The following is a 144,179-nucleotide window of genomic DNA, read 5'->3' as shown; positions in this document are numbered from 1 at the left end:
TTATCCCACTTTCATATCCTTTACATGTATTGACAAAAGGTGGCGCAGTGGTAGAGTTGCTGCCTTACAACGCTAGAGACTGGAGTTCGATCCCGACCACGGGTGGTGTCTCTACAGAGTTTGTACCTTCTCTGTGTGACTACGTGGGTTTTCTCCGGGAGCTCTTGTTTCTTCCCACACTCCAAAGACATACAGGTTTGTAGGTTAATTGGCTTCTGTAAATTGCGCCTAGTGTTTCTGCCACCACTAAAAAGTTAACAATTAGATTTAAAATTTTTAATTTGGTTTTCTACTTTATACTAGTTGTCAGTTCTTTAAATCAGTGTTTCTTAAACAATTTCAGTGTCATTCACCCTTGAGTTTAACACAAAATTTCATTCACTCTCGACTAAATTTTCTTTTGTATTATGGTAATTTTCATCTCATTCTCACTTGTGTATAATTTTAAATATAATTTATTTTGTCACATGAGCAAAAAACATAAATGAACTCATTTCTTAAGGGTTTATTTTATTCAACATTTTGAACATCCTAAAAATATGTAAAGAAAACTAGGAGAAAAAAAAAGTTTAATTACCTCTTGAGTTGGAAAATCATTCCATTAGAATGATAAAAATCCATTCCAACATCTAAACACTGGAATTCATCCCCATCCTACCCTTTCGGACTTAGATTACTGCAGTTTTTTCTTGGAAAACTAGCTCAAACAACCATGGTCCTCCCTAAAATGTTATATTACAGTAAATTTGGGAAATATCTTGCTGCTTTGAAATTAGAAAACCATAGGTTGAGAGAAAAAAACATCAAATTTCCAGCCCCACTCCCATTAAAACCCAACAAGAGCTTACTAACCACTTTAATGGCAGTGCCTTTTTTAAGTATAGAAAATAATATATAAATATCTGAATAAATTAAGCCATTCCCCATTCATTCACCCCTCTAGATTCATTCACCCCAAAATAATTTCATTCGCCCTTGGGTGAACCATTCACCAGTTTAAGAAGCACTGCATTAAGTTACAAGGGAGACAAAAATGCTGGAGAAACTCAGCGGGTGAGGCAGCATCTATGGAGCAAATGAAATAGGCAACATTTCGGGTCGAGACCCTTCTTCAGAGGTCTCGACCCGAAACGTTGCCTATTTCCTTCGTTCCATAGATGCTGCCTCACCCGCTGAGTTTCTCCAACATTTTTGTCTACCTTCGATTTTCCAGCATCTGCAGTTCCTTCTTAAGCGTTAAATTACAAGATGCTTGGTCACAAAGTCAAAACAGAAGAAGGAGGCACACTGATGTAAAAAAAATGTTGATGGATATATAACTTAATTTTTAATAGTTACATCTATTTGCATCTTTATGTTTATAAATGAAGCAGAGGACAAATCAATCACCACATGATGGCATTCGAAAGCCTTCGATCTGCCTTTTTAACCTAAATCACATCAGTTTGAAATTTCTTTTCATGTCATGCTGGAGTTTTAAAACATTGCTTTTAATGTACAAAATAATAGGCTCTCTCTTAGTGTGATAGTCCGTTGGATTGTTGGATCATTAAAGTGTGTCAGAAACTGTTCTTAAGTTGCTGCTGTGACATAACTAGTGGGACTAAGGGGAAAAAAATTTGTTCAGCACGGACTTGTAGGGCCGAGATGGCCTGTTTCCGTGCTGTAATTGTTATATGGTTATATGGTTATAATAAAGACAATAATACTCTGTTGTAAGACACAAAATGTTGAAGTAACTCAACAGGTCAGGCAGCATCTCTGGAGAAAAAAAATGTGTGACCTTTCAGGTCGAAACCCTTCTTCAGACTGTTGTCTTTGGAGTTAGCTTTTTTTAGTTTTAGTGTTACAGAATGGAAACAGGCCCTTCGGCCCATCGAGTCCATGCTGACCGCCAATCACCGGTTCATACTAGTTCAATGTTATCCCACTTCCTCAATATTATATTGTTGCTCTAATGAAAGTTACAAATATTTCAAATATCCGTGCCTTCCTTATCTCTTCAGAAATATTTTATGTTAATAGAAACATAGATGTTGTTGATTTATCTTCCAAATTATCTTGCACTAGTTATCTCTGGAACTCAGAGTTTGCAGGAAGTTCTGATAGACGTATATAACATTATACGAGGCATTGATAAGGTAGACAGTCAGAACCTTTTTTCCCCAGGATGGGAAACAAAATGAATATTAGAGGGCACAGCTTTACGGTGAGAGGGGCAAAGTTTAAAGGAGATGTGCGGGGCAAGTTTTTTTCCCAGAGGGTGGCGAGTGCCTGGAACGCGCTGCCTGGGTTGGTGGTTAAAACAGGTACATTAGTGGCATTTAAATTACTTTTGGATAGGCATATGGATATGTAGGGATAATAGAGTGATATAATGTGGAAACAGGCCTTTCGACACAACTTGCCCACACCGGCCAACATGTCCCAGCTACACTAGTCCGACCTGCCTGCATTTGGTCCATATCCCTCCAAACTTGTCCTATCCATGTACTTGTCTAACTGTTTCTTAAACGCTGGGATAGTTGCAGCCTCAATTACTTCCTGTGACAGCTTGTTCCATACACCCACCACCCATAGTGTACAAAAGTGACCCCTCAGCTTCCAATTAGAGGTATATGGGTTATGTACAGGTTGATAAATGATGGTCTTGGCATCGTGTGCGGTATACATATTGTGGGCCAAAGGGCCTGATCTTGTGCTGTTAATTTCTATGTTCTAAGATTTACCTCTCAGCCCCCTGCGCTTCAAGGAGTAAAGTTTCAGCCTGCCAAACCACTGTCTGTAACTCAGGCCCTCGAGTCCTGGCAACATCTTCGTAAATCTTCACTGTGTTTGTTATAGGTTAATGGCATCTTTCCTGAAGCAGGTCGCCCCAAACGGAACACGATACTCCAAGTGCAGCCTCACCAACGTCGCGTCTAACTTTAGTTTAGTTTAGTGTAGAGATGCAGCACGGAAACAGGCCCTTCGGCCCTCTGATTCCACACCGACTAGCGATCCCCGCACATCACCGCTCTCTTACCTACATACCCTGGGGCCAATTTACACTCGCACCATGCTGATGAACCGACAAACCTGTATATCTTTGGAGCGTGGGAGGAAACCGAAGTGCTTGGAGAAAATGCACACATATGTCCTCTGGTCCTCGATTCGCATACTCTGGGCAAGAGTCTCTGCGCATCTACCTGATCTATTAGGGAAAGGGGAGATGCAACGAGACCTGGGTGTCATGGTACACCAGTCATTGAAAGTAGGCATGCAGGTACAGGCAGGCAGTGAAGAAAGCGAATGGTATGTTAACATTCATAGCAAAATAATTTGAGTATAGGAGCAGGGAGGTTCTACTGCAGTTGTACAGGGTCTTAATGAGACCACACCTGGAGTAATGCATACAGTTTTGGTCTCCTAATCTGATGAAGGACATTCTTGCCATAGAGGGAGTACAGAGAAGGTTCACCAGACTGATTCCTGGGATGTCAGGACTTTCATATGAAGAAAGACTGGATAGACTCGGCTTGTACTAACTAGAATTTAGAAGATTGAGGGGGGATCTTATAGAAACTTACAACATTCTTAAGGGGTTGGACAGGCTAGATGCAGGAAGGTTGTTCCCGATGTTGGGGAAGTCCAGAACAAGGGTCACAGTTTAAGGATAAAGGGGAAATCTTTTAGGACTGAGATGAGAAAAACATTTTTTACACAGAGAGTGGTGAATCTCTGGAATTCTCTGCCACAGAATGTAGTTGAGGCCAGTTCATTGGTTATATTTAAGAGGGAGTTAGATGTGGCCCTTGTGGCTAAAGGGATCAGGGGGTATGGAGAGAAGGCAGGTACAGGATACCGAGTTGGATGATCAGCCATGATCATATTGAATGGCGATGCAGGCTCGAAGGGCCGAATGGCCTACTCCTGCACCTATTTTCTATGTTTCTATTCCTCTTATGATTTTGTACACCTCTATAAGATCACCCCTCATCCTCCTGCGTTCCAAGAAATAGAGTCCCAGTCTACTCAACCTCTCCCTATAGCTCACACCCTATAGTCCTGGCTACATCCTCGTAAAGTTCAGGCAGGTTTGCTCCCAGATTCATGCTGGAGTGTAAGAAGATGTACTTTGACAAATTAAAGACGCTAATCTTTCCAGGCTAGAGTCTAAGTATGATTTTTAAGCACCTAACGAGGTTACACTGGGTACAGTGTTATTTGAAAGAACAGATGGTACCAGTGAAAGGCCTGGATAGAGTGGATGTGAAGAGGATGTTTCAACTAGTGGGAGAGTCTAGGACTAATGGCCATAGCCTCTGACTTAAAGGACGTACCGTCAGAAAGATGAGGAGGAAAATATTTTGGCAGAGGGTGGTGAATCTGCGGAATTCATTGCCACAGACGTCTGTGGAGGCCAAGTCAATGGATATTTTTAAGATGGAGATTGACAGATTCTTGATCAGTAAGGTTGTCAGGGGTTATGGGAAGAAGGCAGGAGAATGGGGTTGAGAGGGAAAGATAATAATAATAATAATAACTTTATTTGTTAAGCACCTAAAAAACAACCAAAGCTGACCAAAGTGCTGTACAGAAAAAAGAAAACAAGCAAGACATCATAAAACAGGCAGAACAACAGAACATACAACTAACACGAGGCGCATAAATTACATACAAAAATCCAAACAATAAATTAAAAAACATAAAACACAAGATAGACCAGCCATGATTGAATGGTGGGGTAGACTTGATGGGCCGAATGGCCTATTTCTACTCCAAGAACTTCTGAACCTTCTTGTACTCATGCATCTCACGTGACGTCCTTTATTCCATGCATGCAGCAGTGGTCATTTAAGTTTATCTTTGAAATATCATGTTCACAGATAATACAGATATGAATGAGAGTTTATAATTTTGCTTTTAAAATCCCTTCTAATCGTCCCCGAGAGTCACACTGAATGTTAATTTCTATTTGAAATATATTTTAAACCTTGTTTCCATGGTGCTAGCATACAAGGTCTGATTACATTTTCACAGACATTCTCTTGGTGTGTTGTTTTCAAGCATCCAGAACCGCATTGCATTTGCCTCCAAAGGCATTTTTATTTGTTTGGACTGTGCAGAGCCTTTGGTATTTAAACCTCATCTCAAGCAGATGCAAAGCTGAAATAGATCTTTCCTTCTGAAGAAGGGTCTTGACCCGAAACGTCGCCCATTCCTTCCCTCCAGAGATGCTGCCTCACCCGCCGAGTTACTCCAGCATTTTGTGTCTACCTTTCCCTTTGATACTGGGGTTTTGGCTAAAGTAATTAATTATTTCAGGTATTACCAACGGGATGAGCTGCTGCCTCACTGCAAGTGACCCGGATTGGATCCTGTCCTCGGCTGCTGCCTGTGTGGGGTTTGCATGTTCTTCGTGTGAGTTTGTGGGTTTCCTCCGGCTGCTCCAGTTTGCTCCCACATCCCAAAGGCGTGCGGGTTTGTAGGTAAATTGGTTGCTGTAAAATACCCCTAGGATGCGTGGGGAGAGGATGAGAAAGTGGGATAATGCGCTACGGGTGTTCGATGGTCAGTGTGGACTCGGTGGGATAAAGAGCCCATTTCCATGCTGTATATCAAAAACTAAAAACATATGTCATAATAGAGTTATGCCATTCGGCCCATCAAGTCTACTCCGCCATTCAATCATGGCAGATGTATCTCTCCCTCCTAACCCCATTCTCCTGCCTTCCCCCCATAACCCCTAACACACCTGTACTAATCAAGAAATTGGTAAAATATATATGGCTGAAAAAAGGACAGAAAGTGCTGGAGCAACCCAAGGGTCAGGCGGCATCTGTGGAGAACATTGATAGATGACGTTTCGGGTCGGGACCCTTCTTCAGACCCGTGTCCTTTTGTGTAAACCAGCATTTGCAGTTGCTTGTTTCAACGTATATGTGGGTTTTGTGTGAAGTTCTTCAATCTGCCCACTGACTTCTTGCAATGCCATGAGAATTCCAGGCAGGCATTCCTGGCATGTCCACAACATCTAACGTACGTTTAGATCCGGGGCTGGATTTCCTCCAGGTGACTTTGCCACTTATCCCAGGGGAAAGTGGATGAGAAACTGGGATAACATGGAACTAGTGTGAACGGGTGGCCGGACATGGTGGGACAAAGGGCCTGTTTCCATGTGTATCTTTGAATTAAACTAAACTAATATTTAATTTAGTTTAGTTTATTGTTTCGTGTACCGAGGTACAGTGAAAGACTTTTTGTTGCATGCTACCCAGTCAGTGGAAAGTCTATACATGATTACAATCGAGCTGTCCACAGTGTACAGATACTGGAAAAAGGGAATAGCATTTTGTGCAAGTTAGGTTAGTTTAGTTTAGTTTATTGTCGCGTGTACTGAGGTACAGTAAAAAGCATTTTGTTGCGTGCTATCCAGTCAATGGAAAGACTATACATGATTACTATCAAGCCGTCCACAGTGTACAGATACAGGATAAAGGGAATTACATTTAGTGCAAGATAATAGATAATAGACAATAGACAATAGGTGCGGGAGTAGGCCATTCGGCCCTTCGAGCTAGCACCGCCATTCAATGTGATCATGGCTGATCATCCACAATCAGTACCCCGTTCCTGCCTTCTCCCCATATCCCCTGACTCCACTATTTTTAAGAGCCCTATCCAGCTGTCTCTTGGAAGCATCCAGAGAACCCGCCTCCCTCCGAGGCAGAGAATTCCACAGACTAAGAGCATAAAGTCCAATAAAATCTGATTAAAGATAGTCCGAGGGTCTCCAATAAGGTAGATGGTAGCTCAGGACAACTCTATGGTTGTTGATAGGATGGTTCAACTGCAGGACAACAACTGCAAAGAAACTGTCCCTGAATCTGGAGGTGTGCGTTTTCACACTTCTGTACCTCTTGCCCGATGGGAGAGGGGAGAAGAGGGAGTGACCGGTGGGTGAGACTGGTCCTTTGATTAAGCTGCTGTCCTTGCCAAGGCAGCGTGAAGTGTAGATGGAGTCAATACATTCGACCAGCTGCGGCATCTGGAAAATGATTCGTACCGTTCATATTTACATGCATTCATTTGGATTACTTCGCAGTTTGATTTTCCAATCAATGAGGTTGATTCACAGGGCATCAATCTCCCAGTATTATCGATCGATGAGACAGGACGTACTGATCCTTGGCCAGTGATGCTATCAGGAATTGCAAACCATTTGCACTGCATGGTACAGCTCTGAGCAGCCTCTTACATCTGAACTTATACATTGATACCTGTAGCTCAGAGATCCATATAACCATATAGCAATTACAGCACAGAAACAGGCCATCTCGGCCCTACAAGTCCGTGCCGAACACATTTTTTTTCCCCCTTAGTCCCACCTGCCTGCACTCATACCATAACCCTCCATTCCCTTCTCATATAGATCCAATGATACTTCTCTGTCATGTACAGTGAAATTCTTTGTTCTTGTATACATTCCGGTAAAATCACACAGCAGGCCTCACCTGGGCAGTGTACAAAGAGCCGCCCAGGTTTCTGGTGCTGACAAGGTTACAAACGTTCTTAGTACAGGCTTCTCATCTAGCAGCGGTGAACCAGGCCTGCCTCTGTAGGTGGCCGCAGGTGGCCCTCCGGATCCCTCTTTGTCCTCGATGGCTCCTGCACACCGGGCCCCCCTTGTTCTTGGCGGCCCCACCCCCCCCACCTCTCGCCGGGTCCCTCTCCTCTCCGTTGCCGGCAGCCCTCCCGAGACAAGCCGATGTTAGATGTCGGAGTAGAGGACTTTGCTTCCTCACCACAGCTGCAAAACACACATCCAGACCGAGGCACCAGATGCTCTTCTAGATTTTATATCAGCCTTGCCTGGCATAAAGAGTGGCACGGTGGCACAGCAGTAGAGCTACTGCCTTACAGCACCAGAGGCCCGGGTTCAATCCTGACTACGGGTGCTGTCTGTACGGAGTTTGTATGTTCTCCCCGTGAGTTTTCTCCGAGATCTTCGTTCCTCCCACACTCCCACAGTTAATTGGCTTGGTGTAAATGTGATATTGTGTGTAGGGTAGTGTTAATGTGCGGGAATCGCTGGTTGGTGCAGATTCCGTCGGCCAAAGGGCCTGTTTCTGCGCTGTGTCTCTAAACTAAACAGCAAGATACTGCAGATGCTGGAAATCTGAAATAAAAACGGAAAGTTAGAAACATTGAAGCTCTGTGGAGATAGGAACATTTCGTGCCTTTTATCCAAACTAGAAAACGGGAAAAATCAAGGTGGGTCTTCTGTGAGGGGAGAGGTGGAGAAAGCATAGGGACTGTCTGTGATAGGAGACCCATCATGTCCAGGGAGGAGGGGGACACCGTGGGTCTGGCAGAGGGGGAGAAGATCAGGGGGTGAAGAGAGGGGGGGAGAGAGGGAGGGGGGAGGAGGGAGGGGGAGAGAGGGGAGAGGGGGGGGGGGGGGGAGGGGGGAGAGAGGGAGGGGGGAGGGGGGGGGGGGCCAGAGGGGGAGGAGGGACAGAGAGGGAGGGGGGGAGAGGGAGGGGGGAGAGAGGGGGGGGAGAGAGGGAGGGGGGGGGGAGGGGGGGAGAGGGAGAGAGAGGGAGAGCGAGGGGGAGAGAAAAGGGGGGGGAGAGAGGGAGAGGGGGAGGGGGTGAGGGAGGAGGGGAGGGAGGGGGGGAGAGAGGGGGGGGGGAGGGAGGGGGGGGGAGAGAGAGGGGAGAGAGGGGGAGGGGAGAGGGGGGAGGGGAGAGAGGGGAGGGGAGAGAGGGGGAGAGATCGAGGGGGAGAGGGAGCCGGAGATCGAGAGGGGGGAGAGAGGGGAGAGAGTGAGAGGGGGGAGAGAGTGAGAGAGGGAGATCGAGGGGGAGATCGAGGGGGAGATCGAGGGGGAGATCGAGGGGGAGGGAGAGTACAAGGGAAAGCCAGAGATCTCATCTGCATGTACAAGATCCATATCCCTCTTTTGCCTGCATTTGCACGTGTCCATCTAAAAGCCGCCTCAACATATCTTCCTCCACCACCACCTCTGGCAATGCGTTTCCAGGCCCCCACCACCCTCTGTGTGAAAATACTTGCCCCACACATCTCCATTTAATTTTCCCACTCTCATCTTATAGCTGCGCCTTCTAGTGTTGGACGTTTCCACCCTATGAGCAAGGTTCTGTCTACCCTATCTACGCCTCTCATTAGTTTAACTTGGCATCATGTTTTGTGATGGACATTGTGGGCCGATGAAGCTGTCCCTGTGCTCCACTGCTCTAAGTATATGGGCAATGCTTTCCATTCACCACAAGAGGGCGAAAAGGTATCATTAAAAAAATGAAAGAGATCTTAAAAGATGAAAGAAATGAAAGGATTTATAAGAAATGGCAATGCTATTGCTGGGAAGTTATGCAAACATTTAGTAAAACGAGTTTGTATTGCTCTTATGCTGTTGGTGTGATATAGTTCCACATTCCCATTATTCTACAATGAAGCTTGATTCCTTGTCGATTTGATCATTGAAAACATGAACACATTCAGTAGTTTAGTTTAGTTTAAGAAGATTGACACAAAATGCTGGAGTGACTCAGCGGATGAGGCAGCATCGCTGGGGAGAGGAAATGGGTGACGTTTCAGGTTGGGGCCCTTCACCAGACTGAAAGTCAGGGGAGAGGGAGACTAGAGATATGAAAGGGCGAGGTGTGAAAAGGACAGATCAAAGCAGACGATGATCGAGGAAATGCAGAATGGTTCATTGTTGGCTGAGGGGAAGGTGACAACGAGGCATACAATCAGTAAATTCAATCAGGAGGACAGTGAAACTAGTCGGAGAACTAGGGTGGGGAAGGAAAGGAGAGCGAGGCAAGGGTTACTTGAAGTTAGAGAAATCAATATTCAAACGGCTGGGTCGTTAGCTGCCCAGTTTAGAGATGCAGCATGGAAACAGGCCCTTCGGCCCATCGTGTCGATGTGGAGCAATGATCCCCGCTCACTAACACTACCCTACACACACACACACACACACACACACACGGCATCATTTACAATCTTTACTGAAGCCAATTAACCTGGAGTGTGGGAGGAAAACAGAGCTACCTGGAGAAAACCCATGCAGGTCACAGGGCAAACGTACAAACTCCACACAGACAGCACCTATAGTCAGGATCGAATCTGGGTCCCTGGCGCTGGAAGATAGCAACTCTACTGCTGCACCACCGTGCCGCCCTTTATTACCATTAAAAGTGATAGCAAGCCAGTATTAATACGATACAATAAACTGTATTCATCCCCGAAGGGAAATTGGTCTGCCAACAGTCACAACACGCAACAAGGTACACAAAAACTTGAAATTAAAAGCGGAAAAAAAAAAGGACAAGCTACTGTTGTCTGGCTGCCGTGTGCACAGCGCCATCACCGGAACGAACAAACGAACAAACAAACAAACAAGACTTATCCTCTGGGCAGATTATTCTAAACTAGAATCTCCCACCGTCCCCCACACCGGGTCCCCATTGTCTTACCGCCCCCACCCCCCACCCCCCCAACCCTCATGCTCCAATGCCACTAAAGTTTCCGCTGCTGCCGCTGAGGCTCCCGTGGCCGTTGAGGCTCCTGCTGATGAAGCTTCCTTCGCCGCCGCTAAGTCTCCTTCGGCACAGACAGGCCTCGCTGCCCGGCTCTCCCGTGTAGGACTTGGCCAACCACATCCCTGAAATGAAGAGTAGTCTTCACACTGTGAACGGCTTCAGATGGGGTCCATTTCCTCCCCGTTGCCACATGGGGGGCGCTGTTCGAATAACAGTATCTTCAGATTCAGTGAGGGTCATGACCAACCTTGCTTTAGTGCATTTGAACCCTTCGACAAGACCTGCAATGGGCATTTCCAATTTGCCACTCACGTACAGTCCGACAGCACTTAAGCATCATGGAAGTTCAAGCCACTGGTTCACATGTGTGCTGATCATTCTTCCCAACTTTTCCACTTTGTTGATAGGGATTTCACACACAGTTAGAGGCCACATGAGTCTTGGCCGTATGCCAAACTGGAAGCCCCACAGCTTGAGTTTTCCTGGTAGCAAGGTCTTGTTGATGCGAGCTACGTGCATAATGGTATCCCTTTTGAGTTGTTCAAACTGCTTGAGATTTGCATCGTACCATCAGCCCAAGCTCTTCACAGGCATTTCTGAAACAGTTGGAACAGGTATTCCGTCAACATTAAATCTTTGATCCTTCTGCACTTGCTGGGTTTAATCTTCATCCTTGTCCATGTGATGTTTTGATAACGTTTTTCCAGAAGTCTCAGTGTCGTTAGTGTTGTTATATCGTCCATATGGGGTCGTATAGGTGGTAATCGCTGACCACACTGTGGCCGTTTTCCTCCCACAACCCAGTTTGATGCTCTGATCATGAGCTCCATTGCCATAGTGAAGGTCAATGAGGAGATGGTGCACCCCGCCATGATGCCCAAAGATTATAGGACAGAGCAAGATGCGTCATTCTGCGAAAAAAGCGTAGTATGACATGGGTATGACATGACGCCATTTTATTGAGCTGCAATTTACAATATCCTGGGATGTCAGGACTTTCATATGAAGAAAGACTGGATAGACTCGGCTTGTACTCGCTAGAATTCAGAAGATTGAGGGGGGGGGGATCTTATAGAAACTTACAAAATTCTTAAGGGGTTGGGCAGGCTAGATGCAGGAAGATTATTCCCGATGTTGGGGAAGTCCAGAACTAGGGGTCATAGTTTAAGGATAAGAGGGAAGCCCTTTAGGACCGAGATGAGAAAAACATTTTTTACACAGAGTGGTGAATCTATGGAATTCTCTGCCACAGAGGTAGTTGAGGCCAGTTCATTGGCTATATTTAAGAGGGAGTTAGAGGTGGCCCTTGTGGCTAAAGGGATCAGGGGGTATGGAGAGAAGGCAGGGATGGGATACTGAGTTGGATGATCAGCCATGATCATATTGAATGGCGGTGCAGGCTCGAAGGGCCGAATGGCCTACTCCTACACCTATTTTCTATGTAATAATGTTAATAAAATTTACAATAATATTAACGTGACGTGATGGATGCTATATAAAACACTGTTCCCTACAACACTGATTACACCAAAGATGATTGAGCGGATCAATCTTTGGAACGGATTACACCAAAGATACTAGAGGAGCGTTGCCCGCTGCCTCGGGAGCGCCGACCGCGGGCAGACGCTTGAGGCTCTCCTGCCGGCCGCCTTCATCTGGTATCTTTGCTTTTCCCTGCGACCTGATGTAAGAGCAGATTGTATAACTGTGGAGTCCGTCCCCGCTACAAAAGATGTGGCGTTTGGCATCAACAAATGGCGGCCGTGACGTTCCGTTACGTACTACACGTCAGCCCATTGGATTTCGGAGGAGTGGTCTATCTTGCTCTGCTCTATAATCTTTGATGATGCCTTCTTCCAGTGGTTGCCAAGCTGTGGTAAAGTCTGATGATGGGAGACAAAATCGCTGGCCCTGGAAGTAGTTCTTTACCAGTTTTGTTATTGTTGCTGGCACCTGAAAGCAGTCGACAGCAAAGATCCTAGAGATCTTTGGTCGTCAGTAGCGAATGAGGAACTGATCCATAGGCGTTGGCCAAATTGAGGAACAAGACATGCAGGTTATTTTGTTCTTTCTTAGCAGTCTGGATTTGATGTCAATACAATACAATACAATTTATTTGTCATTTGAACCCCAATGAGGTTCAAACGAAATGTTGTTTCTACAGTCATACACACAAAAAAGAACCAAGACACAACACAATTTACACAAACATCCATCACAGCTCATCTCCTCCACGCTGTGATGGAAGGCAAAAACTTATCTCTCCTCTGCACTTCCCATTCCCCTCCCGATGTCAGAGTCAAAGTCAAAGCCCCCGTGGGGCGATGGTAATTGTCCCACGGCCATTAAAGCCACGCCGGGTGATGCAAGGCCGCACTCCGGGTCTTGGTGTTGGAACCCCCGGCGGGCGCTAGCAAAGTCCCGCAGCCATTCCAAGCCGCGCGGGGCGGTGATGCAAGGCCCCGCTCCAGGTAATCTTCAACCCCGCAACTCGGGCGGGAGAAGTCGCCGTTGGGGAAGCCCCGAAAAGCGGTCTCCCAGCAGGACCCGTGGGCTCCCGGTGCTCCCGTCTGCCAGACCTGCGGTTGGAGTCTCCAAATCTCCGGGGTCAGGACGCAGCAGCGCGCTACCACCGCTCCTCCCGCTCCGAACTCAGCCAGCTCTGCGATGGTGAGTAGGTCCACAGCTCCGCGACTGGAGCCCCAGGTCGTTCCTGCTGGAGGCCGCTCCACGGTGCTAGGCCCCAATGACAACGGAGACCCGACAGTGAAAAGGTCGGGTTCTCTGTGCAGGGGATAGATTTTTTAAAGTTTCTTTTTCCCAACACACTGAAAAAGATCTTGCCCTCTATGTTAAGAAGGTTTATTTGCCGCAACTGTTCGCTGGTGGACGATTTTTTTTTTCCTTTGGGATCAGCATTCTCCCCCCTGCTTTTCACCAGGCTTTGGGGATAACTTGCTTTTCCCACGCAACCCTCATGTTCCTCAAGAGGAATTTCTGAGCACCCGGGGCATTCTTGTAGACACAATACGGAACACCATTAGGGCTTGGTGCAGAGGCCGTTCTTGCCTTCTTCACTACCTCTTTCAGCTTGGGAGGGCAGATGTCAAATTGATGTTGTGGAGGTGAGATTGATGGGATGTCAGTGGGGGCAAGTATTTTTAGCTCATCAGTGTGGATAGTTCCGATGTGTCCTTCAACCTCCTTTTTTGACCCTTTCAGGGATTCGCTTTTCTCTTTTGTGAAAAATGCCTTTCACAAACATAAAGGGATCTTTGTAGAAGCCTGTTCTTGGTTTTTCCTTCATTTTGCGCCGTTTCCTTAAATTCTCCGCTCTGCACAGCTTCGAGAGCCTCTGTAACCCAGTGAACCAGGAAGCATTGGTGGAGCTAATTGATAGTTTTAGTTTAGTTGAGATATACAGTACAGCGAGGAAACAGGCCTGTCGGCCACCTGACCAGCGACCCCCCACAGACTAACACTACCCGACACGCACTTGGAACAATTTTACATTTATACCAAGCCAAATAACCTACAAACCTGTACGTCTTTGGAGGGTGGGGGGAAACCAAAAATCTCGGAGAAAACCCACGCAAGTCACGGGGAGTACGTACAAACTCCATACAGACAGCACCCGTAGTCAGGATCAAACCCGGGTCTCTGGCACTGTAAGGCAGCGACTCTACCGCTGCACCACCTTGCTGCCATTAGGTGAACTGTAATGCCACCCATCCATTCCCTCCACAGATGCTGCCTGACTCGCCAAGTTACCCCTGCACTTTGTGTTTTATTCCACAGTAAACAGTATGAGGAAGCTTCAAACTATTAAAATATTTACCTGCTACAACTCCCAGCTACAATTAGTGTCGGATTACTTCAAGTTATTGTTGTTGTTGGTATTGTTCAAGAAAGAACTGCAGATGCTGGAAAAATCGAAGGTGGACAAAAATGCTGGAGAAACTCAGCGGGTGAGGCAACACCCATGGAGCGAAGGAAAAGGCTTCTTCTTCTTCTTCTTCTTCTTCATCTTCCGAATGAAACATAAACCAAAGGAATAGTTAAGGGCCGGTCCCACGAGCATGCGACTCCATGCGGCAACATGGTCGCTTGAGCCGTACGGCCTCGCGGGGCTGGTCCCACTTCGATCGCCGGAGCCGTATGGAGTTGTGCGGAGCTGGTCCTGACATTGCGCGGGGCTCCGAAAAACTGACAGTGTTCAAAAATTCCACGCGGCAACGGCCTGCCGGCTCGCACCCGCATTGCGGCCTTCAAGTTATAGAAACATAGAAAATAGAAATTAGGTGCAGGAGTAGGCCATTCGGCCCTTCGAGCCTGCACCGCCATTCAATATGATCATGGCTGATCATCCAACTCAGTATCCCGTACCTGCCTTCTCTCCATATCCTCTGATCCCTTTAGCCACAAGGGCCACATCTAACTCCCACTTAAATATAACCAATGAACTGGCCTCGACTACCCTCTGCAGCAAAGAGTTCCAGAGATTCACCACTCTCTGTGTGAAAAAAGTTCTTCTCATCTCGGTTTTAAAGGATTTCCCCCTTATCCTTAAGCTGTGACCCCTTGTCCTGGACTTCCCCAACATCGGGAGCAATCTTCCTGCATCTAGCCTGTCCAACCCCTTAAGAATTTTGTAAGTTTCTATAAGATCCCCCTCAATCTTCTAAATTCTAGAGAGTACAAACCAAGTCTATCCAGTCTTTCTTCATAAGACAGTTCTGACATCCCAGGAATCAGTCTGGTGAACCTTCTCTGCACTCCCTCTATGGCAATAATGTCCTTCCTCAGATTTAGAGACCAAAACTGTACGCAATACTCCAGGTGTGGTCTCACCAAGACCCTGTACAACTGCAGTAGAACCTCCCTGCTCCTATACTCAAATCCTTTTGCTATGAAAGCTAACATACCATTCGCTTTCTTCACTGCCTGCTGCACCTGCATGCCTACCTTCAATGACTGGTGTACCATGACACCCAGATCTCGCTGCATCTCTCCCTTTTCCATGACTCGTGCTATTTTGCATTCATCCCAATGTGATTACTAACCGGAAGGCAACACCCATAACCATTTAAATCAGTTAGATCATAGTTTATGACTTTAGGCAGAAGGAGAGAGAAACTCACCGCACGAAATTCAAAGATCAAAGTTCATTATTATGTGGTAATGGATTTAGAATGATTCTGATGTAATGAAGTTTTGATACTTTTGATCTAAAGTGTATATTTTAAATATCAGAAATAAATTAGGTTTATATTGAAAATTGAGTTACAATGCAGAAAGATGATATGCAATATATTTATATACAGCTAAATACATTTTTATATAGGAATCACAGAGGGGCTATTCCTGGTGATGAGAGTGTTGGAGGACTAAATGCTGTCTGTGACTGGTTTATGGCAGCTCAGCACTTCAACTCCCCCTCCTATTCCCAATCTGACCTTTCTGTCCTGGGTCTCCTCCATTGTCAGAGAGAGGCCCAGTACAAATTGGAGGAACAGCTTGGGTAATTTACACCAGTGCTTCTTAAACTGGTGAATGGTTCCCCCAAGGGCAAATGAAATTATTTTGGGGTGAATTAAACTAGAGAGGTGAATGAAGGGCGAATTACTTAATTTATTCAGATATTTAAATATATTTTCTTTCTATACTTAAAAAATGCATTGCCATTAAAATGGTGAGTAAGCTCTTATTGGTTTTAAAGGCAGTGGGGCTGAAAATTTGATATGTTTTTTTCTCTCTACCTATGGTTTTCTAACTTCAAAGTAGCAGGATATTTCCCAAATGTACTGTAATGTAACTTTTTACGAAAGACCAGACGAGCTAGTGGGATCATACATTCATAAATGGCAACACTGGAAATTTAGTCGAAGGTGAATGAAATTTTGTGATAAAGACTCAAGGGTGAAGGACACTGAAATAGTTTAAGAAGCACTGGTCTACACCACAGCGGTGTGAACATTGGCTTCTCTAACATCAGATAGCCCTTGCTTTCCCCTTCTCTCTCCACCCCCTCCAAGTTCTCCCACCAGTCTTACTGTCTCCGACCACATTCTACCTTTGTCCCGCCCCCTCCCCTGTCATCAGTCTGAAGAAGGGTCTCGACCCGAAACGTCACCCATTCCTTTTCTTCAGAGAGGCTGCCTGTCCCACTGAGTTATTCCTGCAATTTGTGTCTACCTTACATTTTTATATAGGTGTGGGTCTGTGTCTGAGTGTGTGTGTGTGTGTGTGTGTGTGTGTGTGTGTGTGTGTTTGTGTCCATGTGCGCCCGTCCCACGTGTGTCTGTCCGCCTGTGTGTGCGTCCATCTGTGTGTGTGTTCGTGTGTCCCAGTCCGTCCGTATGTCCCTGTCCATCTGTGATGCGTGTGTGCCCGTGATAACATGAGATAACATGCCCATATCTATTTTAATCAACAGTCAGATCATAGTTTATGACTTATACATAGGTGGCACGGTGACGCAGCAGTAGAGTCGCTGCCTTAAAGGGCCAGAAACCCAGGTTCGGTCCTGACCACAGTTGCTGTGTGTACGGAGTCTGTACGTTCTTCCCGTGACTTGCGTGACCAATTTCCCTCCTGAGACAAATAAAGTTCTATCGTATCGTAAATCTGAATCAATTGTTATGAGAGCTTCATTGTGAACAGAATCATACCAAACGACAAGCTGGGAAACTAGTAACTTCAAAGGAGTTGGTTGTCAAAGGTTTCCGGTAACCAAGTGCGTGGCTTGGCTTGCTACTAGGGACAGAGAGCGAAGGGCGGAGATAAGAAATTACCACACTGTAACATGTAACATATAATCTAAAGTAATTGCTCTAAACTTTGAACGGGCGGGGAATAACAAGGCGAATGGGTGTGTCAAAGTGTGGTCTGTACCCAAGACGTGGCTAGAAATAATGCAAATAATATTTATGCCTACGCTCCTCTTGTTTGAGTTGGCCTGAAATATGAAGAGTGGAGTGTGTTTCATTGTCACATGCACCGGGGGGGGGGGGGGGGGGGGGGGGGGGGGGGGGGGGGGGGGAAGCAGAACAATCAAATTCTTACTTGCAAGCAGCACAGATCCGTTTCTCTATTTTTGTTTCTTTCAAAAATAATTTATTCAATTACGATACAAAATAATACTTACAAAACCAAACCGTGGGAACACGCCCACCACCATAGTGCAAAATCACCAATTTATCCAAGACCACTAAATTTACAAATAAGTATAATACAAATCTTATTGAGGATTCAGTTTCTCTCTTTGACTGGTTTCTGGAAGGAACTCAGTTATTGTACCTGCCAAACTGCATTTGCAGACTGTAATGACCAAAATGCTTTTGCGGTCAGTGCCTTCCTGAGCGACGGCTGTAAAAACACAACTCAACAGAAAAAATGATAAACAAACTACAGTAAAAAGAATGTGTCGGGAGGAACTGCAGATGCTGTCTTAAAAGGAAGACAGACACACAAGGCTGGCTGGAGTAACTCCGCGGGTCAGGCAGAGCCTCTGGAGAAAAGGAATAGGCGACGTTTCGGAACGAGACTCTTCTTTCAGGCGATAATAGAAAAATTTAATAAATAGAAAACGGAAATAACAATATAAATAGGTAGGTTTTATTCCAATGGAAAAGGTAAAAAAAGCTGTGGGTTTAACATTTTCCTTGAAGGTACTTCAGAGCACTTGAAGTTTCAAGGATAGGTATATACATGTCTTGATGGTAAATGTGAGAGAGAGCTAACTTGATTTTTTTTTTTTTTGACATTTCATAAAAACCTGAAAAATACCCTGAAGATCTGCTGAGGAAAAGTCATTTCTCTTTCCCAGGAGTAAAATTCTGCTTTAAAAATGTCAACTGCACAAAATTAACATTTTTATTCAATTTGCTTTATGATTGGCACTTACGATTTTTATTATTGATAAAGACTCAAATATCCAAATTCATTAGCTCATGGAAATTCTGGTCCATGGCATGATACAGGTACATTTGAATAAACAAACAGAATTTTGAATATGTATGTATTATTACCGATTTCCATTTAGTAATCTATTATGGAGACCAGGTACATCTTGAGAGTAGGCAAAAATGCTGGAGAAACTCAGCAGGTTAGGCAGCATCTATGGAGCGAAGGAATAGGTGACGTTTCGGGTCGAGACACGTCTTCAGACTGATGCAGAATACCTTGAGGGTTATTTCCAAAACCAATGAGTCAAATTTGTAAAATACCACTAAAAAACAGGAAGGTAGACAAAAATGCTGGAGAAACTCAGCGGGTTAGGCAGCATCTATGGAGCGAAGGAATAGGTTCAGAAGAAGGGTCTCGAACCGAAACATCACATATTCCTTCGCTCCATAGATGCTGCCTCACCCGCTGAGTTTCTCCAACATTTTTGTCTACATTTGATTTTTCCAGCATCTGCAGTTCCTTCTTAAATTAAAAAAAACCCCCAAAAAACAGGAACACCTATTCCCCAACACTTAATAAACCACACACACAAAGTGCTGGAGTAACTCAGCGGGTCAGACAATATCTCTGGGGAACATGGCTAGGTGGCATTTCAGTTTGGAACCCTTGTCCAATCTGAAGAAAGGTTCCGAATGGAAATGTCACCTATCCACGTTCCCCAAGACATGCTGTCTAAACCTGCTGAGTTACTCCAGCACCTTGTGTCTACTTTTGTAAACCAGCATCTGCAGGTCCTTGTATCCACAGTTAAATAAACCAGGCTTATAATGGAAACATTCAGCCCTGGAAATAGTAGATCCATGTGTTTATTTCACCCAAAGGTGCAGGGTCATGAACAACACTAAAAAACAAGAGACCTATTCCCCAACTTTCAATAAACCCCCCAGTCCTGGCATAACTCAGCAGGTCAGAAAATACACTATACATTAGAGAGATATATAGTATAGTTTGGCCCCGGGACAGAAATAGGTCCTGAAGCCAACAGTCTGAAGAAGGTTCCCAATTCGAAACATCACCTGTCCATTTCATCCACGGATGCTGCCTAACCCAGTTCTTCCAGCACTTTTGTGTTTTGCTCAAGATTCCAGCATCTACAGTACATAGACAAAGAACAGCAGAGCACAGAAACAGGCCCTATGGCTCACAATGTTGGTGCTGAACACGATGCCAAGTAAAACTGATCTCATCCAGCTGCATATGATCCATATCCCTCTATTTCCTGCATTACCATGTGCCTGTCTAATTGTCTTGATGAATAGAAATTCTGAATCAATGCTATAAGACTGTTCTGTAAGACAAAATGGTTGGCCAGGTAGACTGAAACAAAGGACATAAGATGGCTGCTGACCAGGCTTGCTGGAACAGGCTGTTAGGAGGGAATACACAATGTCTTGCAGTTACTGCGTAGTCATGAATAAAGGATCACAGGCCCAGTCTGACAAGATTGAGGAATACACAACCTCCCCCCCTTGCCAGGAAGATTAAGGGATGTACTGGTCTGAGATTATGTGTGGTTCCTTTTTCATCCCCTTATATGTACATACTTGGTTTCCTGTATTCTTCGTGTCGGTTTGGGGGGGGGGGGGGGGGGGGGGGGGGGGGGGGGGGACTGTGGAAGGTGCTAAACGGTGGCATTAACATATAAAGAGCCTTGCAATTAAGGGCAGGCAGCTTGACTCTTTGCCAGGTTGTAACCTGTGTGAAGACTCCTGCTCAATAAACGTACGTTTAAAGCAACCCCGGTGCCTGGTCGATTATTGTCGAAACAACCGATGTGAGAGAAAACGTGAATCAACAGTCTCTTAAACACCACATTATATCTGCCTCCACTACCACGCCAGGCAATGCATTCCAGGCCTCACCCCCCCCCCCCCCCCCCCACATGTAAAACAACTTGCCTTGCACAACTCCAATAAACTTTCCAAAGTAACTTCCTGAGCTACTCCTTTTGCATGCATTTGACCAAAATCTCTCAGAATCTTTCCTATGCAAATACCTGCCCAAATGTCTTGATTAGAGCACATGCAAGTTCTCGAAAATACATTGGAGTTCTTTCATTTAGAACAAAAAAGTTGAGTTTTATTGGTCTGAAGAAGCATTACGACCTAAAATGTCATCTTACCATATTCTCCAGTATGCTGCCTGACCCGCCGAGTTACTGCAGCACTTTGTGTCTATCTCCAAGTTTAATTTCCCCAGCTTGCATCATCTAACCGGGCAACTGAATCGTGGTAAGGAATAGGAATGGAATTAAGCCATTCAGCTCAAGTCTACTCCGTCATTCAACCATGGCGGATCTACCTCTCCCTCCTAACCCCATTCTCCTGCCTTCTCCCCATATCCTCTAACGCATGTACCAATCAAGAATCTATCTATGCCTTAAAAAATATCCACTGACTTGGCCTCGACAGCCTTCTGTGGCAAAGAATTCAGCAGATTCACCACCCTCTGACTAAAGAAATGTCTCCTCATCTCCTTCCAAAAAGAATGTCCTTTAATTCTAATCCTAAACTCGCCCATTAGTGGAAATATCCTCTCCACATGCACTCTACCCAAGCCTTTCACTGTTCTGTATATTTAAATGAGGTCCCCCCCCCCCTCATTTTCCTAAACTCCAGCGAGTACAGTCCCAGTGCTGACATCATAGGTTAACCTGCTTGATGCTCTCAGTCCCATTACAATCCTACTACAGGGAGCAGAGGCCAAGCTGGCCATCCGCGAGTCATGGTGCCAGGCAGAGGAGGGCACTGCCCGAACCGGCTCCCTGCCTCTATTCCAGGGTTACGTCCGCACCCGGGTGGTACTTGAGAGGGACTACGCGCTGTCCTCGGGCGCCCTGGGGATTCCCGGGACCGTTGGGCACTGCGTGGAGTGGAAGTCATCCTCAATGGAGATTGTAACATTATGATTTAATACTCAGTCTATTTGATATTTAAGACATTTTTTGCTTTGGTATATGGTGGTGAGTTTGTTTGTATTTTTGGTGTATTTTGTGTAAATAGTTAATTACATTTTCTTTTTTGGTAAAAAAAAAAGAGCAGCACTGAACTACCTCTGATGATCCTGGAAAAGTCAATATTTATACTGCTGGGGTGTAAACTACCCCAAGGTGCTGCTCCTCCAATTTGCTGTGGGCCTCACTCTGGCTTATGGAGGAGGCCCAGGACAGAAAGGTCGGATTAGGAATTTGGAATGGGAGGGGGAGTTGAAGTGCTGAGCCACCGGGAGATCAAGTTGGTTATCGCGAACCGAGTGGAGGTGTTGTGTGAAGTGCTATGATCGCCAACCCTACGCTAAGTCTCACCAATGTAGAGCAGCTGACACCTAGAGCAGCGGATGCAATAGATGAGGTTGGAGAAGGTGCAGGTGAACCTCTGCCGCACCTGTAAAGACTGCTTGGGTCCTTGGTTGGAGTCGAGGGGGGAGGTAAAGCGACAAGTGTAGCATTTCCTGCAGTTGCAGGGGAAAGTACCCGGAGAGGGGGGGGCTTGTGGTTTGGGTGGGAAGGGACCAATTGGACAGGGAGTTACGGAGGGAGCGGTCTCTGCGGAAAGGCGAAAGGTGTAATGGAGATGGGAAGATGTGGCCAGTGGTGGGACCCCGGTGGAGGTGGCGAAAATGTCGGGGGATTATCTGTTGTATGTGACGGCTGGTAGGGTTGAAGGTGAGGACAAGGGGGACTCTTGCCCTTGTTACGAGTGGGGTGGGGGGTGGGGGGGAGATGGGGAGTGAGAGCAGAGCTACAGGGTAACATAGAAAATAGGTGCAGGAGTAGGCCATTCGGCCCTTCGAGCCTGCACCACCATTCAATATGATCATGGCTGATCATCCAACTCAGTATCCTGTACCTTCCTTCTCTTCATACCCCCTGATCCCTTTAGCCACAAGGGCCACATCTAACTCCCTCTTAAATATAGCCAATGAACTGGCCTCAACTACCTTCTGTGGCAGAGTTCCAGAGATTCACCACTCTGTGTGCAAAATGTTTTTCTCTTCATAGAAGAGACCCTGGTGAGACCACATCTGGAGTATTGTGCGCAGTTTTGGTCTCCAAATTTGAGGAAGGACATTCTTGCTATTGAGGGTGTGCAGCGTAGGTTCATAAGGTTAATTCCCGAGATGGCGGGACTGTCATTTGTTGAAAGAATGGAATAACTGGGCTTGCATTCACTGGAAGGTACACAAAAATGCTGGATAAACTCAGCGGGTGCAGCAGCATCTATGGAGCGAAGGGAATAGGCAATGTTTCAGGCCGAAACCCTTCTTCAGTGCATTCACTGGAATTTAGGAGAGGGGATCTTATAGAAACATAAAATTAAGGGATTGGACACACTAGATGCAGGAAACATGTTCTCAATGTTAGGGGAGCCCAGAACCAGGGGTCACAGTTTAAGAATAAGGGGTAGGCTATTTAGAACTGAGAAGAGGAAAAACCTTTTCACCCAGAGAGTTGTGAATTTGTGGAATTCTCCGCCTCAGAGGGCAGTGGAGGCCAATTCACTGGATGCATTCGAAAGAGAGTTAGATGGAGCTCTTAGGGCTAACAGAACCAAGAGATGGGGGAGAAGGCAGGAACGGGGTACTGATTGTGGATGATCAGCCATGATCACATTGAATGGCAGCGCTGGCTCAAAGGGCTGAATGGCCTACTCCGGCAACTGCTTTCGATGTATCTAAAGGCATACTGGTAATTGAATTCTCAACAGTCTGGAAATGCTGCTGCATAGATTTGCAAGTTACAAATCATGCAAGCTATTTCTGCTTGCAACAGAAGAAATATGATCCTTCAGCTCTTCAGAGACCCATTGAGTTTCATGGAATCCTTCAGTACAACACCCAGATTCTCCGAACAGGCATTTAACTCGTGCCTGAGCAATGCCCTTTTTCCATTAAAATTATTGACATTTTTAAATGCTGTGCACCATTCCTAGAAACACCACGACAGATGCATTGACTGAGAACAGCTTGTTTACTGTTAATAAGTTATTTTTAACTCCGCTGCGCCGCAGTCAATAGGCTTTTTGACCATGAAATAAACATCAACAACTATTCATATTGGGTGGTCTCAAGTAGGTGAGGAGGAGCAAAAGATGCAGATTTGTACTCAGAAATGGGGGTGGGGATGGCCCAAAGATAGTGAGCTGAAGTGGTGTTGATGCTCCTGTTCATTAGGGTTCAGAGCAGAATTAGGCCATTCAGCCCATCAAGTCCACTCCGGCATCCAATCATGGCTGATCCATCTTTCCCTCCTAACCCTATTCTCCTGCCTTCTCTCCATAAGCCCCGGCACCCTTACTAATCATAATATATGGACATAATATATGTCCATATACCTTAATGATATATGGACACACTGATCTTTTCTGTAGTCATGCCTACTATGTTTTACTTCGGAGTCACGTGAGTGACTACGTGAAGCACCCCGCCAGGACGCATGCGTGCCATATCGCTACACGCATTGCGAAACGTCAGACGCGGTGGAACGACGTTTTAAAAGCCGCAACTTGCAGGTGAGAGTTTACTCTGCGGTCTTTTTTGTTTCCATTTCCAACTACAGGTGGGAACATGGACAAAACAAAGAAGAAAAGGGCTGCGACAAAGCTGGTGAGGGAGGACCGCGGAGCAGCGGGCAGCCAGCAGCAGCCAGCGGCACTCGGATCACCGATAGTGGGATCAGCTGTGCCCGATGTCGCCTCCGCACCGGCCAGATTCACGCGGCCGGGCGGTAAGGCTAGACACAAAACAAACAAGGTCGTTGACTCAGAGGAGTCCGACTTTGAACAACCGCGGGCGGCCAGCGACCAAGAGCGCTGGAGCCGGATGGAGCGGTGTGTGGAGCATTTGCTCCAACGCGACAGACTCCGGGAGATGGAGTCGGGTCACTGTGGGCCCTGTGATAAACCCACAGCAGTACCTCTTGAAGGGCTGCACAGTGCTTCTACCTCATCAGAGGGGAGCACTGCGGGTCAGTTCTGGGCTGACCTGGAAGAGGGGTCCGCAGAAAGAAAGGCAAGTGTGCAAGGGGTGCAGGAACGAGAGAACCTACTGGACATGGTGTCCGATTTCATACAGCCAGACCAGACTGGTCAAAATCTGGAGCCAAAGCTTGCTGCCAGTATAGACTACACGTCTCTAAACCAGTTACAAGAACAGGCTGTACTGGACACCACATCAAGACACCTGGCACCGGGCAACTGCATATTCCTAAATGTTCCTGTAGAAAAAACTGTATATGGAAACACATTGGAACAGGAGTCAGAAGTATGGACGTCAAATTACAAAAAGTACTGAAACCCCTAACAGCAGGGATAACAGCATTTGCCCGTACAGTGGATGACAAGGACATGTCCCAGGACCAACAAGATGCACTGGCACTACTCTGCAACACTCAACATGAAATAAATAACATCAGGAAGAGTGCCATTCAACCCACACTAAACCCAAAATTCGCGGGACTGTGCAAACCTGGGACCATAAAACCACCAATACTATTGTTTGGAGGCAACCTATTGAAGCAAGTCAAGGAGCTCCATGAGCAAGCAAAAACCCAGGGACTAATAAAAGGGACTCCAACAAAAACCCACTACAGCCAAAGACAGCACCCCTGCGCACCCACCAGCAGAACTGGTGAAAGCTCGAAGGCCTGGTACTCAAAACATGAGTCTTTTTTAGGCCATGGCCCAGGCTGGCCTTCTTGGAAGATGTGGGGACCTCCAACGCCAACCAAACCGAAAATCCAGACACCAGCGTAACAACAGCAGCGAAGAACCTACAAAAAGTAAACCTGCCACTGGTAACTATGGAGGTAGGTGGGTCTGGTTCCCTATAAAATACAGTGAGCATGGAGGTTGGGGGGGGGGGGGGGGAGATTACACTCTTTTCTGAATGCATGGAGCATGTTAACAACCGATACTTACATCTTAAGCAGTATCCAGGGATATACAATAGAGTTTATACACAAGTACAGCCCTCCAGTTCAACATATACCGAACCGAATGTTCGTGCTTTCTGATAAAGAAAAATCAAAAGCGCAAGCTGAACTGGAGCGGCTTTACGTAAAAGGTGTAATTGAGAAAACTCAACACGAACCATTAGAATTCGTGTCTAATATATTTACCAAAAACAAAAAAGATGGTGGTTGTTGCATTATCATAGATCTGACAAAATGGAATACATTTGTACAATATATTCACTTCAAAATGGAAACCTTTGTTACTGCTAAACAATTAATTTCCAAAGGTTACTTCATGGCCAGCATCGATTTAAAAGATGCTTACTATTCAGTGCCTATGCGAGGTGACCACAGATGTTACTTAAAATTCAACTGGATGGGACAACTCTGGCAGTATAAAGCACTGCCAAATGGGTTATCATCAGCCCCAGGCTGGTCACAAAAATTTTGAAACCAGCCCTAGCGTTTCTACGGAAACGTAAACACATGGTCATGGCATATTTAGATGACATACTCATTGTGGGCAAAACTTTGGAATTGGCCAAACAAACTGTAACAGCGACAAAACAGTTATTTGAAAAACTGGGATTTATTATCCATCCAGTTAAATCTAAACTAACGCCTTCCACTACTATGGACTATTTGGGATTCACCATTGACTCAGTTCACATGTTGGTGACTCTGCCTAAGGGAAAGGCTAGAGATTTAATAGAGGCTTGCAATAACCTCATTGACATCAGCAAACCATCCATCAGATTGGTGGCAAAAGTAATCGACAAAATGGTGGCTGCCTTTCCAGCCACACAATTTGGACCTCTACATTACCTAAACTTAGAGAGCAAAAATACAAGCACTCAAAATTAATGCAGGTCACTTTGACAGACCTATGAAACTGCCAATCAAAGCTAAAATGGAACTAAAATGGTGGATAGATAACATCTGGCTTTGTTCCAATCCAATCATTGTCAGTAACCCTTCCATGGTACTACAAACTGATGCCAGTGCACTTGGGTGGGGAGCCACCAATACCATCACCAGCTGTGGAGGTAGATGGACTGCTCAGGAGGCATCATTATTACTCACACTGGGCATAAACTACCTGGAAATGTTGGGTGCATTCCATGGCCTAAAGTCATATTGTACTGGGTCATATCACCAGCATGTTAGACTACAGATAGACAATACCACCGTGGTAGCATACATTAACCACATGGGTGGAAACAAATCAACATCATGTGACAATCTGGCTAATACAATTTGGCAATGGTGTATCCAGAGAGTTATTTGGTTATCAGCCACTTACCTACCAGGAAGACTAAATTTAGTGGCAGACACCAGGTCACGCAAATTTAATGAAAACACCGAATGGATGTTGAATAAAAAAGTATTTGCTGATATTACAGCAAAATATGGAACACCAGATATCGATCTATTCGCATCCAGACTTAACCACCAGTTATCAAATTATGTTTCATGGGAACCAGACCCCAGACAGATGCATTTTCGCTGCATTGGGGGAAATTGTTTATTTACGCATTCCCTCCTTTCTGCCTCATCAGTCGGGTATTAAGGAAAATACAACAAGACTCTGCGTCTGGTATTTTGGTAGTACCCGATTGGCCTACTCAACCATGGTTCCCAGTGGTATTAAACATGGTATTAGAACCATGTATCACCATCCCACATAGACCAGATTTATTGCTACATCCCGTAACAAGGGATAGCCACCCATGCCATAAACATTTGAACTTATTAATTTGTAGTTTAAAAACACCTCTACTACAACTGGGACTGACGGACCGAACAGTGAACATGATCTCGGCGGCCCAAAGACAGTCAACCAAAAAACAGTATCTGGTCTATATTAGGAAGTGGGAGATGTACTGCCATAAAAACATCACCTATAGAGACATGAACATCCCGTCTGTTCTGGAATATCTGGCAGGCCTCCACTATGATGAAGGGCTCAGTTACAGTGCCATCAACTGCGCCAGAAGTGCCCTATCGACTTGCCTATGGCAGGGGACAGAGCATTACTCTGTTGGGACTCACCCACTGGTAACAAAACTTATGAGGGGAATTTTTAATACTAATCCCCCAAGAACCAGGTACTATCAAATATGGGATGTAAGTATTGTCCTGAAGATGCTCAGGAATTGGTCTCCAGCAACAGCTCTGTCCCTACACAGACTGACATTAAAAACAGTCATGCTAATGGCATTGGTCATGGCACAGAGGGTACAGTCACTGCATAAACTAAGACTGGACAACATGACTTCCTCAACAGAAAATATTACGTTTCATATCTATTAGTTAGTAAAGCAGAACAGACAGGGATCAGCAGGCCTCAATATACAATTTAGGTCATACCCAACAGATGACCGTCTCTGTATAGCAAGACATCTGTCATTATACATGGAGAAAACGAAAATCCTAAGAGGCAATGAGAAGGCACTTTTGGTCAGCCACAAGCAACCACACAAAAGAGTGACGGTCAAGACCATCTCAAGATGGCTGAAACAGGTGCTAACACAGGCTGGGGTGGATACTAATATTTTTTAATCTCATTCCACCAGGGCTGCAGCTACATCGGCAGCGATACAGTTGGATGTACCAATGGACCAAATCCTCAAGGCAGCAGGATGGTCTGGGGGAAAAAACATTCCAATTATTTTACAACAAACCAGTAATGAAAACTGGAACGTTTGCAGAAACAATTTTAAATTCTGTAAATTAATTTAAACCCATAAAAAGGGGTTATAATTTTGTGTTAATAAATTTTATGATTTCAATGTCGAATTCATGTCCAAATTATGTTAACACAATTCCTCCTAGTCATCAAGGCAGACGTGATGCATGGACTCGTTTCCACGGCATGAAATAAGTTTTAAAATCTTCACGTAGTCACTCACGTGACTCCGAAGTAAAATAGTAAGATTAAACGAGAACTTACCAGTTTGAAGTTTGATCTGTATTTTATGAGGAGTTACGATGAGGGATTACGTGCCCTCCGCTCCCACCCTTGATCATATACTTAACTGGTATCTCTTCTCTAATCTTACTATGTTTAGTCATTACAGTTATCTGCGATTTCACACCGCTGCTTTGAAGAATGACACGCATGCGTCCTGGCGGGCTTCTTCACGTAATCCCTCATCGTAACTCCTCATAAAATACAGATCAAACTTCAAACTGGTAAGTTCTCGTTTAATCTTACTATTCTGTTGTGCTGAAGCAAAGCAAGAAGTTCATTGTCCTATATGGGGCCACATGACAATAAACTCTCTAGAATCTTTTTGTATTTATATTTTTATTATTATTGGAGATAAGTACATAGTCTATTACATCATTACTGTCTTACATTTTTAAAATGATAACATTGACAGTTATTATTACATTGTCTCCAATATTTTTTACATTTTTCTTCGTTTTTTTTTATAACTAGATAGAACTAAAAGGATAGGTGAAATAGAGGGAAAGAAGAGGGAAAGAGAGGGGGAAAATTAAAAAAAAAAATAAAATAAAAATAAAATAAAAAAAATAAAAAAATAAAAAATAAAAATAAAAAAAAAAAGAGAGAGGGGTGAAAAAGGTAATTAAGGAAGAATGGAAAAGTTTGTTTAAGTTTAAAGACATAATTCGAGATATGTTCGTATATTTCAAAATGTAGTATTTCATCCAATCTTTAGTCCGGGTGCTAGTCAGGTTCCTGTGCTGAACTATTCTGACCCTTTAAGTACTCAATAAAAGGAGACCATGTTCCAACGAATAATTCCTGTTTGTCCAACAGGGCAAGTCTAATTCTTTCCACGTTTAAGGTCTCCGTCATTTCTATAATCCACATTCTGATTGTGGGGGCCGTAGGGCCTTTCCAAAATTTTAGGATTAATTTTTTTCCTGTTATTAAACTGTAATCGATAAAGTTTCTTTGTGTTATTCTAAGTGTTTGATTTAATTCTAATATTCCGAGTATTATTAATTTTGAGTTTGGTTCCAGTTGTGTTTTGGTTACTTTGGATATTATACTAAAAATATTTACCCAAAAATTTTTGATTTTTGTACAGCTTGTAAACATGTGCGATAACGTAGCTTCTGAATGTTGACATTTATCACATATAGGTGAGATATGTTGAAAAATTTTATGTAATTTTGTTTTGGCGTAATGTAACCTATGTATTACTTTAAATTGTATTAGAGAGTGTCTGGCGTTTAGTGAACACTGATGTATGTATTGTAAACTTTCTTCCCAAGTGTCTTTCGTTATTACCTGATTTAATTCTTTTTCCCATGCTTGTCTGTGTAAGTCCGTCATAGGGATGTCACTGTCTAATAAGATATTATATATAAAAGATATTAATTTTTCTGTATTAGGATGCTTATTCCAACATTCGTCAAGAATCTCTGGGTTTCTATTTCGAAAGTTTTTAGAATTTGATTTAACATAATTTCTAAGTTGAAGATATCTGAAATAATCATTCCCTCGAAGTCCATAAACCTGTTGCAACTCCTGAAATGTCAAAAAAGAGCCTTCCTTGTAAAGGTGTCCCATATTTTTAATTCCATTATTCTTCCATTGTGTAAAACCCCCGTCTAAACATGAAGGCTTAAACAATGAATTATTCACGATTGGAAGAGAAAGAGATAAGTTATCTAATTTTAATGTCTTTTTTTAATTGTTTCCAAATTTTTTATAGCACTAAATATTATAGGGTTTTTCCTATAATTTCTCTTGTTTAATTTGGACGTAGCAAATAATATCGAACCAATGTCATAAGGCATACAATCTTCCTTTTCCATTTTTAACCAGTCTGGTTGCTGGTCTATTTCTCCCAACCAGAAGTTCATATTTTTAATATTAACTGCCCAGAAATAAAACAAAAAGTTAGGTAAAACCAAGCCTCCATTATTTTTTGATTTACACAAGTGTCTTTTGCTTATCCTATGATTCTTATAATCCCAGATAAAATCATTAACAATAGAGTCCAATTTTTTTAAGAAGTTTTTTGCCAGGTATATCGGAATCGTCTGAAAAAGGTATAATATTTGTGGTAAAAAAATCATTTTTATGGCATTAATTTTGCCAACCATTGAGATAGGTAATGTTTTCCAGTATTGGATATTCTTATGTAATTTATTCAATAATGGAGGGAAATTCGCTTTAAATAATGATGTATATATCTTAGTTACGTAGATACCTAGATATTTAAATTTTTCATTTACTACTTTAAATGGGAATAGTTGTATTATCTGTTTGTTATGTTCCCTTATTGGCATAATTTCACTTTTATTCCAATTTATTTTGTATCCTGAAAGTGCACCAAATTGGTTTATTAGTTTTAATAGGTTTGGGATACTAATTTCTGGTTTAGTGATGTAAATTAATACGTCATCTGCATATAAAGAAATTTTATTCACTGTGTCTTTAGTGTTATACCCATATATTTCCGGATGCCCCCTAATTCTTTCTGCAAGTGGCTCAATTGCAAGTGCAAATAGTAATGGAGATAACGGGCATCCTTGTCTACAACCTCTAGATAGACTGAATTTAGATGAAAGTCTTTGGTTGGTAAGTATTCTAGCCGTAGGATTTGTGTATAGTAGTTTTATCCATGTGCAAAATTTCTCCCCTAGCTGCATCTTTTCCATCACCGAAAATAAATAAGGCCATTCGACCTGATCAAATGCTTTTTCAGCGTCAAGTGAGATTATTGCTAAATCTTCATTAATAATTCTCTTGGTATATATAATATTAAATAATCTTCTTAGATTATAATATGAATACCGTTTCTGAATAAAGCCTGTTTGGTCAGGGTGTATTAATTTATTTATCACTGTACTTAATCTACGTGCTAGTATTTTAGTTAGTATTTTCTGGTCTGTGTTCAGAAGTGCAATTGCTCTGTATGATCCCGGATCTTCCGGATCTTTATCGGCTTTAGGAATAAGCGTTATTATAGACTCATTTAAGGTGTCTGGGAGTTTCTGTTGAGTGTAAATGTAATCATATAGTCTTTGCAAGCGTGGGCTCAGCAGATCATGAAATTTTTTGTAAAATTCTGAACCTAGAACTCTCTAGAATCTTAATCAAGAATATATCCATCTCTACCTTAAAAACATCCATTGACTTAGCCTCCAGACTTCTGTGGCAATGAATGCCACTCTCTGCCTAAAGAAATTCCCCATCTCCTTCCTAAAGTAATATCCTTTAATTCTGAGGCTATGACCTCCGGTCCTAGACTCCCCCACTAGTGGAAACATCCTCTACACATCCACTTTATCCCGGCCTTTGATTGGGAAAGATAGATAACTGGAGATTCCTTGCAGTGTGTGGAGAAACATTACCACTTCATACCCAACTAAAGAAAGAGCTTCAAGAAAAGAAAATTAGCCCAAATTATTATTGAGCATTTGTAAGTAGAGATATGTCCATATGTCAAGGTGCGGACCAATTACTAACAAACCGAAGAGGAAAGATTTATAGAGGTATATCCTTGCTCAGATGACATAGAATTCACTATCACAGGAATTGGAGGCGAGATCTGGCCTCATTTTCATCGAAGGGAAAGTAATTAATTAATTTAGATACGAAATGTTCCAAAAGAATGAGATGGAATGGGAGAAGCGTTGTGTGGAATGTAAACAGCAGCAAAATCCAGTTGAATGGAATAATCAGTTTCTCTGCTGCAGAACTTTAAGGGCCTGTCCCACTTGGACGTTATTTACGCGACATCATTTACGCGTCACGCCGCATGCGTTGTGACATGCACGTGATGCACGCATGGCGGTGTAGGCTGTGACGCGCGGCGCCCCGGATTTTGCGACGTGACACGCAAATGACGCCCAAGTGGGACAGGCCCTTAAGCAATTCAAAAAAACTCCACCAGGCCAATGAATACAACAGTCTGGGAGGAACCTCTAGCATTGAATCAGTGCAGAGATATTGCCAAGTAGATACAAAATGCTGGAGTAACTCAGTGGGACAGGCAGCATCTCTGGAGAGAAGGAATGGGTAATGTTTTGTGTCGAGACCATTCATCAGATTGAAACGTCACCCATTCCTTCTCTCCAGAGGCGCTGCCTGCCCCACTGAGTTACTCCAGCATTTTGTGTCCACCTTCGATTTAAACCAGCACCTGCAGTTCCTTCCTACAGATATTGTCAGGTTACCGTTGCAGCATAATTAATCCCCAAAGGTTTTTAAGGCAACTTGAAATGTTGGATAGGAGCAAGTCAGGTTCCCTGTGGAGCCAATATTTGTTCCATGATTTTATTTAGCGTGCAGCAAGGTGTCAGAAGCTCTACTTCTGCACTCCCCTTATTCTATTGCCCTGCGATCCCTTTAACCATATAACAATTACAGCACTGAAACAGGCCATCTCGACCCTTCTAGTCCGTGCCGAACACGTATTCTCCCCTAGTCCCATACACCTGCGTTCAGACCATAACCCTCCATACCTTTCCCGTCCATATAACTATCCAATTTATTTTTAAATGATAAAAACGAACCTGCCTCCACCACCTTCACTGGAAGCTCATTCCACACAGCCACCACTCTCTGAGTAAAGAAGTTCCCCCTCATGTTACCCCTAAACTTCTGTCCCTTAATTCTCAAGTCATGTCCCCTTGTTTGAATCTTCCCTACTCTCAATGGGAAAAGCTTATCCACGTCAACTCTGTCTATCCCTCTCATCATTTTAAAGACCTCTATCAAGTCCCCCCTTAACCTTCTGCGCTCCAAAGAATAAAGCCCTAACTTGTTCAACCTTTCTCTGTAACGTTGCCCCAAACGTTGGTTCTTTGCCCCAAATGGTTCCCTCCCGCATCCCAACGACATGCGGATTTGTAGGTTAATTGGTCTCTCTAAATTGCCCCTTGTGTGGAGTGGATTTAGAAGTTTCTCCCGAATTCTCAACAGGAGACATATTTATTTTTCCAAACTTAATCTTATACTTTCCCAACTTGGTAATAATTTCATTTACCCCATTAAGTCATTCTAGTTTAAATATTTTTGGAAGTAGTTTTAAAGAAATGTAATAGACGAGTTTTTCCATTGACAGAAGATTAAGATAATTAATAACCTTTAGCCAGAGGCACTTGCCTGGGCTAAGATCTGAAGGAACAGAGAGCATCATTGCACAATTGTCAAATGGCTGAGGCTGCTTTCCTGCCTGCATGATATTACATGACAGTGAGATCATAGAATACAGATAGCCAGAGGCACTGGAGCCTTGCCAGTTTTCCTGGAATTCGTCAGTTTAAGATTCTGCTGCAGCTTCTCAGAATATAGAGGGTAAATTAGACTCTAACTGATGATTTTATATTCCATCTCTTATTTAGTAAGGGTGTCAGGGGTAATGGGGCAAAGGCAGGAGAATGGGGGAAAAGATAGATCAGCCATGATTGAATGGCAGAGTAGATTTGACGAGCCGAATGGCCTAATTCTGCTTCTATAACTTTAGTTAGTTTATTGTCACGTGTATCGAGGTACAGTTAAAAGCTTTTGTTGCCTGCTAACCAGTCAGCAGCAAAACACACGATTACAATCAATCCATTTACAGTGTACAGAAACAGAAGGGAATAACATTTATTGCAAGGTGAATCTAGCAAAGTCCAATCGAGGATAGTCTGAGGGTCACCAAACCCATCACAAATTATTTCACGGGGAAAAAAAAAACGAGTTATAATTCAGGATTATCACAGCCCGGTTTAGTTTCGATACAGTGCGGAAACAGGCCCCTTTGGCCCACCGAGTCTGCACTGACCAGAGATTCCTGCACACTAACAGTATCCTACACGCACCAGGGACAATTTTACAATTATACTAAGCTAATTAACCTACAAACCTGCACATCTTTGGAGTGTGGGACGAAGCTGAAGATTTCGGAGAAAATCCACGTGGTCACGGGTAGAACGTACAAACTCCATGCAGAGAGCACTCGTAATCGGGATCGAAGCAGGGTCTCCGGCACTGCAAGGCAGCAACTCTACCGCTGCGCCCTTATTTGACTATTCTGGGTTAGCAGAAGTGGGCAGAGTGGGCAGTGCAGGATGGGTTTGCTGGGAGGCCAAGTGGCAGAGATTTAAGAGTGCCAAATTTAGAGTGTCAGTTTGCAAACTGGCATTTCAGATCGGAACCCTTCATCGGACTGATGGTGGTGGGTGGGGAAGACTGGGAGAGGGGTGGGGTCGTACAAAGAAAAGGCAGTGCTGTAGTAATTCAACTGGTCAGGCAGCATCTCTGGAGAACATGGATACGTGACATTTCAGGTTGTACAAAAAAAAAGACAAGGTTCTGAATATCTCTGGTCTTTGCCAATCATCTATCCATCAGCCACCACCATCCCATCTCACCTCAGTATCCACATATCAGGATAGTAAGTTTTAAGAAGCATATAAAAATTGCAGACAGCAGTGTAAGCTTTTAGGAAGGGAATATAGGAGTCATTAAGATTCCCAACCGAATTAAACAAGAAACTTGAGCAAAACACAAAGTGCTGGAGGAACTCAACGGGTCAGAAGGGAATGGATAGATGCTGTTTCGGGTTGGGACTTCTTCAGACGGGAGTGGATGGGGGTGAGGGGGAAGCTGGAAAAAAGGTAGAAGCAATACAAAGCTTGGCAAGGTGGGGGAGGGGGAATGAGTGATGATCGGCAGAGAGGTGGAGTAAGTGAGAAAGGCTAGAGGGTGAAACGGAGACAAAAGGGAGTCAGATAAGGAGGGATTTTAACCACAAAACCAGAGGCAGAGATATAGGGGACAGGGGGAAAAAAAAAATCAAAGTGCTGGAGGAATCCAGGTCAGGAAGCATTTTTGGAGGTAATGGACAAAGGCGAGTTGGGATCCTTCTTCAGACCTATTGGAGTAGGACTGAAAGAGGGCGGGGAGGCTGGGTCGCTGGATGCTTTCAAAGAGTTAGATAGAACTCTTAGGGATAGCTGAGTTAAGGGATATGGAGAGAAGGCAGGAACGGTGTACTGATTGTGGATGATCAGCCATGATCACATTGAATGGCAGTGCTGGCTCTAAGGGCCGAATGGCCTACTCCTGCACCTATTGTCTATTATCAAAGCAAAAGAACCCTAATTTGCTATGGAGACAATTTAGATTTCACAATATCTCAAACGTAACATACCATGTATACGTGTAAAAGACTGAATAAAATAAAACAACCCAAAGTCCGTCGAATTGACCAGATCACAGACATATTTGGTGAAACAAGGTTTATAATTTCTTCAAGATTGAATATTGACTTCTGCAATAGTCATAGATTTCTTTACCCGAGTTTGCACATGCAAGTTATGAATTTCAGTTGTGTTATCTTAAACTGTAACGGTTGACTTAGATATTGAAAAATACAATTCAGAGGTTACATGGACAGTCATATTAAATCAAAATGCAGTTTCTAAAATTCCTTGTATGTGTACATACTTGGCCAATAAACATATTCAACATTAAAGCAGTGTATGAGCAATATTGACCAGCTGAAACCCTGGAGAGATACAAAGCTCTTTTGACACAATTACACATGCCAAACCAATTCAAAGGAGATCAGAATTACTGCAGAACAACAGCACCTTAATCCTTGTGTTATATATTACTATAATACTGCAAATACCCTAAATGTTAAGCAAAGAGTGAACCCCCATCTCTGTTGAAGGGTCACAACGGAAGAGACAACTGCCAAGTTAAAAAACATTTGCAGAGACATCTTCACTTAAATAAGGACTCAACAATAGTTAATTTCAAAATAGAGGTAAAAAGGAGTTAAAGTGCAAATCAAATTTTTGGAACAAATGAGGTGATCAAGTTGCTCAAGTTTTGTTCTCCGTTCACTTCCCATATTGATTGTAACAGGAAGTCATACAGAACCACTTTTATTTACACAATATAGAGATTATCAGATTTGCAAAATTCCAATTTAACTCAATGGTAGAATACACACTAAGAGTTCTACAATATACTCAAGACTACAAGATTCAACATGCATCAGGCCACATGATTATAGAGTGCTGAATCTCAGTTCAATACAGAGATGCTAAAACGGAACGTCAAATTTCAATTTCTGATTCCATTCCATAACATTTCTAAATTTAGATGGACATAAGTCACATGCTTGTTATAATTCCCAAAACATAATTTTTTTAAAGAGCAAATTTACTATATATCAGTTGGTGGAGGGTAATCACAGTTGTACCCATCAAGAGCTAGGACTTGTGGTGTCTGTGCTACAATTGGCATTTCCTCCATTAAGTTTCAACTATCTCCTTTCAATCATGCAATTGATATACCCATAGATTACATAATTGTGTTCCTCCATTGTATCAAGATCAAGATCATTTGTACATAGAGATAAAATATTGAAAGTATTTACTGTACAGTGAGTGAGAATAGTCAGCACATGACACTTGAAAGCAAATAATTTAACATTAAGACTTCTGTTTGCAAGAGTATTGGAAATCAGGAATCGCCATAGCAAAAATAGCTCAATCTAACATTTGACACCTAGACGATAATTCTTTACATCTTTTGAGCAGAACATGTCAAAAGAATCATATGCAACTACCATCCATTTTATAAAAATGTTACAGTAAGTGTTTATTACATAATGAGGCATGTATTCTTGAATTGTAAAATAGATCACTTCATTTTCCATCAGTCACCTTCTATGGAAACTGATTTCTTCCTGAAATGAAGCATCATGTGCATATGTGAAATCCATGCCCAAATAAAAGTTAATAGCATTAATATAAACCTACAATATGAACTCTAACCTAATGAACCAATGCAGAAATGCTCACCCTCCTGGACTTTTATATGGCACAAAATATATACAAAATAATAAGCATCCCCCTCTAAACATATCTGCAGCAAATGTTTCTTTTAACCAAATTGACGTGAAAAATTAAAGAATCTAGATTATTGTTCATGTCTTTTCAAAGGAAAATAAAAAATCGGTAACATCAGAAGATGGAAGAAACAAAGTGAAGAGGGGATCAAAATGAACTGCAGCTTTGCCCAGAGTCCGATTCTGTGCTGTACATTTCCTGCTCACTGCTTTTAATTTCACTTGGATAGGAGTTTCCACTGACGTTGCTCTCTGGAACTGACTGGCAGGCAAAGTGGTTGATATCAGGACAAGAGCAATCGACAAAGGCTTCGTCTGGCAACTGTTGCGTCAGTTCATCTAATTCCTCAACTTCGAAGAAATCGGCCTGCCCCAGAATGAAGTCACAGATCCTGTTTAAAACAAAATTTATTACATCTTTATGTTGAAATATTTCTATTTAGTATTTAAAAAAAAGCATGTGAACGATTCAGCTAGTTAAAATGAGCTGATCAAAATTCAACCACTTCCAAGTGTCTGAGAAGGGTCTTGGCCCAAAACGTCACCTTTTCCTTCTCTCCAGAGATGCTGCCTGTCCCACTGAGTTACTCCAGCATTTTGTGTCCATCATAATCCCAAATATATATCGTTAGCAGATATCAGCCTGTCTAACAAATTCTACTTGTGTCATCCCGATCACTTTCATGATAGCCTAGACTGCCTCAGTCAATTTAGTTCTGGTTTTAGAGATACAGCATGAAACAAGCCCTTTGGTCCACACCGATCATTGATAAACCGGTCACACTAGTTTCATGTTATCACACCCTCTCTTCCACTCCCAACAGATTATGTGCAATGTTACAGCTTCCAATTAACGTACAAACCGGCCCGTCTTTGAGAAGAAACCGGAGCACCCGGCGGAAACCCATGCGGTCAAAGGGAGAACATGCAAATTCCACACTGACATCACCCATGGTCAGGATCAAACCAGGTCTCCGGCACTGCGAGGCAGTAGCTCTGCCAGCTACCCCATTGCGTTGCCCTACGGTTCATGTACTTCTCAAATATAGGCACTACTGTATTGAAGTTGGCAATTTGCACAGGAATATTCTTATTTTAATTTTTTTTGATAACCATTCCTCACACCTCGAAGGACGGATCCCCTGCTTTTCAAATATTCTAACAGGGTCCTGTACATTATTCGAAAATCTCATCGATTAAGTGGAATTTGCAGGTCAGTTGCAGTCTGAGAGAGTTATTGAATAATGACGTAGAAAATTGAGGAAAAAAAATTAACCCGAAGATGGAGAACCATGCAGTAGACATTTAATATTGAGCACTCCAGAAAATGCTACCATTGACCATAATGCTGCATTTCTGCAAATTGGCAGGAAAAGAAAGAGGTTTTCCAGTTTTGCCTTCAAAGTCCAGTGTTTTGGAAGTGGCACAGAAAAAACACCGTTGCATTAAAGCACTAACTGTTTGAGGTGGCCCACCACTTTATCCAGGCAACTTTGAAAAGGCAGTATATTTCAGCCTCACCACTGAAATCCTCAAAGTATTTGAAATAAAATAATTATAGTCAAGAGTGATGCTGTGTGGAATCAGACCCTTCGGCCCAACTTGTACACAATGACCAAACTAGTTCCATCTGCCATATCCTTCTAGACCCACCTTATTCATGTACCCGTCTAAACGTTTCTTAGACTTTGCGAAATTAACTTCCTCAACTACTCTGCCGGCAACTTGTTTCACAAACCCACCACCCATTGTGTAAAATCTTACTCCTCAGATACCTCATAAATCTTTATCCCCCTCACGTTAAACCTATGTCCTCTGGTTCTCGATTCCCCTTCTCTGGGTAAGAGACTCTGTGCATTAACCCGATCATTTCCCCTCATGATTTTGTACGCATTATATGTTCATTAATTCTTATGAGTTATATGCATTCATCCATGTTAACATTCCACCAACATGACCTTATTAGTACAGATTTCACAGCGTTGATTGTACCTGTCATAGATTAGGCCATCAATTCCTTTCTGTTTCAATATTCTCCTATTTTCTGACTCATTGGTGTCATTACCCCAGCAAAAAATGACCAAATCTTTTGATTTAGCTTGTTGAATATAATCTGGATTTCGCAACAAGTCCTCTGTATGAACATTGACTCCCTATTAACAGGAGAGAGAGAGAGAAAATTAAATTAATTGGAAAGTACTAAAATTATTACTCTCACATTGCTCATGGAAATGTACCCGAGTAGTACTTACCAGAAGGTTTTCTGACTGTGCAAAACTCATTGCAATTGGCGTGGTTCGACACCGGAGATCCATAAACTCGGGATAGCTATTAGTATAGCCTTGGGTCAAGAAAAGAACTGGATACTTGTTTTGCTTCTGCCTGATCCTAATAAAAAAGCAAAACATTTAGAAACAGCTTTGTCTTTTTTGCCATACATGGATAAATGTAGGTGTTACTGCCACCGTAACTCATTAGAGATCAAATATCTAGGCTCGAGTCACCACATGGGCACACAATACATGCTTCTCTTGTTTTGTAGTTGCTATTGAAGGTAGAAGTTTAAAAAAAAAATAATTCAAGGGATATGGAGTTCACAGGCCGTGTCAGCATGTAATTACCCAAGGGAAGGTGATGGCGAGCCATCATCTTGAACATTTTTAGTCTTTGAGGCATAGGTATACGCCAATACTGCTTGGGAGGGAGTTTATGGCTTGCATTAATGACAATTTAAGTGTTTAAACTTGTTTCACTGATGTAACAAATCTACAATGATCAGAATTCATTTATTAGAACTGCATAGAGAAAAAGCAAAAATATGACAAATACATCCTTTCTTAGGCAAGGAGACCAAATCTATCATAACATACCAATCAAAGCAGGTGTAAGGAAATGTTCCTGCAATTGTATAGAGCCTTAGTGAGAATGCTTCTAGACTATATAGCATTACAATATGGATTGCCTCACTCGCTGTTTGATTAATTAGTTATGTTGGATTAGGACAACTACAGGTAGGAGTAAAAATAATAATTTAAAAACGCAATACAAAGAGGCGTGCAGATATAAATTCATTTAAAATATATTAAAATTAAAACTTACATAGAGCAGACATCAGCAACGAATGAGGAGAACACTATTCTTCGATTAGAAGCATTTTCCAAAGTACATTTTAAGATTATATCAATGGCTTTATTCATATCCATATATGTTGGCAAGTTGCCCTCCCACACACCATCCTGTCAACAGGAGAAAATAAACAGCAATGAATTTCTGTAGACAGTCGCAACAAATAAACATCAGATTAGCAGTGCAAAAAGTGTAATCTGAAAAAGTGTAATCAGTGCCTTCCATGATGTTTGGGACAAAGACCCATCATTTATTTATTTGCCTCTGTACACAATTTGAGATTTGTCATAGAAAAAAAATCACAGGTGGTTAAAGTGCACGTTGTCAGATTTTAATAAAGGCAATTTTTATACATTTTGGGTTCACCATGTAGAAATTACAGCAGTGTTTATACATTGTTCCTCCCATTTCAGGCACCATAATGTTTGGGGCACATGGCTTCACAGGTGTTTGTAATTGCTCAGGTGTGTTTAATTGGAGGGCACTGAACATAGCTCTACCCTTCTGCTACCTTACAAATGGTGTTACGCTACTTTGTCAATGCCTCGCACCTTCTCTTCTGCTGGAATAGTTGATGCCCACATCAGTTATTCTCATGGCCTATTAATATTGCTTAAGAACTGTACCATACCAGTTGCATTTGTTTGGATTAACAGAGTCAGAGTGATAGAGCATGGAAACGGGCCTTTCGGCCCAACTTGCACACACCGGCCAACATGTCCTAGCTACACTAAGCCCCACCTGCCTGCATTTGGCCCATATCCCTCCAAATCGGTCCTATCCATAATTTAAAAAAATATTCCTGCAGGACTAACAAGTAGAATATTTTAATCTAACGATACAAGAATATTGGTGTGATACGATACGGTAAAACTTTATTCATCCCCGGAGGGAAATTGGATTCCCGGAGGATCACTTGTTCTTTAAAAATGTTTTCATTACCATCTCATTTGAAATAAGCAACTTCAACAATATTGTACACTTCTGTTATTAGGATGAATTGCTGCTATACCTGCTCTATTTGTGGATCAAGCTCGAGTACTGAACTTCAAGATAGACAGCAGTTCAGCTAACTCAGCAACTAGTTTGAAAAAATTATGCATCCAGTAACACGTTTTTCCCCTTGCTTTAAATTTTGAAAAATCCATTCATCTAATGAATCAAACAACTGGAACAAAGTGCGAGTCACCCCCCTCAATGCTTAATGAAAACGGAAACATTATCTGAAGATATCCAACACAAAGGTTGTAGTTTAATTGGTTTCTGAAAATTGCCCCGAATGTGTAAGGAAGGGATGCAAAGTGGGATAACATAGAATTAGTGTGAACAGGTGATCGATGATCAGCAAGAACTCTGGGCTGAAGGGACAGTTTCTGGCTATATCTCAAAACATTACATACATTAAACATCAGACTACATTGTGACGATTGCTGTTTTCTGCCTCTAAAACAATGTCCCCATTACAAAAGATTTCAATCCTGTCATTCTACAAAAGCAAACGGAATTACTAAATGGAATGCAATAATTTTAGGACTATATTATGCCACAAATCATGTCATAAAAGCTTACAATGCAATTACAAAATTGAACAATTGTCGTCAAGTGCATTAACATCTGCTCCCCAAGAAAAACAAATAATAAGTACTAGTTTAATAACCTGCAATGGTTGTAATTTACCCCAGTAAATGACTTGAAGACAATCCTTGTCAAAGATAGTCCTTCATCTCTTTATGATGTTGTCACTATAAACAAGCCTACTCAATACATGCATTGACCATATTTTTTTTAATAAACCATTCAAGTCAACCACCCAATGCTGAATATAGAGAATACATGACTTGCTTTTTGTTGACACACAAAGCTGGAGTAACTCAGCAGGGACAGGCAGCATCTCTGGAGAGAGAGAGAGAGAGAGAGAGAGAATCGATGAAGTTTCGGGTCGCGACCATCCGGTCACGACCCAAAACGTCACCCATTTCCTCTCCAGAGATGCTGCCTGTCCCACTTAGTCACTCCAGCTTTTTGTCTCTCTTCGGTTTAAACCAACATCTGCAGTTCCTTCTGACACATTTTGTCTACTTACCTTTTGTTGACAGGGCCATTTAATTTCAATGTTGTATCCAATATTCTCAGGCACACATAATAAAACCTAAGAAGAAATTATATCTTTAAATTTGTGTGAAAATTCACAAAAATGTAAGTAAGTTTTAAAAACTAAATATGAATAACTTGTAAAATAAGTAAACAAGTACACGTCTCGAAACTTTTTAAAAAGGCTACTTTTCATTGACCCAGATCAATTATAAATAATTAAACTGTGAGAAAGTACTAGAGACCACCATAGACAGCGAATCCCATTTTTATTTCACTCCATTGATGAAGATTTAGACAATTTAAGCACAGTCTCACATTTAACGATACAGAAACGATTGTCAAAATTATCTGTTGAAATTCTAACCAATTTAAATGAAGTTCTTTAAATGACATACCTGCTGCAAGGAAGGAAATGGCTGGTTTTCTGAAACATCATTTTCGTCATCCAAATTTTCTAAGGAATTAAAAGTTCAGGAAACTCAGACGTGAATATTGAAATGAGAAATCAAATGTCTTCCTACAAAATCACGGTTAAACTCAGCACTGCTTACACCAAAGGTTATCTATTCTAATGCATTTATTTAAAGCGTTTCAGAAACAAATCGAGTTATTGATTTGTCAATTTTTAAGCAGGCTACTTTCAAACTTTACTTGCCAAAAAGATTGAACGGCAAATTCAATGAAATTTTAGATGCTTTGTGTAAAAGGAAAATGTAAAAGAAAATAATTGCATAGCGCAGGCAGCACAGTGGCGCAACAGTAGAGTTGCTACCTTACAGCATCATCGACCCAGGTTCGATCGTAACTACGAATGCTGTCTGGACAGTTTGTACGTTCTTCCTGTGACCTTGGGTTTTCTCTGGGAGCTGCAGTTTCTTCCCACATTCCAAAGACATTCTAGTTTGTAGACTAATTAGCTTCTCTAAATTGGTCCTGGTGTGTAGGATAGAACTAGTGTACAGGAGCTTATTGGACACCCAAATTCAGTGGGCCAAATGATTAGTTTTCACGCTGTGTCTCTGAACTAAACGATTGATTCTTTCTTTCTGTGATTGATAGAATTTCTGATCCTCTGACCAGAGAAGTCAGAAGTGAGTGGTCTACGTTTTCAATCATCAGGACATTGAATAGAAAAGTCAGATAGTCATGATGCAGCTTTAGAGGATTTGGAGTTGGGTCGCATTTGCAGTATTGCATGCCGAGTACTGTATTCTGGCACCGCAGTTCGCAAGGATGCAGGAACAGAGCGTTTCAAACTGCATTTGCTTTTCCAATTGTAAGCAATTTACCCCGGTAAATGACTTTTGAAGCAATTTAAAGCAAGAGGTGTTCAAAACAAAAACAAAACAAAAAATTCAAAGCAATCACAGATTAAAAAAAAAATCTGTTATTGCACTAGAAATACTGTATTCCCAAAAATTATACAATTTAAAAATCTATTTGATTCCATGGAAAAAACATTTTCTAGGTCATAATTTGGGAGACCAATTAGCATGACAGTTCAGCAAGGATTTCAAATTACAATACTAAAACTATAAAATCAATGTCATGTGGAATCTTTGAAACATTCTAACACTATATGTACCTTTATCATCATTCACCTTCAAAGCAGCCACATGAGCCAACTGAAAGATAAAATTGGCATGTGATTGTGCCACTTACGTAATAGTACAAGCTCACCAGTTCATTGTTGTGAACATGCTTCAAACTTCTGTAACACATAACCTCTCTTTTACAACATAATAAACGTGCATCCTTGCTAACAAGAGCTTACCATCTACAAGGATTAGTTCAAACACTAAAACTAAAGGAGACACAAAGAACTGCAGAGCTTGGTTTAGAAAAAAATAGCCTTACCTATCGAGCAAATTCTCAAATTGATTAGTGTAATTTGAAATAATGACAGGGTGGGATGCAAGCCTTTAAAAAAAAGTTACTCAAGATGTATTAGCAGAAATAAGGAAACCGACAATCCTTGAACAGAAATTAGTGGAGTTCTTTAAAAGAAAAAGGTAGATGAACTTGTAATGCAGATTAAGTGTGAAGAAGGGCCTCGACCCGAAACGTCATCCATTCCTTCTATCAAGAGATGCTGCCTGTCCCGCTGAATTACTCTAGCTTTTAGTGTCTATCTTCAATGTAAACCAGCATCTGCAGTCCTTCCTACACATTCACCCCCCTAGAAAGTAGACTTCTGGGGCTGAGTGTAATTGGATGAAAAAATGTACAAGATCATGAGTGCAGATCCGGACAAAATTACGAGAGCACACTTTGAATTCCTGAACCACCAGACTTGTTGACTGGATAGCCACAGATGGCATTCCGTGTGGAGTATGCGCTCTTTCGGGACACAACTGTCCCAGAAGAGTTGTTTGTTTTTATTATTATAATTATTTAAGTTTCCAGTAGTCCATGGTGCTTTCGAGGCATGGGAGGGGTCAGAGGCACATTGCTGAATTATTATTACATGACCTCAGTTGACCCAGCAAAATGGATAATCAGACAGGGCTCTAGAATCAAGGGTGCCGGAAAATCGGTGTGGTGGACCTGAACTAAATGTGGTCATTGGGCATTAAGCAGAGCGTCGACTGCAGAGGGAAAACAGTTTGAGCGGTTGTGGATTGTATGTGGACATTCTCCTAATATTATTATTGCCATCTACACCATCTTAGCGTGTCTTGATTTGTTTATTACCTTTGCAACAAGTGTTAAATTAGCTCAAAGTTTGACTGAAAACCAGCTTTCAATGTTCTCCAAATTAAAAAAAGGTAATCAGAGAATTATATAATTTCTTACCTTTAATAATTGTAACTGTTCAAATGTAAGCTCCTTTACTGGAATTTCAAATAATTCTGAAGATTCTTTGTCCATTTTCTGCAAAAAACGACATTGGAAAGCCATGTAACGTATACTAAACAAAATGCAACAGATTATGCAAACGATTTAACTTACAGGACTTTTAAATATTTTGTATTCACCCCATATTCACATCCACACTCTCACCTACAAAACCAGGGACAATTTACTGTGGCCAACTCACAAGTCTTTGTGATGCCAAAGCATCGAGAGGAAACCCACGCAGTCATAGGGAGAATGTGATGGCATTCAAGGTCAGGATTGAACTCAGGTCACTGCCAGAGACAGCAGCTCTACCCGCTGCACCACTGGGGCAACTATATACAAGGTGTTGCCAATTTTTTTTAAACTCAAAGTATTTTATACTTAAAAATGCGGAAATAATGGCCTTGTGACAATACACAAATGTCAGCTTTTGGCATATTTATAAAGCAATGACTAAAGCTAAAAATTTGTGCAAAACACAAGATTTTCAGGCTGTATTGGAGCTAATTCACATATAGCTGAAATTCGTTTGATGATTTTTATTCAATTGGACAAATTGTCATAAGGAATAGGATTTAAATTAGGCCATTTGGCCCATCAAGCCATTCAATCACGGCTGATCTATCTCCCCCTCTTAACTTAATTCTCCTGCCTTCTCCCCATAACCTCTGACACCCGTACTAATCAATAGCTACAGAATCTATCTCTGCCGTATAAATATCCACTGACAGCCTCCAGTGGCAAAGAATTCCACAGATTCACCACCCTCCGACTCAAGAAATTTCTCCTCATCTCCTTCCTAAAAGAACGTCCTTTATATTCTGACTGTGGAAATTGTGGAAGAAAGGGAAGTCATCGACCACAAATTATGGAATTTCCTACCTAGATGCTGAATTCCCCAAATTGCTTTCAATTTTGAGAAATGGCAGCAAAAATCAATAGATTCACCAATAGTGCACCACAAAACACAGACTTGTTCCTTCACAGTTGGGGCATAAATCATGCAATTTGACGCCTATTTCAACTGTACTTGTACAAACACTGATCCTGCCCACAACAACCATGCCACATTTTATGTGTAGGAAGGAACTGCAAATGCTGGTTTAAACCAAAATTAGACACATAAAGCTGGAGTACCTCAGTAGGTCAGACATCATCTCTGGAGAAAAGGAGTCTGACGAAGGGTCTCGACCTGAAACATAACCTATTCCTTTTCTCCAGAGATGCTATCTGACCCGCTGAGTTACTCCAGCTTTTTGTGTCTATCTATGCATAATTTTATGCTCTGTACAGTATTAGTGATGTAATTTTAAAAAACAATCCCTATTAATTTCTTTCCAAACCAAACTTCAAGCTACAGCTGTACGCTAAAGTGAGGTTAAGTAAAATAACCCCGAGGGCTGCCTCTTTGTAAACATGTTGGATGAAAGTCACAGTACAGATCATTTACTTTAAATGCTGATTAACATATCTTCTTAATGAGTAAGCAGCATAAAAATGAAAACAGAATCACATGGAGACAGAAGACTTCAAATCTTGAGCAAGAAACAATAAATAGTGCTGGAGTAACTCGGCAGATCAAGCAGCATCTATGGAGGAAATGCACAACGTTTCAGTCAGGACCCTTCTTCAGATTGATGCAAAACAAAAATTACATACCTTTTTCATTGATATACAACAGGTGAGATCATGGTATACAATTGGAACGTGGTCCTTTGAAAGATGTACATCGAATTCTACAAAGGCAGCACCCTGAAAGAAACGAATAGTCCCCTTATTTTCCAGGAATTGGACAGCAATAGTCTTGTAAGAAAGTCAACCAATTATATGCTTGTTTCTAACATTTCAGATTTACTTCTGCTAAAATGGATTACATTCATCATACATTATGCTGCACAATTCTAATACAACAGATGAATACATCTCTGATAATTACAAACATTGCTGTACCGGTGCTAAGTATTTTACTCCTTTCCTCTGTCTTTCTGCCTAATATTCCCTCTCATCACTACAGTTTGTAAGTTTCTGCTTGTTACTAACTATGTTAATAGCTCATTCACAAAACAATGTGAGGTGGAAGTCCTAAACAAGTACAATCATAATTGGAATGTTTTCAAAGTTTCAGAAATGGCACATGTAAACACGGCAGCTGTCTCACAAAGTTAAACGAGACTTTAATAGTTAAGAAGGATAATACTTCAACATATCAACACTCCCTCGGGACTTAATATGGAGCATCACTTAAAAAATGTGTGGTTCAAGTCCAGAGAGGTCTGAAACCACAATCTTCAAGATTATAAGCAAACGTCCAACCAGCTGAGCCAAATGAGATGACAGCAGCACATGCAATCAGATACAAACCAATAATTTGTTGACAACTCTAACTTGGGCCGAACACATGAATAAAAGCAAAAACATGAGAAAAACATTTTCTCTCTCACTTGGGTTCCTTCAGTTGACCGCCATTAAGAAATTGTAAAAACACAACAGTAAACAAGATGGCACCCGGATAGGGGATTGCTGTGACATTAGGCAACCCAATGCAGTTAAATTCTTCCAGAAGAAGAAACTTTCTGACAAAAATATCTAATTGAAACCGAGCAAGTTAATTTCTGGACATTAGAAGATCCCAGTGCTTGATGAGTTCCTGACACACGGCCAATCAGCACATGCGAAAATTATGGCAGTGACAAGGCAGATTCTCAAGTTAACTTCAATCTTCAAATATACGAGAAGATGAAATGTTCCAAGAGCAAGTTCTGAAGGCAGACTGAATAAAGTTGGAGGTGCAAATTTACTTTTGATGGGGACTGGAATAGCATACTTTCAAGTCAAATGGAATTTTAGGTATAAGAGCAGTTTAATTCTGTCAAACAGTTGAATGGAGATGGAATCAAATGATAAGCATACAAACTTTGCAAAAAAACAGGCAAAAGCAATTTGCAGTCTTCTCAAACCTTTACAAGACATGGGGACAAGCAGTTGACAGGAATGAAGAGATCTTGAAAGAGATTGTGGTACAAAGTTGATTCTGTGGCCTTGGATGATATACCGTGGCAACTTTTACATGAAGGAAAAGTAGAGAGACAGCTGCATCCTTGTAGATGGTTTAAAATAGGAAGAGGAAGCCTTAGGCTGGTCAGATTTGAACCAAGCCGGGCCAGTATCATAGATCAAGACAAGGGAGACATTGGCAGGTGATCATAAAAACCACAGAGATCGAGGGCAAAAAGATTAAAATGCAAGTAATACAAGATCACTCATTAGTTTATTCTGTGTTATGGGCAGAATACAAATGATTAAATGCATATGTAGGCGGCAGCCAGAGATCTGCACACAAACACACAATAAAGTTGAAGATAAGGTGGTAATAAGACATTGGGTCTTCTTCATCTCCTTCTCTTCCCCACCTTTCCTCCCAAACACAAAAATATGGAAAGAGAAAACTGCCCAAATGGAGAAAAACAGAAGTAACAGTAAAATTCATCTCACATGCACTTTCACCAAGCATTATCACTACTTCTGCTATTCAATATGTCATCATCTCCTCCCTGTGCTACACATCCTCTTTTTCACCATGACCCTCTTCTTCCAACTTGAGGTCCGTCTCATTTTAACAATCCCAGCTTTGATGAAAGAAAAGTGAAAATGTTGGCCATTTCTCCCTCTACAGGGGCTGTCCGACCTATCATATACTTCCAGTAGTATCCCAAGATGGGGAAGATAGCAGATTTAGTTCACCACTGAGCTCTTCAATGAAACTTGGGCTTCCATTTCCTGGACCGCTTTCCAAGTAAGCAATGATGGCAACAGAAGAATAAAGGTTTAGCACAACCTGCAATAAAAGGCAAGGTGCAAAGCAGTGGACAGCTCAACACATCACTTTCTGTAGAAGAATAAGGGTTTAGCACAATCTGCAAACGTTTGGAATAAAAGGCAAGGTGCAAAGCAGTGGACAGCTCAACACATCAGAAATATCTCTTTCTAGGATCCCGAAGTGAAGGTCCATTTTGGTTAGGGAACAAATTTATTGGAGTTTCATATTACAAAGTCCCAATCTCAGTATACATTTGCATCCAGCAAGACGGCATCAAAATCCCAATACCTTTCTCGATCTATCACCACTGAGCTAAACACCTTCAACAAATATCCCACAGGGATGGAACAATGTAAAAACTAAGAATTATTCAGCTCCACTATTGAACACGTTTGCCTCAAAATTCAGCAGGGGGTCCTCGCTTATGTATACATTTGGAGGCCGAGCTCAAAGTAATTGTCGAACTGTTCCTGAAGTGAACAAGAGAATGGACCCCACACGTAAAATTTGCAGGTCGAAAAAGTCCTCTACCAACCCGACCCCACTGACTATGAATAGTAACGATCCATGAAGCAACACTGTTGAACTATGGACCCAATCCCATATCATGGTATCCAACTCCCAACAAAAGCAGATGAGATTCACGATTGCCATCAGTGCATCATGACCGTCTTCGCTATCTACATAACACGACCTCAAATACTGCATATGGTGTCCAGTCATGTTTTCCCTGTCCTACTGTTTGCTTGAGACATACCGTGTCTGAAAGAACATAAAAACACCAGAGAGGTACTAGTCTCTACAAAATCCTCCAAATCCAATGGCAGCACGAGCAAAGTAGCATCAAATGGTCAATATAACCAGTATCGAGGCCCTAATCACATTCAGTCAATTCCAAAAGTCAAGCCACATTCTTCTTATGTCCAAGATCAGACTCTTAAAACTGTCACCAGGTACACAGCTTGGGCAGATACAAATGAAATGAAAGACAACCAACAAGTCTGAAGAATAGTTCCAACCCAAAATATCACCTATTCCTTTTCTTCAGAGATGCTGCCTAGCCTGCTGAATAACTCCAGCAATTTATGTCTATCTTTGGTATAAACCAGCATCTGCAGTTCCTTCCTACTCATTTTATCCAGAGCTGTCAGCTGTACTGGTCAGGAATGTGCTGGAGAGCATTCCGCAATAAAGCGAGCTGAGTAGTCATACCACTTTGCATCTGAATCCTAGGCTTTGTGCCAACTATAGCCGGCGAAGCTGATGTGGACCCATTTAAAAAAAAAACTTCATACAGATACTTACAAGGTCAGGATGTTTCTTATTTTTATTGCTACATACATGATTTTAATAGTAATATTTTTAAACAGATTACTTTTTAATTTTCAAATTTAAATGGCTCTAACCACCAGTTTGAAAATAATGAATTCCATTGTATCTATTTATTATAAAACAAGGCATTTTTCCTATAATGAAAACAAAAATGTATACTTAAAAGCAATGTTGCAAATCATAACCTGGCAATATTGGGCTTGGACATATTAACAATTTTATTCAACAAATAGTTACATTAACAAGATTTTAATTCTTGGGAGAAACTATGTCTCAGTGTGACCTTTTAAGGCAATATATACTTGGAAACATGCAGAGATGTGTTTATTACTTACGTGACTAGCGGCATTTTTAAAGGAAGCTATTGTGTTTTCTCTGACCTTTGCGAGGCTAAAACATAATTTTGTTTTTAGAAAATCAGCTCTATGAAACCATAACATATGTTGCTTCTGTATGTATAGCTTAATTTCATAAATTATTATTGGAATAACCAAATTTAATTCCCCAACATTAATGAACAAAAGTACTTGTTAGCTTGAAAATAAATGTTCTGACATTTAAAAACAAAATCACATTTTATCTACAAATCTTGATGTTAGAGAGAGTACAAAGAAAATTACTCAGGAAACACAAAAAGCAAGTCTAAATCCCTTTGAAATGCTTGAACAAGTGCAGGAAAGTTAACCAGGCTTTTGTTTATGTGACAGAAATCCTGTTAACAAAGGCAAGTCAACTTCCTCTGGTGTTACATTCAGCAAGTATAGTCCCTCAGTGAAGTAGGCTTGCAAGATAGGGAAGGGCAAAGTAGAGGATCACTATTTTAAAGCAGTCATTGTAATTGTGAAAATAACATTTATCTTTGCAGATATGTCACAATGTAAATATGCAATTCCATCAGAAGGCAGAGAAAATGGAAATAAGATCAAAAGACAAAGACAATGAGATGAGAAAAGATATACATTTTTAATCAAGAATAAATGCACAAAGGAGAAAGGAATTGAGGGGCAAATAATAGGAGATTTGAAACAAATTGGGAGTGCAGGTGCAAGAATATTTGTACAATACTGACATCGAGTCATCTATTGGAGTAACTGGCATGTACTGCAAATAATACAACGATTTGCCACCATGCAACTGTTTGGTACTAACTGCAGCTTTTAATTTTTTTTAAAGAATGAGGAATAATAGACACCAAAAAATTAGATTTTAAAGTGCATCTCTATTTTGAAACAATTCCACATTTGCAAAAAGTTAAAATTAAAAAAATGCAGATTTCCATCAAATAAAATATTCAAAAACTGAAAGTAATCAGGCGATTATTAAATCAAGACCAACTTATATAGAAAGTTCTAGAAAATATTCCTTGCTGATACAGAAGAGGAAAAGCTGTAGGCACCATAAAACAACTTAATCTACCACCATTGCCCATAGCTATTTTAATAAAACGAATTGGGTTTTAAATTAAAACCAGCTTTAATGTGTGTGATGAAGGAGGCCATTGATAAATGCTAAAACAAAATCTAACAATGAAAATTACATTAAATGAATGAATATGCACGAGATTGAGATAAATACACTACAATGAGCCAAATATTTACTAACACAATTGGAAATGTAGAAACAGGAAAGCGCTTTGTGGTTTGTTATTTGGGTGCAGATTTACAGGCTGGGCACATTTAATAAGTCGTGCTTTATACTTAAATCAGCAGAAAGTGTGGAAGAATTTTATACACCTCTCATTGACGCTGTAGATTGAAATTATTTGATTTAGATTAAAATGATTTTATTTTTGACAATTTAACACTTACGTTGCTGATGTTGAGTTTACGGAACCCCTGTGCCCAACATCCAAGGGCATTCTTGGTTTCCAGTACTTGGACAGTGAAGGAGACATATCACAAATAAACCCTTCTATGGGCTTAATAACGATGTAGTCAACTATTCGTACATAAAGGCAGATAGAAGCATTAATTGCATACTTCAAAGCATATTATTAAAGAATGCTTAATTCAGACTTATCACCAAAATTGACGTGTGGGTAAAAGGCAGTTTTTCTCACCCTGTAGCATGCAGAACAGACTTGGTATATAGAATGTCAACACATCTTTCACTTAAACATAATAAAAACTGCTGGAAGAACTCAGTAGGTTAAGCAGGTTCTGTAGAGTGAAAGGGATTGTCGATGTTTTTGATTGAGACACTGCACCTGGCCCTAAAAATGCCGTTACCAAACATTATTGAGATGTATGCAGCAAATGTTGATGTTCTACTGTTGCAGAATTATGCACCATAGCCTAGAAATTCAACATTTCCATTTCTAGGTGAATTAAACTTGAACGTCCCGACCCAAAAGCATGTCCTCCAGAGATGCTGCCTGACCCGCTGAGTTATACAAGCACTTTTTTTTCTTATATTAACAACCATCTGCATTTCCTTGTGAACATTAATGCCCAATTGGCTTCCCTGCAAGCATTTCAGCCGCCTCCCCAAATTGGCAAAAATATACTGGAAACAGTGTTAGAGTGGTCGATTAGGAAAAGGGGAGATGCAACGAGACCTGGGTGTCATGGTACACCAGTCATTAAAAGTAGGCATGCAGGTGCAGCAAGCAAATGGTATGTTAGCATTCATAGCAAAAGGATTTGAGTATAGGAGCAGGGAGGTTCTACTGCAGTTGTACAGGGTCTTGGTGAGACCACACCTGGAGTATTGTGTACAGTTTTGGTCTCCTAATCTGAGGAAAGATATTCTTGCCATAGAGGGAGTGCAGAGAAGATTCACCAGACTGATTCCTGGGATGTCAGGACTTTTATATGAAGAAAGACTGGATAGACTTGGCTTGTACTCGCTAGAATTTAGAAGATTGAGGGGGGGATCTTATAGAAACTTGCAAAATTCTTAAGGAAGATGCAGGAAGATTGTTCCCGATGTTGGGGAAGTCCAGAACAAGGGGTCACAGTTTAAGTATAAGGGGGAAATCTTTTAGGACTGCAATGAGAAAAACTTTTTTCACACAGAGAGTGGTAAATCTCTGGAATTCTCTGCCACAGAAGGTAGTTAAGGTCAGTTCATTGGTTATATTTAAGAGAGTTCGATGTGGCCCTTGTGGATACGGAGCTGGATGATCAGCCATGATCATATTGAATGGGGGCGCAGGCTCGAAGGGCCGCATGGCCTACTCCTGCACCTATTTTCTGTTTCTATGGCCTATATCCAAAAATCGAATGTTAAAACACAATTGGTGAAAATTCCAATGCCAGCAAGATCAAAGGGTTTCCAAAGGGTTTCTACAGCTATATTAATAGCAAAAGGATAACGAGGGATAAAATTGGTCCATTGGAGAGACAGAGTGGACAGTTATCTGCAGAGCCAAAAGAGATGGGGGAGATATTGAACAATTTTTTTCTTCGGTATTCACCAAGGAGAAGGATATTGAATTATGTGAGGTAAGGGAAACTAGTAGAGTAGCTATGGATACTATGAGGTTCAAAGTAAAAGAAGTACTGACACTTTTGAAAAATATAAAAGTGGATAAGTCTCCAGGTCCTGACAGGATATTCCTTAGGACATTGAGGGAAGTTAGTGTAGAAGTAGCCGGGGCTATGACAGAAATATTTCAAATGTCATTAGAAACGGGAATAGTCCCCGAGGATTGGCGTACTGCGCATGTTGTTCCATTGTTTAAAAAGGGTTCTAAGAGTAAACCTAGCAATTACAGACCTGTTAGTTTGACTTCAGTGGTGGGCAAATTAATGGAAAAGATACTTAGAGATAATATATATAAGCATCTAGATAAACAGGGTCTGATTAGGAACAGTCAACATGGATTTGTGCCTGGAAGGTCATGTTTGACTAATCTTCTTGAATTTTTTGAAGAGGTTACTAGGGAAATTGACGAGGGTAAGGCAGTGGATGTTGTCTATATGGACTTTAGTAAGGCCTTTGACAAAGTTCCTCATGGAAGGTTGGTTAAGAAGGTTCAACTGTTGGGTATAAATTCAGGAATAGCAAGATGGATTCAACAGTGGCTGAATGGGAGAAGCCAGAGGGTAATGGTGGATGGCTGTTTATCGGGTTGAAGGCAGGTGACTAGTGGGGTGCCTCAGGGATCTGTGTTGGGTCCTTTGTTTTTTGTCATGTACATCAATGATCTGGATGAAGGTGTGGTAAATTGGATTAGTAAGTATGCAGATGATACCAAGATAGGGGGTGTTGTGGATAATGACGAGGATTTCCAAAGTCTACAGAGTGATTTAGGCCATTTGGAAAAATGGGCTGAAAGATGGCAGATGGAGTTTAATGCTGATAAATGCGAGGTGCTACACCTTGGCAGGACAAATCAAAATAGGACGTACATGGTAAATGGCAGGGAATTGAAGAATACAGTTGAACAGAGGGATCTGGGTATAACCGTGCATAGTTCCTTGAAGGTGGAATCTCATATAGATAGGGTGGTAAAGAAAGCTTTTGGTATGCTAGTCTTTATAAATCAGAGCATTGAGTATAGAAGCTGGGATGTAATGTTAAAATTGTACAAGGCATTGGTGAGACCAAATCTGGAGTATGGTGTACAATTTTGGTCGCCCAATTATAGGAAGGATGTCAACAAAATAGAGAGAGTACAGAGGAGATTTACTAGAATGTTGCCTGGGTTTCAACAACTAAGTTACAGAGATAGGTTGAATAAGTTAGGTCTTTATTCTCTGGAGCGCAGAAGGTTAAGGGGGGGACTTGATAGAGGTCTTTAAAATGATGAGAGGGATAGACAGAGTTGATGTGGACAAGCTTTTCCCTTTGAGAATAGGGAAGATTCAAACAAGAGGACATGACTTCAGAATTAAGGGACAGAAGTTTAGGGGTAATATGAGGGGGAACTTTTTTACTCAGAGAGTGGTAGCGGTGTGGAATGAGCTTCCAGTGGAAGTGGTGGAGGCAGGCTCATTGGTATCATTTAAAAATAAATTGGGTAGGCATATGGATGAGAAGGGAATGGAGGGTTATGGTACGAGTGCAGGCAGGCGGGACTAAGGGGAAAAAAAAATTTGTTCGGCACGGACTTGTAGGGCCGAGATGGCCTGTTTCCGTGCTGTAATTGTTATATGGTTATCACCAGATCTTAATCAATGGGATACAAATATGGTAAAAGTGCAGGGAGGGGGTCGAAAAGCATAAAAAGGGTCGGGCAGTTTACTCTCAAAATCACAAATTATGTAGTAACTGCCAAATGCACAGAAAATCATTAATATTTATTCAGAGAACTGCCGCAGATGGCGAGAGAACGAGCTGGTAACAGTGAAATAGTCACTCAGCAGCATAATTTGGTGTGTGCCCGAATCCAGCAAAACTTCAGAAAAGATAACATACAGCCCAGTACAATTTGCACATAAAACCTTCAAACAAACTAATTCTGAGGCATATACATTGTTTTGAATATTAGTACCTTTTACTTTCCCAAGAGTCTTTCTCGAATTTCTGCTCATGATAGGAAGCGTGATAAGTCCACTGGATTTGTCTACTATTGTAGAAGAGAGAAGACAGGCAGAGCCGACATGACCAGGAAGTGGGTCACCTTTCACCACTGCTACGCCCAACTCTTCCTGTAAAATGTAAATAGAGCAGTGAAGAAGTTTAAACAATATTTAAAAGTACGGGTGGTGCCAGCAATGGCTGCCTCGCAAACAGTCTGTCTGTCCCTTTCTTCTTTGTGTTTTAATAGTATGTGTTAAATATAGGCTTTTAGTGTTCTTCAGCTTGTGGGGGTGGGGTGACCTCCATTTAAAACTCGGCAGGCCATTCAGGTGCAGCATGACCTACATGCGAGTCAGACATGAGCAGATACATCTGCTTACTTCTGTCATAAACTCAGACAGCAGGTCCTTCAGTGAACCACGAACATTAATTAAAAGCCAACTATTTCAGGTTTCAATACCTTTGCTGGGAGATGGGATTAATACAGATAAGTGCCCGCTGGTTGGCATTGGGTCAATGGCCTGTTTCCCTGTTATATGAATCTATGTCACATTAGAATAGCCAAGTTGTGAACACATTGAATCAAAAGAAAGCACCCGCATCTTTTGATGGAGGCAAATCATTATTGGTGTATCTGAAGGTGATCAACATGGGACATTGTCAATATCCGGGGGTTAGGATGAATGACCAGTCATAACCATCTTCACGCATTGATTTCAGCCATTAATTAGTTTTTCCCTCGGATCTTTAGTACAATTCATCAAATGGAGTTTTGATGTTAAAGAACAGTCACTGTTACTTAATCTTCCAAATTCAAAACTGGTGCACTGTTGCAGCTGCATTCAAAGTGGCAGTATTACATGATTCTTCTTCAAACCGAATTACAACTGGAAGTTAAAAAATTGTATCGAACAACCTGAACAAAACCTCTCCAAGAAACGGAAGGCCAGCAATACTTTAAGCAGCAAATAATCTAAACCGGATTAGATTCCATAACCCAAAATCATACACATGTGAAAATGAAGAAACTATACCATTTAAGCATATTGCTTACAATAATATGAAAAAAACAGCCAAGGCTTAGCACAGGATTAAGCTATTGTAGCAATAATTGTTTCCAAAATAGAGGGGTCATAATAAAAGCTTTCCTTCCATCTCAAACACTGCAAATCAAGCCAATAATAAGAAATTTGCAGATTATATTTAAGGTTATAAAATAATAAAATGTCATACCTCAAAGAAGTCAAAAATTAGCTCCAGGTTATCTGGCTCCATAGTTTGAATGCTATACTCTGTCCACTGGCCAGGTTCCAAGGCATAGCCACATTCTGGCTGAGAGTGACGTGACCTGTATCCATTGTTGCTGATTAAGGCAATTTCTAAAGTATTGGCGATTTTCTCAGCTAAGGTAGTCACAGGTTTGTCATCATCTTCACCTTCTTCACCCTCTTCTTCAAATCCCTCCAATGTCAATTTCACCCTTTAAGTACAAAACAGGGATTCAACCAACCTTTCATGTCTAACGGCAAATTCAGTAATAGGTACTAAAAACCTTATTCAGGAAACTGTATCTTCGTTGTCTAATGCATTTCGTTGTCTCTGTACTGTACACTGACAATGACAATTAAAATTGAATCTGAATCAGAATCATACAAGCACAATGCTAATCTAATTACTATTTGGAAATTCCAATATTTCAGCAATTGACACAGCTGGTGATATATGCTGTGTCATACAAGCACACAGCTAATGTAATTACTATTTGGAAATTCCAATATTTCAGCAATTGACACAGCTCGTGATATATGCTGCACACACTTTCAACTCACTTGGGCCCTAGTACCCGTGTTCTATTTTAACTCACCAGGACCCAACTTTTCATGTTTATCAGGTTCACCTGAAAATTTGTTTAGATATTACTGTTTAACATCAAAAAAAAAAAAAAATTGCGTTGGGATATTAATAGGAATAACATTCAATTGTTCTGAAAATTTGCCAGTTGAGCACCAAAGTCCTGGGTGTACTAAATTATTGGAGTTTTATTGTACTATTCCTAAAGCTAGTTGTATCCTGGATAAATCAAATGAGTGTGACTGTTTTACTCCCCTAATGTCTGAAGTTGGTTAACACAAACTATTCTGTTGAGATCAACATAACTATCAGTCTAAAATTGTTACATGCAGTGTACAACTCCCACGTCACTCAGATTCTGAAAATATACATCACATCAAAGTATCAATGTAATACTTAAAACATTATCTCCTACCCCCCCCCCCCCCCCCCACCACAACACACACACTTGTTTTCATTCTGTGGATCAGAAACCTAATTGTTCGGCATGGACTTGTAGGGCCGAGATGGCCTGTTTCCGTGCTGTAATTGTTATATGGTTATATGGTTATATGGTTATATGGTTAATTGGAATACTCTTTACAACCTCTGCCAAGATAGAATTTGTTCACTCCAAAAGCTGGTATGACAGCAAGTAATGTTTAAACAATCATGTGACTAGAGTGTTTTTAGCATTTGGGGAACACCATTCTTTCTTATCCAACAACAAATTTACTAATCGGAACAGAAGATTTAAAGGGCACCTAAGCAGTTAACTGCTAGCTTATTTTCTTCATTGTTGTATTTTTAACCAGTGTATTCGATCCTTAATGCTGCCGAGCTGAAGGAAAGCATTGGAACCCACCAGCTCTGTCAATATTTCAAACCAAGCATGCTATATGTACCCGTCATGCCAAATTACTCTTACTGCATAAAGAACATTTCAAAGCATTGATTCTTACAAATACAAAATATTTTTTTCTATCTGCTTCCATGCCCATGCTAGGAATCTCCAGAGATTTAGTACACCATCACTAAAACCTCTCTCCATAGATTAGATTATATTTTATTTACTACAGGCTATGCCATTCTCTTTGGCCCCATGAATTTCAATTGGTTGATTTCTATTCTCCAATCTGTAGATCATACCACCTAATGAAACAAGCTGAATACTTGGAACTCCATTTCAGCAGCCTGGTCATAAGGTACCAAATTTCCATCAGAATTTCCACCCAATTTTCTTCTGTCATCACCATATAACCATATAACAATTACAGCACGGAAACAGGCCATCTCGACCCTTCTAGTCCGTGCCGAACACATAATCTCCCCTAGTCCCATATACCTGCGCTCAGACCATATCCCTCCATTCCCTTCCCATCCATATAACTATCCAATTTATTTTTAAATGATAAAAACGAACCTGCCTCCACCACCTTCACTGGAAGCGCATTCCACACAGCTACCACTCTCTGAGTAAAGAAGTTCCCCCTCATGTTACCCCTAAACTTCAGTCCCTTAATTCTCATGTCATGTCCCCTTGTTTGAATCTTCCCTACTCTCAGTGGGAAAAGCTTTTCCACGTCAACTCTGTCTATCCCTCTCATCATTTTAAAAAACTCTATCAAGTCCCCCCTTAACCTTCTGCGCTCCAAAGAATAAAGCCCTAACTTGTTCAACCTTTCTCTGTAACTTAGTTGCTGAAACCCAGGCAACATTCTAGTAAATCTCCTCTGTACTCTCTCTATTTTGTTGACATCCTTCCTATAATTAGGCGACCAAAACTGTACAACTTACTCCAGAATTGGCCTCACCAATGCCGTACAATTTTAACATTACATCCCAACTTCTATACTCAATGCTCTGATTTATAAAGGCCAGCACACCAAAAGCTTTCTTTACCACCCTATCTACATGAGATTCCACTTTCAGGGAACTGTGCACAGTTATCACGACCTTATCCAAAAATCCATAGACGAATGCTGCAATTTTAGCTAATTCAAGCATCTAATGCTGATTGGTAGTCCAATTCTCATCTGCTATAAACAATCAGCATATGAATGTGTTCACTATATGGTTGAACAGGCAAACTATATTGTGGGTACACAAAAAAGCTGGAGAAACTCAGCGGGTGCAGCAGCATCTATAGAGCGAAGGAAAAAGGCAACGTTTCGGGCCGAAACCCTTCTTCAGACTATATTGTGATGTGCTTGTCGGGCCATTAACTAAATTAGCAACCCATGGCTGTGGATTCAAGGTGGAAATGTTAATTGAAGACTGATAAGGTATTAAATGAATTTCATGGAACTAATGTAAACTGGTTAGAAAAGACACAATAAAAGTAAGGACTTCCCAGAAAGTATTTTTTAGATTTATGGGTCAGCACCATTTTCTATACATGTGTGCGCTTTTCAGATTAAAACACAGAATTCAGCAGTTTTCATAAATGCATATGGACTGATCCAATTGCAAAGTGGGATCAGGCAGCCTAACTATATTCTTTTAAATCTGCAGGCAATAGATTGAGGTTTGGCCAATGGAATATCATTAATTTAAATAGGACAGCAATTTGTATAACATACATAACTGTATAACATGCCATCTGTCTTCGCAAACAATCAAGCACCCGTTTACATCTCTTTACTTTCCTCTTTAAATTTCAACATTTCAAATGGTTTACCTAAATCTTGATTTCTTGAACTTCTTTTTGGATATGGAAACTGGAGGTTTTTCAGAATAGTGCAACCTCAAGCGAATTTCACTTTGGCATGTTAACCAGCCAGAATCCAATTTCTCAATGTCATCTGTAACAAATTAAGTCACTCAGTTTGAGGTTTTTTTTTTTTTAAATAAAAGACACGATTAAATCATTCTCAAACATTTTTAAAAAAAAACATGGAACATCAAATACAAGTCAGCCATCAGACTTCCTAGGATATCTATGCTTGTGGGATTTTAATTAAAATTGCATTTGGTTGAGGCATGTAATTAATATATAGTACATGCCACCAGTGTGAACATTTCATGAACATCAGTACTGTGATCAGTGGAATTACACACTAAATTTAGCATTGAAGATGTGGCTAGTAAAATAGAAAGACAGAAAAATTGTCAGTATTAAACAAAATGAGCCAACCTTTCAAAAGGTACCAGCCCAAAGTGAATAATTAGATTTATTAACAGCTTAAGGAAAAAGGAAGAACAGATCAATTCAAACAGTAATGTCAATGCTTAGAAATAAGAACCCGGTTACAAACAAGGGAGACGAGAGCAGTAATTTGGCTTTTAAAGGGGACACTAGTGTGCACATGAAGCCTATTGATGATACCCTCTGCCATACTCTCTACTCTTTGAACTTGACCCATCAACCATCACGTCAGGAAGTTAGGATTTTTTTCCCCTCTGTCTTAAGCATTCAGATGTCCTCCAAACTGGTTCAGCTTTTCTTCCTGTTCGAGAACTATTGATAAGATGGAGGGAATATTTGGTACATAGATTGGCATTAGCTTGAGGGGTGAAAACTTAAACGGGAGCAATTTTTGTTAAATATTTCCCATCGCAAGGCCCAGAAACAGTGCGCCAATGACCACTTTTGGGCATCTTACCATGTTCTTGCTTTTTAACCCAGCAGTTATCAGACAACTGAATCATCCTACCACAACCAGAGAGCACGGCTGAACTACTATCCACCTCTATGATGACCCTCAGACAATTATGATTGGACTTTGCTGGTTTTAACTTGTACTAAACGTTATTCCATTATTATGTATATCTACACTGTGAATAGCTCGATTGTAATCATGCAATTCCTATCTGCTAACTGGATAGCACGCAACAAAAGCCTATCACTGTTCCACGGTACACGCGACAATAAACTAAACTGAACTGTCCTGCCAACATCTGGCTCCGGGCAGAGAAAGCACATTTTGCGATACAAGGTATAGAAGTATACTTAATGGCATGTGGAAGTATTTATGCCTAGAATGTTGTAAGATCTGTCTTCCTAAATCAAATTGTAGCTATTTCACAGTAATTTAATAACACATGGAAAGTGTCTGTGCACAGCATTATCTCAGAAAACTTCATTTTTAATAGATTCTAAACAGAACTCAAAACACAGTAAAATTTATTCACCATCTATTGAACTTCCATGCAACAATAAGCGATTTAAACATGAATAGGACTATCAGTACTCTCTCTCTCTCTCTCTCTCTCTCTAAATCTCAAGATTTAAATATTAAACATAATACATTACATTTTGTACTTTATGCTGTTTTTTTTCTTCCCCTGCACATCTGAGAACCTCTACCCCGACTCCCTGAAGAGCCTCACTACCTCTTGGCTGTGCACTGACTGCACAGGCCCAATATCTTACACACATATCTGCTAGCAATAGTATTAAAAGTGTGCTAGTACTTCATGCCTATTGCAGACCAATAACAACACTCAATCTATATGTAGTGCCACATAAACTCCTATATTTATCCTATCTTATTATTACTGAATTTTAAAAATCCATACTCACTGTGGATCCCAAAGTTTCCATCATCCAATATGCACTCCTCTCCTAGAAAAAAAGGAAGCAATGGGAAAAGTCAATAATTGTTACGTCAAGCATAACATTTTCAGTTCAAAAGTAAACAATTTTATATTCCTAGTTGTAATACAGAGCTAGGAATTAATTTAATATTTTTTTATTTCAGCACATGATATATGATTTTGGAATCCATAATATTGAAGCATTTTTAACCATATACTTATCACCAAAAAGAACAGGTTTTTGAAATACCTTTCCTGGATTACATAGCGAGCACCGAAGGTCATATCCAGGTCTTGAAAATGCAAACAAATTTTGTACGGCAAACATTTTAATGTAATTTCATTCCTCAGAACCCAAACAGCCAGGGAGAAAGTTAGAGACAACAAATTCAGCTAGACTAGTAATGTTTAAGGAAAACTAGGATTGAAGAGTAACATAGCAAACCACAATAATGTGAAGCCTAAATGCCCACAAATCTAGGACCAATAGGAGCACAGGCAATCAGGCTACCTATTTTGCAATGCAATTACCTTCACCAAGGCAATGGAAGTATGTTAACGGCATGGGGCAGACATTAGTCAACCATTTTTCAAGAGAGTGGGCACATCCCACCTTGTTGAGGAATACGAATTAGGCAACGCTTTCATTAATTTACAAATTTCCAAGCCAATAAAAATGAACTTCACATTACTGTCAGTAGCCACTAAGATGGAATGAATTCGGTCAATTCACTGAAAAAAAACCCTGTTTACTTGCACAATAACTTCACTGTGCCCCCCCAAATTTTTTAAAAAAAAAGTCAGATGGCCATTTAGAAAGGTTGATCACTAAGTCAACTTTGACCCAGGATCTAAAACAGAAACCATTGATGCCCAGTGTTTCCACACAGTAATTTCCAGACCCAGTCCGAAGGATCCTGACAAAAAACAATGTCTGTCCATTTTATCTCCAAAGATACTGTTGACCCATGTTTCTATGACCCGTTCAACCTTGTTAGATGAGCATCTGACACAGTTATAAAGGGAAGTCGGCTAACAAAAAAAAAGAGGGAGAAAGGAACAGAATGTTGATGAGGTTAGATGAAAATAGGTGGGAAGAGATTAATGCAGTACAAACATGAACTGGGTGAAAAGAAATATCCAAAACAAAAAATGCCAAAATCCCTCAGCAGATCTATTGGTCTGTTTCTGGGCAGTAAATGGGGATAGATTTTGAACCCATTCTGGATTTGTGCCAGAAAGGGAGGCACAAATGTTCACTAAATAGCATGCTCTTTATTTAGTGTATTGAGACAGCCAGGACTTGGTTTCAAGACGTTCGGTGCTCTTGCTATGTATCCACAATACGCAAAAAACCTCTTCCTGGCTTACTTCATTATAGCAAAGGCATGAACAGATAATTGAATTGTAAAATCTTTATATACAATTAGACGTACGATCTTCTGAGTTTCATCATAAATAAACCTCCTATGCAAAGAATTGTTAATAACTGTATGGTCCACCCAAATGCTATTCTTCTGAATATGTTCCTAGAGTAATAGGTATGCACAGTAAGTTATATCAATATTCATTAATCATCTTCGATGGTAAGTACAAAATATGGAAATCATTACAGCCTCACAACAATAAAAAAAGAGCTTTAGCATCTTATTCAAATAAAATGAACTACAATTTTGAAAATGAACTACAATATTGAGCTCAATGGTCCTTGGCTCACCTTATAAACAGGGTTTATTTGAAATCAAGCAATTACTAAAGGTAGAACAAATAGGATGGTGCTCAATTTGGTTTCTTCATTAGCACCAGAAACCTGGAATTCTAGACATTGTCACAACAAAGGGAAAACTGGTATTTTAGGGGGAAAAGTTAAATCTTAAAAAAGGTTTTACACCAATGACATGTTCATGGAACATTATCACTTGAGATGCCAATTTCAAAGAAAGGGAAACCAGAAGGAAGCTGACATCAGAGGAAATACAGTCAGTTCGACTCCTAAACTACACAAGTCATTTCTGGCAAGGCTCAAAAAGGGTTATTTAAAAAAATAATTAAGGAAAATTGTGAATCCGGGAAAAGGAAATGAAGGCAACTCACTTCATGAAGTAACCCAGAGATGGTATTGTCTGAGCAACAGCAGTAACATCTTAGGGGAACTGTGCATTGTTTGAGCACGCATGATCAACTCTTTTCTTCATTATCTCATGTTTTGCTGTCGCCACAGATGATCCATTACAGAGATGTACAGCCTGCTAAATATTGTACTCACCTGTGACATGCAATTTAATTCTTCCCAACCTTACAGCTCATAGACGTTTTAATTGCTTCGTTTGGCTGCATTTAAAAATCCAAACCTTAACAAAAACTTAATTACAAGTTAAGTGCAAAATACCACATTTGGTGGTAGTGCCCTGGATCAGCAATAAGCTGTTTTTGCTATGCCAGCCAAGGGCATGATGCGTTTCACAGCCTCCACACACCAATTTAACAATCATATACACTCAGCTGCGAGAAGATCAGGTGCTTCATACAAAAGCATTCAGCTGGATTCAAGAAGTTATGGTGGGGAGGCTGGTGTGCAGTGGGGTGGATTGGAAGGAAGGCTAGTGAAGATGCTACATTGTGGCTCTTTTAACCGCAGTGTGTTTATTGGGAACAAGAGGAAGAAACAGAATAGAGTATAAAATAGCACTTTGCAGATCCAAATAATAATCAAAAATGATAAATGTAGAATGCTCAATGGAAATCAGATGGCTATACCAATTTTTTAATTAAAAATCATTGGGGTGGAGTTTGGCAGAGCAAATAATTATAAAAAATAATTTAAACAATTTTAGGGGCAAAAGTTGTCTAAAGTGGGCAATTGATAAAAGTAGAATTATTAATGCCCAATACAATTCCCACAAATAAAAGATTAGTGTAATGCAGCTTCATTTTGCAGCACCAATTTAAAAAGCCTTCAATTCCAGTCATGACTATGCCCCATTTTCTAAAAGCACAAATTACCATGCTTTATATGCTTTATCTTTTTTGCCAATACTTAATTAGGTTTTCAGACTTGCCATTGCAATGGTACCAAATTGGAAAAGTATTGTTGAATCATTTTGAGCCAATTCTATGGAGCGGTTCGGTGACACAGCTTCTTAAATGCATCAATGTAGATGGAAGAAAAACTCATCTCCTGTTTCTCATGTGGCCAGCTCCAGATTACAAATCAACTAATTAGAGAACAGCACCAAATAGAATTCGACATATTTTCTTTGAGATGGTTGATGTAGTGAAAAAGGAAATAAAAAGGCTGCGGTTAACTGCCGTGAAGTTAACTTTTATCCAAACAGGAGGCACAATGGCAGAAATCTGGAGAAAGTTGCAGCTTCAATCTCATGTATCAAGCATGGGCAGTATGAATGATCCAAAGAAAATGTAGCAGGCACTTGGTACGATGTTGAAATCTTAACATTAGAATCAATATGATGGATTGTTTCATAAGAAGCTCATTCCATACTCTGAAGTACAGAAGACGATGCCGAACCAACAAAGAAGTTTTTGTCGTAAAATAGTTTTTTGTCTTTTACTTTAGGAGATTCTGTTCATAACACAGGCTGGGAACATTCTGGGTGTAGATTGCGAGGGAAAGCACACAGAAGCATGAAAACATGGGTTTCATGGGGCTAAAGGGTATGTGGTAGGATACGATGACTGTTTAGATCTGTTGCTGATCACATTTTCTGTTCCACACAACGGATACATTTGCACAGCATTTAAAATATGGGAAGACTTGCATTAAAAATATACTTCAAATTTGAAAGATAAATTACAATTGTCCAAGGCTTAATTTATCACAAGTACCCTTGCTATTGCCAATCCGGCAAATAACAAACTCAATACACTGTAGTGACATACCCGACGGTTTAAATGATCGTGGATGAGGATGAGTCTCCCACTTGTTGACTAGCACTTGCCGAAGATCAGCAGGGTTCTGAGTCAAGTGATAAAAAGATTAAAGCCCTTTATAATAAACAAAAGGACCAGAAGAAAATGCACGTTTGGATGTCAAGAGATACACGTTTTTAAACTACTTCTGGTAGAATATTTACAATTTTTCCATTCATGCAATGACGATTGCCCAAGGTAATAGCTTGAGTTTACAAATCAATATAAAAGCTGGATAAACTGTAGCACAGGCTAATAGAAAATTAACAGATGCAGATCTGAATTACTTACTGCAGACTATCAATATTAACATTTCTGCCACAGATCTCATCAGCTCCCCAGAGGGGAGAAGTGTTGGCAATGTTTTTGCCAGGTTATTGTCATAAGCCTCCAACTGGCCGGCTGTATGAACAGCACCACTGGTGAATGCCTACGAACAGGCCTTCAGGTCTGGAGGAGTTGCTCAGCACAGTTATTCACTACACAGGATTTGAAGCATTACATTTTAAATTAAACATGCCATGTGCAGTGAACGGTACAAAATGCAGTTATTGTAATTTGGATAAAGACTTTTCTTCAATTAGAATCTCAAAATATTGATTCAAAACAAAATGAATTACTCAAAGAAATTACTATAAATGTCTTGAAATTATGTAACTAAAGACAAAGGAACTATAGATTAGAAAACTGTCCTTTCATCTACAGGAGTTCAGTCTGAAACTAGAGGCTTATAAAACCTATCCTCTCTCTACTAATTAGAAGGACTCATCAAATATATCAAGCAGTCTTAATGCATTTTCTTGGGCGCATTGGACTGTGGTTAAAAAAAAACAACCCATTTCTGAATTCACTTGCAACATTTCAAGTAGTAGATGCATAAAATACACTGGTGGGCAAGCAGGGAGCGGTGCTCCAAAGGTATTCGGCTGCATTAATCCTGGGCGTACCCAATGTTAATGCTAGGCACTAAATAGACAATAAAGATGCGAGAGCACTCACCTGGAGAACAAAAAAAAATAACACAAAAATCAACTGTAACATTCCATAGGTTTCCTTCTTGAAGGACTGGTTGGATCATTGCAAATTTTAAACAAAAATTGTGCAAATTATTAAACTGACAAGGCCGACAGCAACGAGCCATTAAAGCTTTCTCTCCAAGCCAAAGGCAGTCTGACGCATCATTCAGCTTGAATCGATTCCTCCGTTGTCAAGAGCAAGAAACCTGTAATTGCCAGCGCTTCAACTTTATATTCCTCAACATACTTTCCAGCCACTACCCAGGTTTGGAAGGACACGACCCCTCAAGTGCCAGAAAACCTCCATGTTGCACCATAGGAATCATAGTGGCAACACTAATAAATGCGTACATTTCTTTCACATCAATCCATTTTTGTTGATTTTTATATTTTGGTTATCATGCAAATTGTGGTCTGAATATACATCCAATTATGAAGGCCAATTAAAACTGAGTGCAGATTATTTCCAACAAGGGCGTGTTTTGTAAATGAACAGAAACAAAAAAAAAAATGGTGACAATTTGACCATCAAAATGAATTCGTAGAAAGCAGCATGTAAAGTAGCCAAACGATTGCAAACAAGAGCGGGATAGGTAGGACAATGCTAGATTATTCACAGCTTTAAAAGATTCCATAATAAAATTAAATCCAAACCCCAATGCAAGTGTTGAGAAGAAACATTGGTCAAGAGCATACATTTGCCAAAGGAAATCTGTGACAACACAGAGTGGAACGGCCAAATTGGAAAGAGAGAATAGGAGAATTATACTGTATGCGACCTCAACCAGCATATCATTCCCCAACACAAGGTTTACACAAAAGCGCCAAGGCACAATCAAAATTACAAATAACAAGCACCGTCTGAATCAATGGTAGATTAATACAAGGATTAAGTAGCACAAGTTTAGACTCAAACAAAACCCTGCCCTTTTTTTTTAATCCCCAAATTATCCAATTTTCTATCCTTCTCCCAAAAATTATCCTTACTGTAACAGAAAACAGCATATCATTCAGTTGTGGAAAATCTCATTATTCTTGCATCAGTATCGAAGCAGAGTAAAATTCAAGTAAGTGATATTCCTCAGTCGCTGTAACTGCTCATGCTATAAAATTGGAGGTTAGATAATACAACATTCTGTTGGAGAACGCTAAAAAAAAAGCCAAGAAGAAATCACATTGCAGCTCGGATTGTCTGGAAAATGGGTCTTACCTTGGGTTCAATAAAATAACATTTGAAGTATCGATATTTGAAATGAATGGCTCTTGGAAGATTAACTGTTGCAGTCCATGTTATTCTGAGGAGAGATAGAGTATGAAACAATAGATTTTATTTAAGAATAATATTTAAGGCTTTCACAAATCAAGTGGTTAGAGCATTAAAAAAAATATTACTACAGGTACACAACCTTTAATCCGAAAGGCTTGGGACCAGACACTTCTCGGATTTCGGAATTTTTAGGATCTCGGAATGGAAGATTTTTAGCGTAGATTAGGTAGGTAGCGCGGGCGGCTTGGAAAGTCTGGAGTGGCTGCCTCCTCCACGGAGACTGGGGAATCATTGCTTAAATTTTAGTCAGTTAGTTTGGAGGGCTTTTATGTGGTGGAGGGGGTGAAGGGGGGGAAAGAAGGGTGAAGGGGGAAACTTTAATTCTTAGTCCCCTACCCGGTCGGAGAGGCGGGGAGGGGGCAATGGTTTTCCGGGTCGGCGTGAGATAAGCTCCGGAGTGCTGTGGCTGCCGACTCCCAACATCGCGGAGCTGGGGCTGCGCCGGTTGGAGCTCCGATCCCGGAGTGTCTCCCCGGTCTCCGGGGAGGAGGCAGCCGCTACAGTAGTATAGACCTGGGTTGACCACGGGTCGTTTCGGGTCAAGTTTGGCGCCAAGTGTTGAGAAGAAACACTTGGCGCCAAACACTTGGCGCTTTGGTGTGCAGACGACATTGTGGAAAAAATGTCCGGTTTTCGGAGCTTTTCGGTTTCTGGAATTTCGGATTAAAGGTTGTGTACCTGTACTTGGAAACCATTTTTGACCAGGAGCTAACCTACAACCGGCCTGGAGATTGACAAGGAAATGGATCTAAAAAAAATTAAGCTTTGATCTCAAAAACAAGGACCTACGTCAGTCACAGCAAACATGAAACTTGTCACGGAAACAATTGATACAGCAACTACTCCTAAAAATAGATGTCTAAAATTGACAATAGCCAGGAAGGAAAGTCTCCTCCTTGTAGTTTCTTGACAAGTAGATAGAGCCTGCACATACGGCCAAAGTCAAACCCAAAAAGTATAGCAAAACTCGCCTTTAACTGTAAAAGCCAAAATACTTAATATATTAATAATAGGTACAAGAAAATAGAGCAAAATCGACCAATGGCTCAACATTATTTGCAGATATTTCATACAAGAGGTCAATTTGAACTTTTGTCACCAGGTTAGGTCTTAAGTGATAAGAGCAGAATTAGGCTATTTGGCCCAGTAAGTCTACTCCACTATTCAATCATGGCTGATCTATCTCTCCCTCCTAACCCCATACTCCCCATAACCCTTGACATCCATACTAATCAAGAATCTTTCTATCCCCTTTTGCTCCCCTCTGATTAAATGTTAGTCAACAAAATGCACTAGCCGCAGTCTCAAAGACAATCTCCCTGCCACATAGGACCAATTTAAGACAGGAATTTTACACTCCAGTCAGGCATTGATAACGTTCATAAAAAAGATCAAAAACCAGTGAGGGAATGAAGCACTTAAATGAACCAGAACCAATAGGAAAGTGAATGATCAACTATAAAAAGACATTTACACAAATCCGACTATTTTAATCCAAAAACATTGTTGAACTTACTCATCATCTGCCGTGGGATCGAGAAACAAGGCTTTCTGACACGACCAATTGCCAAGCGCAGTTGAATTCCCACATACTGCAAACACTTCACCTACAGTGCCAAACAATTTGAATTAATTATGAGGAAAAGTCACGTGCACAAAATATCACCAGATCAAAATTCTAAAATTCCACATTGGGCGACTTGGGGGCGCGGCAGTAGAGTTGCTGCCTTACGGCGCCAGATACCCGGATTCGATCCTGACTACGGGTGCAGTCTGTAATGAGTTTGTAAGTTCTCCCTGTGACCTGTGCGAGTTTTTTCCCGGGAGCTCCAGTTTCCTCCAAATACAGGTATGTAGATAAATTAGCTTAGTAACATTGTAAATTGTCCCAAGTGTGTGTAGGATAATGTTAATGTGTGGACTCGTTGGGCCAAAGGGCCTGTTTCCGCGCTATATCTCTAAACTAAAAAAGTAACCTATCCCAAAATTGATTATTTGGCTAAAACACTGAGTATATAATTAACTGGCTTATAATATATTTGGTTAGGTTGACCTATTCACATTAAACCTTCATGCAATCCCCTCAAAAAACAAGCATTTAGAGAATTCATGTGCACTTAAAATCCTGTACAGTTATAACATAGTTAAGCACAGCAGATGATCAGGTCTTTCCGTCAACCATGATGCCACTCTAACTACTCCCATCTGTCTGCATGTGGTAGGAATTCCTCTATTCTATGCTTGCTCATGCATTATATAAATGCTTCTTAAATGTTGACATCGTATCTGTTTTACCATCTTCCCTGGCAAACGTCCAACACCTTCTACTCTAAATTATTATATCTTATTTTACCCATTCTGTTGAAAAGCCATTCATCTGAAACATAAACCATTTCCCCTTCCTTTTCCAACTCGCATATTATGTAATTTACCAAAGTAGTCTTTCTGGTACATCTTACCGTTTCTCAATTGATTATGGTTACCATATTATTATGGTAATTAAAACTTAAACAAAAGACTGCAAAGCTTCATAACACATACTTGAGCACACCTACAGCCAACGGCAAGTTCTATATTAAGATTATCCAAATTATTGACTCTAGGCAAGTATCGTGATGCATGTCTATTGTAACCAAATCTACTGAAATGACCAACTTTATGCAATCGCCTTCCGTCAAGCATGCTTGCTTATAATATAATTATTTGTCACTCAAATACAAGAGGTTAATTCTTTAAACCGTACACTGAAATGAAGTTATTTTAGTAACGCAACCATAAAAGTGCTAAACAGCAAAACAGGTAAATATAGTACCCAATTCTCATCAAAACCAAGCAGCGATAAACTAGGTCATCAGTATCCCCCTCTATCCCATGCACCCAAGCGTGAAGTGCTCCTATTTCTTACACCATCCCACCCTCATGCTCCTTTCCCCTCCTTCATACCCATCTCCGAGTCCCTCTTTTCCTTTTAACCCCCCCTTTTATCCTCCTTCGACTCCTTCCACCCACATCCCTCTCTCCAGCCTTAAATTTCACTGCTCCTCTCCCGATCTGACACACTTTTGTCACTTACTGCACCAATCTGTCTGTCAAACCTCCCTCACTCATCACTTCCCAGTCCTTGTCCGCCCCACGTCTCTTTTCCACCTTCCTCCACTACCCATTCCAATCAGCCTGCATAAGTCCTGGCCCGAAATATTGTCTGTTCATTCATTCCATAAATGCTGCCTGACCCACTGAACTCCTCTAGCAGTTGGCATCTTACCCAACATCACATCTGTCTACCCAAAAAAATGGCAATAATAAAAACTAGCTAAAATGATGCAAACAATGACATGAGACTGGATTAATTGTACAAATTTAATAACCTGTGAAAAATTCCTAAATGAAGCATTTTTATCCCTCAAGTGTGTGAAGTTCTGTGTTCCCATTTGTGATTTCATATATTAGTTGCATGGACATTGAAATATTTATTATCTTTCAATTCCCTAAGAATACCTGGAAGTGTAGTTCCCTTTATTTTGAAAGTGACCCTTGAAGTGCCCATCCTTAGCGATGCCGAGGCACTACCAATTGCTGATGTTACCTAGGGTAAAAAAGTTAGATCCGTTTATTATACAAACTTGTTAAATTGTTGCTAGCAACACTTGTCTTAAACAGTCTTTAGTATGCAAAAGATAATAATCAAGATTCAGGTTGAATCTATTGCCAAGATTTTCAATGCATTCACATTCCTTTCCCCATCACTGTTCAATTGGGAGAGCAAGATGGAGTTCAAACTATCAGTTCTTGGCAGATAGACACAAAATGCTGGAGTAACTCAGCGGGTCAGGCTGCATCTCTGGAGAAAAGGAATAGGTAACGTTTCAGGTCGAGATCCTTCATCAGACTTTCACCTGTCTGATGAGTGGTCTCAATCATAAACATCACCTATTCCTTTTCTCCAGAGATGCTGCCTGACCCGCTGAGTTACTCCAGCATTTTATGTTTCTCTTCGGTGTCAACCAGTTCCTTCTTATAAATCAATTCTTGGTTTCGATCAGTTGCACTGGCGTGAAAGGTGCCGAATATATAACCACGTTTAAATACAAGCGACAATATTGCTCGGATCAAGAATCGTGAACCACAACTAAATGAGGCATTGGTCCATTGTCAAGCAATGTAATTAATTCTCTTAACATCTCGAAAGCCTACATCTACAAAGACTATATTGTCAGAAAGAAACTCCAGATTATTTGCACAGCAACCCATTGCTAATTTAATTGGCAGTTTGCCATTTTGATTGCAAAAAAAAAGATTTTATTTAAGAATACTTCCTGATAAGCATGACAAATGAAATCTCCATACATTTTGTACTGAAACAATGGCCTAAGAAATTGATTTGGCATTTTTAAAACCCAGTCATGGCTTAAGCCTTGTGTTCAAGAAGGAACTGCAGATGCTGGAAGATCGAAGGTACACAAAAATGCTGGAGAAACTCAGCGGGTGCAGCAGCATCTATGGAGCGAAGGAAATGGGCGACATTTCGGGCCGAAACCCTTCTTCAGACTGATGGGGGGGGGGGGGAAAGAATGAAGGAAAAAGGGGGGGAGGAGGAGCCTGAGGGCGGGGGGATGGGAGGAGACAGCTCGAGGGTTAAGGAAGGGGAGGAGACAGCAAGGGCTAGCAAAACTGGGAGAATTCAACGTTCATGCCTGCCGGACGCAAGCAACCCAGGCGGAATACGAGGTGCTGTTCCTCCAATTTCCGGTGTTGCTCACTCTGGCAATGGAGGAGTCCCAGGACAGAGAGGTCGGATTGGGAATGGGAGGGGGAGTTGAAGTGCTGAGCCACCGGGAGTTCAGGTAGGTTATTGCGGACTGAGCGGAGGTGTTCGGCGAAACGATCGCCCGACTTCCGCTTAGTCTCCCCGATGTAAATCAGCTGACATCTAGAGCAGCGGATGCAGTAGGTTGGAGGAGATACAGGTGAACCTTTGTCGTACCATGGCTTAAGCCTTTTCAGCTGCTGACATAACAATCTAAGCCTTTTGCCTATTACAGCAAAGTAAAAGTTAAAAATTGCCACGTCAGTCTGAAATTACAAGCCAAAATGTTGTAAACTATCACTGTACTGTACTGTCAATGTATTTTAATGCTTTTGCCAAAACAAAATTGCAAACATGAAAGCTCAAAATCACCTGAACAATGTAAACTATGTGGTGGTTATATTCCTGCCCTTAAGTACCACTGAAGGAATCTGCAAAGTTTGACTGGTTAACCATAACTGACAGGTAAGCCCAAGATAATTAAATCAATGGATATTTATTTAAATTTCAGCTGGAACATCTTGTTCATATATTGCAAACACATATCACAATTTAATTGCTAGTGTTTGAGTTAAAAATAAGTAATGTTGCATTATGAGAGTAAGCTAACACATTAAGTATTTAAGTCTGTTGCCAAAAGCAGAAACGTTACTTGTGCTTGAGTAGCGCGTGCTTAAGATTTATACACAGCCAAATGTTCGTTACTGTTAAATATTGAAACCAAGTTAACCATTATTATGTTAGTCTGGCGGCTGCAAGTAGCCACTAAAACACTCGCCCAAATTTAGCAAATTGAAAATATTTATTAACATAGAAGGTGATCTGGCCCATGAGTTTTCGTAGTTTGCAACAACAATCAGGATAGCCCTCCTCACCCACTTGCTCATCAACTGCCTCTTACTACCAGATCCTAAAAGCATTGGTTGCAGTACTATTCCTGAACACTTTTTTTTTTTTTTTTTTTTTTTTTTTTTAATTTTATTTTTATTAGAAGTACGGTAAATTACAATACTACACAACACATATATCTTAATACATTTTTTGTACCGCTTCATTTTTTTTGAGCTTTAAGAAAAATATAGAAGTAGAGAAAGTAAACAAAGTACGCAAGAGTCGTGAAGTGCAAGAGTGTTGGGAAAAGAAAGCCCCTTAGAAAAGAAGTTAGAGAAAGAAGTAAAATGAGAAAATAGACCCTAGAAAAGAAACAAAAAGAAAATAGGAACAATCGCTCTATTATAACATTAAACTCCGCAGAAAGGGGACTACCAACCAAGTCTGTTTTTGTTGTTTTACCTCCCGTTACCAGGTCCTGATACCTTTTATTTATTTTTTTAAATTACTATTGCACCTCATACTTGTAATAGGTCCAGAAACATAGACCACGTCTTTTGGAATTGGTCTGCTTTACCTGCTAAGAGGAATCTCATCTCTTCCAGATGTAATGTTTCAAACATATTTGATATCCACATTTTTATTGTTGGTGTGGGCGCATTTTTCCAGAATTTAAGTATAAGCTTTTTTCCCCATTATTAGCCCGTAATTAAATAAATTCTTCTGAAACACGTTTAGTTCAGGGTTACCTTCCGATATTCCAAAAATAATCCATTCTGGTTTTGGTACCAGTTTTATTTTGATTAATTTTGAAAAAACATCAAATATTTCATACCAGAATTTTTGGATTTTTGTACAAAAAACAAAAGAGTGCGCTATGGTAGCTTCTTGACACAGGCATTTATCACAGATTGGTGAAACATTAGGGAAGATTTTATTTAATTTAGTTTTTGAATAATATAATCTATGTAATGTTTTGAATTGGATGAGCGTATGTCGTACGTTGATCGAACATTTTTCCTGAACAACTTCATTGCGCACATTGCTCCAGTGCAAAAAAAAGTCCTGAGACCTCCATTTCTCACAATTTAACAGATTATACAATGCCAAAGTGTCCCTTGGAGTTTACTCGTGATAACAAGCCCAATACTGGCAGTTTTCGCAATACCTTTTGGCATTCCACATGCACATCAACTCCATTTCCCTCATCAATCTCCTATTTCAAAGATGTTATCAGACACAATCTTTTAAATTAAGCATTTGCCCACAATCCTTAAAATAAAGCTAAATTACTGGATCAATATACATACAAATATTAATACTCTTGCATAGCTTTAAATAGACAAACAAACAAAAATCACATTGGAATTTCCCTCAACAAACTCCTATTTCAAAGATGTTATTAGCCCCAATCTGTCTTTATCAAATTGATCCACACACATTATAATTACAAACCCAAATTTTAATTAAGCACACACTAACAATCCTTAACACGCACAATCAAATTAAGTTACTGGATCAATATACGTATATTAATATTAAACTTGCAGAGCTTCAAATAGAGAAACCAAAAAATCTGATTTAAATGAAATCTTACTACATCAATTCCATTTTTGTGCGTGACCAGATTTGGAAGGTTTATACACCATTCGCATGAATTTACACAAATATTTAAAAGGAAATTCTTCCCTTGCCGGTCTTTGCTCCTGAGAATTGCTTGTGACCTGAACAGTTTGTTAAATTGGAAATAAACAAAAACTGTGTGTGGGAGAGGATCACAGATGGGAAAGGCTGTGATGAGATCGTGAACTGGCATGGAAGAGTTGCTGCCAGCTGGCCTCACTGAGAGAGCATGTACAGTGCATTCAGCTTTGTGAGCTTGGTTGTTGTGTGTGGGGTTTGGTAGAGACACAAATGCCAAGTTCCCACACCCTAGAGGAAAACTGCAGCAGCCAGCAAATGCATCTCACCAGTCCCCTAATGCTCATTCATATATATGGTCTGCCCACAGGTTGGGCATCATAATCTGCAGTGGATGCCCGAATTAGCTAATTTCCCATTGAATAGTAATCTAGGGTGGAAATTACTTCACCGGGTGGTGCTGCCAACAGTTTGTCTGTCTTTGTCCTTTTTTGCCATTTTTAGTGTGTTTTAAAAAGTATGTGCTAATGTTTCTCTTGTTTGTTTTATGAGGAGGGGACCAGAGGAAACGTTTTTGAATCTCTTACCTCGCCAGTGATGCGATTGTTTTCCAGATCGTATCTCTGGTCGCTCTGCAGGCTTGCTCGAGACTGACTTTTGAGCCCCACCTCGGGGACGTGGAATTACCATTGGAGCCTGCGATCCCTTGCCTGGGATTGACACTCCAACTGCGGCCTGCAGATTTCACCATCGAGGAGCTTGCAGTCTCGGGTAGAGATTGATGTCGGGAAGCTCCAAATCCGCAGGTTCGAACCTGCCCCAACCCGGAGTCCGATCGGCCGGCGCAGGAGAGCCGAGATCCCCCTGACGCAGGAGGTTGATTGCCCCGACGCGGAGGGCCCAACTGTCGGCTGCAGCAGCCAAGATCATCCCGTCAACGGAAGGCTCGAGGCCCCCAACCACGGGAGGACAAAGAAGGGAAGAGCTAACTTTTTTTTTGCCTTCCATTTGTGAGGAATGTGGAGCAGTCACTGTGATGGATGCTTATGTTAAAATGTATTTAGTTTGTTTTGTTGCTTTTTATTGGTATGACTAAGGCAAATCAAATTCCTCGTATGTTGCAAAACATACTTGGCTAATAAACAATGAGTATGATTATTATGAGATCAAAACAAGGAACTGCAAATGCCAGTTACTGGATATTTATTTGCTGTTAGGACTTTATTCCTTGGAACGCAAGAGGTTGATTTGATCATATAGAGGTGTATAAAATAGTATAGATCGGGTGAATGCACAGTCTGTTACCGAGGATAAGGGCATCATGAACCAGAGAACATAGGTTTGAGGTGAGAGAGGCAAGGGTGGACGGAGGGTGGTGGGAATATGGAACAAGCTACCCATGGAGGAAATTAAGACAGGTACTAGAACACCATTTTGAAGATATGGATAGAAAAGGTTTAGAGGGATATGGGCTAAACGCAGGCAAATGGGACTAGCTTAGATGGGTCTCGGTCAGCATGGACAAGTTGGGTCATAAGGTCTGTTTCCACATCGTATGACTATGAGTAACTGTGTTTTACACTATTTGTGCACCAGATTATTTGAAGGCATTTAGAACTTGATTAGCCTACAAGTTTAGAAATTGAAACCCGTTATGAGTGAGGAAACAAGAGCATGGAATTAAATATCAAGTCACATTCTCAACTTAGGGTGCCTTTTCATATTTCACTGATCTAAATAATAAGTAAAATACAACTATCACAAAGAGGCATTTAAAATAATCCTATGGGATGAAGCCAAGTTAGAAAGCAAACAGGGTGTTATCTGGCTGAAACACCAAGTCATGGTCTCATGGTTCTCATGAAAACAAAATGTTCTTTAGAGATATATACATACTGTATAAAGTTGGCTTCTGCAGTGTCATGCTGTCATCATCGATTGCCTTTAAATCTTCAGACCTGCTTACGTGTAAAAAAAAATAAAATGCTTTACTTTTAACACAACCGTTAAAGCTATCAGCAATTAACTCTGCTAAATGTTGACCGTATGCAACTCCACAATATCTGCTCACTGAAGATTAGAATCCAACCCAAACAAAGTTTGTAGACTTCCACAGAACAATATGTACAACAGTTAATCATTTCAAAAATGGAAGTGGACTCTTATCAAAACTCTCTCTTTGTTGTCCTTAATTAAAAATATCTAAGGGCAAATTCACCCAGATTTTGCAGTCAGTAGCTATCAACAGCCCTGCAATATTTAAGCTGACAGCTGCAACGGTCATTTTGTCAGCTTTTGTTCAGCAACGAGTGTTCTTACAACTGCGTTATCCACGGGGTACTCAAAGCCCCTTGACAAAGGCTGATCGGGTCACCTGTTCCTTAATGCTCCAAGACATTGCAAATTATAAAATATGATGTCCATTTCTGATCCCACAATGACCAACTTGCTCATCGAACATCCACCCAACTCACTGAGCTCCAATCTAACAAAAAAACAACCATTCAGCCTCATTTTAAAGCCGCCCAGCGCTCTTACTAAAGCACAGCTGTCCTTTGAAACGTCTACATCATCTTAAACTAAATCCACACGTCAAATGCGGTTTTGTAAAAATCTGTACGCGCCGGTACAACGTGGCAGTAATCTTTTTTGTGCTGCGTCCGATAGAGTTCACGGAAGGAGGGGGATAAGGAAGAATCGAGATGGAGGTTGGGGGCTGGGAGAGAAAGAACTGGACGGTGTGGCTTTTTTTTTGGAGGGGATAAGAGGGGGAATTTGCTGTGGGGGGGGGGGGGGGGGGGGGGGGGGGGGGGGGTTGTGTGGGGGGGGGGGGGGGACGGGACTACGCTTATTTCGGGGGGAGGGGGTAGAGAGACCGGGACGAAGGATACAGAAAAGGGAGTGAGAGTGACGGTAGGGAAATGCCAATTATTGTTTAATTAAGGAGGGCTGGAGCTGGGTCAGGGGGGTCGGTGAGATGGAGGTCCGTAGGGAAAGGCTGTGATCCCTGGAAAGAGTCAGGGGCGGGCCCGTCTGGGGGGGGGGGGGGGGGGGGGGGGGGGGCGCTAGTTTGAGGTGTCGGACAGGACAAGTCCGGAATCCCTTTGGTTGATGGAGGAGAGACAAAGACTGTCAAGGAGTTGATGGGGGGAGAGAGAAATTAGGAAAACCCGCGATACCCTTGTGAGGAGGGGGGAGGGGGGGGGGGGGATCAGTAGGATGGAGGAGGGGGGACCGGGATCTCTGGTGGGGGAGGAGAGGAGGGAAAAGAAAGACCGTCAAGAGGCTGGCGGGAGAGAAAGAGCTGTAGATCCAGCTGGCGATAAATCCAGGAGAAAGACAAGACGGTGAGGGGAACGGGAGAGGAAGGTGAGGGGAACGGGAGAGGAAGGCGAGACAGTGGCGGGAGGATGAAATCAAGGACCGGTTCGTTCGGCGCCAGCTCTGTGAGGTTTTAGAGAAAGGCAGGGCCGGCTGGCGCCGGGTGGGGGAGATGGCCTGGGGCTCCGATGGTTTTGGGGAAGGGGGAAACTTGAGGGGTTGAAGGACACATGGCCAACATTGAGATGTGTAGGACACAGAAAAGCCGGAGTAAGTCAGCGGGACGGGCAGCACCTCTGGAGAGAAGGAATGGGTGACGCTCCGGGTCGAGACCCTTTTTTCAGACCGGTTAGGGGCAAGGGAAAATGATAGATATAGTGTAGACGGTGATGTGGAGAGATAAAGAACAACGAATGAAAGATATGCAAAAAGGTAATGATGACAAAGGAAACGGGCCATGATGTAGGGCGAAAAGGGGAAGCTAGTGCGACTTGGGTGGGGGAAGGGATAGAGAGAGAGGGGGGGAGGGGAGGGGGGAGAAGGAGAGAAATCAAAATTTATACAACTACCCAAGCGAAATATGAGATGCTGTTCCTCCTATTTGCGTTTAGCCTCACTCTTGACAATGGAGGAGACCTGGGACAGAAAGGTCAGTGTGGGAAACGGGAAGTAAAGTGTTTAGCAACTGGGAGACATTGAGATGCCGGGCGGCATTAGTCCCGGGATTGGGGCCGCGATGGGCGAGTGGAACATGGAGGGGAGAGGTTGGGGTCCACTCTATCCCTCCGTCCAACAAACAACAGCGAGGTGGAGCCGCAATGCAGGAAACAGGCGTGGGTTGAGCGACCAAACGGCCCCATTCACCCTCCTCACCCCAGTCTTCGGGGATCCGAGCCGTCGACGACGTCGCCACCACACTCCTGTAGCGCGGCATCAAGAACGCGTTCTTCCTCAGCCGTCAGCGAAATACTTTGTCTGCCGGCGGGTTACAGGCGATGCAACGCTCGTCCGTCCGTCCTTCTCTTTCTTTTCTCTCTCTCTCTCTCTCTGCGTGCCGTTGGAGCATCGCCTCAAGACCCGCCTCCCGGACACTCCCATTGGCCCATTGCCTCTCTCTGGTTGGTCATCCTGCTGTCGATCACCGTCTTCCGTTAGCGGCCCGCCTCCCGGCACTTCCCATTGGTCCGCTGCCTCTCGCTGCTTCTTTCTGATTGGTCATTGCGGTCGATCAGCGCCCACGTCCCGCTTCCTCTCTCTGATTGGCGTCTCCTGCTGTCTATCACCGCCTTTCTCCCTCGCTGATAGGGTGAGGCCGTGGTCCCGCCCTCCCGCGGCCGCCCGCTGATTGCCGCCTTCAGCTGTCGATCGCCGCCGGAAGGTGTAAAAGGTAACGTCGCCTGGCGCTTGAAACCCTTGAAACTAAAACCGCCATTTGTTTCACCTCAGGTACACAAAATTGCTGGAGAAACTCAGCGGGTGCAGCAGCATCTATGGAGCGAAGAAAATAGGCGACGTTTCGGGCCGAAACCCTTCTTCAGACTCGCCTTGTTTCACCTCACTGTTCATTACATAAAAACAGAGCCGCAGGGGTAGGCCTTTCGTTCCTTCGAGCCAGCACCGCCATTCAATATGGTTACACAAAATTGCTGGAGAAACTCAGCGGGTGCAGCAGCATCTATGGAGCGAAGGAAATAGGCAACGTTTCGGGCCGAAACCCTTCTTCAGACATTCTCCAGCATCTGCAGTTCCCTCTTAAACCCCGCCATTCAATATGATCATCCAAAATCAGTACCAGTATGCGATCCGTATCTCTCTATTCCCTGCGTCGCTTGACTCCTTTAATGTGTAATAATTTATGAAACTTGTTCTTGAATATATTCAGCAACCAGATCTCATAGAAAATAGGTGCAGGCTCTGCGAGTCAAAACCGCCATTCAATATGATCATGGCTGATCATCCAAAATTTCCTCCATGTCCATTGATCCCTTTAGCCTCAAGAGCTAAATTTAACTCTCCTGAAAACATCTTCCTCTCATCATGGTCTCAACCCTTCTTTACCCCGTGACTTTGTTCTCACTGCCCATCCCCCCCATTCGTAACAAGGGCAGAGTCCCCCTTGTCCTCAACTCGGGGATATTGAGTTGGATGATCAGCCATGATCATATTGAATGGCGGTGCAGGTTCTTAATAGCCGAAAGGCCTACTCCTGCACCTATATTCTATGTATCTATGTACCTTCCACTCTACCAGCCATCACATACAACAAATAATCCTCTGACATTTTCGCCACCTCCAACGTGATCCCACCACTTGCCACATCTTCCCATCTCCTCCCCTGTCTGCTTTCCGCAGAGACCGCTCCCTCCAGAGTAACTCCCTGGTCAATTCGTCCCCACCCGAACCACCCACTCTCCAGGCACTTTCCCTTGCAACCGCAAGAAATGTTACACTTGTCGCTTTACCTCCCTCCTTGACTACGTTCAAGGACCCAAGCAGCCTTTCCAGGTGCAGCAGAGGTTCACCTGCACCTCCAACCTCATCTATTGCATCCGCTGCTCTAGATGTCAGCTGCTCTACATTGATGAGACCAAGTGTAGGCTTGGCGATCGCTTCGCCGAACACCTCCACTCGGTTCACAATAATCAACCTGATCTCCCAATGGCTCAGAACTTCAACTACCCCTCCCATTCCGAATCCGACCTTTCTGTCCTGGGCCTCCTCCATGGCCAGAGTGAGGACCACCGTAAATTGGAGGAGTATAACCTCATATTTCGCTTGGGCAGTTTGCACCACAGCGGTATGAACATTGACTTCTCTAATTTCAGATGGTCCCTACTTACTCCTCCCCTTCTTGGGTTTCGACCCGAAACGTTGCCTATTTCCCTCGCTCCATAGATGCTGCCTCATTCGCTGAGTTTCTCCAGTATTTTTGTCTACATCTTTTCATCTTTTATTTTTGTAATAATTATATATATATATATTTTTTTAATTAATAAGACCTGTTTAAACTTTGCAGCCACTTAATATTTTCTGTTCATCAAGCCCCACGTTTAAAGTTTAAGCTCCCCTGATTAAATTTGTATATCAAAGGTAGACACAAAATGCTGGAGTAACTCAGCGGGTCAGGCAACATCTCTGGAGAAAAAGGGATAGGTGATATTTTGGGTTCAGACCCTTTTTTAGACTGAGAGTTTGGGCATTTAATAAATATTGCAATCAGTTGGACTTGATCAGGCAACTGAACCATTCTACCTACAACTAAAGAGCAGTCCTGAACTACTGTCTATTTCATAGGCGACCCTCGGACTATCTATGATCGGACTTTACTGGCTTTATCCTGCACTAAACGTTATTCACGTTATTCCCTTTATGATGTATCTGTACACTGGATGGCCCGATTGTAATCACATATTGTCTTTCCGCTAACTGTACACATGACAATAAACTAAATTGGATGGCTGAATATATTGCAGCACGTTTATTGGAAATAATTCTACAAACAGTGCATTTAAATCTGTGAAGTACATGTATATAATGAAATAAAACAAATCATGACACTTTGCAGGAGAAATAGCACATTTTCAGAAAAATGCTTTGAATAATGTCTTGCTACTCAATGTTGGAGGTGCTGGCTTCCAAATGAGATGTTAGACTGAGGCTTTGTCTGCACTCCCATAGGGTAAAGAGGATTGTGTGGTGTTACTTAGGTTAGTGGACTACTGGGTTAACGTCATTGAAGCTTACCGAATAGTGAAAGGCCTGGATAGAGTGGATGTGGAGAGGATGTTTCCACTAGTGGGAGACTATAGGGCCAGAGGTCATAGCCTCAGAATTAAAGGAGATGGGGAGGAATTTCTTTAGTGCGAGGGTGTTGAATCTGTGGAATTCATTGCCACAGTCATCTTGGAGGTCAAGTCAATGGATATTTATTAGGCAGAGATAGATAGATTCTTGATTAGTACTGGTATTAGGGATTATGGGGCGAAGGCAGGAGAATGGGGTTAAGTGGGAGGGTAGATCAGCCACGATTGAAAGGCGGAATAGACCTGATGGGCCGAATGGCCTAAATCTGCTCCTATCACTTATGAACTTCAGGAAAATTAATATCTTGATCATAATTTCATTGCTGTTTGTCAGACTATACTATATACATACATTTTCCATTGTAACAATAACTATAGGATAAAAGCACTTAGCAAACTAAAAATAATTTTGAGTAATTCTGATATTATTGAGTGTAAATTTAGGCGGCCATGTTATTCAGCTATTAATCCAGCAACCCAATTCATAGATCTGGTGACGAGTTCACTTCCAACGCGGCAGCTGGCAGATTTAATTCATTTCATTAAACAATCAGGAATTCTGTCGTAATGCACGGTATCAACCAGAAACATTGACAATTCCTTCCACCCCAGGCTCTCCCTTCACACCACCCCGACCACCACCCCCCCCCCCCTCCCCACACAGGTCTGAAGAAGGTTCTCGACCCAAAACGTCTCCCCTTCCTTTGCTCCAGATATGCCGCCTGTCCCGCTGAGTTACTCCAGCTTTTTGTGTCTATCTTTTGTTCGACTTGCTGATTTACTCCTGCAGTTATCTATATGCTCAGGAATTTAAATCCTGATAATGGAAAATGATTTTTTATCAATACATTCAGGATTATCCATGAAAACTGAATCCCAACAATCTTGTACAATAGCAAGTGGTTACACTAAAAGTGCAATTCAAGTTCCAATTATCTCAATCTAGCAATAAGTAGGGCACTTTTTATTAAAGAAGGCATTGGAGTTTTAAATATGTAGACACCTTGACTGGCTACAAAAATTATTTGGTTAAAATAAATATTGACTGGAACACATTAGGAATTAAGTGTTGGGCACGCCACATCTACCCACCCTATTTCCATAAGGTGAGAAGCAATAAATTGGGTCAGGAACTGTTCCCATTCCTTTGTGATCAGTAATTATAAGGTATAAAGCACAGTGGACGAGATGAAAAAGAGAGGGGAGGTTGAAATGTATCGGTCAACCATTTTTCAATACTCAGCATTGTGGATTAACTGAGGTAAACAGTTTAGTCCTCTTGTGCCTCTTGCTCAACTTAGTAAACGTTACAGAGTTTGTCATGTGGCTACGTTCTTTAATTAGCTTATACAAAGCTGTGAATGCTTTGCTGAATCCTGTAATTCTCTTTGCTGATCTAAGTTATAAATTGTAAGGACATAAGAAGTAGAAACAGGAGAAGGTCATTTGGCAGCCTGTGCCTTCCACAACATCACATTACATGTACATAGAACGTTGTGCATAGCACAGGAACAGACCCTTCAGCTCACAATCGTCATACTGAACATGATGCCAGGTTCATGGATCGGGACTGAACAAGGGTCCTGACCCAAAGCATCCCCTATTCATGTTCTCCAGAGGTTCTGCTTGACCTGCTGAGTTATTCCAACACTTTGTGCCCTTTTTTATGATGCTAGGTTAAACTAATCTCCTCTGCCAGTATGTTAGGGAAGGAAGTGCATCCGTGGATAACAAGGGAAATCAGGGATAGTATCAAAAAAAAAGATGAAGCATACAAATTAGCCAGAAAAAGCAGCCTACCAGAGGACTGGGAAAAATTCAGAGTCCAGCAGAGGAGGGCAAAGGGCTTAATTAGGAAAGGGAAAATAGATTATGAAAGAAAACTGGCAGGGAACATAAAAACTGACTGCAAAAGCTTTTATAGATATGTGAAGAGAAAAAGTTTAGTTAAAACAAATGTGGGTCCCTTGCAGTCAGAAACAGGTGAATTGATCATGGGGAACAAGGACATGGCAGACCAATTGAATAACTACTTTGGTTCTGTCTTCACTAAGGAAGATATAAATAATTTGCCGGAAATAGCAGGGGACCGGGGGTCAAATGAGATGGAGGAGCTGAGTGAAATCCAGGTTAGTCGGGAAGTGGTGTTAGGTAAATTGAATGGATTAAAGGACCGATAAATCCCCAGGGCCAGATAGGCTGCATCCCAGAGTGCTTAAGGAAGTAGCCCCAGAAATAGTGGATGCATTAGTGATAATTTTTCTAAACTCTTTAGATTCTGGAGTAGTTCCTGAGGATTATTGGGTAGCTAATGTAACCCCACTTTTTAAAAAGGGAGGGAGAGAGAAAACGGGGAATTACAGACCAGTTAGTCTAAGATCGGTGGTGGGGAAAATACTAGAGTCAGTTATTAACGATGGGGTAGCAGCACATTTGGAAAGCGGTGAAATCATTGGATAAAGTCAGCATGAATGTATGAAAGGTAAATCATGTCTGACGAATCTTATAGAATTTTTCGAGGATGTAACTAGTATAAGTATAGTGGATAAGGGAGAACCAGTGGATATCTCGACTTTCAGAAGGCTTTCGACAAGGTCCCACATAAGAGATTAGTATGCAAACTTAAAGCACACGGTATTGGGGGTTCAGTATTGATGTGGATAGAGAACTCGCTGGCAGACAGGAAGCAAAGAGTAGGAGTTAATGGGTCCTTTTCAGAATGGCAGGCAGTGACTAGTGGGATACCGCAAGGCTCAGTGCTGGTACCCCAGCTATTTACAATATATATTAATGATTTGGACGAGGGAATTGAATGCAACATCTCCAAGTTTGCGGATGACACTAAGCTGGGGGGCAGTGTTAGCTGTGAGGAGGATGCAAGGAGGCTGCAAGGTGACTTGGATAGGCTGGGTGAGTAGGCAAATGAATGGCAGATGCAGTATAATGTGGATAAATGTGAGGTTATCCACTTTGGTGGCAAGAACAAGAAAGTAGACTATTATCTGAATAGTGGCCGATTGGGAAATAGAAACATAGATAATAGAAGCCGGAGTAGGTCATTCGGCCCTTCGAGCCTGCACTGCCATTCAATATGATCATGGCTGATCATCCAACTCAGTATCCAGTACCTGCCTTCTCTCCATACTCCCTGATCCCTTTAGCCAAAAGGGCCACATGTCCCTCTAAAATACAGCCAATGAACTGGCCTCAACTACCTTCTGTGGCAGAGAATTCCACAGATTCACCACTCTCTGTGTAAAAAAAGTTTTTCTCACCTAAAAGACTTCCCCCTTATCCTTAAACTGTGACCCCTTGTTCTGGACTTCCCCAACATTGGGAACGATCTTCCTGCATCTAGCCTGTCCAACTCCTTAAGAATTTTGTATGTTTCTATAAGATCCCCTCTCAATCTTCTAAATTCTAGCGAGTACAAGCCGAGTATACCCAGTCTTTCTTCATATGAAAGTCCTGACATCCCAGGAATCATTCTGGTAAACCTTCTCTGCACTCCCTCTATGGCAAGAATGTCTTTCCTCAGATTAGGAGACCAAAACTGTACCCAATACTCCAGGTGTGGTCGCACCAAGACCCTGTACAACTGCAGTAGAACCTCCCTGCTCCTATACTCAAATCCTTTTGCTATGAATGCCAACATACCATTCACTTTATTCACTGCCTGCTGCACCTGCAGGCAGTGAATTAGAGCAGGTTTTTCAGATCTTATATTCAAATCTTCAAATCAACATATTGCAACATTAAAACACTAGGGTTCAGTGGGTTGAGCAGCATCTGCTGGGGTGGGGAGAGGGGTGACGGCACGAGAGGGGAGGAGGAGGAATTGTTAACATTTTGGGTCGAGATCCTGCATCAGGACAGAAAATGGAAAGGGAAGATAGCCAGTAGAAAGAAGAGGGAGGGATGGGCAAGGTATGACACAGGGGCAAGAGGAGGTGATTGATGGCCCAATTAAGGGTGAATGATAATTGCCACATGGAGCCAAGTGGGGGAAGTTAAGGGGTGGGAGAACAGTGTTGGTGATGCAGGGTCCTGACCCAAAACGTTAGCAAAACGTTAGCAATGGCTTCCCCTCCACAGAAGTTGTTCAACTGGTGGTTTGTTTTTTTGCTGTCATCCTCAGTATTGGCAGCCACTGGTGTCTCCCAAACCAGTATTAATTGCCTCCCTAATTGCTTGTTCTACCTGCGTGTCAGCTTTCAGTAATTCATAATTGACACATGGGTCCCACATGAACCCCTGCATGTTTTGGGTGGAAGATTGCAACCTTCACGTGGTCCGCCCTGTTTCGACGAATGCAATTAACCCGGTGGGCACAATCAAATAAGATCAAACAGAACAAGTTGTCCTTCAACTTTAGGCTGTGCACGCCATACTCAAGAAGAAGACCAGCATGTTTCAAACTTACATCATTTAAAGTTTCAATCTCCTTTGCATTTTTTCCACAGCGACACTGCCGTGTAACATCAGCAATGTGAATAATTTGCATCTAAACCCATTGTCCCATTGTAAATTGTGCACAGAACTGAACTCTGTGATACCCCACTTTTGTTTAACTACAGCTCTTTTTTTTTAAATCTCTTCATCACTTCACAATCCACCACAGTGTACTGCACATGTATTGCAGACTAATTTCGCTTAATGATCTCTGATGATATCCAATTGAAGGCCTTGTTGCACCACCTATGATTCATTCTTCCCCAGACTGCCACAATCGCAAAAACCTTCAACGTGATTTTTTTTTGTTGAGTTTAGTTTATTGTCGCGTGTACTGAGGTTCATTGAAAAGCTTTTAATTACATGCTAACCAGTCAACGGAAAGACAATCCATTACAATCGAGCCATCCACAGTGTACAGATACATGATAATTGAAATAACGTGAAAAACCTTTAGTGCAAGAGGGTCTCCATTGAGGTAGATAGTCATTCAGGACTGCCTTCTGGTTGTAGTAGAATGGTTCAGTTGCCTGATAACTGCTGGGAAGAAACTGTCTCCAGTTACTTTTGTTTATATTTCTGATTCTCCCCTCTCCTACAAGAAGGGTCCTGACCCAATATGTCGCTTATTTATCTCCTCCAAAGATGCTGCCTGACCCGCTGAGATACTTAAGCAATTTGTGGGGGGGGGGTTTGTGACCTGTAGTTCCTTGTGTCTCCATTTTTGATATATCCAAATGCGTAAATAGATTAAATGGCATTAATCTCATATGGCTATTTATTTGATCTCCCTGGGAGCTCATTGGGGCTATATTAAGGAGTATAGGAAGGAACTGCAGATGCTGGTTTATACTGATGATAGACACAAAATGCTGAAGTAACTCAACGGGTCAGGCGATCTCTGGAGAAAAGGAATAGGGGAGGTGTTGGGTCGGAATGGAGACTTCAGCAGTCTGAAGAAGGATTTGACCAGCTGCTGCCTGATCCGCTGAGTTACTTCAGCATTTTGTGTTTACCTTGGGCCGTTGTTACTTTAGTCAAATATTTATGACAGAACCTCAATGTTAGGGTGTGGGCTTGCAATGTGTTACATTCAGCTGATACGCTTGGCTGGAGGGGGCTAAATTCCAACAAAAATTAATAGAATTAAGAGGAAGAGGTTTTTGAACTTTCTGTTGACTTTCCTACTGAGATTGGCAATACATGTTCCAATCTTGGTGATAAACCAGGAAAGAAAACCCTTGCTGAGTCAACAGAAGTGATGCATAACATCTCACTCTGAGGAACTGGTAGTATGGTTTGGTGAAGCAAGCAATTCAACAAGTTTTACTTCCTCAGTACAGCACCGTGCTGCTCTTTTTAATTTCTTATTTAAAAAAAATAGTGTCTCTCGAGTATAGATTTTGCTGGCAATTTTATTTTTCCACAATGCTTATGCACATCTGATGGTGAAAGAAGATTTAGTACGGGTGTCAGGGGTTATGGGGAGAAGGCAGGAGAATGGGATTAGGAGGAAGAGATAGATCGGCCATGATTGGATTTAATGAGCTGAGTGGCCTATTTATGCTCCTATCACTTATGAACACGAACCTTTGAGGGATTGGCATTATACTTTGATGGATCTATCTATGACTAAATGTCTTTATAAAACAAAGGCAAAATTTGGCAACTTAAATATCTGAAATAATATTAGAAAATGCTTGAAAACATAGCTATACAACATCACGTGGAAGGCAGACGTCCCCCCTTCTGCTCAATATGCAAACATATTCAATAAAGTACATCTTCAAACTCCTTGTAGTGGATGCTATCAGCTCCAAAAATTTGCAATAGATATTTTGTTGTTGTCAGAAGATAAGCAATGGGAGCCACGTGAAAGATGCGAACAAACTCTAAATGCACCTGAATCCATGCAGGGAAAACACAGCACTGATTAAAGATTAGCAACAGAAATAATTTCAAGTCATGTGGTTATGGGATTAGAACAGTGCTGAAACAACTTTGTTCACTACATCAAATGTTTTACAGTTAGAGGCCATTTTCAGCTGGAATTATAGTTTAAGAATACCTTTTTTTTTGCAGGTTTTTTGTTTTTTCAAATAATTTGGGGCCTATATGAAGCATTTAATGAAAAGAAAACGAGTCCTTGGCTGTTAAAATATTACTGTGCGGTGTGGAAGCACTCTGAGATATATTGATAGGCGTAGAGTCATACAGCACGGAAATAGTACCTGCGGCCAAAGTTGTCCATGCCGACCAAGATGCCCCATCTAAGCTAGTCCCATTTGCGTGCGTTTGGCCCACCTCCCTCCAAATATTTCTTATCCATGTACCTGTACATATGCATGAGGATACTTCATTCAACTCCCTGTCTTTTCTCAGGCAAATTCAAGCATTTCTTCCACCCATTTATCCCAGTGGATCTTGGGCCAGGAACATCGCAGGAACAGCTTCCCTTCTGATATCAGGCTTTTGAACAGTCCTTCCATAAACTAAGGTACTGTCTGAATCACTCCATCCCATTGCAGACTTTGGACTTTGTCTATGGAACTGTAACGCTACAATGCTGAGAACTATATTCTGCACTCTATATCTACACCTTTGCTCTACCTATTGTACTTGACTTTGGCTTGATTGTACTTAAGTATAGTATTATCTGATTTGATTTAATAGTATGCAAAATAAAGCTTTTCCATAAGTTAGAGGCGAAGAATTAGGCCATTCGGCCCATCGAGCATACTCTGCCATTCAATCATGGCTGATCTACCTTTCCCTCTCAACCGCTTTATCCTGCCTCCTTTCCAGAGATGCTGCCTGTCGCCACTGAGTTATTCCAGCATTTTGTGTCTATCTTCTTTTCACTCTACCTCGGTAGACGTAACAGTAATAAACCTAGACTAAACACTTTTCCGAGTCTTCTGAGCTCACTATTTTCCTGTGTCAATATATCTAATAGAAACTTACTGCATGTTGGTGTCAAACAGAAAATGTATATTCTCATTAAATATGTAAAAATTGCTGGGAAAACATCCTGTGTTTGTCTGTGTGCGTTTGTAACAGCAGAGTTATTATGGGGATATAAACAGATCTTACAATTTACTGTATATTGCTAATCTAGGGGCTCCTCAAATATAAAGTCATTTTTTCTCCCACAGCATCATGTCTGCAAATGAACATTTATCAAGTAACCCGTCAGAATGCAATAGTGTACTGGATTTACCAGCTACATTTAGCTTAGCAGTTGAAGACGGTCGGTTAATGTCTGATGAAGACACTGATGGATGTACTTCCGAGTCAACTGTTGATCCTTTATTCTCAATGAAACCTACAATAAATACAGGTATGCAGCAGGAAATTTTAATAAATGCCTTCACCAACATTGCAAATTCTACAAAAGACAAAGTTTTGTAGAAAAAATGTACAATGATTAGTAAGGGTGCCATGGGGTTATGGGGTGAAGACAGGAGAATGAGGTTGAGAGTGAAAGACCGATTATCCATGATTGAATAGAAACATAGAAATTAGGTGCAGGAGTAGGCCATTCGGCCCTTCGAGCGTGCACCGTCATTCAATATGATCATGGCTGATCATCCAACTCAGTATCCTGTACCTGCCTTCTCTCCATCCCCTGATCCCTTTAGCCACAAGGGCCACATCTAACTCCCTCTTAAATAAAGCCAATGAACTGGCCTCAACTACCCTCTGTGGCAGAGAATTCCAGAGATTCACCACTCTCTGTGTGAAAAATATTTTTTTCATCTCGGTCCTAAAAGATTTCCCCCTTATCCTTAAACTGCGACCCCTTGTTCTGCACTTCCCCAACATTGGGAACAATCTTCCTGCATCTAGCCAGTCCAACCCCTTAAGAATTTTGTAAGGTTCTATAAGATCCCCCCTCAATCTTCTAAATTCTAGCGAGTGCAAGCCGAGTCTATCCAGTCTTTCTTCATATGAAAGTCCTGACATCCCAGGAATCAGTCTGGTGAACCTTCTCTGTACTCCCTCTATGGCAAGAATGTTAGAGTAGACTTGATGGGCCATATGGCTTAATTCTGCTCCTAGTACTTATGAACATCGTATTGTTTATTGCCATATTGTTTATGGGTTGGAAAGACAGTTTAGCTTTTGAGAAGATTTCATCCTTTGAGAAATACGCTGCAAAATTCTAAATTAAAGCCAAATGTCTTGTTCACCTCAAGAAAATGAAAATGCAGCAGTACCGGAAGTACAACAGTGTTTACTCTTAATTTCATTTCCAGTACGGATATTGTGACAGACATGCATCTGACAGGCACAAACCACAAAAATGCCAACATAGTTAATGGTGAGAAAGACTTTATAGCATTTTTGAATTCATCTAGAAATATCCAAAGCTTTCTCACTGTAGCTTTCTCACTGTGAAGGATCTCAACATATGTATATGATTCCACAAATTTTTGACTGTCGGTTTAGCAAGAAGACCTTTCCATATTTAAGTCCTGTCTTGTCTGAAGAAAGCTTCCTTATTGCCAAGGATTGGTAACTGCTTATTTAGCCGGGAGTGCATTCCATGTTCAATCAAGACTAGTTCCGACACGGAACGTAACCAATTTTGAAACGTAATCTGTGGAATTATTTGCCACAGTAGGCTGTGGAGGCCGTCAGTTGATATTTTTAAGGCAGAGATAGATAGATTCTTGATTAGTACAGGTGTCAGAGGTTATGGGGAGAAGGCAGGAGAATGGTGTTAGGAAGGAAAGATAGATCATCCATGATTGAATGGCGGAGTAGATTTGATGGGCCGTATGACCTAATTCTACTCCTATTCCTAATGACCTATCCATGTTCTCCAGAGATGCTGCCTGACCCGCTGAGTTACTCCAGCACTTTGTGTCTTTCTTCGGTGTAAAGCAGCATTTGCAGTTCCTTCCGACCCGCTCAATCATGACTTGCCAGAAAATCGGTGGTGGACCTGGAGATAAATTGGGAAATGTTAATCTACAAGTTGCTGCAGATGTCCTTGTACACTAGTCATTGTCAAGAACATTTATTTGTCATATGGACTGACAACAGTATAATGAAATAACTAAACAAAGCCAAATTCTTACTTGCTGCAGTCTAACAGGTAAACACACAGATAATATATAATAATCAAAAATACAATAAAATAATATCTGTATAACTAACTAACCATAATAGTGCAAAAAACAAAGTAGTGCAACCAGTCCAAAGAAGACACAGTCCAAAGAAGATCATAACTGCTTAGGTTAGTGTTGTGTAGTGTGCAAGAGTTTGATGGTTACTGGGAAGGCTCTCTTCTCGAGACTAATGGCTAAAAACAAACATTCAGGTGCGGCAAGTTATGAAGAAACCGAAGATATACAGAAGCATAGAAAATAAGTGCAGGAGTAGGCCATTCAACCCTTCGAGCCAGCATTGCCATTCAATATGATGATGGCTGATCATTCAAAATCAGTACCCCGTCCCTGCTTTCTCTCCTTATCCCTTGATTCCATTCGCCCTAAGAGCTAAATCTAACTCCCGCTTGAATACATCCAGTGAATTGGCCTCCACTGCCTTCTCAGGCAGAGAATTCCACAGGTTCATAACTATGGGATAGGGATATCATCCTTACTATCAATCATTTTGAGTGTAGCAGCATTTACAGAGCTTTGGTGAGGCTATACCTGGAATACTGTTTGTAGTTTTGGTCTCGTGACAAAACAAAGACATAGAGGGGGAGGAGAGAGGGAGGAGAGGGAGAAGGGGAGGGGGAGGGAACAGAGAAATGCATAGTCTATACATAGACTAGAGTATAGACGTAGAGGCTTTAGAGCAGGGGTTGGCAACCTTGTTCTGCATTGGGGTCAGGACCCATGTCTGTGAGCGGATGGCGGGCCACATCTATCGCCATAGTGTGACACCTGGTGTTGTTTTTCGCATTCGTTTTCACGTGTTTTTCAATTCGTTTTCGGCGGTTCCCAAGTCGGCTCGCCTGCCCCAGGACTGGCTGAAGCGCCCAGGTCATCTGCATGGCCCAGGACGAGCTGCATTTTCCAGATCAGCTTGTGTCCCCGGGACTGGCTGCAGTTCCCAGGTCGCGAAAATGAATTGGGAAAAAAACACGCATGCGGGCTGGATGATTTTGGATTACGGTCCGGATGTAGCCCGTGGGCCGTAGGTTGCCGACCCCTGCTATAAAGAGTGTGCAGTGAAGGTAGATTGGGATGATGCCTCTGACATATGAGTATAGATTGAATTGACTAGTCCTCAGTCGTGAAAGTTTAGAAGAATGAGACTACGTATCAATGAAATGTGCGAGGGAATATAGATCTAATGATATTACGTCCAGCTGCAGGGAGTAAAATCTCAGGATCGGGGTGGGGAGGGCATCTAAAAATGTAAAAAATTAAAATGGGAGCAACGTCTTCAATCAATAGGTTGTGAGGGTGTGGAATTCTCAGCCGCTGAATGCCGTTGAGGCTAAGTCAGTGAATGTATTTAAGAAAGAGATAGATAGACTTGTATGCACAGGAGAAAATGGAGATGCTCAAAGGACTGGTTATTATATTCCTGCTCCTTTTCCTATGGCTCTAACAGCTGCAGCAATTCATTTAGGAGATGTAGGCTCTCAACAGCGATGCTGACCTTACCAGAGATGCCAAATCTCCAAAAAGTGAATTAAAAGAATTGGTTAATTACTGCACTGCCAGCCTGCTTTTACTCATCATCAACTCTTGGAAGATACCATAGACAATGCTGCCAAGAGGACCTTGCCAATAACCTGCAGTCTGATGCTCACTTTGGACGCTGCAAGGATCAACTAGCTCTAGTCCTGGTTCAAATTTCAGAGTGGAGGTGACAGATGCTAGCGTAAGACATATGATCACATGTGTTCCAAGAAGAAGACCACCGTGGTGAAGCAGGCAGAGGATGTTGGCTGGCCAGCAGATGGAGCGGCACAACGGCTGAGAAAATGGAGCAAGGCTGCAGCCAGGACAGACCAGCCGTCGTCGACTCCCAACAGTCAAGGGTCGTGTGGTGACTGTCCCTGCACCAGTATCCCCACATTAAAAGATGTTGCTCACAGGTGTCCATCTGAAGGGACGTAGCTCTTGCAAAGTCTCTGATTCCAGGAACGGCCTCTTTAGCCATGTCAAGACCCACATAAATCACCGGTCAGGCGGACCATCATACTCGACTTTGTGATTGCAGATTTGGTGATGATGATAAATAACCCTAGAAATATTAGTGGGGGAAAGAAAACAATGGAAGAACTTCACTAGCCATTCTTAAAGCTTCCTATAAAAATTGCTCTGATTTGCCCAGATCTCAGTCGTCTTGAATTTAACAATGTTCAAAAGTAAAACTCATAGCTGTTATAATCGAGTACAGCAGCAAAGCTGAACTGAAGGTTATAACCAAGTGATATTTGTATTGAAATTAGTCAGAAAGAACTGTGTTCTAATCCCATACTTTCCTATCTCAGTAGATTTTTCTAATTTACATTGCAGGTATTATGTATTATACTTTGACACATAATGCTGGGGTAACTCAGCGTGACAGGCAGCGTCTCTGGAGAGAAGGAATGGGTGACGTTTCGGGTCGAGACCCTTCTTCAGACTTTTGTTGAGGGTGTGGATCTGACGTCAAAAATATTTGTTGAGAGTGTAGATTTGGCGTCGAAAAAACCTTTCCAGCATTTTGTGTCTACCTTCGATTTAAACCAGCATCCGCAGTTCTTACCTACACATATTATACTTTGACAACTTTGAATACTTTGAATCGCCTAAGTCGTCTAACGTTTAATTTTATTCCTCGAGTCTTGTTTCTAAGCTTCCCTTTCACACCAGGCTTCTTTGATTGTCCCATAAGTGTGTATTTTTCATGTCAAAACGTCTGCTGCCAATATCAACAGACTATTTCCCAGTAAAGTTCCTCCCACCTACACTCTGTCCTGTCCTTACAAGGCGTGCTCCTGCAGAAGAAATACATAGAAGCCGTTGAATAACGATCAGGAGCTACAGTAGAACATAATATCGTAAGAAATAGGAGCTGGGGTAAGTTATTCAGCCCCTCAAGCTCTCTTTGTCATTCACAGATCTTCAATCTCAATGCCATTTTCCTGACATATCCCCACAACCCTTAATTCCTTTAAAGCTAAGACTTCAATTGATTTTTGTTTTGAATGGAATCAATGATTGAGCTTCCAACGTCATTCTGGAGCAGAGAATTACAAAGATCCATCCAACTCTGAATGAATCCGAAGAAAGATCTCGACCCAAAAACATCACCTATCCAGGGACCTCATCTAGACTCTTCATCCTGGGGAAAACATACTCCTGGCATTGTTCCCTGCAAAACATGAAGAACTTTGTATGCTTCTGTCTGACGCTGTGTTTTAATCATTACTCTTTTGCCCAAATCCTAGTTTAATAAAGGCCACGAATATTAATTTATCTAATTAGCTGATAGTTCTTCCAATGAAGCTCAGAAATACATTATGCTTTACTGCAATGCTTCACCATGGTCTAGCCAACCATCAAAAGTCCCATTTAATGTTTTCATATAAGAATAATTAACTTATGTGAAGATTAGCCTCTGTATTGTAACCTTTCTTTGTTATTATAAAGATTATTTTCTACCAGAAATTCATCAAAGGACTCAAAGTGCTGGAGTAACTCAGCAGGTCAGAGAGCATCTCTGGAGAACTTGGGTAGGTGACATTTCGGGTTGAGACCCTTCTTCAGTCAGAAGTACAGTCTCAACGCAAAATGTCACCAATCTATGTTGGCCAGAGGGGCTGTCTGACTTGCTGAGTTACTCCAGCACTTTCCCTTGTAACCGCAGGAAATGCTACACTTGTCGCTTTACCTCCTCCCTTGATTCCATTCAAGGATCCAAGTAGTCTTTCCAGTGTGGCGGAGGTTCACCTGCACCTTCTCCAACCTCATCTGTTGCATCCGCTGCTCTAGGTGTCAGCTGCTCTACATCCGTGAGACCAAGCGTAGGCTTGGCGATCGCCTCGCCCAACACCTCCGCTCGGTTCGCAATAACTAACCTGATCTCCCGGTGGCTCAGCACTTCAACTCCCCCTCCCATTCCGAATCCGACCTTTCTGTCCTGGGCCTCCTCCATGGCCAGAGTGAGGCCCACCGTAAATTGGAGGAGCAGCACCTCATATCTCGCTTGAGCAGTTTACACCCCAGCGGTATGAATATTGAATTCTCCAATTTCAGGTAGTACCTGCTTTCTCCTCCCCTTCCCAGCTCCCCCTCAGCCCACTGTCTCTGCCTCTTCCTTTCTTCTTCCCGCCCCCCCACCCTCACATCAGTCTGAAGATTAGTCTCAACCCGAAACGTCACCTATTTCCTTCGTTCCATAGATGCTGCCTCACCCGCTGAGTTTCTCCAGCATTTTTGTCTACCTTCGATTTTCCAGCATCTGCAGTTCCTTCTTAAACATGCTGAGTTACTCTAATATTTTCTGTCCTTTTGTGTACTAACCATCATCTGCAGTTCTTTGTTTCTACTGATTATAATTCCTCCCATTTGAGTTGCCTTTAACTTAATTTGGGCAATGATAAAAGTGGCTTGTAGCCAGCACATCAGTCCATGGTTCCCTATTTCAGTAAGCGTATCACTCAATGACATTAGACACAAGGAACTGCACACGTTGGTTTACAGAAAAAGACACATCGTGCTGGAGTAACACAGCAGGCCAGGCAGCATTCTGGAGGACATGGCTAGGTGACATTTTTTTAATACAATTATACAATTATCTATTGTCATTTGAACCTCAATGAAGTTCAAACAAAATTTGGTTGGGTCCCTATAGACTTTTATTGAATGGCTAGAGCAAAGTGTATTTCTGTTCCTTTTATTGGTTACGAACAGTTAAGTTATTCTTGTGCTGTCACGAGATCTGTTACCAACATAGAAAGGATATGTCATAACCCCACATGCAGGGTGGATTAAGGGATTCATGTTTTATTTAATGCTTTTGGAAACCCTGCTTGAATTTTGAGTGAAAAAAAGACACAAAGTGCTGGATTAACTCATCATCAGGCAACAAGTAGGCAAAACCATACTACCGGTGTGGAACAGCTCTGTCACAATGGTCCTGTACCACCTTGCTCAAACAGTTCACACAGTGAACAGAAGTGTCAGGTAACTGCTGGTGGCAGGCAGAGTGAAGCTTCCTCTGTATCTCTGGAGAACATGGATAGGGGACGTCTCCGAAAGCTGGAAGAGAGGCAGGCCAAACTCTGCTGGGTTGATAGAAGAAGACTGAAGAAGGGTTTCGGCCCAAAACTTTGCCTATTTCCTTCGCTCCATAGATGCTGCTGCACCCGCTGAGTTTCTCCAGCATTTTTGTGTACCTTCTGCTGGGTGATAAATTGATAGGGGAGGGGTTGATAGACAAATGATGGACAAAGGCCAGAGTTGAAAAGACAGAAGGTGTGAGATGAACGGATTGAAGAGTTGCAAATTGTGAAGCTAGAGAAGGAATGTGTGGAGGGGGAGGGAAGAAATCGGTGTGGGTCCTGGTGGAACACAATGGAATTTGGGGGTGGTAGATTCAGGGAGGAAGAATGGAGAGGGGGAGGGCTTTGTAGTGACCTAAAATTGGAGATTTCAATGCTCATACCATTGAGTTGTTAGTTACGAAAGTGGAATAAGATGTATTGTTCCTCCATTTTAGGTGTGGCTTCACTCTGGCAGTGGAGGAGGCTTAGGACAGAATGGTCAGTTTGGGAATGGTAAAAGGGGTTAAAAAGCCAATCGGAAGATCCCATAGATAGACACAAAAAGCTGGAGTAATTCAGCGGGTCAGACAGCATCTATGGAGAAAAGGAATAGGTGACATTTCGGGTCTGAAGAAGGGTCTCGACCCGAAAAGTCACCTTTTCTTTTTCTTCAGAGATGCTGCCTGACCCGCTGAGTTACTCCAGCTTTTTGTGTCTACGGTTTAAACCAGCATCTGCAATTCCATCCTACACAGGAGATCACATAGGCCTTGGTGGACTGTGTGCTAGTTTTTGGTGAAACAGTCGCTGAGTCTGTGCATGGTCACATACCGATGTACAGGATGCAACATTGGGAACACCGGATACTGTAGATGAAGTTAGCGGAGGTGCATGTATACCTCTGTCTCACTTGGAAAGACTGCTGGGGAACCTGGATGCGGGGAAGGGAGGGGGGTACAGAGATAGGTGTTACATCTCTACATCTCTCCCATACTTCCAAATATCTGCTTCATTGCCATGCCATGTCCTTGGCACATCTAGTAAAGATATGTCAGAGGAGCAGGAACAACTGCAAGTGAAAAGTGTTGAGTTTGTAGCAGAGTTATTACACTTTGGAGATCACCACTAATTAATGCCTGTAATTTGGTTCTGATAATTTGGAAGATGGGTGTTTGATTCCGGTTTTGTGATCCTCATTAAAATGGATTTGAACATGACTCATGAACACAGCCATCTGCTGCTTTAATCTGCTCTTCCATACGGGCAGTGTTCTCCCAACCCCAGCAGAGTCTTTATTTACATGTCTACTTGGGATAACGAAATCAGTCCGATTCGTAAGGGCGTCAGAGGTTACGGTGAGACAGCAGGAGAATGGGGTTGAGAGAGAAAAATAGATCGGCCATGATGGAATGGCGGAGTAGACTGAATGGGCCGAATGGCTTAATTAGGCGCAGGCTTGGCTCGTTGCCACAGTACCGGACATCTGGAGAGGTTGCCGCAGAGCCCGGCCCATGCCAGTGGAGGGAGTTGGACCAAAGGCTGGTAAGCGCACTGGCAGTGGGAGGCAGTTATACAGTTATACAGTTCAATAAGATCTTGCGAGGGCTTGAGCTAAAGCCGAGAGGTTGAGCGGCCCATGACTTTATTCTGTGGAGTACAGGAGTCTGAGCAATGACCTTAAAGGGGTGATTAAAATTAGGTGGGGCCCAGATAGGATGAATACACATCATTCTATTTCCCCCGGGATTGGGGAATAAAGAACTTGAAGGCACAGGTTTAAAGTAAGAGAGGAAAGATAAGAACCTAAGGGACAATGTTTTCGCTCAGAGGGGTGGTGGGTAAATGCAATATACTACTGATTATCAGAGAAAATAGCATATTCCATATATCCACCACCCTCTGTTAAAACGTTGTTCCTCAGGTTCCTATTAAATCTTTCCGCACTTGTCAGAGGAAGTAGTTGATGCAGTATTTAAAAGTCATTTGGACAGATACGTGGATGTGAAAGGTTTGGAGCAGTACGAGTCAAAACCAAAACTAGGACTCGCTTTGGTGGGGCATCTTCGTCAGCATGGATGTTAGGATGAAGTACCTGTTTCTATGTTTGATGTCCTCATGAGACTCTAACTTTGGAATCCGTGATGACTCTTTGAAAGATCTTTAATTTGATCCGGTTGGGCAAGATACCAAACGACATCCAATACTTAAAGAACATTCTAAAATAGCTGTACCTTTTTAGTGGAAATTGGAACTGGGTTGAGTGACTACTTTCATGGTTGGGAACATGATTTTCATTAACATAGTCATAGAGTCTTACAGCATGAAATCAGGCCTTTTGGCCCAACTTGCCCACACCAGCCAACATGACCCATCTACACTAGTCCCACCTGCCTGAGATTGGCCCATATCCCTCTAAATCTCTTATCTATGTACCTTTCTGAATGATTCTTAAACGTTGCGATAGTACCTGACTCAACAACCTCCTCTGGCAGCTCGTTCCATGCGCCTACCACCCTTTGTGTGAAAGATTTACCCTTGGAGCAGATATTGGAAGGGAATGTTTCTTTGCTGCCAAATAAACTCCTCTTGACAACCTGAAGATGCGTGGAAAATGACAGCAACAGCATGTGAGTAGAAAAAATATAACATCACCTTATGGGCGGATTCAGTGAAAAATCAAGATCTCACCTGTGAATTATTTCGGAGAGCCAACATATATAAATTTAAATTGCTGTCCTGGTATGCACCTACTTTGATTATATAATTAGCATTATTTTGCCATTAAAAATAATACGGTGTACTGATCACTGCAGTATAGCAGTCACGAGAACCATGCAAGAAAAGGTCATGCATTTCTGAAACAGTCAGGCTTATGAAACTGCTTATAATTATGGGCTAGCGATCATATCACATTTCCTAGCGATTCCTCATCAACGAGGCATGCATACTAACTCGTGAGAAACTCAAAAACAATTCCGTGCTACTCTAAGACCCCTCCACACAGTTAACAAGGAGGAGTGTTTCAGCACAGCAAATTCAGTTCCTTCATTCCAGTGATGCCGCCTGTCCCGCTGAGTTACTCCAGCATTTTGTGTCTATCTTACAAACTTAAAGCACACGGCATTGGGGGTTCAGTATTGATGTGGATAGAGAACTGGCTGGCAAACAGGAAGCAAAGAGTAGGAGTAAACGGGTCCTTTTCACAATGGCAGGCAGTGACTAGTGGGGTACCGCAAGGCTCAGTGCTGGGACCCCAGCTATTTATAATATATATTAATGACCTGGATGAGGGAATTGAAGGCAATATCTCCAAGTTTGCGGATGACACTAAGCTGGGGGGCAGTGTGAGGAGGATGCTAGGAGACTGCAAGGTGACTTGGATAGGTTGGGTGAGTGGGCAAATGTTTGGCAGATGCAGTATAATGTGGATAAATGTGAGGTTATCCATTTTGGTGCCAAAAACGGGAAAGCTGACTATTATCTAAATGGTGGCCAATTGGGAAAGGGGGAGATGCAGCGAGACCTGGGTGTCATGGTACACCAGTCATTGAAAGTAGGCATGCAGGTGCAGCAGGCAGTAAAGAAAGCGAATGGTATGTTAGCTTTCATTGCAAAAGGATTTGAGTATAGGAGCAGGGAGGTTCTACTGCAGTTGTACAGGGTCTTGGTGAGACCACACCTGGAGTATTGCGTACAGTTTTGCTCTCCAAATCTGAGGAAGGACATTATTGCCATAGAGGGAGTGCAGAGAAGGTTCACCAGACTGATTCCTGGGATGTCAGGACTGTCTTATGAAGAAAGACTGGATAGACTTGGTTTATACTCTCTGGAATTTAGGAGATTGAGAGGGGATCTTATAGAAACTTACAAAATTCTTAAGGGGTTGGACAGGCTAGATGCAGGAAGATTGTTCCCGATGTTGGGGAAGTCCAGGACAAGGGGTCACAGCTTAAGGATAAGGGGGAAATCCTTTAAAACCGAGATGAGAAGAACTTTTTTCACATAGAGAGTGGTGAATCTCTGGAACTCTCTGCCACAGAGGGTAGTTGAGGCCAGTTTCATTGGCTATATTTAAGAGGGAGTTAGATGTGGCCCTTGTGGCTAAGGGGATCAGGGGGTATGGAGAGAAGGCAGGTACGGGATACTACTGAGTTGGATGATCAGCCATGATCATATTGAATGGCGGTGCAGGCTCGAAGGGCTGAATGGCCTACTCCTGCACCTAATTTCTATGTTTCAGTTCCTCAAATCTGACTTCCAAAATAAAAATCTGAATAATGGAGCGATATGGATTGCTGCAGGCACATGAGATTAGCTTAGTTTAGTTCGTTTTAGATTATAGTCACGTGTACCGAGGTACAGTGAAAAGCATTTGTTGCGTGCTAACCAGTCAGCGGAAAGACAATACATGATTACAATCCAACCATCAATAGTGCACAGATATGTGACAAGGGGAATAATGTTAAGTGCAAGATAAAATCCGATTAAAGATAGTCCGAGGGTCTCCAATGTTTAACTTGACATTGTGTTCAATTCAGCACAGACATTGTGGACTGAAGGGACTGTTCCTGTGCTGTGCTGTGCTGTTCTATGTTCTTTGTACAATCTTGATGGGTTTTGGGTGAGTCTATGAGGCTCTCTTGCACACAGTTCTGAGAGCACAGCTAGAACTATAACCACAGAAAGACATTGTGAAACCTGCCTACCTTGAATATTCTCCTGTATAATCATCGATTGGCTACCTGCCAACTTATAAGAAGGACAAAAACAAAACACCTCTCCCAACTGATAAACATAATGGAGTCCAAATATCTGATTCATTGCCATGACATGTCCTTGGCACATCTAGTATAGATATGTCAAAACAACTGCAAGTGAAACATGTTGAGTTTGCAGCAGAGTTATTACACTTTGGAGATCATCGCTGATAAATGCCTGTAATTTGGTTCTGATAATTTGGAAGCCTGGGTGTTTGATTCCGGTTTTGTGATCCTCATTAGAATGGATTTGAACATGACTCATGAACACAGCCATCTGCTGCTTTAATCTGCTCTTCCATACGGGCAGTGTTCTCCCGACCCCAGCAGAGTCTTTATTTACATATCTACGGGATAACAAAATCAGTCCGATTCGTAAGGGCGTCAGAGGTTACGGTGAGACTGCAGGAGAATGGGGTTGAGAGGGAAAAATAGATCGGCCATGATGGAATGGCGGAGTAGACTGAATGGGCCGAATGGCCTAATTAGGCGCGGGCTTGGCTCGTGCCACAGTACCGAACATCTGGAGAGGTTGCCGCAGAGCCCGGCCCATGCCAGTGGAGGGAGTTGGACCACAGGCTGGTATGCGCACTGGCAGTGGGAGGCAGTGCAAGGTCCTGCAGCAGACTGGGACTCGATCCAGGGGCCCAACGAGCCGAGGCTGTACCCCAACCACGGGTCCGGCTCGCCCACCGCGGGACCAAGAACTTGCTCAAAGAGGGATGGCACCGAGCCCGGCTACCGCTCGCCCTGTGGACAGGGATTCAGAGAGGAGGTAGAGGTCGACGGCGATGGCGGCGGATGCTGGACAAAGGACCAGGCAAGAAGAACCAGTGAGGGGGGTCTTAGCTACTGCGCCCTCATGGTTGGCTGTGGAAGGCACCCACTGGGGAACAAGGGCTGAAGAGGGCCAGGCGTGGAGTGGGACATGGGTTCGCGGGACGACTGAAATAGAGGCGACAGCTGAAATGGGCCCTTGTGGCCAGCTGTAAAATGGCGCCAAAATAGCGCCTCTTGAATCTGGACTCAGTGGGCCGCTCTGTACATTTTGTACTGACTGGGAGTGGGGGGATGGGGATTGTGCTCATGTATGGGGATTCCCTTACTGAACTGTCTGCAAAAAATGTATTCCATTGTACCCAGTACACGTGACAATAAAGAAACCATTGAAGCATTGACGTCTTATGACGTCTAACCTGGGAATGTGTTGCAAAGTTAACCCAGGTCAGCCACTGACGCAACCGGTTCTGACCCACCATAGAGGCTGAGCAACTTATTTCCTCAATATAAACAGGAGTCTGTTCTACCAACAGGAAAGATTAAGCTTTGTCTGCCCCAGTTAGACCCATCTTTGTCTATTCAGCCCATCACAGCAAATATTACATCCTTGCAAGAAACATGGTTTGGTGGATAAAACTTTCCTGAGTCACGCTCATTTATGAGCAGACAATTAAGACTCTGCTTTCGATTGAATATGACTTGGACCTATTTTGGATGGGGCGCTAAACTTGGACTGTACGTGCCTTATCAGGCAGGTGAGATATCTTATGGCATTATTTCAAAGGTCTTATGCCAGTATTTCAAAGAAGAACTGAGGATTCTCTCTAACATATGTGTCTCTTTTCTAACACCACTGAAACGGATAACTTGGCCCTTACTTCATTGATCTTTCTGGATCTTGCCATGGTATAAATATTTAATTGTTAGTAAGTTTATCAGGCGCCACAAATAAAGGTAATGGGTCTTAAGAAGCAGCACAGTGGTGCAGCACAATGGTAGAGTTGCTAGCTCACAGCACCGGAGACCTCGTTTCGATCCTGACCTTGGGTGCTGTCTGCGTGGAGTTTGCACGTTCTCCCATGTCTGCGTGGATTCCATCCAGGCACTCCAGTTTCCTCCCACATCTCAAAGATGTGGGGGTATTTAGGTTAATTGGCCTCTGAAATTGCCCCTCGTATAACTGCCTCCCACTGCCAGTGCGCTTACCAGCAATGAAAGAGCGGGATAACATAGAACATGTTTTCAGGGTTGATCGATGGCCGATGGGCCGAAGGGCCTGTTCCAGTGCTGTATCTCTAAAACAAAGCCATTTACTCAGCATGGAGCCATTTTCAGGTTTGCATGTGCTAGCTTCTGGAAGACCTTCCTGTAATCTGTATCAATAACTTTAATGTCCTACTGAGTTTCTTGATTTAAGAAGGTAACTGTAGGGCTGTGTTTCTGAAGCGCTGGTGATCCAAACATGTTTATCATTAGAAAGATAACACAGCTAATATATTTATTGACAGTCTGTAAATATATAGAAAGTATCAATGACCCTTGTAGCTGAGTTATGTAGGATCATATATCTACAGTTATTTATAGAAGTAAAATTATTCACATAGGTCAAAAGGACGTCGTTGTGATTGTATAACAAGCTCAATCGTCCTTCACTTGAAAGACTAACGTTTCAACTTTCCAGCGAGAAGTTCCACGAAGCAATTTGTCTCCATTCCTTTTAAGATTGGAAATATTCTCTAAACCAGACCAGAATAGATTGAGTCTGAAGAAGGGTCACTCATTTCTTCTCTCCAGAGATGCTGCCTGTCCCGCTGAGAGACTCCATCAGTTTGTGTCTATCTGCAGAATACATTGTTGGAGTGAATGGGACATTGGTTGGTGCTGTGGGAATGGAGAAATCAGATGGTTCCTCTATTAGTTTGAAGGTAAACATGTACAATAAAGAATACACACGCATATTTGTATTAACATTCAAATTACCATTAAAACCATCTCCCATATCACAAGACAAATTCCAAAGTCTAAATGCAATTGTGGCAAAATTAATGATTGGCTAAACTATGCACTGATGAAGAAAGTAAGAGCTGTTCCAAATAGAACAATGCTTTTCACTGCACCAGAACCAAACCATTTTATTGGTATTTAGGTGCTAGTGTATCCAATTTCTTCCTCCCTTGTAGAATGTGGAAAATGTGTGGTAATACAATGTAAAATATTGCAGTTGCCAAAAGTCTGAATTAAAAACAGAAAATCCTGCAAATGTTCAGTATTGATGTGGATAGAGAACTGGCTGGCAGACAGGAAGCAAAGAGTAGGAGTAAACGGGTCCTTTTCACGATGGCAGGCAGTGACTAGTGGGGTACCCAAAGGCTCAGTGCTGGGACCCCAGCTATTTACGATATATATTAATGATTTGGACGAGGGAATTGAATGCAACATCTCCAAGTTTGTGGATGACACGAAGCTGGGGGGGCAGTGTTAGCTGTGAGGAGGATGCTAGGAGGCTGCAAGGTGACTTGGATAGGCTGGGTGAGTGGGCAAATACATGGCAGATGCAGTATAATGTGGATAAATGTGAGGTTATCCACTTTGATGGCAAAAACAGGAAAGTAGATTGTTATCTGAATGGTGGCCGATTAGGAAAGGGGGAGATGCAACGAGACCTGGGTGTCATGGTACACCAGTCATTAAAAATAGGCATGCAGGTGCAGCAGGCAGTGAAGAAGGCGAATGGTATGTTAGCATTCATAGCAAAAGGATTTGAGTATAGGAACAGAGAGGTTCTACTGCAGTTGTACAGGGTCTTGGTGAGACCACACCTGGAGTATTGCGTACAGTTTTGGTCTCCTAATCTGAGGAAAGACATTCTTGCCATAGAGGGAGTACAGAGAAGGTTCACCAGACTGATTCCTGGGATGTCAGGACTTTCATATGAAGAAAGACTGGATAGACTCGGTTTGTACTCGCTAGAATTTAGAAGATTGAGGGGGGATCTTATAGAAACTTACAAAATTCTTAAGGGGTTGGACATGCTAGATGCAGGAAGATTGTTTCCGATGTTGGGGAAGTCCAGAACAAGGGGTCACAGTTGAAGGATAAGGGGGAAATCTTTTAGGACCGAGATGAGGAAAACATTTTTCACACAGAGAGTGATGAATTTGTGGAATTCTCTGCCACAGAAGGTAGTTGAGGCCAGTTTGTTGGCTATATTTATGAGGCAGTTAGATGTGGCCCTTGTGGCTAAAGGGATCAGGGGGTATGGAGAGAAGGCAGGTACAGGGTACTGATTGTGGATGATCAGCCATGATCATATTGAATGGCGGTGCAGGCTCGAAGGGCCGAATGGCCTACTCCTGCACCTATTTTCTATGTTTCTATGTCTATGTTTCATAAGTCAAGCAGTTGTTGTAGAGCAGCAGAGACCGAGGTCTCTGCCGCTGTAAGGCAGCAACTCTACCGCTGTATCACTGTGCTGACCAAATAAACTAATTTATTAATTTGAAGAAGTTCAGCATTAAGCAAAAATCGAAGTGTTGGGAGATCTCGGGTCAGGCAGCATCTATAGAGGAAAATGGCCAGATGATGTTTTGGTCAGGACCCATCTTCAGCAATAGGTAGCAATTGTTCAACTATTGAAAAGATTAAAAAAAATTAAGTTAGATTTTTATTGCTTGTTGAATGGAAAATACATTTTACTTTTTGTGGAGCACAATCTTTGAAATCCCAAATCTCCATCTTTAGTTATATCAAAGCCTCTCGAGTGAAAGTGCAAGCACGCTATCTGCTGGCAGATCACCGCCAATACCGCTCATGATGCATCCCTGAGGAATTATGGGAGATTGGCCCATAGAGCTGTTCCTATGGTGAATTTGAGAACAATGGCCTTAGCCTACTGCTATTATGGTGCAGGTAGCTCCATCTGTCTTGGAATAGATGACACTGCATTTGTCTCTTCTGAGCCTCAGAGTAAACTTGTTGGTGACACAAGAAGCTGCAAAAGCTGGAATCTTGAGCAAAGCACAAAGCGCTGGAAGAATTCAGTTTGCAAGGCAGCATCTGCGGAGAGATTGGACAAATGACGTTTTGGGCCAGGACCCTTCTTCAGAGTCTGAAGAAGTGTCCCGACCCAAAATGTCTTCTGTCCAGTCCCTCCATAGATGCTGCCTGACCCGCTGTGTTTCTCCAACACTTTGTGTCTTTTTCACAATATTGGTATTAGTTTATCATTGTCATGTGTACTGAGATAGAGAGAAAAACTTTGTTTACATGTTACCCAGCGAAGTCATACCATAGATGAGTCCAATCAAGTCATACAAAAGTACAAAAGGCAGTGCAAAGAGAAAAAGAGTGCAGAATATAGTGTTACAGCATTAAACCATTACAGCTACAGAGAAATCTGCGCAGATGATAAAAAAAAGTGCAGGGGCTGTAATGTGGTAGGTTGGGAGATCGGGTCAACACCCTTTGCTTATGAGCAGACCTGTATACTCTTAGCCTATTTATTGTCCTTAACTGATAATTTGGTCCATAAGTATTTCTTCACCATTTATCTTTAAACCTTAAAGGAGTCTAACTTCAACTTTAACCTTAAAGGAGTCTAACTTCAACCACAAGTGGTCCAATTGGGAGCATAAATCCTCATTCAATGACGCAGGGCATTGAGCACAAATACAGAACCAATCCTAAGTTTGCTGCCTTACAGCGCCAAAAACCCGGGTTTGATCCTGACTACGGGTGTTTGTCTGTATGGTGTTTGTACATTCCTCCTGCGACCTGCGTGGGTTTTCTCAGTTTCCTCCCACACTCCAAAGACGTACAGGTTTGAAGGTTAGTTGGCTTGGTATAAATGTAAAATTGTCCCTAGTGTGTGTAGGATAGTGTAATGTGTGGGTATTGCTGATCGGCGAGGACTCGATGGGCCGGGGAGCCTGTTTACGCGCTGTATCTCTAAAGTAAACTAAACTAAGCAGAGAGCTGTGCTTGAATTTAGATAGTTGAATTACTCAATGGATGAGCGCTTTGAGCCAACAAGGGATCTATGAGATTAATTCTTAGGAATAATCAATTGAATACTGCCATTTTGCCGTTTCAGAATTTGGAGTCAGTGTGGTGTTATAGAACTATCGGGTATACTTAATATTGCATTTACTGTGTAAATGTATAAAACCTTTGCACTGATTTTCTTTATTTGGGTTGTTGATCCTTTGATAAGTCACATTTATCCATGGTTGAGCTATTGTATTCACCAGAGGAGTCATTATTCATTGTAACTACTATTATAACTGAGAAAATCATTTTCACATAAAGGGTGATGGTTGTATGGAACAAGCTGCCAGAGGAGGTAGTTGAGGCTGGGACAATCCCATCATTTATGAGACAGTTAGAGCTGTGCATGGATAGGACAAGTTTGGAGGGATATGGACGAAATGCAGGCAGGTGGGACCAGTGTGGCTGGGACATGTTGGCCGGTGTGGGCAAGTTCAAGTCAAGTCAAGTCAAGTTTATTTGTCACATACACATACGAGATGTGCAGTGAAATGAAAGTGGCAATGCTCGCGGACCTTTGTGCAAAGGACAAACAACAAAACAACCAAACAAACTATAAACACAATCATAACACACATATTCTTTTACATAATAAATAATGGAAGGAAAAACATTCAGTAGAGTTAGTCCCTGGTGAGATAGGCGTTTACAGTCCGAATGGCCTCTGGGAAGAAACTCCTTCTCAACCTCTCCGTTCTCACCGTATGGCAACGGAGGCGTTTGCCTGACCATAACAGCTGGAACAGTCGGTTGCAGGGGTGGAAGGGGTCTCTCATGATATTGTTGGCTCTGGAGTTGCACCTCCTGATGTATAGTTCCTGCAGGGGGGCAAGTGAAGTTCCCATAGTACGTTTGGCTGAACGCACTACTCTCTGCAGAGCCTTCTTGTCCTTGGCAGAGCAATTCCCAAACCAGATGGTAATCTTCCCGGACAAGATGCTTTCCACCGCCGCTGCGTAGAAGCACTGGAGGATCCTTGGAGACACTCTGAATTTCCTCAATTGCCTGAGGTGGTAAAGGCGCTGCCTTGCCTTACTCACGAGTGCTGTGGCGTGCGATGCCCATGTCATATCCTCGGAGATGTGGACTCCCAGATATTTAAAATAGTTTACCCTATCCACAGGATCCTCATTTATCCTCAATGGAGTGTACGTCCTCGGATGATGTGCCCTCCTAAAGTCCATGATCAGCTCCTTCGTATTTTTGATGTTCAAGAGGAGACTGTTACGCTGGCACCAGTGCTAGACCAGCCTCCTCCTCCCGGTAGGCCTTCTCGTCGTTGTCTGAGATCAGGCCCACCACCACAGTGTCATCAGCAAACTTAATTATTGAGTTGGAGCGGAACCTAGCCACACAGTCATGTGTGTACAGGGAGTACAATAGGGGGCTGAGGACGCAACCCTGGGGCGATCCTGTGCTCAGGGTGAGGTACTTCGATGTATTCCCTCCCATCTTGACTACCTGGGGCCTGGCGGTGAGAAAGTCCAGGACCCAGGCACACAGGGAGGTGTTGAGCCCCAATTCCGTTAGCTTCCCGGCCAGTCTGGTGGGGACTATCGTGTTGAAGGCTGAACTGTAGTCTATGAACAGCATCCTCACGTGGCCCCCCTTCTGGCTGTCCAGATGGGAGTGAGCGGTGTACAAGACCTGGGAGACCGCATCGTCCGTGGATCTGTTTGGACGATATGCGAACTGCAACGGGTCCATGTTTTTCCGAGGGAGGAAGGCGCAGATGTGTTTCTTCACCAGCCTCTCAAAGCATTTCATGACTACCGAGGTAAGGGCCACCGGACGGTAGTCATTCAGACAGGCTGGGGAGGCATTTTTTGGTACCGGTACAATGATGGATTTTTTGAAGCAGGCAGGGACCACGGACTTGTCTAGGGAGACGTTGAATAATGTAGTGAGTACTGGAGTTAGCTGCGTGGCACAGGACTTGAGTACTCGCCCCGAGATGCCATCGGGGCCTGCAGCTTTTCTCGTGTTCACCCGTGTCAGAGCCCACCTCACGTCGTGCTCGGACAGCGAGAATGTGTGCACATTCCTCCCTTCAGCTTCGGTAGCCAGCCCGCTGGCGGTATTGTCGATAGTCGGCAGACCTGGAGTGGTGTTGCCCCTTTCGAAACGAGCGTAAAAGGAGTTTAGGTCATCAGCTAGGGAGGTGCCAGCACTTGTGGATGAGGAAGCGGTGCTTCGGTAGTTGGTTACAATCCGTAGCCCCTGCCACAGGCTTCTGGTGTCCTGCTGCTCCATCTGTGACTCCATCTTGTCTCTGTACCTTCTCTTTGCATCCTTCACCGCCCTTCGCAGTCGGTAGGACTCTGCCTTGTAGACGTCCATGTTTCCTGATGCCAGGCCCGAGTTGTAGGCAGCGGTGCGAGCATTCAGGGCCACACGAACAGACCTGTCTACCCAGGGTCTTTTGTTCGGAAAGGTGCTTACCCTTACCGTGGGGACGATGTTGTCGGTTACTGTTGCGATGAAGTCCGCGACTGCTTCCGCGAACTCACTGACGTCACTGGAACTTGCTTCGAACATATTCCAGTCGACATCACTCAGTGCATCTTGCAGCATGGCCTCTGACTGGTCGGACCACCGCTTTACGTCCCTCGTCTCTACCGCTTCCCGAACTATCGAAGTTGGGCCGAAGGGCCTGTTTTCACACTGTATTACACTATGACTATGAAAATAAAATCTCCGTCTTGTTCAAAACGATGAAGCAAAATAGTGGATTAAAAATGAAAACATTGTACAGCGATTTGGATCTATTACTTTAAAATGTCTTAATGAAATGAGATAAAGCCTTGTAGTTGCTTCCGTTTTACCTTGCCGTGCATTTGTATAGGACTGCTGGTACTCCCAGTATCAGTGACTTTGAATCAATTAATTGATGCAGGTTTGTTTTGCAGTTGTGAATAGCAATGTCAGTATTTCATTGATAGTTTGACCTCAGAGGTCTCGAAAAAATAGAAACAATCTCAGCAAGGTTTAAACTGCCAATGTTCAGCACATTATGAGGTGTAAATGACAACCCCACCTGCTAACGAAGAAAGAATACTGAATAGCATGAACTCATTGGGCAACACATCCATGTTGTTTGGGTACAAAACTTGATTCCAATGGGAAAAATTGTTGTGTACCTTTATGGTGCAGCAATAGATTATTATTATTATTATTATTAACACAGATGTTCTGATTTATATTCTTACAACTTCCTTTAATAACCGCAGTTTACATTTATAGGGCACCTTTTACGAAAACATTTCAAGGAGCACTGTAGTATGTGAGGAGTGTGGCGGCACCCGGTGGTGAGGCCACTTGCTATGCGAACCCTCGGCAGTCGGGGGTAGGGCCACGTGACTGGGCAATGGCGGGGAAGAGTTGTCACGGGGTATAGGGGTGTGTCCTAGTAGATATGACGAACCCCGGGTCAACCTTCTCTCTTCCTCTTCCTCTCTCTTCGCGTGAGTGTTCTGCTACCTCAGGAAGAGCTCAGCTCGAGCCCACAAGGCAACAGCCTCGTAGCAGCAACAATTACTTTTGTGTTAGACGACTAAACATATCTAACCTATAATGCCTGAATAAATAAACCGTTTATTCATGACGCTTGGTGCCTCTACATTGCTGACCAAACGGATATTTTGGATTTCCCGATGCATGCAGCCGACCAACCACCTCTACCGTGGTGACCTGATGTCTGCAGCTGGCAGCCCAGCTCAGCAGTGATTACCGCTATGGATGCAGCCGTCAACTCTGCGCGGCACCTGGATGCCGCCTTGGGCCCCGCCGCCGTGACCGGGCCGCTCGACTCCTGCCAGTAACGTGCTTCCCGTCTGTGCCTGTGTCGGCCGCCCAGTTCGCATCTGGGATTCGCCTCAGAAGGCTGCCAAAATGGTCGCCGCGGCTGCTGCCCACATGGCCGTCGTGGTCGACTGCCAAAATGGCCGCCCGGACGCAAAGTTTCTACTTCCGGGTGCGGAGGTCCACATTTTGCCCCTCACCTTAACACAATCCTACACACACACAGCACAATTTAAATTTATTCCAAGCCAATTAACCTACAAACCTGTGCGTCTTTGGAATGTGGGAGGAAACTGAAGATCTCGGAGAAAACCCACGCGGTCACAGGGAGAAGGTACAAACTCCGTATAGACAGCACCCGTAGTCAGGATCGAACCCGGGTCTTGCGCTGCGAGTGCTATAAGGCAACAACTCAACCACTGCGTCACCATGCCGATTCTGCTACTTGATTTGACTACAATACCATCTTCTACTTGGAGCCTTTGAATCTCATTAGGTAGGACTAATCTACAGCAAGATTCTCGCTGTAATAATGAGCTGAAACTCTTAACGTGCCAATGCTCACCACATTTGACGGTAACAATTCATTTCTCCAATGAAGATCTCAGAGCAAAGAAATGGAATGACAAATTACAGGCAACCTGTTTGATTTACAATATTTTGAAGTGACTTAAGTGGGATTTCAATAATCCTGAATATCACAAAGACAAGTCAAATCAAATGGAACTGCAAGTAGTTGATTGCTTTGTGCTCCCATTTGTTTTGTCAGTGAAATTTCCTGAACAATAAACAGCTTTATTATTAACTCTGGATTATATTAAACAATAGGAAATTAAAGTGAATAAGTTGCCAGTGGGCCCACATGCACGTTGACTGTCAAGCATGAAGCTTTTGTCTTGTCACGACACATCTTCGTGCCTGCTGATTAATATGGCTTCGCTTGAGGCTTGGACAGGAAACTGGCTTTAAAGTGCAATAATCATAGTTTACACAAGAATGATGTGAGTACTCATTAACTCTTCTCAATAGTTGCATTTTTTTAAACTGATATTTGTGTCCAGGACGATGAACTAATAAATTGCACTTGGAGTCAGAAATGGCCAATGAAAACTTGCAATCTCCTTAATTGATGTCCCATAGAACATTGCAATCATTGGCTGATATTTGTCTAAATGCTCTGTGCCAACAATGTTAAAACCATACACAAGACTTAACAAAATTGGTGACCCCGTCGATCCTTTGCCATGGATCCTGTGCCTCGTATAAGAAATTGGAAGCCATCTTTTGAAAATCAATAGGACACAAAGTGTTAGAGTAACTCATTGTGTCAGGCAGCATCTCTGGAGAACATGGATTGGTGACGTCAGGACCCTCTTCAAACCTCCATTGGGGTCTGCTCCCCTTTGACAGTCAATGTTATGGTTGAACATATTTGAGAAGAAGCTTCAGGAGTAAATACAATGCTTGAGTGGCAATTGGGGTCAGGTAGGGGTCTTCCTGGGCAGATCCTTGAATTTTAAACCTGTCCTTGGCAAGAAGGGCCGCCTGAAACCTAAGGAGCTGCTGATGCTGGTTTACCAAAAAAAAACACAAAGTGCTGGAGTAATTTAGTAGGCCAGGCTGCATATTCTAGAGAACATGGATAAACGGCATTTTCAGTTGGGACCCTTCTGACTGATTGTAATAGGGGGGATACTTGTGTAGTCCAACGGTAAATCAGCAAATTGGTGTCTGACAACATCATTTGGCAACAAGGAGGTTTCAAAAGCTATGTCGAGGCTGAGAGGTTCAACTGGAGAACCAAGTATTGGATAGACACAAACTGCTGGGGTAACTCAGCGGGTGAGGGAGCATTTCTGGAGAAAAGGAATAGGTGGCGTTTTGGGTCGGAATCCATCTTCAGACAAGTTCTGACCCGAAACGTCACCTATTCCTTTTCTCCAGAGATGCTGCCTGACCTGCCAAGTTACTCCAGCATTTTATGTCTTTATCTACGGTATAAACCAGCATCTGCAGTTCCTTTCTACACACAAGTATTTGATTTTGTTCCGAACATTTGCTGAACTCTCTGCATTTAGGATCTCTAATATCTTAACAGGAAATTAAATTAATTCTATCAATCGTAATGGATTTATTGGAAAACTTATTTTAGTTCCACAGTTTATGATAAAAACTTTTCTTACATGAAACAGATTTTAGAGTCAGATACACTGCATCATTCTCAGCAAGAATATTTATTTTAATAATCTGATAAATTCTATAATATCCGTTTGATGATTACTATTTCAGAAAAATGGGCAAAATGTCTTAAGATTACATGGTTTTCAATAATAATGTTAGTTTTGTTTAAATGACACTACCTTTGGATGTTAATGGCATAATGATATCCAGAATGGTTTCTACTTAGTCGCTGTGCTTATTAATGCAATTGTTCGCTGTTTCAAAATGTTCCTTTCCATAGTGTTTATTTTTAACTATGCACGGTGGTGTGTTTTTTTGGTATGTGTTGCTTTCCATTAACTAGAACTTTGCAATGTTCATTTTAATAAGAGATCTTGATCTAGCATTGCTTCGTTGCAGTCCACCTATTGAACAAAAAATCGTGCTTCACTATTCTTCTGCGTCTTATGTCTCCTTCGGTCATTACACTACAATAAAACAAGCCAGAACCCACCACCATAATACAATACAAGCATATATCCATAATAACCTGCTATACAACTATGATACAATCCTTATTGATGATACATTCTACACCCTGCAGAGCCCAGCGATCCCGGAACTCCCTCAGGGTGCCCGTGGACAGGGCGTATTCCCTTTCTAACCGCACCCGGGCACGGACGTATCCCCGGAAAAGGGGCAGGCAGCCGGCTCGGGTAGAGCCTTCCACCGCCTGGCGCCTTGACCCGCGGATGGCCAGCTTGGCCAGGCCCAGGATATCTTCAGCCCTACCCTCTCCCCTACACACAGGGTGTCCAAAGATGAGGGTGGTGGGTGCGAAACGCAGCCAGAAGGCAAGGAGCAGCCCCTTTAGGTATTCAAACAGTGGCTGCAGCCTGTCATGGCTGACCATGGGTGTCTCCAGGGTTGGAGGACGCCAGTGCATGACTTTGTTTAACGTGGGGAGACTGGTGTACAGACAGCCGCTACACGGTCCTTGACAGATCTGGGTCAGGATCCAGTGGTATGGAGTAGGAAACCCTTTTGTAGCCTTCACTCTTAGAAACATGGTTATGTTGCTTATAAAACCACTCTAGTTGTCCTTGACAAACGACTATGACAAACTGACAAAAACTATGACAGACTGACAAAAACTGACAAACTGCTGCAAGCTATGTCAGAACAGCTGCTCCTGAACATTATTGGTATTTCTGCTCCTAAATTCACAACCAAGGTTCAGCGGTGAGCATTTTCAATTCAATGGTTCAATGGTACTTTATTGTCACATGTACCTAACAGATTTCACTGAGGCTATACACAAGAGTCACCATGTTTCTGGTGATTTCTTGCACCTTTCAAATTAAGGTTCAAGCCCCTTCTGGGCGGCACGGTGGCGCAGCGGTAGAGTTGCTGCTTTACAGCGCCAGAGACCCTGGTTCATTTCTGACTACCGGTGCTCTCTGTACGGAGTTTGTACGTTCTCCCTGTGACTGCGTGGGTTTTACCGTTTCCTCCGGTTTCCTCCCAAACTCCAAAGACGTACAGGTTTGTAGGTTAATTGTATTTGGTAAAAAATTGTAAATTGTCCCTAGTGTGTAGGATAGTGCGAGTGTACGGAGATTGCTGATTTTTGCGGACTCGGTGGGCCAGAGTACCTGTTTCCACGCTGTATCTATAAACTAATCTAAATGAAAACACTTTCAATACAATGGTACTCTGTTGTGACATATAGTCAAGTACAGTGAAATTCATTTTTTACATACAATTCATATATAGACAAAATCTAATAAGAGTGTAAGAATACCATATTTCACTGAGGCTATACACAAGAGTCGTCATATTTCTGATGCCTTCTTATATCCTTCAAGTTCAGAGATGTTAAAAATGTTAAGAGTCTGAACTTGGCCGTAAAGGCCCATTGTCCTGGCTTGCAAGGTCGGCCTGGCCAGGCCAGGCCATGTTGTTGATGCCTCCTCCATCACTTCACTGCATGCCACATCCAATTCATGCACGCTGCCCCTTTGAGCTGTGGTTGTACATTTCTCCAGAACCGTTCAGCACCGACCTTTCACTTCTTTGCCTTTGGGATTTTAAGTTCAACTGCAAAACTTTCAGTACAAAACTTTAAGCCTGCAGTGTCAAAGGTGGCACATGTCCGGGTTGACACAAAACCAAAGCTCCATAGCTTTAGTTTAGTTTAGAGATACAGTGCGGAAACCGTCCCTTCTGCCCGCCTAGTCCGTGCCGACCAATGATCCCCACACACTATCCTACACATACCAAGGACAATTTACAATTATACCAAGCCAATTAGTCTACAAATCTCTACATCTTTGGAGTGTGGGAGGAAACCGGAGATCCTGGAGAAAACCCACACAATTCACGGGGAGAAGGTACAAACTGTACAGGCAGCACCCGTAGTCAGGATCGAACCCGGGTCTCTGGCGCTGTAAGGCGGCAACTCTACAGCTGCGCCATCGTGCCCGCCACTCATATCCCAAGGCAGTTACATAGATGAGCAGGGAAGTTATCTTGGTGATTTGATTAATATTTACACCTCAGTGCACATCACTAAAAGAACAGGTTACCAGTCTAGCAGCATAAAGTAGATAAACCGGCTGCTACTTTTTCTAATGTTACATCTGTGAATGCACTTCAGAAGTATTTTACTCTCTGTATGTGGTTTGGAACATCTTGAGATCATGAAATGATGCAAATATTTTTCCTCAAACGTTTGAGCATGCACTTTTGAATTTGTGACTTCTTCCTTCATTTTGTGAAATGGAATGAAATATTTCTGTCCGGTCTTTTATAGATCTGAGAAATATACCAGCATAGAGTTAAAGATTTAAAATGTACTTCGAAAGACGTTCCTCAAAATGAAGCCTTGAACCTCCCGCCAATCTCCTTATCCACTTTGTTGTTGAGTAAATGATTTCTGCAACCTAACCATATCTGTTATTTGAACTAGATACCTGCAATCCTCTAGCTACATTGACAAATAAGGGTTCCTGCACTGTGTGCAAGACATAAAATTTCTGTGAGTCCTATGCACACAAAGTGCAGATCTCCCGGGTGTCTAAGATGCATTCTGTTAGATTTATGCTGTTGCTTGAGCCTTGTAATCATTTAACAGATCAAACAAAAAACATGAATGCCCAACCACAGACTTCTGCATGGTCCTAGCTTTGTGGAATGGTTCAAGATTAAACAGAGGTCACCCTGACCAGTATATCAGAGACAGTGACGACTTGGTCCATCAACTCTGTGTTAGTTGATTTGCTGATTTATAATGAGCAAGCAAATCATTATCAGTTACATAACGTATTATGCTGTGAGGAAATTTAAGTCACCAGTCATAGGAACCAACCCTTATCTGGCAAAATCCTAAACATTTTCTTCAGTATTTTCTACATCATCTTACACTATATTTTTCTCCACGACTATGAAAAAAACTGACCGCTTAAGGTTGATATTCAATTTTAATACCTAATTTTAAAGGATACAAGATCATGTGGGACCCCTTGTTCCCCGTCCCCAACATGGGGGGGGCGGGGGCGGCATCACACTAGAGGGCTGATCCCCGAACACGGTGTCGGCGCTCACCCCGGAGACAGGTGCCCCCCAGAGCCAAACACCCTTTCTCCCAACGTAATATTCCACCACTCACCCATAGCCCGCAACTGCGCAAGCACGGCTCATTTCCCCTCATCTCCCAACACTCCCTCCCCCTCCTCTTCACCTTCCCTCTTCTCTCTCCTCCCCTCCTCCCCTCCTCCACTCCCTCCTTCACCTCCCGCCTGGCCATTTTCATACTGGGAAATTATCATCTTGTTTCCTATTGCATTTCCATTGACTTAACACAAAAGCTGTGATCAAGGACAGTCAAAAGCCCATAACTTTCTTAAAAATTAAGAGAACTGAATGATATTTTCAGTTATTATAGATTGAAGCATTCTGAAACGAATATGAAACAATCTTACTTGGATGACCTGAAATTAAAGCATATAATTAGTTAGTTACCTAATTGTAGCAGATTACAACATTCAATTACTAGATCTAAACATCTATCAATTTCTTAAGAAAGGGTTAACATTTTTAAATAGCCTAAGTGTCCAAATAACATTCACCCAAGAATTCACAATGTAACATAATTTTTAAATCTCATTGTCATGAATTTATAGGCCAAATGGAAGGAATTTAGTGTTTAATTCCCGTAAATTAATGGCCATTTAAATCATCTTGCGAGTGGGTTTTTGAGTAATGCAATCGTTTGGAACGTTGCGGATGCAGTGCTTTTGAACCCCATTTTGGGTAGGAAAAATACTGCCGGTTAGGATGGGTCCCAAGTCACCTTCGCGCAACGTGAAATTTGATTAAAGGCATCTTAAGAAGCACTTTTTAATGTAAAAATAAACGGCATACCTTGCCTTGTCTCCTACGTGAGATCTGTCCCGTTGTCAGCGTTCACGGCTTTAGAAGGTGATTTTTAATTTACTCTAGCAATTAAATAATCCAGCGCAGTTTAAAAATAACTCCAGAGAACGAATGTCGAAGCGATTTTTCTTGAGCAACTAAACAGGCTGACGAACATCGATTTGAACAGCCTGGAAGAAACAGCATTTTAAACCCGCCCCCCTCTCAAAGACGCCAAAGTCATGCACACGGGCAGTGACAGAACTGCAATACCGCTGAAGGTAAGTTTTGTACCGTACCTACTCACAGGCAGTTATTATTTTCAAAGTGGCTTTATTTAAACTTTAAGTATCAGTAACGTGAAATATAACATGAAATGTGAAGAAACTTGATACTAACGACCACCGAAAAACGGAGTAAGATTCTGCAAAAACTTTTGCGCTATTGTGTACCGTTTTGGCGTAGTTCCTTGATCTCACAGACAGAGAGACAAACAAGACGAGACTTTTAATAGTACATAGATAGATGGCTAGATGGCTAGATGGCTAGATAGATAGATAGATAGATAGATAGATAGATAGATAGATAGATAGATAGATAGATAGATAGATAGATAGATAGATAGATAGATCTTTCCATGAAAGTGGTAGACTGGGTGATGAAGAAGGTGTTTTGCCGACCCTCATTTAGTAAGTAAGTAAGTAATTTTTATTTATATAGCACGTTTAAGTCAACTCGCGTTGAAACCAGAAAACGCCGTTCCAGTCCCGATGGTAGGCCGCGAGGAAGGGGCGAAGATGCAGCTCGGAAGGAAGCCGCATCTCCGACCAGGTAGGGAGTGAGAAATAAAGTTTCCCCCTTCCCCTCCCCCCACATAAAAGAACTAGAAGACCATAACCATATAACCATGTAACAATTACAGCACGGAAACAGGCCACCTCGACCCTTCTAGTCCGTGCCGAACACGTATTCTCCCCTAGTCCCATATACCTGCGCTCAGACCATAATCCTCCATTCCATTCCCGTCCATATTACTATCCAATTTATTTTTAAATGATAAAAACGAACCTGCCTCCACCACCTTCACTGGAAGCTCATTCCACACAGCCACCACTCTCTGAGTAATGAAGTTCCCCCTCATGTTACCCCTAAACTTCTGTCCCTTCATTCTCAAGTCATGTCCCCTTGTTTGAATCTTCCCTACTCTCAGTGGGAAAAGCTTATCCACGTCAACTCTGTATATCCCTCTCATCATTTTAAAGACCTCTATCAAGTCCCCCCTTAACCTTCTGTGCTCCAAAGAATAAAGCCCTAACTTGTTCAACCTTTCTCTGTAACTTAGATGCTGAAATCCAGGCAACATTCTAGTAAATCTCCTCTGTACTCTCTCTATTTTGTTGACATTCTTCCTATAATTATGCGACCAAAGTTGTACACCATACTCCAGAATTGGCCTCACCAATGCCTTGTACAATTTTAACATCACATCCCAACTTCTATACTCAATGCTCTGATTTATAAAGGCCAGCACACCAAAAGCTTTCTTTACCACCCTATCTACATGAGATTCCACTTTCAGGGAACTGTGCACAGTTATTCCCAGATCCCTCTGTTCACCTACATTCTTCAATTCCCCACCATTTACCATGTACGTCCTGTTTTGATTTGTCCTGCCAAGAGACCTCACACTTATCAGCATTAAACTCCATCTGCCATCTTTCAGCCCACTCTTCCAACTGGCATAAATCTCTCTGTAGACTTTGAAAATCTACTTCATTATCCACAACCCCACCTATCCTAGTATCATCTGCATACTTACTAATCCAATTTACCACACCATCATCCAGATCATTGATGTACATGACAAACAACAGTGGACCCAACACAGATCCCTGTGGCAGCCCACTAGTCACTGGCCTCCAACCTGACAAACAACCATCCACCATTACTCTCTGGCATCTCCCATTCAGCCACTGTTGAATCCATCTTGCTACTCCACCATTAATACCCAACCATTGAACCTTCTTAACCAACCTCCCACGAGGAACCTTGTCAAAGGCCTTACTGAAGTCCATATATACAACATCCACTGCTTTACCCTCATCAATATCCCGAGTAACCTCTTCAAAAAATTCAAGAAGATTAGTCAAACATGACCTTCCAGGCACAAATCCATGTTGACTGTTCCTAATCAGACCCTGTTTATCCAGATGCTTATATATATTATCTCTAAGTAACCTTTTCATTAATTTGCCCACCACTGACGTCAAACTAACAGGTCTATAATTGCTAGGTTTACTCTTAGACCCCTTTTTAACTGGGTCCTCCGGACTTCGCCCTGGGCTTTAACAGGACCTCTAAGTAGAGGTTCCTGTAGGAAGATAAAACCTGGAAAAAGTTTAATAAACTTACCTTCAGGTCTGACTGTTGGCAGGATAATCACGTTCACCCTGCCAGTCGTATGCAATGCGTTAGACGATATGACATTCATGCGTCCTGGCAGGTTCTTCATGTAGTCACTCACGTGACTCCGTAGTAAAATTAGGTCATTCGGTCTCTCCCTCCTTACCGCATTCTCCTGCCTCCTCCCCATAACCTCTGACATCTGTAGAATCAGAAGAATCTATCTATCTCTGCCTTAAAAATATCCACTGACTTTTCCTCCACCGCCTCCTGTGGCAAAGAATTCCACGGATTCACCACCCTCTGACTAAAGAAATTGCTCCTCATCTCCTTCCTAAAATAACGCACTTTAATTATGAGGCTGTGACCTCTGGTCCTAGATTCTCCCACCAGTGGAAACTTCCTCTACACATCCACTCTATCCAATCCAAGGTGCATGGATAGGAAAGATTTAAAGGGATGGGGCTAGCTTAGTTAGGTAACCCTCTGAAGAAGGGTTTCGGCCAGAAACGTTGCCTATTTCCTTCGCTCCATAGATGCTGCTGCACCCGCTGAGTTTCTCCAGCTTTTTTGTGTACCTTCGATTTTCCAGCAGTTCCTTCTTAAACACTTAGTTAGGTAACTTGTCTGGTATGGATGAGTTGGGCAGAAGGGCATGTTTTTGTTCACCTGCTCCTGGCTTTCAATCTTAGTCTCAAGCAGCAAAAGGAAAATAATGCTTTGTGGTAATTAAAACAGGAAGAGATGCACTGACAAATTTTAAATGCATTTATTGATCCTGTTTTTTTAGTTGTTAAAGGTCACAGAATGGCATAAAGGATAAAGCTCCTGTTTTAATCACATGGGTTTAAATTATAACCTGCGGGGCTCGCTATTGCTGCATTAAACAAATTTAATCTGAGCCCTGTTTCTGCCTGTTATTTGGACATCTTCCTCCTCAGGCTGAAAACAGACTGACAGGATCTATGTCATGTCTGTGCCAGAGTACACATTAGTGTCCAATACTCCAGCCGTCTGTTATTTATCAGATAGAAATAATACAAAGTCCAAATTTAGTTATACCTATATCCACTAAGGCAGCTGAATTGTTATTCTTATTTATAAACACCATCTGAATGTGCTGATATTCATAATTATATGTACATTTATATCACCCTGCACTGCATACATATATAAAATATTTACATAAAATGTATGGAGGGGGGTGGTGGGTGGGTCTGGAGGAGTGGGGGGGGGGGGGGGGGAGGGGTTGGTTGTTGGTAACGCATTACTGTGGAGATGCCTTACAGTGCTACAGCGCCAGGGACCCAGGTTCAATCCTGACTATGGGTGCTTGTTTGTCCGAAGTTTGTACGTTCTCCCCATGACCGCGTGGGTTTTCTCCGAGAACTTCGGTTTCCTCCCACACACCAAAGACGTACAGGTTTGTAGGTTCATTAGCTTGGTATATATGTAAATGATACGATATAACTTTATCTCTCCCAGGAGGGAAATTGGTCTGCCAACAAGATACATGAAACATGAAATTGAAGTGACGAGTGGGAAGTCCAGGTTTGCCTTTGGTACAGGAACCTTGTGGTACATTGCCCCTTGTGTGCAGGGAGTGGATGACAAAGTGGGATAGCATAGAACTAATGTGAATGGGTGATCGATGGTCGGCGTGGGCTGAAGGGCCTGTTGTCATGCTGTATCTCTAAACTAAACTAAAAATCGGACATACTTCATTGATTATAGAATGCTTTGGGATAGAATGAGGGATGGAAAGATCTGCCCAAATGCTAGTTATATTATTTCAAAGATTGTGACAAAAACTATTTTTAATTATTTGAACCTAACAAATGTCTTAGCATATCTTAGGATGTTAAGTTCCCGCTATGAATACGAAAAGGATTTGCCAGAGTGGTACCAGCGATGCAAGATTTTACTAGCTGGAGAATCTAGAGAACTCTAGCCTGCCAGGAAATATAAGAGCTGATTGATAGAGGGGATCAAGAGTCAAGAGTGTTTAATCGTCATATGTACTGACAAAGGAACAATTAAATTCATACTCATAGAGTCATAGTCATTGAGTGATAGTGTGGAAACAGGCCCTTCGGCCCAACTTGCCCATACCGGCCAACATACTCGCAGCAGCAAAACAAGCCTGTGGCACAATAAGCACAAAAAAAACAATAAATTAATAAATGCAACACTATAAACAATAATAGTGCACACAACAACCCAAAGTTCTTGGTGCAACCTACAACAGTTCATAGAAGTTCATAGTTGATGTTAGTGTTGTGTTCAAAGGCCTGTTGGCTGTTGGAAACTTTCAAGCTTTTCTTGAACCTGTTTGTCATGGTTTTCAGACTCCATTACCTTCTTCCCAATGGAAAGTGGCATGCAATCAGGACCAGAATGATGTGGCTCTTAGATGACATTGGCTGCCATTTTGAGGCAGCACCTCTGACATGAGTTGAGCATAATGAGTTTATTGTCAAGTGTACCGAGGTACAGTGAAAAGCTTTTGTTGCGTGCAAATCAGTCAGCGGAACGACAATACTTGATTACAATCGAGCAGTCCACACTGTTACAGATACATGATAAAGGAAATAACGTGAATAATGTTTTTTACAATCGCTTTGACAGTGGGGAGATCAGTAGGTGAAGTGACCAGAGAGAAATGTTGCCCTGTGGCTGATGGGTGAGTAACCAGGAGGGATAGATTTTTGATAATTAGCAGGGGCAAGATGAAGGGAAAAGAATCTGCAGCACATTGTCATCTGGGAAGCACGAGTAGAAAGGGCAGCAAAAGCAGATTCAATACCAACTTTGGAGAAGGAGTTAGAATTACTGAAAAGGAAAATTAGCAAAACCTCAGAAGCAAGATTAATTGAATAGCTGCTTCAAAACTGGCATATCACCTCAATGTAGTTTTGTGCTTCGAAAGTAAGTAATGATTTACAATATCCTGCATTAAGTTAACAATTGCCATTGTTTTAAATGGAGTTTATCCAGCATTAAATAAGTTAACAATCGCCATTGTTTTAAATGGAGGTAATGTGGAGCTTGCGTCTTTTAGGAAGATGGTAATAATTCCAGTGAGGCAAAGCAGATGTAATTTTGGTATTGTAAAACGAAACATATATCACAGAAATGAAAAAGTCCTGGAACTCATGTTCATCTTTAGCACCCTAGATGAACTTTATGCTAACTGAGGTGAAAGTTTAGAGGAAATTCTGGGCTATGGTTCTGTTTGTACATTACCTGAACCAGCTCAGTTTATTATAATGCAGCAATGATTTATACGAATGTGTCTAAACACAAACCACTTTCCGTATCAAACACATTGGAACTGGTGGTGAATCATAAAGCTTAGAAATATGGCACTATATCATTGAAATTTATAAACAAACAGAGATAGAACTTGATTACTTCTTTGTTACTGGCCTTAAAATTAGTCATTCAGAAAATTAGTGTTCATACTCAACCTTTGCTATATCGGAATCTGGAAAGCACAATAGGCTTCAATTAACTGAAGACTATTAACCACCGCCACAATATTTCTTTCTGCTCCGTTTCATGTACTGATTTCCCCATTATTCAAGGAATCTGTAGGAGGTTCTGCCTCAAAATAGCAGCCAATGTCATTAAAGTTGACATAATTAATAAGCAGATTTTCTTCTTCTACATGTTTGTCTTTTGGCTGTGCATAAGTGAAGTTAACGCACATTGTGTAATCATTTTGTTAAGGTGCACACATGGGATCAACCATTTCAAGTCAAATGCTATGACTTAAAGAAAATAAATTATACTGAATCAGCACAAAATACTATTTGGGACATTGCTGTAGATTGAAGTCTTCAGGGAGATTGTAAAAGTCAAACATATAATACCAAAGAAATGTATCAGTAAGATTCTAGGGATGAGGTTGCACATAAGAAAATGGAACTGCAGATGCTGGTTTACATTAAAAAAAAAACATGGTTCTGCAGTTACTTGGCACAGAAGGGAGGCACAGTAGCGTAGCAGTAAAGTTGCTGCCTTACAGCACCAGAGACCCTGGTTCGTTCCTGACTATGCGTGCTGTCAATAGACAATAGACAATAGGTGCAGGAGTAGGCCATTCGGCCCTTCAATCCAGCACTGCCATTCAATGTGATCGTGGCTGATCATCCCCAATCAGTACCCCGTTCGTGCCTTCTCCCATTATCCCCTGACTCCACTATCTTTAAGAGCGCTATCCAGCTCTCTCTTGAAAGTATCTAGAGAACTGGCCTCCACCGCCCTCTGAGGCAGAGAATTCCACAGACTCACAACTCTCTGTGTGAAAAAGTGTTTCCTCATCTCCGTTCTAAATGGCTTACCCCTTATTCTTAAACTGTGGCCCCCGTTTCTTGTCTGTCCGTATAGAGTTTGTACGATATTGTGGAAGTCCAGAACAAGGGGTCACAGTTTAAGGTTCAGGGGGAAATCTTTTAGGACCGAGATGAGAAAAACATTTTTCACACAGAGAGTGGTGAATCTCTGGAATTCTCTGCCACAGAAGGTAGTTGAGGCCAGTTCATTGGCCATATTTAAGAGTGAGTTAGATGTGGCCCTTGTGACTAAAGGGATCAGGAGGTATGGAGAGAAGGCAGGTACAGGATACTGAGTTGGATGATCAGCCATAATCATATTGAATGGCGGTGCAGGCTCGAAGGGCCGAATGGCCTACTCCTGCACCAATTTCCTATGTTTCTATGTTCTCCCTGTGACCGCATGAGTTTTCTCTGGGAACTCCGGTTTCCTCCTACACTCTAAAGAGGTCCACGTTTGTAGCTTAATTGACTTGGTATAATTGTAAATGGTCATTAGTGTGTAGGATAGTGATCGCTGGTCAGCATGAACTTGGTGGGCCGAAGGGCCTGTTTCCGCGCTGTTTCTCTCGATCACTAACTCAGCAGCTCAGGCAGCTTCTCTGACAGTTAATGTTGGTGTTTCTGGTCAAAACTAAACATCAGGTTTTTAAGGATTGTATGTTTACTGACATGCCAAATGTTCAAGGCACTGCCATTGATTGTAATCGTGCAGCAAACGCAATAGGAGTTTATGGCATGCTCCAATGATGCCAGACTAATGATCTGTGGAATTATTTGCCACTGGAGTCTGTAGAGGCCAGTCAATGGATTTTTTAAGGCAGAGATAGATAGATTCTTGATTAGTATGGTGTCAAGGATTATGGGGAGAAGGCAGGAGAATGGGGTTAGGAGGGAGAGATAGATCAGCCATGATTGAATGGCGGAGTAGACTTGATGGGCCGAATGGCCTAATTCTGCTCGTATCACTTATGACATGACAATCAAAGAATGAATATAAATCAGATTTTGTGAAGAATCCACTGTGTATTTTAATTATGGCATTAGCAAATTCTTATATTAACAATGCTAAGAAAACTGAGATCTACATAAAGATTGTCGTAAATCGACACAAAATGCTGGAGTAACTCGGCAGAACAGGCAGCATCCCTGGAGAGAAGGAGTGGGTGACGTTTGAGTCGAGACCCTTCTTCATGTTTTCTCAGACATTCATTTGCACTGAAGTCCATTTGGGACTTGTAAGGTTGCTCTGTGTTTTTGCAATCTAATTTCAAGAGCCATGCATTAAAACCACAAATGTAGTTATATTTTAATTGTGTCTGCATGAGCTGTTGATTGCTCAAGGAACAAAATTCATCCTTGAACAAAATCTAATTATTATTTTTTTTCCTTTATTAAAGACAGCCTGACTTTCCCTTTGCTGTAAATAAAACAAATATACAAGCAATGATTCACTCGTCCCATCAATGAAGGAAACTCATTAAGTAAAATGGCTAGATTTTGAAGTGATATTTCTTTACTATGCCATTTTTCAGAGGTCTATCAGAGATATTGCAGGTTAAATAGTTACAGCACATGTTCTATACGTATTAGTTGACCATCTTTAGAATACAAGAAGCAATATCCAAGTGAACCTGGATTAGTAAATATGTAATAACCGATCTAGAGTCGGCATACATGACCATAATCCCGATCTGAAACCTTACATTCTGTTCTTATTTTTATCCAATCTTTTAATGATATGTTATTGCAAGGAGACAAAGCATTATTCCAAACTAAAGCCTAAACGGAAGCTGCAACTATTTTCCTACAGTTTTTTTTAACATTTTACATTTTGCATTACATGACATTACAAATCATATTGTTGGGATTTAGGTACCTTTATCTTTTCCATTGAGGATTTTATTACTAAAGTACTCAAACTGGATGAGAATGATTCAATTTGAGTCTTTGATCTTTAAGCAGCAATGTTCTAAGTGCAGAAATGAAAGTTAAAAACAATACTGTTATTTAGCTGACTGAATATACCTAGCAGTGTGCAGTATTATTAGACGTGTGCGTATGTTTTCCAGACTGTCCAGCACCAGATTGCCATTTTGTTCACATTGAAAGTTAAAAATAATACCGTTATTTAGCTTACTGAATATACCCAACAGTGCAGCGTGCAGTATTATTAGACTTGTGCCTATGTTTTACAGTCTGTTGTACAGCACCAGATTGCCATCTTGTTCATTGTACACTACAGAATCTACTTGGTTTTCACTTTGTTTTTTGAGGGGAGATTGGGGGGATTTTTAAGTAAAGTGGTGGGTGAGTTGGGAATGGTGAGATGCTTCAAACTGGTGAAACCTATGTTAGGAAGCCTCATGTCAGAATTTGACTTATGTGATAGCAATTTTAAGATTTTGAAAAAGATAGGGAGATAACGTCATCCATGGGTTTGTTGGCTCTAACCTTGATTGTTGCTGGCCTTCTGACACAAGGTCATCCAAAATGGACTGGGCAACATCAGTGGCACAGCTGCCTTACAGCGCCAAAGATCCGGGTCCAATCCTGACCTCGGATACTGACTGTGTGGAGTTTGCACGTTCTCCCTGAGATGGGTTTCCTCCTGGTGCTCCGGTTTCCTCCAACATCCCAAAGGTTTGTAGGTTAATTAACATCTGGTAATTGCCCATAGTGTGTAGAGAGTGGTTGAGAAAGTGGGATAACGTAGAACTAGTGTGAATGGGTAGACACAAAATGCTGCAGTAACTCAGTGGGACAGGCAGCGTGGAGCAGCTGGGCTTGTACACTCTGGAGTCTAGAAGGATGAGAGGGTATCTTATTGAAACATATAAGATTATTAAGGGTTTGGACACGCTAGAGGCAGGAAACATGTTCCCGATGTTGGGGGAGTTCAGAACCAGGGGCCACAGTTTAAGAATAAGGGGTAAGCCATTTAGAACGGAGACAAGGAAGCACTTCTTCACACAGAGAGTTGTGAGTCTGTGGAATTCTCTGCCACAGATGGCGGTGGAGGCCGGTTCTCTGGATACTTTCAAGAGAGAGCTAGATAGGGCTCTTAAAGATAATGGAGTCAAGGGATATTGGGAGAAGGCAGGAATGGGGTCCTGATTTGGGGATGATCAGCCATGATCACATTGAATGGCGGTGCAGGCTCGAAGGGCTGAATGGCCTACTCCTGCACCTATTGTCTATTGTCTATCTTTGGATAGTAGGAATGGATGACATTTTGGGTCGAGACCCTTCGTCAGAGTTTGAACGGGTAATCGATGGTCGGTGTGGACTCAGTGTGCTGAAGGGCCTTTATCCATGCTGTATATTTTAACCTAAACTAAAACGTTGCCAAAGATAGATACGAAAAGCTGGAGTAACTCCGCTGGCACAGGCAGCATCTCTGGAGAGAATGAATGGGTGACATTTCAGGTCGAGTCCCTTCTTCATTGCCAACTATTTTCCTGGTCTAACAAAGCCTCAGTATAAAGTCCAAGTTCTTGATACAAATCTCTTTTATGATGTGTCCTCCCCCAGATCTTTTAACATTGTCAGCCACATGGCTGCCCAAGGAAGCTATGTGACTTCCAATTTTGGCTTCTTGAGTATCCCTCAGTTTAATCTCTCATCTATAGAGTGAATAGTAGGTTTAGCAGATGTGGAGAGGATGTTTCCAGTTGTGGGAGAGTCCAGGGCCAGAGAGCGCAGCGTTGGAATGATGGGACGTACCTTTAGATGGAGATGAGGAGCGATTTCTTCAGCTGAAAGGTGATGAATCTGGGAAATTAATTTCCCACAGACAGCTGTGGAGGCCAAGTCACTGGGTATTTTTAAAGCGGAGATTGATAGGCTCTTGATTAGTATGGGTGTCAAATGTTACGGGGAGAAGATAGGAGAAAGAGGTTGAGAGGGAACAATAGATGAGCTATGATCGAATGGTGGATGAGATTCAATGGGCTGTATGGACAAATTCTGCTTCTAATGTCTGATGGTCTTATTGACAACTAGGCTTTTAGCTGCCAAAGCATTAAGCTCACAAAGTCACTCTCTCCACTACTTACCCTTTCTTTTTATTTCTAAGATACTTTTTAACGCTTCCTCTCTCTTTGACCTTTTTTTACCTGCCGTAATATTAAATGATTCGATGTAAAAAATTGTTTAATAAATCTGCTGTGAATTGCCTTGGAGCATTTTATTATATTAAAAATTTTGGTATGATTAAAACTTGGCCAGGGAATTTAGAGCATCATTTAAAACTTAGAGCAAGGATATTCAGGAAGCAAGACTTCCTTATACATTAAGTTAAGTTTAGTTTAGTGATCCCCACACATTAAAACTATTCTACACACACTAGGGACAATTTGACATTGATACCAAGCCAATTAACCTACAAACCTGTGTGTCTTTGGAATGTGGGAGGATACCAAAGATCTCGGAGACAACCCACCCAGGTCATGGGGAGAACGTACAAACTCTGTACAGACACGCACCTGTGGTCAGGATCGAACCTGGGTCTCTGGAGCTGCACCACCTGCCGCTCATAAGGTGTGGAACCTCCTCCTCTAAAGGCAGTAGCTGAAAGTGCAATAATGATTCAAATCTGATGATGATAGCCACGAGAATGAAAAGATATCTTGCCAATGTGGGTGGATAGATATAATTTACAAATTAACCATGACCTCAATGAATGGAGGAAGGCCCACAGAGGAATGGATATCTTGAACATCTTCCTCTGGGAGAAATCTAATTCCAGTGCTGCACATCTCTGATCAAGTTGAATAATTATAATGCCACTCCAAGGAATTTACCATGATTATTGTTTATTTTAATCAAAAGACATTATGCTTTCAATATTGGTATATACGACTGCTCCATTGAAATTAGTTTATTAAAACATACCTCCATGAGAAAAAAACTAAATATTTAGCTTGAAATATTCAGCTTTCCCAGCTCACTCCTAATTCATGCCTCACTGAATAGAGCCTAACAGTGCCTACCTTATGTCAGTGTATTCCTCTGAGTCAGTAGATTGTGTGTTCAACCCTTATTCCAGGACCATATTGTGGATTGAGATTTCATTTCAGCATTGAAATGCAATCTTTCTGTTTAATTGTTACACCATGGCTCCACTTTCCCACAAAGCATGAGAAAAATCTATTTGATTTTTGAGTGGAGATTTTTCATAGCTTCTGACAAACATTTATTCTTGGACCACACTGTCATCCCGGTGAGTTTCATTGTCTGTATAACTCGTTAACACCTAGCCCACAGCCAACAATATACCCGTTTCCTTGATCATCGTTACTTTTTTGCATATCTTTCATTCATTTGTCCTAACATAGAAACATAGAAATTAGGTGCAGGAGTAGGCCATTCGGCCCTTCGAGCCTGCACCGCCATTTAATATGATCATGGCTGATCATCCAACTCAGTATCCCGTACCTGCCTTCTCTCCATACCCTCTGATCCCCTTGGCCACAAGGGCCACATCTAACTCCCTCTTAAATATAGCCAATGAACTGGCCTCAACTACCCTCTGTGGCAGAGAGTTCCAGAGATTCACCACTCTCTGTGTGAAAAAAGTTTCTCCTCATCTCGGTTTTAAAGGATTTCCCCCTATATCACTCTAGATCACCGTCTATAACTCTTGTTTCCCTTTCCCCTGATTCAGTCTAAAGAAGGGTCTCGGCCCGAAACATCACCTGTTCCTTTTCTCCACAGATGCTGCCTGACCCAACTTTTAGTGTCTATCTTCGGTTTAAACCAGCATCTGCAGTTTCTTCCTACATAAAATCTATCTATTTATTTCATTACTACCCGAGGGACCTAAATGCTCTATTTTGCATTGATTGCAATAGAGTTAAGAAATGCATTTGAATAAATTCAGTCAGATGAAGCAGACTATTTTTTTAATTATATGAAACTCAGCTTTGCTAATTAATTATGTCATTTCAGTTCCCACACCAATTCCATTCTGCTGTATTAAACAACGCTGTCAGCTCTGTGGTGTGCTTTTGTGCCCTCTCAGGAGAAAATTGTTTAATTGGGTGATGCTTTTAGGCATCGTGCAGTACACGTTCACATTCAGATCTGCGGAACTATCTGTGAACGAAGAGGGACCTGGAAGGAGGCCGCCGAGAAGGAGAGGGACCTGGCGAGACGGGCCGCTGCTTCTCAACAACTCCCCACACATTAGCAGCAATTTACAGAGTCCAACTCACCTTCAAACCTGCACATCTTTTGGATGTAAGAGGAAACTGGAGCATGCGGAGGAGACCCTCAGGGGGAACGTGCAAACTCCACACAAACAGCACCTGAGGTCAGGATTGAACTCCAAACTCTGGCGCTGTGAGGTAACAGCTATGCTGCTGCACCGCCCTATTTCCGAGTTTCTTTCTTTATTTTTTCTTTCCATTCGCTCTTTTGCTCTGATAGAGTTCATGAATAGAGGTTAGACAGAAACAGCTGGAGTAACTCAGCGGGTCAAGCAGCATCTCTGGAGAAAAGGAATAGGTGACGATTCGGGTCGAGACCCTTCTTTAGACAGTCCCAGCCTGAGCTGTTGAGTTAGTCCGGCTTTCTGTGTCTATCCTGGGGGTATATTAGTATCTGCAGTTCCTTTCTACACATCATGAATAGAGGTGTCTGTTTTAGGAATCTGGTGTTGGTGTGAAAATAATGTGATTGCAGTCGAGCTGATTGAGCCACCATGCCAGGACTTTGGCCAGGGAAAAGACACTGATAGTTATGGTGCTTGCTCTATGTACCTCAGGTCTCAGAAACAGGTAGTGAGCAAAGGACCAAAACATCATTAAATCCAACTGAAGAACTGTCCCGAGTCTAAATAATTCCTATCTATGTCTTCCAGAAGTTGCTGCCTGACCCGAGATACTCTCATAGGAGCAGCACAGTGGCTCCGTGGTAGGGTTGCTGCCTTACAGCACCAGGGACCCGGTTTCGATCCTGACTCAGGTGCTATCTGTGCAGGGTGTGTACGTTCTTCCTGTGACCACCTGGGTTTTCTCTGGGTGCTCCCACACTCCAAAGACGTACAGGTGTATAGGTTAGTTGGCTTCATAAAATTGTAAATTGTTCACAGCAGGCAGTGAAGAAAGCTAATGGAATGTTGGCCTTCATAACAAGAGGATTTCAGTATAGGAGTAAAGAGGTTCTTCTGCAGTTGTATAGGGCTCTGGTGAGACCACATCTGGAGTATTGTGTACAGTTTTGGTCTCCTAATTTGAGGAAGGACATCCTTGTGATTGAGGCAATGCAGCGTAGGTTCACGAGATTGATCCCTGGGATGGCGGGACTGTCACATGAGGAAAGATTGAAAAGACTGGGTACACAAAAAAGCTGGAGAAACTCAGCGGGTGCAGCAGCATCCATGGAGCGAAGGAAATAGGCAACGTTTCGGGACAAAACCCTTCTTCAGACTGATCGGGGTGGGGAGGCTGGGAGAAGAAAGGAAAAAGGAGGAGGAGCCCGAAGGGTGGGGGATGGGAGGAGACAGCAGGGGGACTGAGGAAGGGGAGGAGACAGCAAGGGCTAACAAAATTGGGAGAATTCAATGTTCATGCCCCCAGGATGCAGACTCCCCAAGGTGAGGTGAGGTGCTGTTCCTCCAATCTCCGGTGTTGCTCGCTCTGGCCATGGAGGAGACCCAGGACAGAGAGGTCGGATTCGGAGTGGGAGGGGGAGTTGAAGTGCTGAGCCACCGGGAGGTCAGGTTGGTGAAAAGACTAGGCTTATATTCACTGTATTCACTGGAGTTTAGAAGGATGAGGGGGATCTTATAGAAACATATAAAATTATAAAAGGACTGGACAAGCTAGATGCAGGAAAAATGTTCCCAATATTGGGCGAGTCCAGAACCAGGGGACACACAGGGGTCATTTGAGACTGAGGTGAGAAAAAACGTTTTCACTCAGCGAGTTGTGAATTTATGGAATTCCCTGCCACAGAGGGCAGTGGAGGCCAAGTCACTGGATGGATTTAAGTGAGTGATAGAGCTCTGGGGGCTAGTAAAGGGATATGGGGAGAAGGCAGGCACGGGTTATTGATGGGGGACGGTCAGCCATGATTACAGTGGGTGGCGATGTTGACTCGAAGGGCCGAATGGCCTCCTCCTGTACCTATTTTCTATGTTTCTGTCCCTAGTGTGTAGGATAGTGTTCGTGTATGGGGTGATCGGTGGTCGGCGTGGATCGGTGGACCAAAAGACCTGTTTCCGCGCTGTATCTCTAAAATCTAAAGTCTACTCAGGCACCTTGTGTGTTTTTTTTTGTAAACCAGCATCTGCAGTTCCTTGTGTCAACATTGAAACCGTGAGTAGTTTTTACCAGATCAGAATCAGTAGCTATGACATTTGAACAACTTTTGCTGCTTATTTGAAGTTATAATATCTACTCTGCCTTTCTTCGGTGCAGGGATCTGAAAGATGTTGATTTAGTTTATTCCTTCGATGTGCATCTGCAGCCAATTTGCGGTGAAGAGAGAAAAAAACAAATGTGACGGGGGACTGCACTCATTCTTAAATATGTGCTCCAGATTGCCAGATTGAATTTGGTTCGATTACAAACAAAGAACTATTTATTTCTTGCAAGCTAAAACTTCTAATAATTTTTGGGCAGCCTCAAGATAAAGAACACATTTGCCTTGTCACAGAGTTCTCTTTGCGCAAAATAAAAGCCATTCCTCTTGACAGAATGAAATATTAATGCAGCTCTGATTCCCCCAGTGTATTGTGCATAATTCATTGCTTCTCAGTTTTCAAGGTTCAGACTGTGAATAATATGTGTACAGTGCTCATATTATGGTTCGGTCCTGATCATTGTACTGAGGCTGTGTGCTTTTCCGTTGTTAATTATTTTGATGCTAGAGCATAATCTAAGTGCCGTTGTATTATTTGAGGCATGCTAAGTCTGTCATTGTGCCTGTTTTTCCATGGAACAAGTTGCCCAGTGCAGTCATATGTTTCTGAAACACTGCAGAAAAAGATGAGCGTAGTTTAGATATAATTACTGCCTCTAACAAGTTGGTTTCAAAGTGATGCTAAAGTTCAGATGTAGCTGAATATTAATCATGGCATGATCAAGGATAAAAGACACAAAGCGTGGGGAATGATAAATGATAATCTCTCCCTCCCTCACTTACTTGAAAGAAATAATTGTATATGCAATGGACCTCCTCTGCATTCTGTCATTCAGACATTTGCATTATTCTGCATTATTTTCAGAATGTTGGGTATCATAAGAGATAGGAGCAGAAATAGGCCATTCAGCCCATCGAGTCTGCTGTGCCATTCGATCATGGCTGATCTGTCATTTTCCCACTCAATCCCATTCAACTGCCTTCTCCCCGTAACTTTTGACACCCTTTACTAATCAAGAACATGTCAATCTCCACTTTAAAAATACCTAATGACTTGACCTCCACCACTGTCCATGGCAATAAATTCCACAGATTCACCATCCCCTGGCTAAAGCAATTCCCCATCATCTCCATTCTAAATATATGTCCTTTTATTCTGAGGCTGTCCCCTCAGGTCCTAGACTCTCCCTCCAATGGAAACGTGGGGCGGCACAGTGGTAGAGTTGCTGGTTTATAATGCCAGAGACCTAGGTTCAATCCTGGCTACGGGTGCTGTCTGTATGGAGTTTGTAAATTCTCCCTGTGACCATGTGGGTTTTCTCTGGGTGCTCCTCCTACACTTCAAAGATGTACGGGTTTGTCAGTTAATTGGCTTCTGGAAATTGTTCGTAGTGTACGGATGACCATTGATCGGCGCGGACTCGATGGGCCGAAGGGCCTGTTTCCATGCTGTCTCTCTAAACTAATCAAACTAAACAAAAATAAAATAAATTAATCCTCACCACACCCATTCTATCGAGGGCATAGAAAATGTTCATCTACTGAAGCAATTCTGAAGCATATTCTAAAGCATAATCTAATAACATGGAATAAAATAGAGACACAAAAGACTGCTGATGCTGTAATCTGGAGCAATAAAGGTCATAAAGTGATAGGGGTAGAATTAGGCCATTCGGCCTATCAAGTCTACTCCGCCATTCAATCATGGCTGATCTATCACCCCCTCCTAACCCCATTCTCCTGCCCTCTCCCCATAACCTCTGACACCCGCACTAATCAAATCAAGGAATGGATGGAAGTACTCAACAGATCAAACAGCATCTATGGAGGCTCGGGATAGTTGCCATTTTGGGTCAAGACTCTGCATCAGGGTGGAAATATCCGAGGTGGAAATATTCAGCAATTTTAGGAGTATCTGTGGAGAGTGAAACAGAGATAATGCGTCAGGGCATTGCTCTATCATTAGACCTGCTCCTTTGTTTAACATTGCACTTTAAGTTCACTACCCATCTCCCCAAATGCATCTCCACTGGCAACTGACCAAACATATGGTCCTTATCATTGCTGTTTTTGAACAATCAACCTAGAAAGCTGATAATCGGTTTCTCCCATATCTTTGTCGGCAGTCAGAACCTTTTTCCCAGGATGGAAAAATCTAATACTAGAGGGAATAGTTTTAAGATGAGAGGAGCAAGTTGAAGGGAGCTGTGAGGGGCAAGTTTTTTTTAACTTGGAGGATGTTGTAATTGTAATTGTAATTGTAAATCTTTATTGTCATTTCCTGAGTATTCGCATACTCAGAGGAAACAAAAAAACGTTTCTCAACCAGTGTCCGTTCAGTTTTCGTTACAAAATAAATAGCAATTAAAATTAAAATACAGTCATGAACAATTTAACCCTCTAATCACATTCAATAACATTCAACAGCCGTTCCGACCGGCAGCGGCACAACAGTGGCTCTGCTGCAGTGTGGGGGGTTTGTGCGCGATACTTGGCAGGGGGGAAAGTTCATTTAACAGTCTTATAGCCTGTGGGAAGAAGCTGAGGAGCATCCTGCTGGTTTTGCAGCTGATGCTCCTGTACCTCTTCCCAGATGGGAGGATGGTGAAAAAGTCATGTGATGGGTGGTAAGGGTCTTTGATGATGGAGATGGCTCTGTTGATGCATCGCTTCTTGTATATGTCCAGCAGGAAGGGTAGTGGAGCACCAATAATCCTGCTTGCGGTCCTCACTATCCTGTCCAGTTGGTGCCGTTCGTACGCCTTGCAGCTCCCGAACCAGGAAGTGATGCCGTATGTCAGTGTGCTCTCGACAGTCCCCCTGTAAAAAGTCCGTAGATGTGTGGTGGGGAGGCCTGCTTTCCGTAGTCTTCGGAGGGGGTGAAGTCGCTGCTGGGCTCTCTTGACCAGAGCTGTGGTGTTGGCCGTGGACGTCAGGTCATCAGACAGGTGTAGTCCCAAGAACTTCATGCTGCTGACCCTTTCCACATCAGCTCCGTCGATGTGCAGAGGTGCATGGTGATGTTTCCCCGCCCTCCTGAAGTCAACCACCATCTCCTTAGTTTTTCCCACGTTAAGAATGAGGTTGTGGGATTTGCACCAACCTGTGAGCAGCTCCACCTCCATCCTGTACGCCGATTCATCGTTGTCACTGATGAGACCCACTACTGTTGTGTCATCAGCGAACTTGCTGATGAAGTTGTTATTGAGTCTGGCAGTACAGTCGTGTGTCAGCAGACTAAACAGAAGGGGGCTTAGGACACAGCCTTGGGGTGAGCCAGTGCTCACGGCTATGGTTTTTGATCGTACTGGCATGGATAGTAGTGGAGGCAGATGTAATAGTGATGTCTCAGAGACTTTTGGATACGTACATAGATATGCAGGGAATAGAGGGATATGGATTATATGCAGGTAGCTGAGAGAACTTTATAGCATCGTTTTTCGGTACAGACATTGTGGGCCGAAGGGCCCGTTCTTGTGCTGTACTGCTCCATGTTCTACACTGCCGGTAAGATATGATCACATAATTAATGATTTTATACCCGTGCTTTTTTTCATCTTATGGTCTGTGAGTAGAAACATTGGGCAACAGTATGCATCCTCCCCTGTTGACCAATGTACAGTCAATAATTCACATTGTTTTTATGATGCACTTGGTTGTCATTTATGCTGTTAAAGTCCACCCTCACAAAGTGGATGGAGTAATCTATATTTAACAATATAAGAAACTGAACAACGATTAGGACACTCATCCCTCAAGCCCGCTCTGCCGTTCAGTCTCACGGCCGATCCCAGTTCTAGGGTCTGGTTTGCTACCATCTCCCTCAATAGCTTTCGAACTCTCCTTCTCAATTCGAACATACTCCATATGCAGTGGAGAATTCCAAATAGTATCAACCCTCTGAATAAATAAATTTCTCTTCATTTCAGTCTCAAGAGGCTGACTTCTTATCTTCAGATATTATCCCTTAGGTCCAGTCTCTCCATCCTAATGAACCAGTTTCACAGCATTTAGCCTGCCAATTTCATAAAGAAGCATAGAAAAATAGGTGCAGGAGTGGGCCATTCGGCCCTTTGAGCCAGCACTGCCATTCAATATGATCATGGCTGATCATCTAAATTTAGCACCCTGTTCTTGATTTCCCCCCGCATCCCTTGATTCCTTTCTTTCGCCCTAAGAGCTAAATCTAACTAAATCTAAATCACCCACATCTACATTCCTACATTTTTATTGAGACACACTCTTGTTTATTCCATTGTATATAGTCCCATCCTCATTTAGTAAATCTCCATAAACATAAACATAAAACATAAACTGCAAATGATTAAACATTTATACTGGTCCATAAATAGGACAGGTTTAGAGGGATATGTGTGCCTGGGTCCTGGACTTTCTCACCGCCAGGCCCCAGGTAGTCAAGATGGGAGGGAATACATCAAGGTCCCTCACCCTGAGCACAGGATCGCCCCAGGGTTGCGTCCTCAGCACCCTATTGTACTCCCTGTACACACATGACTGTGTGGCTAGGTTCAGCTCCAACTCAATAATTAAGTTTGCTGATGACACTGTGGTGGTGGGCCTGATCTCAGACAACGATGAGAAGGCCTACCGGGAGGAGGTGGCTGATCTAGCACTCTGGTGCCAGGACAACAGCCTCCTCTTGAACATCAAAAAAACTAAGGAGCTGATCGTGGACTTTAGGAGGGCACATCATCCGAGGACGTACACTCCATTGAGGATAAATGGGGATCCTGTGGATAGGGTGAGCTGTTTTAAATATCTGGGAGTCCACATCTCTGAGGATATGACATGGACATCACACGCCGCAGCACTCGTGAGTAAGGCAAGGCAGCGCCTTTACCACCTCAGGCAATTGAGGAAATTCAGAGTGTCTCCGAGGATCCTCCAGTGCTTCTACTCAGCGGCTGTGGAAAGCATCTTGTCCGGAAATATTACCATCTGGTTTGGGAATTGCTCTGCCCAGGACAAGAAGGCTCTGCAGAGAGTAGTGCGTTCGGCCGAACGCACTATGGGAACTTCACTCGCCCCCCTGCAGGAACTATACATCAGGAGGTGCAACTCCAGAGCCAATAAAATCATGGGAGACCCCTTCCACCCCTGCAACGGACTGTTCCAGCTGCTACGGTCAGGCAAACGCCTCCGTTGCCATACGGTGAGAACGGAGAGGTTGAGAAGGAGTTTCTTCCCAGAGGCCATTCGGACTGTAAACTCCTATCTCACCAGGGACTAACTTTACTGAACGTTTTTTCTTCCAATATTTAATATGTAAAAGAATATGTGTGTGTGTTTATGATTGTGTTTATAGTTTGTTTGTTTGTTTGCCTTTTTGCACAAAGTCCGCGAGCATTGCCACTTTTCATTTCACTGCACATCTCGTATGTGTATGTGACGAATAAACTTGACTTGACTTGATATGGGCCAAATGCAGGCAAGTGGGACTAGTGTAGATGGGACATGTTGGTTAGTGTGGGCAAGTTGCGCTGAAGGGACTGTTTCCACACTGTATGACTACACTAAACCAACAATTAATTCTTATTAATTAGGATCATTTCATTAATTAAAAAAATGAGAACAAGAATGTAGTGTCAAATGGCATATTAAATGTCTATTTAGGCTTGATAGAAACACCAAGGGCATTTCATATTGACATCTACCACAGAGTAAAGTATTTTCATTTTTCTGTCCAGATGTATTAAATTTATAATGTAATTTGTACAGGATTATTTCAACAAATTCCGTCAATGAATCTAAGATTATTTTACATGAACAAAATAAGAAGTGAAGTTGATGATTATAATGTGAAGTTAGCTTTTACATGTTCATACTATGATTTTAAAGCGAGAATTAAACTTTTTTGTAACGAGAATTTGACATGCTGTTCAAACCAAGAAAAAACAAAAATAAAAAAGGGCGGAGTGGTAGATTTATTGCCTTACAGCGTCAGAGACTCGGGTTCGATCCTTACCACAGGTGCTTGTCTGTACGGAGTTTGTACGTTCTCCCGTGACCTGCGTGGGTTTTCTCCGGGAACACCGGTTTCCACCCACACTCCAAAGACGTACAGGTTTGTAGGTTAATTGGCTTGGTATAATTGTAAATTGTCCCTAATATGTGTAGCATAGCGTCAGTGTGCGGTGATCGCAGTTTGGTGAAGACTCGGTGGGCCTGTTTCCATGCTGTATCTCTAAACTAAACTAAACTAAATTAAACTAAACTAAAGTAAAGTAAAATAATCCACTCCACATCAGCTCTATCTTGGCTATGGAAACAGTTTCCATGCTCTGAAGCAATTTCCAAAGCATATTTTTCTGTCCAGGTGTATTCCATTTATGAAGAAATTTGTAGAGGTTTTTTCAACAAATTATAGCAATGAATCTAAGATGATTTTACTTGAATGAAATGAAAAAGCGAAGTTGATGTTTATAATGTGAAGTTAGCTTTTGCATGTTCATACTGCGATTTTAACTTATGAAGGCGAGAATGAAAATTAAAACTGTTAACTAGTAATGTCTTCTGCAGATTCAGACCAACCAAATTGTGAAGAGGGCACTGCCTCAGTTGAAGATGCAGAGTTGCAGCATGGCAATGAAGATAACCAGCAATGTATTGGCATCACACAAATGATGGAAGATTTTTTTAAGGACGCAGAACAACAAAAGTCTTTGGAGTCTAACCCTCTCTCGGAGAAAATTGCACATCTGTTGACCTCGAGAATTTCACAATTGAAACAAGAGCCGGGTGGCCAGTATCTCCTTCGAAGCTTTCAAATGGCGTTGGTCCTGTTTCACACACGCGGTCCTGACATTTTCAAGCAAGGTAATGTTACCAATGAGCATTTCTGCTCCTCGGTCAATTTTGGTCGTCATTCCGCCGAATTCCACCCTTTGCCAGGACTCTCACAGGACGTTGTCAGTTTTATACAACAGGAGATTTCAAAGTGAAGAACTACGCACGGTTTAAACACCGGCCAGATGCAGAAATCCAACTTTTATTAGGAGAAGATTGACACAAAAAGCTGGAGTAACTCAGTGGGACAGACAGCATCTCTGGAGAAAAGGAATGGGTGATGTTTCGGGTTGAGACCCTTCTTCACAACTTTTGTAATAAAGTTATCAGTTGTTGCTTCGCCAATTTGATAGAGATTTTTGATTTTGACAACTTTTCCAAGAGGATTGATGATGGTAGTCCAGTAGATGTTCTCTCTACGGACGTTACCAAGGCTTTGCACAAGGTTCCACAAGGTCAAGCAGGAGAGGTTTGGAGGTTAGGTTACCTGAGATCCAGGGTTAGCATTATCTACTTGTATTCCCATTAATCTAACAGAAGAGAGCTTAAATATTTGGCTCTACTACAAACAAGTGTGGTATCAAGACTTACATTTTATATTATTTGACTAATTTCATTGAAAAACATCTGAAATCATTAGTATGGATACGTTAGAGGTTATGGAGAAGGCAGGAGAATGGGGTTAAGAGGAAAAGATAGATCAGCCACGATTGAATGGCGGAGTAGACTTGATAGGCCGAATAGCCTAATTCTGCTCCTATCACTTATGAATGTATCAATCGCCATTTTGTGAGTTTATCCTAACTGCAATTTGAATGATTCATGAGAAGAAACAAGGAACTGCAGATGCTGGTTTACAAAAAAAAAGACAAAGTGCTTGAGTAACTCTGTGGGTCATGCAGCGTCTCTGGAGAACATGGATAGATGACATTTTGGGTTGGGACCCTTCTTCAGACGTATTTGTGACTTTGTTTTGTAACTGTGGAACAATTGCTATGAAAATGGAAGCCCATTTCTTTGATTGCACAGTTACCTTTTCAATAAAACAAGCAAAACCGGATCTGCTAGTTAATGAATGTGGCAACTGGAGTGAAAGGTCGGATCCACCAACAATAATGATAATCAGTTGGCCATTTGTAAGTGGAAAGTGCAACAAGGTATAAGATTTCCATTGAACTGGAATTCCATGCATTATCCAAAATTAGTGGACATTTGTTGTACTTATAATATTGTTGAAGAAAATACAGTGCTTAATCTATTAATAGATGTGTTAACCATGCTTGGAAATATGAAGCAAAGTTGGATTATGAAAATTTGGGTATCAACCAAGTTCTTTTTTAATCATATGCTATTGTATCAAAGAACATGGATGCTCCTTTTTTTGCTTTTATTAATATTGATGAGAAGGGAAGAAATTGCAGGGGCTCTGACAGAGATACTTTCATCATCTTCAGTCCCTGGAAAGGTATTGGAAAATTGGAGGGTGGCTAATGTGTCCACTGAGTCCATGGCGACGATCGATGATCCTTTCACACAGTAACGTTATCCCACATCGCATCCACTCCCTACACACTCAGAGGGCAATTTACAGAGGAAAATTAACCTACAAACTCACACTTGTTTGAGATGTGGGAGGAACAGCCCCATTTTCACATCCATTATATCCTGCTGTTCCTGTGCTGACAAAATTAAAAATTCCCTGCAGTAGAACCATTCATCGAGATGTCCAAAGGCAATACAATTGATAGCTTTATTCCTTCTCCGTCTCAGTCGAGGCGCCTCTCGTCTCTCTCCTAATTAGCACAGCTAAAGATTTAAAACATGGCACGGTGCAATGAGAGCTACTAAATCCATATTCTACCACAGTGAGTTGAAGCTTCAATCGCCACGGGCCCTGGCACCAGATCTGGAAGATAAACTAACAACAGGCCGTGTGTCTTGAGTAAAACATTGTAAAACATGGAATATTGTTCTCAATCCAGCTGCAAAGATGTATGTATAATGCTTGTTTTGATTTTCTTTTACGGGGTTGTAAATCTTGCACCCATAATTAAAAATGAAGTGCTGAAGTTTTTATGCCTTGGTTCTTGAATTTGTTATGCCTTGGTTCTTAAATAGCCCATCTAAGTCACGCTGCCACACATGGCCATGGGTGAAGTCATAAGTACTCCATTGATGTCTTCTTAACCCTTTTCCTTCCTTATACAATCCTCTGAATGGAATCTATCGCTGGTGACATTTCTTATTTTCTTACTTGGTGTCATTGAGAATGCGGATTTTCCATTTGGGTAGCTTACAACCTCACTTCTGCTTGGGTAGTTTATAACCCAACAGTATGAACAGTCTGAAGAAGGGTCTCGACCCAAAACGTCACCCATTCCTTCTCTCTAGAGATGCTGCCTGTCCCGCTGAGTTACTCCAGCATTTTGTGTCTACCTTCGATTTAAGCCAGTTTCTGCAGTTCTTTCCAACACAGTATGAACATTGAACTCTCCACTTTTAATTAACTAATCAACAACAACCCTTTCCGTTTCCTCCGTCCCCTTCCACCTATATCCTATCCTCTGGCTTCACATTTATGCCTCTTCTCACACACCCTTTTGTCTTCTTCCTATCCCTGACCTTTGTCCACATATCTACCAACCAACTGCTACTCCCCTCCCCCCTCCGACCCCACACTCACCTGTATCCACCAATCACTTGCCTGGTATTGTCCTGCCCCCCATCTCACCCCCACCTCTCTCTTCCAGCTATTCTTCTGAGTTACTCCAGCACTTTGAGTCTTCTTTTGTAAACCATCATCTGCAGTTCATTAGCGCATAAGTGATAGTAGCAGAATTAGGCCACTCAGCCCATCAAGTCTACTCCACCATTCAATCATAGTCGATCTACCTCTCCCTCCCAACCACATTCTCCTGTCTTCTCCCCATAACCTCTGGCACCCATACTAATCAAGAATCTATCTATCTCTGCCTTAAATATATCCACTGACTTGGCCTCCACAGCCTTCTGTGGCAAAGAAATCCACAGACTCACCACACTCTGACTAATAGTAATACATTTTAATAATAAATGTTATTTATGGGCGCCTTTCAAGACTCTCAAGGACACCTTACAAAATTTAGTAAACAGAATACAAAACATGTAAGCGGAATGAAACAAAACAAAAAATAACGACAAAAAAAAAAAATAGTAAAGACATCAACAATACACAATTCAAAGACACAATTCAAAGAGAGAGCAGCGGCAGCTAATCGCGCCAGCGTTCACTCTCCCTTCCGGCAGCCATCTTGGAAATGGAACAATAAGGATCTTTAACATAGAACCATCCCACCACAGTGGTTACCATTATGGGGGAAGGCACAATGTCCAGTCCCCATCCCCAGTTCATCCATAGTCAGGCCAATTGAGGCCTCCACAGTTGCTTCTACGGAGGCCCGATGTTCCAGGCCGTTCTCGCCGGGAGATGGTGCTCCGGCGTCGGGAGAGTCCTCTCAGCGGCTAGGGACACCTGGAACGGCCGCTTCCTTACCGGAAGCCGACAAGGCCGCGACGGTTGGAGCTCCACCACTGGCGATC

At 42.2% G+C, this 144,179-nt stretch overlaps 2 protein-coding genes across 2 annotated transcripts; one reads left to right on the top strand and one right to left on the bottom strand.

Annotated features, from left to right (window-relative positions):
* Positions 1 to 33,912: 33,912 nt before the first annotated feature.
* gpcpd1 (glycerophosphocholine phosphodiesterase 1) lies at positions 33,913 to 80,280 on the bottom strand. The gene is made up of 21 exons (XM_055638962.1): positions 80,114 to 80,280; positions 77,816 to 77,877; positions 72,139 to 72,226; positions 70,157 to 70,247; positions 68,524 to 68,608; positions 66,268 to 66,343; positions 62,354 to 62,395; positions 60,509 to 60,632; positions 57,232 to 57,478; positions 55,970 to 56,126; positions 52,338 to 52,467; positions 50,865 to 50,919; positions 47,040 to 47,132; positions 45,336 to 45,413; positions 44,125 to 44,164; positions 42,935 to 42,993; positions 42,529 to 42,594; positions 40,419 to 40,555; positions 39,572 to 39,707; positions 39,312 to 39,472; positions 33,913 to 37,711 (listed from the first exon to the last, which is right to left on the bottom strand). The coding sequence occupies exons 3-21, from the start codon at positions 72,185 to 72,187 to the stop codon at positions 37,468 to 37,470; spliced, it is 2,070 nt and encodes a 689-aa protein (XP_055494937.1). The 5' UTR covers positions 72,188 to 72,226; positions 77,816 to 77,877; positions 80,114 to 80,280; the 3' UTR covers positions 33,913 to 37,467.
* Positions 80,281 to 80,558: 278 nt separating this feature from the next.
* On the top strand, positions 80,559 to 142,672 carry LOC129699298 (shieldin complex subunit 1-like). The gene is made up of 4 exons (XM_055638963.1): positions 80,559 to 80,627; positions 89,878 to 89,992; positions 90,651 to 90,835; positions 140,334 to 142,672. Exons 3-4 carry the CDS (start codon positions 90,655 to 90,657, stop codon positions 140,753 to 140,755), a joined length of 603 nt encoding a protein of 200 aa, XP_055494938.1. The 5' UTR covers positions 80,559 to 80,627; positions 89,878 to 89,992; positions 90,651 to 90,654; the 3' UTR covers positions 140,756 to 142,672.
* The last annotated feature ends 1,507 nt before the right edge of the window (positions 142,673 to 144,179 follow it).

The sequence above is a fragment of the Leucoraja erinacea genome, chromosome 8, assembly GCF_028641065.1.
Source record: "Leucoraja erinacea ecotype New England chromosome 8, Leri_hhj_1, whole genome shotgun sequence".
Lineage (NCBI taxonomy): Eukaryota > Metazoa > Chordata > Chondrichthyes > Rajiformes > Rajidae > Leucoraja > Leucoraja erinaceus.
Note: the sequence above shows the minus strand (reverse complement) of the source record. Positions and strands in the feature narration are given on the sequence as shown.

What these genes read in the sequence shown, in the direction of transcription:
- gpcpd1 (XM_055638962.1), bottom strand. Translation starts at nt 72,187, where the DNA reads ATGGGCACTTCAAGGGTCACTTTCAAAATAAAGGGAACTACACTTCCA. An exon ending in TTAAAAATGCCGCTAGTCAC is followed by an intron (nt 47,133 to 50,864) that starts GTAAGTAATAAA and finishes CGTTTCTTTCAG; the next exon opens with GGTGCTGCCTTTGTAGAATT. An exon ending in AACAGTTACAATTATTAAAG is followed by an intron (nt 44,165 to 45,335) that starts GTAAGAAATTAT and finishes TTTATCTTTCAG; the next exon opens with TTGGCTCATGTGGCTGCTTT.
- LOC129699298 (XM_055638963.1), top strand. Translation starts at nt 90,655, where the DNA reads ATGTCTGCAAATGAACATTTATCAAGTAACCCGTCAGAATGCAATAGT. An exon ending in GAAACCTACAATAAATACAG is followed by an intron (nt 90,836 to 140,333) that starts GTATGCAGCAGG and finishes TGTCTTCTGCAG; the next exon opens with ATTCAGACCAACCAAATTGT.